Source organism: Hypanus sabinus, chromosome 11, assembly GCF_030144855.1.
Source record: "Hypanus sabinus isolate sHypSab1 chromosome 11, sHypSab1.hap1, whole genome shotgun sequence".
Taxonomy (NCBI): Eukaryota; Metazoa; Chordata; class Chondrichthyes; order Myliobatiformes; family Dasyatidae; genus Hypanus; species Hypanus sabinus.
Genome location: NC_082716.1, coordinates 70615160 through 70737055, shown reverse-complemented (window position 1 = coordinate 70737055; position 121896 = coordinate 70615160). Strand labels below are relative to the sequence as shown.

Below are 121896 nucleotides of genomic sequence, written 5' to 3'. Positions count from 1 at the left end.
ATATTATATGACATTACTGCAGCAATAGGGGAACTAAATGAGTTGAGGCCAAGCCAGACAGTGCAGCTGAATTCAATACTATTTGTGCCCAGCAAGTCCAACAGGAAATGAGCAAAAAGAAAATTCCAAATGGTTCAAACCCCAACTGGCTTGAACCAGCAAGCCTTTCTGATCTTCAACAGGGACCAATTAATCAGATACAAAATCAGAATCAGGTTTATTTGATACACCTCACTAAATTTGTTGTTTTGCAGTGGCAGTACGGTGTGATATCCAAGAAATAACTAAGTTACAAAAAGAAATATAAACCATGAGTAGTGCATTAAGTTCAAGTTTATTGTCATTCAAACATACACGTATACAATCAAATGAAACAACATTCCTCTGTATCAAGGTGCACAACACAGTACATATAACTCACACACTTAACACATACAGTAATATTACCACAAATAATAAGCTGCACTTTGTGACACAAGTTTTAAATAAACAACATAATGCTACTGGTGCTTCATGTGTGATGAGACCTGGGTGCTGGCAGAGAGTTCAGTAGTCTTACAGTCTGGGGGGAAGAAGCCAATTCCCATTCTAACAGTTCCTGTCCTGATTGCTACGGGATGTCTCGCTTAAGGGTAGGGGGTCAGAGACCGTTGGATGGATGGGAAGGATTATTGTTAATGCTAAGTGCTCTACATTGACAGTGCTCCTGATGAACATCTCTGATGGATGGGACAGAGACCCCAATGATCCTCTCAGAAGTCCTTGCAAAGCTTTGTAGGAACTTGCAGTCAGATGCCTTACACTTCCCATGCCAGACACTGATGCAGCTGGTCAGGGCACTCTCAATGGCACCTCTGTAAAAATTGGTTATAATGAGGGGGACGGGGGGGGGGGGGGGGGAGAGGAGGCTTACCTGCCTCAAACTCCTCAGGAAATGGAGATGCTGCTGTACTTTCTTGACCAAAGTGGTAGCTTTGATCAATGAAGTGGGATTGTCCATTGTGTGCATTCCCAGCAACTTTGTGCTCCGCATTCTCTCCATGGAGCAGCTGTGTATGTACAGCTTATCTTTTTCAGCAGTGGTCAGCCTGCACCTTCCTGAAGTTGGCATTCATCTCTTTGGTCTTATCCATGCTGTGACTCAAATTGTTGCGCTCACACAGTTCTACCAGCCTCTCTGTTAATGCTGTTGATGAGGCCAGCCACTGCTGTGTTATCAGCTAACATGATGATTCAGTTTGAAATGGACTAGGAGGACAGTCAAGCCTCAGGGCAGACTGCACACACAGCCCACGCAGGAGAAAATCAGGGCTTCATGAAAAACTCAGAAATCCGATGGCAGAGGGGAAGAAAATGTTCCTAAAATGTTAAATGGGTCTCCTGTACCTGCTCCCTGATGGTAGTAATGAGAAGAGGACATGTCCTGGATGGTGAGGGTCCTTAATGATGGATATCACTACTTGGGGCATCACTTTCTAAAAATGTCCTCAATGGTGGGGAGGCTAGTGCCTGGTGGAGCTGGCTGAGTTTACAACCCTAATGTATCTTTTACCGATCCTGTGGGGTGATGCTTGATTTGGTTCAGATGCTGATCTGAACTTTCGTTTTGCATTAGGCTGCTTCAGCTTTTTCTACAGCTGTCTGGCAGAAAGTACCTCACTTTGTGACATCTGTTTCATACCAATCAGGAATTCTTATCTTTTTCAGTGGCGAAAGATTTGGAAAGAATGTTCACTCGATCAATTTCACTATGTGCCTGTACTCAGGGTTTTTTTTTTGCAATTGCCACTTTCTAACTGATAAGAGTATCTCAATCACACAGACCAAGGCTTTCAGGAAGTTTCAGCAGTACATTTGTTAAAATCAGTTTCAATGTTAAAGCTACAAAGCATGTTAAGTACACTGACCAATTCCAAATGAAGGTTTTATTACAAGGCTCGTAGTAATTATGAATAAATAACAGTTATTCATGGATTATAACCTATCTCAGCTCTGTCTTGTTCAATGTAGATTCTGTTGGTACCGTTGCTAAAGTCTGGGCCACAGTTGCATTCATTGTTCAGCGAGCTTTACCATAGAGTTCAACCCACCGACAGCAATGAATGTTGATTGTGACCTTTGCAGGAACTTGTTTTCCACATTCCCTGAAATTATCTGTAATGATCATGTTAGCATCCGTCATAACAAGCAGATAATAGTTTTCAGACCGATCTATGTGGCTTGAACTAGCCCAAAAGCAGTTGGAGGAGGCTGGCTACAAGGTACAATCAACGGTCGATGGTTTTTCCAATAGCATCAAACTCACCGACAGCGTTGAATGTTCCCTGAAGCCACCAGTAAACATAACTTAAAGTGAGGAAAGAAAAATAAAAGGCAAAGAGATTTTTTGCCTTCTGAAGCTTTCTGACATAAAGAAAGTTGAATCAGTTAAATCTGCAAAAAAAATGGCAAGAATTCAGAGCCATGAGCTCACAAAGAACATTCTCCAGTTGAATAAATCATTTCAGAAACATTTTAAATCTGTTTTCTTGCAAAAAAAAAATCCCCTTCCCTTGCCATTACAGTCAGTATAGCTGTAACAATGTGAGGAGGTATGATTGATTGTTTTCAATGAAAGACATTTTTCCTCAGTGCTCCCTTCCCCCACCCCACACCTTTAACTCCCACCACCAAAGGAAAAAAATCAACCTTTAAGAATGGAAAGGTTGGGAGCAGAGGCAATTAAATGAACAATGGTGACAGCAAGAAATTCACCTTACAAAGAAATTCCTGTTCAAATGTATGTTTTTTTAACTAATACACTGTATTGCCTGTGAATAAATGTCTGGAATCTGCACAAAGGACATAGATGATTAATCATACAGACGTTGAAATGAAGTACTTAAAACGTATTCACAAAAGGCAGAATCCACATAGAATATTTAATCCACTGCAGTTTTCTCCAAACTGTCTCTGTGGCTAGATAGCATACAGGGTGACCATGGCACATGCAAATTATGCTGTTTTGCATGATTACAGCCTGTTTATGGTAAAGTAGGTTAGCGTGACCTAGTCAGGTTCTTGGTTTTATGTTGGCAACTGTTTAAATAGTTGTAATTTCCCTGCATTTTCAGCAAGCAAATCCAATGAGCTTCTTTTCCCGGATAAGTACAGGGGAAAAAAAAGCTTAGGCTATTTTGAAACTCAAACTGAGTAGCAGAGAAAAAGTTGTTGACTCCCATTTGGATGAAGATTAGAAGAATGAAATGAGATGAATTTGTAATATGCATGGCAGTTTGACAACTTTATGTAAAGTCTTCTATTAACTTTTGTGTAACTACATCTTTCTTCTGTTGCAAGATGCTAAATGTGTGTTGCAGGCATATGTGTCAAGTGTATGGATCATAAGATCTTTATAAAGCAATTTATGAACTCCAAAGGATTGAACTTATACCAGTTAAGATGTTTGAACCCATGTTGGAGATATGGAAATGGTTGAAGTTAGTGCACGTGTATGGCTTGCTATTCTGCAACTTTCAGAACATAGACTAAGGTTAGGCTGACCTAGACACAAGAAATTTTAGTGGTTTACTGAAGACTCAGACCACTGCTGTAATAAACAAAATGCACTGAAAGCATTTCCAGTGTTTTAAGTATTTCTGTACAGTGACAATTATCTGCTTACCCATTAAAGATTGCTGATATCAGGAAAAGGTTCAATTTTATTTGTAAAGTAACAAAAAAGAAATGTTTAAATCTTACTTATATGACCACAATGCTCCCTGAACAGTAATAGAAGAGAATTGGGTGGGAAAGACTCAGGGATGCTTTAAAAATAACTTATTGCCATTGACAAAACTACTCCATGGAACTTGTACTTTTCACCAAAGGTCTTTACAAACAATGCAAAATAAGTAACAGATGTCAGTGATATTCCCTGCATCCTTTTTTTCCAATCCAACACATTTAGAAATTAGCTATGAATGAAATGTTGGATATATAGCACTGGGTTATGAACTGTCATCTCACTCCATTTTTTGTAGGGATAATTAAGGAGGAACATTGGCTAATATGACGAGAGAAATCCCTGCATTTCCAACAATGCCAGATGATTGGTCACTAGTGCCCTTCCATTCTCTCTCCCATCCAATTGATTAGGTGACACCACTCTCTTCACTGTACTCAATTGGCATTGAACTGTCCACAGATCATCTCAAGGGCTCTATCACTCAAGGTCTAACCTATTACTCCACAATTCAAACTATGGCTTCCTCAGCAAATCAAACTAAAGTAATTATTTACTTTCTGAATGTTGCTGAACAACAAGGAAACCCAATTGTTAATAGTTGTTAACATCTGATCACTGTTTAAGGTCAGAAGTGTATTTATTTGAAAGAAATGTTGACCTTTTCAAATGGTGTTAGGTTGAGGTAGCCCTGTAAGACCCTTGCCTAGGTGACAGGAACTGTGAATGTACTATTTTCTAGTATCAGTTTGACTTTGAAACTGTTCCAAAGCTAATGTTCATTCTCAAAGGATAACAGAAGATGTCAGCTCTCAGTGCTTATGTCACCACAGTAGGATTTGATTTGTTTGCTTCCTTCCAGCCAACACACGGTCTTTAAATCCTCCACACACAGGAGGATTTTCGCTTCCTTAATGATCAGGTTCAAATATAACTGCTGCTCGCACTCCAGGGTTCAGGCCTGACAAGGGGGCAGCAGCCAAGATAATGGCTTAAAGATGTAATTTCCCTTCGGTGTTTTGCTGGGAAGATTTTAGTAATAACCCATTAATGACTGACTTTCACAATCAATTAAAGCATATTCAAAAACCCTCAAATGCTAAATGGTTTCTAAAATACATATACAACATAGCCCAGTCAAAACTAAATTATTAGCCCTCCTGGCTTGAATCACAATAAAATGTTGATCGGGTGGAGATGGAGACAAAGGGAGGGAAGGGAGCAGCAACATTAAGTTGTTGAAGAGTATTATGAACAACTACTCTGGAATAGTTCCAGTTGTCTGCTTTACACATTAGTCCCATAAAATTTTATTATGTTTGGCAAATGGAATTTTAAAATAATTCCCTGTTTGGAAGATGGATTTATTTTACATGATACAGCTCCAGTTCTATAGAGGTTTAGGGAGTAACTGGTAGATGTGAATCGGTGGCATGGTGCCTAATTAGGTTCAAACTGGCAAGGCAGCCCATTTCGTCTGAAGCTGTGAGCTATGTCTAATATTTAATGCACAGAGCTACGTACTTATAAATGGCAGATCCCCAGTAAACACCCACTGCCAGATCGGAAGAAATCCACCTCCTCCTGGGTGGGCAGGGGACTGCATTCATCGTGGCCGTAAAGAATTCCACCTTCAACATCCCTCCTCCATAGGTCGTCGGAACAAAGACTTGGCATGGAAGTCTATGGAGATAAAGAAATGAAACTGCAGTGCAATCAAAATAAAATCTCCGTCACACCAGTCAGCATTTTCTTTCAATCTACATTTAACTACTCAACTCTTCCTTTCTGCCAGGAGAAATCCTTTATTGCCATTTCTGATTTCCTCCCATCCTTATAGCATATTTGAACATCATATTATTGAAAACGTTACGAGTGCTGAGAAAGGCAGCAGGTGTACTGAGGTCGCTGGCTCTTCAGCATTAAGCAGGAGCCTCCAACTCACCTGGACAAAGCTCAAAGTCACCGAGGGGAGAGAGAGAGATGCTCTCTAGACAGTCAGAGGAAGAAGTAAATGTGATGGAAAGTGGGACAACACCCAGTCACTGGTGTCTCCAAATGGTAGGTTAGCCAAAACTGTGTTAAACTTAAGGATAACCAGGTTAACTCTGAACCAGGTTAATGGGCAAGGCTGGTTACAGTGAAAGCCCTTTTATTTGGTAGACTTTATTCCTGCAGATATATGGCCGGCTTGGAAACTGCAGATACGTGCTCCACCAGACCAATGTTAAACATTTTTCAAATAACCTCAGGTGAACAGAATTCATCTTTTGGCCCTCAGGTGGCAAAGGGTTTTCCAGTCCCATGGAGTAGCCTTCAAGACCAAACCTGTAAGAAGCTAAAAGTTGTGCATTGCAATTGCTGCCAATTGGAGCGTTACCTAAACACAAGAGATTCTGCAGGTGCTGGAAATCCAGGGAGACACGTCCAAAATGCTGCAGGAACTCAACAGATCACCTAGCATACATAGGGAGGAATAAACAGATGACGTTTTGGGCCAAAACCCTTCATCAAGACTGGAAGGGAAGAGAAAAGATGCCAGATAAAGAAGATGGGGGGAGGGGGGAAAGAGTGCAAGCTAGCAAGCGATAGGTGAAATCGGCCCGAAACATCGACTATTCGTTCCTTTCCATAGACCTGCTGTGTTCCTCCAGAATTCTGTGTGCATTTAGTGGAATCAGTTGCAGTCGAGCTGATGATTCACTCTCACCACTGCAGCTGACACTGACCTATCTCTAGTGCGTGCCGTCAGCTGTGGGTTCTGTGGTGGGTCAAGTTTCATTCCCCATTTCAATCAGCTCAAATGACCTTCAGACATTTGATTCAAGACCAAATAATTGGAAAGCCCATACTGCATCAGAGGCTGAGGAAAGATGCTGTGTCATGTTAATTACTAATAATTATGCATCATCTTTGAAGGTATGAAATGAATCTCATGGCCAGTGAGTGGAAGAAGAGGGTATCTGATAGTCTCTAAGTGAGTATATTCGGAAGCTGCATTTTGATTATTATGTGGGTTTCCTCTGCTGATAAATATAGAAGGAATGAGATTTAAACAAAGAAATCTATAACTAGGCTAAAGAATACTTGCAATCAAAGGTTTAGTGAAACACAAGTGACTTAAACTGTCTTAAAGTGTAAATACAAATCTATCTTTAAATCTTATATTTTAATTTCTTGGAACACTACACATTTACACCACACCAGATTGTGTGGATCAAATATGATGTAAAAGCACAACAAATTTATATTTTGTGTAAGCACTCTGTATGCGTTCTGTTTATGAAGAGTGAGTGACTGAGACCTGCTTTTCAGAAAGGGATTGATCCACAGAAATGTACTGTTTTGTACCATTGGATATCAGCAAGCACAGAACTGGATTATAGTACAAAAACGCATGCAAGACAAAATTAAAATTATTGCTCTTATTAAAAATCTAATACAACTTTCTTTAAAAAATCCAAGACTTCATTGTTCTTGGCTGTAAAGAAATCATGAACTCTAAAAACAGATGAAATCAAGTTCAATCTGTTAACCTTTTCCAAATAAAGAATTGCAAACCCAAGAAATAATAATAAAATAGGTGCAGCCCAAGACCATTCAGCCCCTGGAACACAATCCTGCCATCGAATAGTCCTGGCTGATCTTTTATCTCAGTGCTGGTTTTTCCAGCACCACCTTCATGTGAGTGAATTCCCCCAATTCCCAGAATTGTAATGATCCCTATCTTAAAGTTATGCAGTGCCTGAGCATAAACAAATGCTCAGGCAAGTTCTCATTCTGAACATACTCTTTTTCCAATCGCCTTGCACCTCATCCCGCCCCGTCCCCTCCTTGCCTGGAATCCGATCTCAAACTGCAAGAGGGAGAAGTGAATCAGGGAGCAGTTTGTGCTTAGCAAGATATCCACGGGGTCCTTGAACTGATACAAGTCAGCTGAGATGGCAGTGGCTAGCAATCTGTGCCAAACTGAAGCAACTGCCCAAACCAGTCTATCTGGAGGGCAAGTGTGTGAAATGGAGCATCTCCTGCCAGATTGTGAGGTGCAGTACAGCTCCGATATTCTGCCCTTAATTTGCTGCCCTGAGATTTAAACCCAGGGAGGAAATAAAAACATCATCTTTATTTCTATCTCTGATTGCATCGACGTTCCTATAGGGATCAGCGTGATCTCTTTTGCTTTTTAATTATTAAGAGCTTAGGTTATTTCTAGAGTTAATCCTTGATCACAGCCGCAGCTGCAGAAACTATGAAAGGATTAGAATTTATTTTCTTTTTACATCTTCCAGACCAACAAGTTAAATAATTAGTGTCCTTTTCTTATGTCACTCTTTCCTTCCCTTTTATTTTCCCCTTCTGCAGTGGAGAAATTTCTGCATGGCCCTCTCTAATAACTATCAGCCACAATACTGTGGGAAGAAGTTACAAAGCAAAGTGTTGCTGTGAAAAACAGGTGTTTTTACCAGTTTCTCATCATCCTGGGCTGGAAAAAAAAACAAAGATAATCCACCCAAGGGTGCAGAAAAAAAATTAAAACATCATCCAGGCCAGCACTTGGAGAATGGAACTTTCTGGTTGGAAGTCAAATCTCTCCTTTAAAACCCTTGGCTCTGACTGAATGTGAAATGTTGATGCTTTGAAAATTAAAAAAAAAAAATAATATGAAAATGATTCATTCAATGCCACGTTCCTTTGGGAGCAACTTGACTGATGTATTTCCATGAGAACATCCCATGTAAAAGGAATCTGAAGCTGCATTAACAAGACACATTCCACCCATGCTCAAGAAAACCAGGATTGTATGTCTTAATGTGGTTGTGCTATTTTAGGATTATATAGTCCCAATACGAGGAGAGTCATTTGAGTTAATATGTTCCATTCTGCAGTGATTATTTTTAAACCCTCTATTCAGATTCAAGCAGCTTTGCTAATGCTCTGATTGAGATGGGAATGTTTTGCTACTGCAAGCAAAGAATTGCAGTGTTCCCAGGCATCTGCACATTTACTGTAACACTACAGAAAGGAAATCCATCTGCTGAACATCTGCCAGGAGTACAGATGTAAGGTCAGTTAGCCCCAATTGATGGTCATCTCAGGCTTTTTTATTCTCTCATTTCTGACCATGAAATTAAAATCTGATTCATCATCAATATCAACTAAAGTTAAAGTGCAGGGAGATCTAATTGGATTACGCTCCCTGCACAGTTAAGGTCTTTAGCAAGATCGTATGCTATGGCACTCTCTCTTGTTCATCCTGGGTCTAATATGGTTTAAGGGTTTTGTTTTCCTGGGAACAGAATTTTAAAATCCCTGAATGGAAACATTGAGAATTGTGTGTTGAATTAAATGCCCAAAGCACGATGAGGATCCCTACCACCCATCCCACAATCTCTTTGACCCTCTACCGTCAAGGAGGCGATTCAGAAGCATCAGAACGTGGCCTGACAGACAGGTTAACAGCTTCTTTCTCCAGGCTGCAAGACTAATGAATTCCCTGCCACCGCCGAGGTCTAGTCACTAGGAAAGCAAGCTGTTTACTGTTTACCTGTGCCGTACACAACATACACTTTATTTTATTAACTTATTTCTGATTATATTTTGATTTATGTGCTGTGTGTAGTAAATTTTTTGGTGCACTATGGTCCAGAGGAAAGTTGTTTGGTTGTATATGGGTACAGTCAGGTGGCAATAAACCTGAACTTGAACTTGTTCGGCGTCTTCATTTAACAGTTTTAAGTTCTTTATTGCTATGTACCTCAATGTGCAATTTGCCCTCGATCTTCCATCTTCACCATCAAGCATGCCCCCAACACCCAACCTTACAACACATTCCATTTTATCCCTAACCCCCTCTCAGAGTCCATAGTTACTGCTTTAGTTTCATTCTGTCTGTTCTTTGGGGGTCTGCTTATCAAGTGAGTATGAGCAATTAGACCCCAAGAGGCATCTGATCCCAGCTTATTCCTACCTTTGCCAGTTATCTAGCAAGAGGCAGAGGCCAGTGTCAATATCCTCAAACAATATCCTCAAATCCATTCAGAAAGTCCATATCCAATTCCTAACAGGAGCTGTTGGCAAGAGGAGTCTTTGTCATAAATCTATTTAGATTTTATGTAACAAAGTAATGAAATAACAAGGTAATATACTGATCTGACTATCATGGCAAAACATTAAATAGACATACGGTGCCTATAAAAAGTATTCACTTCCTGCACCTCCCCCCCCCCACCCCCAGACGTTTTCATGTTTTATTGTTTTACACCATTTTATCACAGTGGATTTAATTTGGCTTTTTTGATACTGGTCAGCAGAAAGATACTCTTTTGTGTCAAAGTGAAAACAGATCTCTACAAAGTGATCTACATTAGTTACACATATAAAACACGAAATAATTGATTGCGTAAGTAATCATCCCTTTTAATATGACACACCAAATCATCACTGGTGCAGCCAACTGGTTTTATAAGTCACATAATTAGTTAAATGGAGATCTGTTTTGGGAAACCTGTGTGCAGTCTAGGTGTTGCATTCGATTGTAGTAAAAATACAGCTGTATCTGGAAGGTCTAACTGTTGGTGAGTCAGTATCCTGGCAAAAACTACACCATGAAGACAAAAGAGCACTTCAAATCACTGAATATCCCTTGGAGTACAGTTAAGAAAATCATCAAGAAATGGAAAGAATATGGCACAGCTGTAAATCTGCCTAGAGCACGCTGAACTCAAAAACTGAGTGACCATGCAAGAAGGGGACTAGTGAGGGAGGCCACCAAGAGACCCGTCACAGCTCTGGAGGAGTTGCAAGCTTCAGCAGCTGAGATGGGAGAGGCTGCACATACAATAATTGTTGCCTGGGTGCTTCACCAGGCGCAGCTTTTGGAAGAGTGGCAAAGGGAAAGCCACTGTTGAAAAACACTCACATGAAATCTCAGCTACAGTTTGCCAGAAGGCCTATGGGGACCCTGAAGTCAGTTGGAAAGAAGTTCAATGGTCTGATGAAACCAAAATTAAGCTTTTTGACCAGCGGACTAAACACTATGTTAGATGTAAGCCTAACACTGCACATAATCAAAAACACACCATCCCTACCGTGAAGTATGGTGGTGGCTGTATCATGCTGTGGCATTGCTTCACTGCAGCAGGCCCTGGAAGACTAGTGGAGGGCAAAATGAATGCAGCAAAATACAGGGAAATCCTGGAAGAAAACCTGATGCAGTCTGCAAGAGAACTATGACTTGGGAGAAGATTTGTTTTCCAAGTAAGCCAAAGCTACACAGGACTGGCTTAAAAACAACAAAGTTAATGTCCTGGAGTGGCCAAGTATAAGTCCAGACCTCAATCCAATTCAGAATTTGTGGCTGGACTTGAAAAGGACTGTTCACGTGTGATCCCCATGCAATCTGACAGAGCTTGAGCAGTTTTGTAAAGAATGGGGAAAAATTGCAGAGTCCAGATGTGCAAAGCTGATAGAGACCTAACCACACAGAGGCAAGGCTGTAATTGCTGTCAAAGATGCATCTACTAAATACTGTCTTGAAGGGTGTGAGTACTTGTGCAATAAATTTTGTGTTTTATATTTGTAATTGATTTAGATCACTTTGTAGAGATTCGTTTTTACTTTGACTTGAAAGTCTGTTTCTGCTGATCAGTGTCAAAAAAGCAAAATTAAATCCACTGTGGTTCAGTGTTATAAAACAATAAAACATGAACATTTCCAAGGGGAGGGTGAGTTCTTCTCTTAGGCACTGTAAATATTTCTCCTTCAAAAAGCTGTTATCTGTATGGAACCTCACCCAACAATGTTAGAGCCTTTTAATGCACACATCACAAGGCTTCACTCATGATGCTGGGATTCTGTACAGTAGAAACTATTTGAAAGTGGTCACTCCAAAGAAGGTAGAGTCCATGAAGCCCAAATCAGAAAAACTGATTCCTTTCCCTTCTTGTCATTTCACAACTAGTGGTTTTCTCCTTAAACCAGCTGGATGACTATTTCCATGATTAGAAACCACATTTTACCAATCACCATGCAAAGGTTACACACCCGTCTCCCGCACGACATTTCATATTACTTCAGGTCTTATGAATCCTATCAAGTTTCAGCAGGTTGATAAAATACCAACTCTTTTGAAAGCTGGAAGACAGCACTTTGGAATGTTTAAAATTAGAAATAGAAAACATTTAATATTTGCAGTCAGCTTCACCCTACTTAAATATTAACGAGTTATGGTTTGCAGAGACACTAGCGAATTGCTGGACAAGCAGCAGGTCAGACAGCATCTATGGGAGTGGACAATAATAGTTTGTGCTTCGGGCCAAGACTCTTCATCAGAATCAGGTTTGTTGTGAGGTCACTTGTGTCAAGCTATTGGGATCCACCTCCGAGCCATCAGTAACTACAATAAGTTTAAATGCCATTCAAAATCCATTAACCAGAAAGCAAATGCCATTAGCTGCTGGTCTGTGCCGATCCCTCTTGTTGATAATCCTAATGTGATGCTATTAGACAATTTATTGTGATAAAACCTGATTGTGTGCAGAAGGTTTTGCTGAGCTACGTGGCTTAAAGGAAGTTCACCAGCAACTTGCACTGGATCTTCAGATGGGGTTGAATTATTTTACAAGTCTGTAACAGGCTCTTATGTTAGTAGATACGTCATAAACAACTGCTTTAAGATGAGCTACTTTCCATGTGAGGAGTTGATGAGCTTCAAGAAAAACGCAAACGAGAAAAAGCTTTTGATATTCATCAGGCTCAGTAATGCTCAGCCCCAATCTGTTTTAAGAATAAAACTGCCCTTACCTTCTCTTTCATTTCAAATCTTCCTGTTATTTGCAAGGAATGTGCATCAGTGAAAATCGTTTTCATGCAGCGTGACAGAAACAGATTCAGCAATGACTTTCAAAAGAGAATTTACAATGCACTTATTGTAGCAGTTAAAAGAAATTCCAGAGCTCGAATGGAAAAGCAGACAGGTCATTCAGAAGTAGCAAAGGAAAGGTGGTTCAAATGCACTTCCATGTTGGAAGATTCTACTATTTTGTAATTTCCCTTGTTTCTGAAAATCTAGTCACACAGAAAGTACAAAATGCAAACTAGGCCACGTTATCAAACAGTGGAACTTTGATATTTTTGTCAGTACTTTACATACAGAGGGTGCTCAATAACAACAAAATGGTAAAAACAAATGGAGAACAAAAACTACCCCAACTTAGTGATAAACCAACTTTAAGAATTGTGCGCCAGTAAGATTTTTGCTTTTAGCAGGCATATGGTAAATGAACTTATCCACATGGTATGTTACAATAGGAATTGTTGATAGTCCATGAAACTTTCTACCTACAAACTTTACTTCGGGAGTCATGGGGTGAGGAAATGTATCAAGGCCACTCAGATGACAATGGGGAGCTATACAGGAGTGACTTTGATCAGTGATTTGAGTGGTGTCACAACAACTTTGTATTCAGCATCAGCAAGATCAAAGAATTTATTGTGGAGTTCAGGACGGGGAAGACAGGTAAAACACACATTGAGTTCTCATTGAGGGGTCACCATTGGGAAAAGGGGAGCGTTTTTCAGTTCCTGGTTGTTAACATCTTGGGGGATCTATTCTGGGCCCAACGCATTGAAGCAATCTCAAAAGTGACTCTACCTCATTGGGAGTTTAAGGAGATTTAGTGTGTCTCCGAAGACTCTTGCAAATTTCTATAGATGTATGGTGGAGAACATTCTGACTGGTTGCATCGCAGCTTGGTATGGACGTTCCAATGCACAAGAGATGTGGACTCAGCCACCTTATCATAGGCACGATCCTCCCCACCACCCTGGACAACGTAAAGAGATGGTGCCCCAAGAAGGCAGCATCATCATTAAGGGCCTCACCATCTGGGACATGCCCTCTTCTCATTATCACCATCAGGGAGGAGTCTGAGACCACTCAGTGATTCAGAAACAGCTTTTCCCTCGCTACCATCAGATTTCTGAACAGTACGTGAACCCATGAATTCTACCTCATTATTACTTTAAACTCTTTAAAAATTTTGTAATTTATATAATCTTATGACAGTGCAAAAAAGTGACAAATTTCACATCATATAAGAAAGTGATAATCATTTGTTTATGATTCATAGGAAGCAAAAGAAATGTGATACAGTTCAGCTCATAGCTGTGAAATGGGTCAAAATGGTTAAATTGCTGATTTTCTACATAATTATGTTGGTCTTCTCCACTCTGAAAATGATCAAAATAATACATCTGAGGGTAGAAAGTGACATTTTAAGCTGACCAACTTCCTTCCATGCTCTCCACTCCTGCCAAACAAAATTATTTTGGAAATTCTGCAAGTTAAAATAAACATATGGAAAATAGTTTAAAAAATATACCAAGAGATGGCACACTGAACTGGAAGAGTACTACCCATAAAAAGCCTGTACATTAACCAACATGTTCAATACTAGGAAATGTGGAGAAAATGTTCATCAATATTCTTTAAGTGGTAGAAATCATCCAACTTATTCTCAGGGAATGGCACTATAATGGAATTAAAAAGAGGTGTGCTGAACAATTTTGCAAAGGAACATAACTTCAAAGTACAAAGAATTAGTTTCTGACTGCAGTAATTTCTCAAGTGGATTAGCTGTCCATCAGTAATTGAACCCCAGGCTCTCTCACTTTGCAGCAGCCCGCTTCCTTTGATCTGTGAGATTAAACTAATTGCAACTGTAAAATGTTGCAGAGTGCTTGCAATGCTTGAACATGGAAATCTGTATTGAAATTAATCCTGTCAAGATGCATGATGAAACTGAAACAAACTCAAACTGAAGACTGAGGTAGCAATTGGACCTACTAATTGAGTATCATTGAAATTTTAAATGATACAACCATCCAACTTGTGTGTTACAATATTTTCTTGGAACATAATGCTGACTTTCTCACAGATGAAAAGCCAGCTATCAAGCAGTGCAAATCTGAAATATGATGTTGTACTTCATTCTGGTGACATTAATTCATCTTCTAAAAGTGTTTTACACATTATTCAGTTTGTTTCAAAAGAAAATACTTTTTTAAAAAATCAAAGCAGTTGTGATAAATAAAAGGTATTCTGCCAAATAAAACTAATACTCATCATAAAGGATTTTGATTCAGTAAGTTAAATGTTCCACGTTGCTTTTGAAATTCTCTGTATGTTCCTTTTTCCAATCATCGTAAACAGAATGATCGTAATAACTTAAATGTGATATGCTTTCATCCTCTACTGTGAGGTAACACAGTGCCAGACTCCATATTTACCAAGGAAAGGAGGTGTAATCAAAGCCCCGGATGTCACCCTCACTGTAAAACATGAACTCAGCTACCACCACGTGCACCCTTGACTTGTAAACTTCTGTGCACCAAGGATATACAAGCTCAGTGCAGGTTTCAAAAATTGCAAAAGGGTTGAAAATTGCATTAGGCAGCATTACTTTTGAATGATTTGGTTCAGCATTCTAACTGCACATTTACTGGTTTATGATTAGAAGTACAAAACTATGTACAACTCAACAGCAGCAAGCTGGCAAAATGAGAGAGCTTTCCTTTAAAGATGTACACTCTTATGGCATATTAGTTATTTATAATATAGAGGTTCTCTGGACCCTCCATTCCCCTGTGTGCCTAAATCCCAACCTCCCAAAGTTATTGCACAACACTACAGCAATGAACTGCTCTTCCAAGTCCCACGCTGACTGCCCTTATGGGCATGATGAAAGCACTTATTCCAGCCAACTGTATCAAGTCTCAGGGTTGTGCCCACAGAGGGACAGGATGCTGGTTTAAAGCTGTTCAAACCTTCTTTCAGGCAGTGGAGCCAGCTCACAAGATAAATTTGTTTCCAGAAAATGGTAAACCTCCACACCCCTGTTGGCATACCCAAAGCGGTAAACTTGTTTTTTTTTTAAAAAAAAACATGTTAATCTTCAAAGCTAATACCGTGAAATGTTAAGTTCACCCCAAAATGCTATGAGGGGGAACACTGGACCCTGGCAGATTAGTTGGCGCAGTAAGCCTATTTCACTATTCAATAATATCATGGCTAATATGTTAATTAATACAGGTATTCACTATGCCTACATATCATCGATTGAAAATCTATAAAATTCAGAGATAAAATTAGCAAATACCCTGGCATTATCTGCTATCCACAGAAGAGATTTGTAAACTTCTCTCTCTGGTATTCATTCCTCCCATCACTCCTGAAAGTAGCTCCCAATTAATAGACATTTGCACTACTAAATATTTCAACCGGCAGAATTTTTTCTTTTTCTTTCTTCACTCATATTTCAAAAAAATATCAATTAGATCTTCCCCCCAGCTACAAAACTGCAGCAAATAGCTTATGAAATTGTATAATTTAACTTTTGCGAGTGTTGGTATTATTCTATTAAATCTCTGAGGTAGTGCAGGATAGAATAATGTATGTATTCTTCTTAAGGTCTGGTGCCCAGAACTGGTCTCAGAAGTCCTTTACATCTGTTGCACATTAAAGGCAATTCTTTAATTTCAAGTTATTCATTATTACAGCCATATTTTCTAATGTTTGCACATCCGCTGCTTTTCTGCTCCTGACATTTCAAATGGAGAGAGTTCTTCCTAGGATATCAATTTAAGAGGTCAAATATTTATTTCCTTCTATCACAGGAAGCCAGTTCAGCCATCAAGTCTATGTCAACTCACTGACCGCTGCCATTCCGCACTAATTTTCCCATCAGCTCTCTCTAGTTCCACCACATAGCTACACACTACTAGGGGATGGTTACAGTGGCCAGTTAACCTACCTGTCTGCATGTGTTTGGTGTGTGGGAAAAACCAGAGCACCCATGTGGTCAAAGATGAATTTACAAAACCCCCCACAGATGGTGACTGGAGTTAACAATTGAATCTGTTTTGTTAGAACTTTGTGGAAGCAGTTCTACTGTTTCACCGGGGCTTAGCTCTACAGTTTAGTACAGAAGTTAATCAAGTGTGGACCAAATTGACTTGAGTCCATGTTGTTGGGTCTTCAGAGCTTCAGCTGCATGTCAGTGCCCGCTTTATGACTAAAGTCAATCCAAAGTTTATGTCAGAAGGAAGGTTTACAGATAAAATATGTGAAGGCACCTCATGAAAGCACAATATAGCAATTAAATCAGCAACACAAGAGAAGGTATGTTGAGGAGGTGAGAGTAAAGGCACAAGAGTCTTCTGCAGATAAGGACCATCAGATGGGCCCCTCAGCCTATTTCTGTGTGAAAGCTGCACAGAATATTCATACAAAGAAGTTGGACTGTCAAGTAGAAAGTTCATTCACTTCAAAAAATAACATTCATTGTCTTCATGATGGTCAAATGCAAATCTAATACACTAACATTTTTTGTTTAAATGGTGTTATTAATTTTTCCTCGCTGCAATCTAAATTCTGCTCTGTAGTCATCAGCCAAGTTCTGGTTATCGAATGATATCAGAGACTTAATTATTTATCCTTCTTCCTTCCTCAATCTGGAAGAATAAAACCCCAAACCCATAAACAATACCAGTTGCTTAATATCCACTGCACTGTAATCTAAGAGAAGCCATCTGGCGTGATTCAGTCAAGTTTTCCCTCAGGTTTGAAATGGCTGGTTTTCGATTCCCAGTAGGGAGAGTGGGGCAATTCTGCCTGCATCCTCCGGGTAAAAGCAAATAAGTACTTCTTCTTAATCTACATAGTAGGGTGTATTTTAGATGCCCGATAAGTTTGTCTACCACCAGCTTCTCCCTCCACTAATTGACAAAAGATGTAATTTTTTGCACCACCCTTCAAAGCAGCTTGAGAGTTAAATTTCATGCCTTTGACAGAGTGTTTATAAATTCATTGTTTGTGCGCTAATAATGTTCCCACAAATGTATTTTGTTTCTTTTCTTCCATTTTACAGAATTTACGGCACTTTCTGAGAAGAGTTAGCATGGTATCAGTGCAAGGCTGTCATTTTTACCCCACCCCATATTTCAAAAAGCTTATCCACTTTTCTGCTCTTCTCCCTCCAGGCAGAAAGTCTCTTTCAGCTTGACTGCACCATATGAGAGTGTTTCTAGTCCAATGCTCCGAGAAAAAAAAACTGTGGTATGAATGCACAGCAGAAGCAGATTAAAATGACCTATTTAATACTGGCTGGGTGGCAGAAGCTTTGATTCTATAACGTCTTATATATGTATGGAAGTCCCAGATATAATTGTAACTATAATCTAACATTTAAAATGCTAACTTCAATGTCAGCTTACATTGTTTCCTTGAATAAGACTGGATATTTGGAAGCAGATGACTAACTACACCATTGTGTATAAAAGATGTTTCACCAGTGAGAACAAAGAATGTTACACTTTATTATGTACACTTGCTCGTTAATGTAAATATCTGATTAGCCAATCATGTGGCAGCAACTCAATTCAGAAAAGCATGCAGACATGGTCAACAGTTCAGTTGTTGTTCAGACCAAGCACAAGAACAGAAAAGAAATGTGGCCTAAGTGAATTTGATGGCAGAATGATTCTTGGTGCCAGATGGGGTGGTTTGAGTATCCCAGAAACTGCTGATCTTCTGGGATTTTCACACACAAGTCTCTAGAGTTTACAGACAATGGCATGAAAAATAAGAAAACTTCTAGTGAGCAGCAGTTCTGTGCACAAAAATGTCTTGTTATTGAACAGAGTTCACAGGAGAATACCAGACTGATTCAAGTTGATAGGAAGATGACAATAACAATACTTTACAACAGTGGTGTGCAGAAGAGCATCTCTGAACACACAAAATGTCAAACCTAGAAGTGGATGGGTTACAGCAGCAGAAGATTACAAACATACATTCGGTGGGCACTCTATTAAGCACAGGAGGTACCTAATAATGTGGCCACTAAGTATACACCAGCTAATCCATCTACCAGCCTGCAAGAAGAATGTGCTTCATGTTATATCCCGTCTGTAATAAATTGTTCTGCATTCCAAGTGCTCTAGCTAATCAAGTTTCTCTTAAATTCATCTAAGTAGCCATTTTATGTTAACGACACCCTACTCCATACATAACCTTCATTTTTGACACAAGGCACTAATTATTGCTTGTACCTTACCATAACCCTTGGACTGAGTAAACCCAGAGGTCACATTATGGGGGCTTCATTTACTTCCAAATTTGAAAAGATGCAACCAGGCTGCACATTTATGAAAGAAAACCTCCCATTCATATTGAATCTTTAATGATCTCCGCTTTACAACTACCTTTGAAGTGTAATTGCTGTTGTAATGTAGGAAATGTGGCAGCCCTATTGCATACACCACAGATCCCACAAAGAACTACGTGATAACTGGTCTATTTCTTCACTAATGCTGACTGAGGGATATCTATTAACAAGGACAAGGAGAACTGCACTAATGCTTTTCAAAATACTGCTCGAGGTTTATCTTACAACCACCTGAGACAACACAAGAGACATTACCCTAAACTCTCTTCTGAGAGATCAGGTTTTAAACTACAGTGATGATTTGAATGGAATAGCTTAACAGTTTTAAGGTTGGATGCAGAGCTTGTTTCAAGCAAAGTGTTTGAAGTATCAACAAAGAGTTCATGCTAAAACTGTGATTCAGATTAACTTGCATGCGAGTGATGTTCTGAGAAAGTAGTGACTCACATTTTCTCTTGTAGGATACTTACTGTACACCCGTACAGTGGATGAACATTTCCACTGTAGGAGAGAAACCATTACCAATTCTGTTGTGTAATCAGTTGGCTGATTGCCTCTGCATTGCTTAAAAAAAGATGCTCGTCCAAGCTAGCAGAGACAAGACGTCAAACCATTTTACCCATGCAATGAACACAATAATGAAACGTCAGTGCACCAGTTTATTGTACAGTTACTTCCATTAAAATCAAAAACATTCAGAAAAGATTTTCACTGTCAATCTGTAACACTAATTCGTTCTGGCATGTTACTGCAAGTGGAGGGTTTATAATCCAAAGGCAAAAGATTCTGATGAGCTGATTCTTGACACATGCCTAGAGCCCATCTTCCCCTCCCGGCTCCTGGTTGAGTCATTTTAGTGGACATAATATCATAGCCCAAGAGTGCAAAACTTACAATGGCATTTCTGGATTTGTCCCAAGCAGTGAGGAATTAGAATTTTCACCGCTATGTTTCAAAGCTCAGCATGACAATGTGAGTAAGGGCAAAGGTTTTTTTGTTCTTCTCCATCATAACCATACCTCCACTGTTGAATTGACAAACTGAATTGGTGAACTCTAAGTAAATCAAACAATTCAACAAATAACAGAAGCTCATTTGTAAACTCTAGTGAATGCTCTTCTCCATGGATGGGTTATTTGACAATAAATGCTCTGTCCACTAAACAAGTAATGGATCAACAATGCTTCCAATGCAATGATCTTCTCCATGGAGCAGTGATGATCATTAGAAAAGCAAATGTGTACATGCACTTTTTACATAATCTAAAGGCAGAAATAACATTTCAAATAATGATGCATTAACTGCATGTTTTCAAAAAGCCCACTGAACACCTCTTGGGATGCTGCATGGCCTTCCCACTAAGCCTTGGGCTCTTTAATACTCCCATCAAGCTGTAGTATAGGCAGACGAGACTAATGCCACAGTGAACTGTGGTAGGTGGGAACTGCTTATACAACAATTTTAAATACTGTATATGCTGGACCATCATACAAGGAAGTCTTTGTTATCAGTTTCTCTTAGGAACAGTGACACTCTTAGCTGGATGATTATTTTTACAGTGACTAAATAAATTGGAATGATGATAGATATTTTATTGGTGTGCGTGTAACAGTTTAAAGTTGACACTGCATTTGTGAGAGAACCTTCTTAATAAAAGCATGAATTAGGCTGGAATTATCCAGCATTTGGACCTATTCTACTTCCTGTAACCTGTTGCCCCAATTTGTCAGCTAATGATCTTGTCCGTATCTTACGTCCGTCTTTGCTCCGATCAATTCATATCTTTGGTCTGGGGGCATTTACAGTGATCGCACTGTCCTCATTTGTTTTGGAGTGAGTAAATAAGCATACATACCACCCTCCTCCATCTGGCAGAACTGGTCCTCACTCTGAACAAATTTTCCCTCAGCTCCTGCCACTTTCTCCAGAATCGAGGGATAGACGCAGGCCCTAGCTATGCCTCCTACCTCTTTGTTGGCTACATAGAACAGTCCACATTTGAAGCCTTCCCCCAGTAATACTCTCCAACTCTTCCTCACTACATTGACAACTGCATTGGTGCTGCTTCATGCACCCATGCTGAGCTCATCAACTTTGCCTCTAACTTCCACACTGCCCTTAAATTCAATTCGTCCATTTCTGACACCTCCCTCCCCTTTCTCAATCTCTCTCTGTCTCAATCTCTGGAGACAAACTGTCAACTGCATCTTTTACAAACTTACTGATACCCATCGTCGTCTCAACTATACCTCTTCCTATCCCATCTCCTGTAAAAATGCTATTTCCTATTCTCACATCCTTCATCTCCACTGCATCTGTTCTCAGGATACGGCCTTCTTTCCCTGGACATCAGAGATATCCTCCTCCTTCAAAGGACAGGGGTTCCCTCCCTCAACTCTTGATGCTGCCCTCACCCTCATCTCCATTTCCTGAACATCTGCGCTCACCCCATCTCCCTGCCACCATTACAGGGATAGAGTTCCTCCTGTACTAACCAACCACCCCATCAGCCTCTTCATCTACCACATCATCCTCCGCAACTTCCTCCATATCCGACCACTAAAACTATCTTTACCTCCTCCCCTGCGGTTTCCTCAGGGATCTCTCCCTCTGTGATTCCCTTGTCCATTTGTCCCTCTCCACTAATCTCCCTCCTAGCACTTATCCCTGCAAGTGGCCTAAATGCTCCACCTGCCCCCTCAGCTCCATTCAGGGCCCCAAACAGTCCACCCGGGTGAGGCAACACTTCACCTGCAAATCTGCTGAGGTTGTCTATCGTGCCCCGTGCTCCCAGTGTAGCCTTCCCTTCTCTGGTGACAACTGTCATAAAATGGGGGAACTGCTTCATCAAGCACCCCCGCTCCATCCACTACAAGAGTAACTTCCTGGTGGCCAAATATTTTAATTCAAATTCCCCTTCCCGTTCCGACATGTCTGTCCATGGCCTCCTCGTGCCAAGATGAGGGTGGAGAAGCAACATCAATTATTCTATTTGGGAAGCCTCCAACCTGATGGCATGAATATTGGTTTCTCTTTCCAGTAAAAAAAAATTATCCCTCCCCACCACCCTCTCCTCTATTCCCCCCTCTGACCTTTACCTCTTCTCACCTGGCTATTACTTCCCCCTGCGTCCCTTTCTCTTGAGGCCCACTCTCCCCTCTCTTCAGATCTTTCTTCTGTAGTCCCCTGACCTTTCCCACACACCTCGCTTCACCTATCACCTTCCTTCCCCTCACTCCAACTTTTTATTCTGGCATCTTCCCCCTTCCTTCTCAGTCCCGAAGAAGAGCCTCAGCCCGAAGAAAATGGACTGCTTATTCATTTCCATAGACGTTGCCTGACTTGCTGAGCTCCTCCGGAATTTTGTGTGTGTTGCTTTGGATTTCCACCATCAGCAGATTTTCTCACGTTTACTCATTGAAAGGATGGGTAACTTAAAAAGTGGTGCAAGCAAAGTTGTTCTTTAAGGAACTATCTATATAGAATGATGTCTGAACTATGGTTTCAAAATGTCAACATGAAAAACACTTTGAGGAACCATCTCACGCAACACCAAAAGGTCTTTGTCTTAAACAGAAACCATGCCTTATTCTTTCCAGTAATTATAATATACTTTTTTAAGTGATGACTTTACCTGAATTCATAAGCTTAGCAGATTATAATTACTTAAAATAATGGGTTTTAACTTCATTGTTTTAAATAGGACTTTAAGGGGAGTTTGAAATATATTGCACAAAATTATTCAGTCAGTGACAAAATATGAAGAATGATATTTTTAAACTGTCCTTCTATTCTCTTAATTGCTTATATTATTAACCTGGGCTGCTAGAAAAGAATGCATATTCTGTATCTCCAATGCTTAAAGTGCCACCTTCCATCACCAAGATTATTAAATTTGTGGAAATAAGTGACAGATTAAAATCACACACAAACCTCCGACAGGTTATTCATTTTGTCAGTTTCTTGCTCTCTCTTTGGGGGAAGTCTTAAGTATGAACTGCTCCTACTCACGATGGGCTTTGCAACACTCGGTCCAAGAATCCAATGTTTCAGACCAGCCCAGCCTTAAGGGAAATACTGCCAAACCCTTCCCGACGTCCACTCACGCATCATTTAGCAGGACTCCTGGACAGTCATCAGGAACAGACATCTCCAGATAAAGTTCCCATCACACTCAAACAGCAACGTTACTTCTCCGTGTCATGCAGCAGAAGCGTTCAGTTGCTCCCATTCCCATTTTATCGTGTGTTGACCAAAAATAGTGTCAGCCTAGCAAAGCCTAATGCTACCTTTAAAGTAATTGAAAGCAATAAGTGAGAGGCTGAGTCACACTAGTTAGGGTCAACAGCAAGTCCTGTAAGTAATAATTCTGTTTGTTGGTTACCACAGATTATTCAACTCCCTTACAAAATACCATCTTTTCTAACAAATGGCCACTGTATCTTCTACTAAATATCAGCAATTGATTATAAAAGTCATATAACACAGAAGTAGACCCCTTATCCAAAATGGTTTATCCATGCCGACCATTGCCCATCCCATGTTTTTATTATTTAGAGATAGGGCTCAAAGGGCCTGTCTGTTCTTCGAGACACGCCACTCCATCATCCCCCGATTTAACACTAGCCTGATCACAGGACAATTTACAATGACCAATGAACCCACTGACCTGTTTGTCTTTGGACTGTGGTTTTCCCTAGCTACTGCAGTATCCTTCCCTGAGGAGGACATGCAAACTGATGATGTCAGAATTGAACTCTGATGCCATGTTGCAATATCATCGCGTTAACCATTACGCTCCTGTGACCCCCTCAAACTGCCCATGTTTGGCCCATCTCTCTCTAAACCTTTCCTATCAATGTACCTGTCTCAGTGCCTTCTAAATGTTGTCAACGTACCTGCCTTAACTTCCTCTGACAGCTTACTCCATATAATGTCCACACTCCGAGTAAAGGAATTGCCCTCAGGCTCCTATTAAATCTTTCACCCCTCACCCTCGATTCCACAACCCTGGGGAAAAGACTGCATATTTACCTTATCTATATCCCTCAGGTTAAAATACAAGCAAGGAACAGTAATATTTTTAGAATGATTTGCTTTGCATTGAACAATATATAAACCGATGATTTTCACTCATTCTAGTTTCCCTTTACTTTCTTCATCTCCTGCACACCTGTTCTACCTTGTGGACTGCAGGGGTAATATGGTCCCAAGAGGGTATAATCTGGTGACTGTCCTCATTAACAAGCAGATCTGTTTCCTCTTCACTGCTGCTGCTTTAACGTTTGACAGTTTCTTTTCCTTTACTGTTCCTCCTGTACTTTCTTCCTTTCTTTTCCTTCTTGCTCTCTCATTCAATGCTACATCACTGCCTCAATGCCTGCAACCAACCCCTGAAAAATCAACATACTTAACACAACATTTCCTCCTTCCTACTTGAACCATTTTTGTTGTGTGTACCTGCAGGTTTAGTGCAAAGAATTGGCAGAGATAATGTTAAAGCGCAAGGAGAATGGAGAAGCTGTAGACTCAGTTTTACACATTTTAAGTACACAGTACACCTTTTTTTCATTGTAGAGAATGATTACTTTCCATCAGCACTTTATCAAATAGGTTGAAAAAAAAATAATCTTAAAAAGATAATGACAGGAACCAAGCCAGACAGGTCAGGTCTTGATTTACTCTGGAAAGTCAACCGATACTGAAAAGGAAAGAATAGTATTAGGAAGGAAAGTACCTTTTTCAGTTTTTTTGTTAAATCACCAAGGTTAACTTCACGCCATTCCACCATCCAGTCACAATCTGTGCACAGCCTATCCTTTCCTCAGATCTCTGGAAAGCAAAATGTAGATTAGCTTAGTGCTGAGATCATCATTTGGAGATAAGCATCATTCAGTTTTACACTCGTAGTTTATCCGGCAGAAATTGATGACTTTCCATTCAATAATGTTACCCTTGCTAGACGTGCACAGAGCAACCAACTCTGAAATACATTAGTTCCACATTTAGTTTGCAGTGTTTCCTCATTTAGTAACTTACATTAAAACACCTGTACGGTGATATGATTGCTCTGGAATGCGCCAAAATGAATTCCACAAACCTACAGTATCCTGGACTCAGTCAGGCTAGGTCCTGCTGTGTACGTGAGGGTGAATGGCCCAGAGGCCATGAACCGACCGTTGCTGCTCATCATGGAATTGCCAACATCACAATGCACACTGACTAGATGGATTATAACTGTAGGTCAGGTTCCCTGACGAGCTGCACTGGCAAGCTGATTATAGATGCAAGAGATTCTTCAGATGCCAGAAATCTTGAGTGACACGCATAAAATTGCTGGAAAACTTGAGTAAAACACATAAAAGGACTTAGCAGGTCAGGCAGCATCTACGGAGGAGGTTATAAACAGTTGACTTTTCAGGGGTCTCAGCCTGAAGCATCAACAGTTTACTCCCTCCATAGATGCTGCCTGACTTGCTGAATTCCTTCAGAATTGTATGTGTGTATGGAAAGTTGATTACCTACAAGATCGAGGCAGCAGGAAGCCAATGAGATTTTAACCAACTAGTCTGAAAAGAATAGGTTAATGTCTCAGGCCACACATTCCCGGTTCAGCTAGTCAGTAAGGTCTGGCCTCACACGAAGAGCAACTCTCTTTTATTTAGGTCAGCTCCAATGCAGCAAGAGAAAACACTATGCTGGCTTTACTGACCCAGATGCAGTCACAATGACACCAGGTATCCTCAGACATGAAGGCACTCCAGTCTGCACGGTTCAATCTTGCCAGGAGCTTCATCTGCCTGCCCAGAACTCCAGGTAACAATTGCTAGCAGTCAGCATTTGAGCGAGCTGCAAAGGTGCTCATTCATAATAACTGCTTAACCATCTTGTGTAGGAGTAAAACTGACTACGTTTCATAAGTGCAGAGAGAGAACAAAGGCCATAATAACTTATCCAACTGTGTTTGAAGTTACACTACTGCTTGTGGTGCAAGCAAGATGTGTCTATCATGATAAATTACTGAAGTGAGCCAGCAGTGACTCATTTTTGTAAAGGCTCAGAGAGCAGAAGGAACAACAGATGTGCTCTCTGAAGACTCTGCAGCTTGTGTCTGTTCCCAGAGACCTTCATACACCTTTGGAAGTGTGACAGTGCTCAGGTGATGGGGCTGACAGCCGAGCCAAACGACGTGACCTCAGGGGTGCGCCTGCTCAGCACGGGAATCTCTCCTGAGACACTTCAAGCAAAGTAGAGACACTGTGTCTGCGGGAAAAATTTTTAAAACAGCAACAAGGGGCTCAGCTGCAGCCAACAGCATCAAACATCAATTGTACAATCCAGGGTCATTTACTAGGTGTGGGATTGCAGCTAACTGAAAATGGAGACGCACAGAAGTTTCATATGTCTGTGGGCTGTTGCTTCTGATACTCTTAGACCCCACCCCTCCCCACACAACCCTTCACTGATCCATTTTTAGCTCATGACATTAAACTTAGATGGCTTTAGATTTCAAGACCATCTTCTCCCACTTCCTGAACTGTATTAAGGTAGTTACAGGGTTCAGACAACACAAATTCAGCCACGGAGACATAAACGGATTAAAATCATAGATCTAGATCTGGAATGAAACGAAATAAATCGACAAGGTGAGACTTCCAATTTCAATTCTGTCCAACATCGAAGATGGTTGAGAAGCAGGGGGTGCAACATACTGTAATCTCTGTCGCGGTACACACCATCCTGCGTTCACCAGTTCTGATTTAGGAGGTAGATGCATGACCGGGCAACATACAAAAACAACAGGTAGCACCAAAACTGCTTAAAAAATGATCACTTGGTAATGAAAATAATTCCAACAATGACTTAAATGGAACGTCCTTAAAAAGGATTTTTATAACTCAACTCCTGTTTAAAAAAAAATTGTGCACATCTGGATAACTCTGCCCTTACTTCAAACACCTCAGGATAATTTTAGAGTTGCTGAAATATATAGCCCTTTGAAAGAAAGAGAAGCATTTACAGTCTAGACAAGAGGTCAATGGCAGTTAAAACTTCACAATTAGTCAGAGTTCCAGGAGATTCCACTTAAACCAGGTTGCACTCAGAACCAATCTTGCTGTGCTCTTTGCTTGATTATTACTATGACCTTGTCTCTTCTCTTAAAAGAAGTCTAAGAATACATCACTTCTTTTCCCTATTTGCTAATATGTAATTCAGTCAAGACATAGATTTTTGTCAGAACCAGCCAATAGAATCTCTTTCAATATCATGTGTTATTCTAAATGTGGCTGTGTACAGTGACTCAGTGAGCCAATTATACTGTCACCAATTGCGCAGAGTATTATTAACACTTGAGCCGTTGCAAAAAGCATTATGGCATCAAATTAAAACCTGCCTGTCTGTGTGTACCGCTGCCTACAGCAAGGATTATGGCCCCTCTCATATGAATGGTTTCAGAGACTGGACCATGCCTTTGACAGTACGTTTCACACTGCCTCTTAGGGGGAAACTGACTGCCTTTTATGGTGAAAGGTAAAACCGATGATGAGCAATAGAGAATTTAAGTGCAGGAATGATCAATTCCACCACTGCAGTTAATGTTGCTTTTATAGCAACTGTGAAGATTAAGGGCTGATGTAATTGAAACGCTCAGGACACAAGTATGGGAAGACTGTTTCAGGAGCTAATGATTTCAATACTGAGCGATTATAAAATGGGAATTTAACGGCAGGATTGAACGTTAATATAGGCACTATAAAACTACCTTTTTTATTTAAAATGTAGAATGCATCTCAAGTAGCACTTGATGCAAAAGGAGAAATGTGTGTTTATTTTATGTCTTCTGCATTCCTCCGGAATTTCCAAAACACTTGATATGACAAACATTTAGTGACTTACAGCACGTTAACAGGTTCTTCCAGTTCAACGAGGCCACACTGCCCAATTACACCTATGTGATCAATTTAACCTACTAGCCCGCAAGTCTTTGGAATGTGGGAGGAAACTGGAGCACCTGGAGGAAACCCATGCAGTCATGGGGAGATTGCGCAAACTCCTTACAGGCAATGACGGGAATTGAACCAGATCCACTGCAATAGTATTACACTAACCACTGCGCTACAGTGAAGTGTTTGTGTAATTATTGTTGCAATGCTGCAAACAAACAGCCATTTAATACAGGACAAGTTGTCGCAGGAAGAATGTAACAGTTGTCATATGCTTTGCATCTTCAGTGAGGTAGAGTGGGGGATAAATATTGATTGCACTGGAGAGACAGCCTCAACATTGGTGCTTACTCCTCTGCAGTGGAATCTGAGCTGGAACTTACCAACGGAGAAGTGAAAATGTCACCACAACCCTTCCTGATATTGTACTGACGACGTATAACAAGCATTTGAAGAATTTAATAAATTTGCAAAACATTCAGAATTTTGTGGAAAAAGACAGAAAATGGGCTTAACGTGGTTAGCTCCATGTGGACTCGATTAAGTGATGTCCTGTTCACCGCTCCTACTAGGAAACAACAGATGAAACCATACCAAGTAGTGCAGGCAGATAAATACATGGACAGATTTGTTTCCTATTTCTTAGTCTATTGCTACAAGTGTGTATGTCTGAAACAATACGGATCTCTGGGTTTATTTTTAGATTGTAATATTTTGAAACTGTTCAGGTAGATGATCTCAATAAATGTCACTGACATGAGTGTACATCTAATACCATTTAGTGAAGCTCTTCAACAAAATTGTTTCAGGTAATTAGATTTTAATCCCCATTCCTATTCTGACATATCAGTTCATGGCCTGCTCTATTGCCACAACGAGACTACTCTCAGGTTGGAGGAGCAATACCTCATTCTGTCTGGGTAGCCTCATACCTGATGGCATGAATATTAATTCCTCTAACCTGGTCATTTCTGCCCCCTCTTTCCCTTTTCCCTTCCCCATTCTGGCTCCTCTTTTACCTCTTCTCCTCATCTGCCCATCACCTCTCTCTGGTGCCCCTCCTCCTTCCCCTTTTCCATGATTCATTCTCCTCTCCTATCAAATTCCCTCTTCTTCAGTCCTTAACCTATCCATTTCATTCCCCTCTCCCACCCACTTACCATCACTATCACCTTTGACCTTGTACTCCCCCCCCACACCTTCTTATTCTGGCTTTGTCACTCTTTCTTTTCAGTCCTGATGAAGAGTCTCTGCCCAAAACATCAGCTCTTTATTCCTTTCCATAGATGCTGGCTGACCTGCTGAGTTCCTCCAGCAATTTGTTTCTATTGCTCTGGATTTCTTGCATTTCAGAATCTCTTGTTTTTGTCAGTCAGTCAGATGCTAGGATGGGATTTTACCTACACTGCCTTCATTCGAATTTAAATGATTACGGATGGAAGCATTTAAATGATTCCTCTTTCGCCCTTCTATGGTCGAGATAGAACTTCACTTGGCCAGCCTCAAGCATTTCTGGTAGTCACAGTCCTACAACACATAGGTGTCTCTAATTTTGCACCAGGATGAGTTATCATTCCGCTCAACTGGGAATAGGGTGACAAATGGAATGCTTGTTCAGTAGCACTGCACACCTGTGGTCAAACCTGAAAGACCCTCAGAACACGATAGAGGAAAGAAAGCCCATACAATGGATTAGTGAGAAAAAAAAGTGACTCTTTTTTAAAAAATGCGTAGCTCAGGCATGTGAACATTTTGGAGTGTGCACCATTTCTGGTCTGTCCTGCCCAAGAGGAAATTTGCTGGGGGACTTGTAGCTAAAATTCACCTCAACACTGATGCTATTTCCCCATTTTAATTGGTGATAGGGTCATGTTTCCGACTCACCAATGGAAACTGGATCAGAAAATCAAAGCCTAAGATCTCACAGAAAAAGACGAAACCATGCAGCAAGTTAAGAATCATGCATGAATTTGAAAGCTCCCCAGAGATCTTCTATTACCTTCGTTGCCTACCCAGCATTGACTTCCACTGCTGCCCTTCCAGACAGGTAGCAAGAGCAACGTGTGCAATGCATGCTGAAAACTCTGGCCCTGGCTACCACTGACCCGATTGCAACTCAAGACCTGCAATACACCTTCACCTTCATGCAGTGTGACTGCCATAGAAGGAGCTCTTCAACAATGCCAACCCTCTCTCACAAGTCGAGTTAGCTACTCCCGACCCAGGCAGCAAACACCAACTACAGCTGCATAAAGACGCTTCTAAAGCTTATTACAATAATGGGGTGAGGATGGCCAATTTCTTTTGGGATGCAGTATTGCCCAATATGTTGCAGCAAATACTCTGCCCATTTAGTGTGCCAAAATGGACACATTTTAGGTTATTGTGCTTAATCCGGAACACGAAGGCCTTGCCATCGCCGACCAGTGTATGAACTCAAGACCCCAACAATCAGCAAGCTGTTGTCAGAAAAGGTTGTGTGATTTGGTTTCGTATTGAGCAGCTGAGACAAGGTTATGGTACTATACAGTGTTAGAAGATTGTACATCAATTGCTTTAACAGGCAGATGTTTGAAAGAAAAACGTATGCAAGTATTAGAGGGTAAAACCATTTAAAGGGCAATTTAAATAATTCAGGGCAACAATCATTCTTCACATTGGCTACTTCTGCTTATTGATTGGTAGTTACATCATAACGTTCCCTTCTGAAGCCCGAATAATATTGAAGAATGTTGAAGAGTTTTTAAACAGTGTGGCAAAAGCAAACTGCAAAGATTTCCATTGTGACAAACCACAACTCACCTATGAAGTACGTATATTTAACCCCCCCCCCCACAGATGAACTAAGAGATTCTCAGTTCATGAGTGAGAGCATTTTAGAATTCACATTGTCCTAATCCCTTTCCTCTTCTTGAGCTTCTCCTCTGTACTGAGATTAATGAGAATGACTGAATGATTTCAGTTGTGACTCGTGGGACTTCATGAAGTATTTAATGGGAATCAGGCAGCAGACTGAAGTCTGAAGCAGAAGCTTGAAATTTCTTTATTGTTATCTGTTTGGAAACTGGGAAGGCCCCAGCGTAGCAGTTGAGAGATCTGGCATCACCATTCATACATGCACACAGTTGGATTACTTCCACAAACAAAAACCGAGCACTACTTGCATGAATCAAATGCCTAACTACTGTGCTACTGGCACTCTGCAAAGATATCATCTCACTTTACTGAGAGAATTGCTGGCTGGGCTAAACCTCGAGTGATCCAAAAACGCAGCATTACCTCCTGGCCACTGGAGGAGCGCTGCTGCTGCAGTCAATCCTTCGCAGAGTCAAACCTTTTGTTCCTCGCGTTCTCCCATGGGATAGAGCAGTGAATACGTTACCCCTCCTCAGCCTCACCACTGCCTTCGCTTTATTCAGTAGCAGTCCCTTTTGTCTCATCTAACTGATCCCCTGCATATACGAGTACTAGAGTGCAGAGGCAGACCTCCAGCCCAGTACATCTGCAAGGGCATGTTTGTGCCTCTTACTTTATCTCATTTATTTCCAACCTTCACTTTCCTATCAAAGAACATTGATTCTATGCACAGCCTGAGACAAACCATTCCAGTCATTTTGTAAGTGCTTGTTCCTATGCAAAAAGCAAACACAAGTTTAATGTTTCCATCTCCCTATTTTAGCCATTGCACAAAGGTGGAGGACATATTTGCTTATCTGGGAGCTTAATTAAATTCGTTTTATCTCCCTGGTTTGTAATAAGCCTTTCGGGCAATATAAACTTCTTCAATAATCGGCAGCCAAAAGGCTAATGATCCTGCACATCTTATTTCCATTTGATGTAGAACTTTCCTCCCTAAACTTAAAGATGAATTTCTATCAGGAAAAGCCTGCCAGAATGATGTTGGACTGAGAGCAATGAATTGTAGCTGTAATATGGTAATATAGCTGTAATAGTGAGCAAAGCCAAGATGGCACCAAAAGGCAAAAGCAGCTTAAATTCATCATTAATGTCTTTTTTCCCTGTTCAATGAGCCTGAGGTTCCATCGAAGTACTGGATTTGCAATGGCACTCAAACTGCGACTTTTCCCCCCACAGCGGATGAGTTCCTGCTCTTGGAGCTCGGAGCTCACCAGCCAGCCATTCTCTGACATTCTCCAGGAGCGGCCTGGAACACGCCAGGGTACAGCCCTGCGGACGACCGGCTCCAGGCTGGTGCTTCCGACTGGGGCTCTGCAGGAGAAGGAGCGGCAGATCTTGCGGACATAGGTCTCTGTATTCGAGTGACTGCGTTCTCTCTTTCTCTTGGTGGGGGGAGTTTGCTGCCAAATCTCGAGTCGGAGAATCTTGGAATAAAAAGCCACAAGGTGGAATGAAACATCGTAGCAGTGGTCGCCCCTTTCGCTGTGAAATGGGTGGTATCTTTCAGGGGGACACACACACACAGGTAAAACTGTTGAGTAAACAATAGTTTTTGATGATCACAGATCATGATTTCTCATCGGGTGCTTTGCTATTGCTTGGTGGGTGGTGGGCACTGATGCTTTCTGCAGAGATGGGTGGCGGGGGGGGAGGTTGCTCCTGCTTGTGCGGGGGGGGGGGAGGGTTGCTTTGGGGTTCTAACATCTTTATGTTGTTCATTCCTTTGGTGTTCTCTTCTGTTTTTCGTAGATGTCTACGAAGAGCAAGAATTTCAGGTTGTCTACAGAATACATTCTCTGATAATAAAATGGAACCGAAAAATATTATGTCAGGTGCCAGTGTTAGGAACAGTGTTGTGATGCCATTGCTGAAATCATTAGCAATTTACTGAAGTTTATAAAGGCTGTAAGAACAAAGATGATAGAGATGGTCTAACAGAGGATGAGTAGTTCTGTTTCCTGGGGCACAATTGCAAATAAGAGGTGACTTGGTAGAATTGCCTGGGACACACAATGTTGTGGAATAAATTAAATCTCAGAAGGCCACTGAAACAATGGTGTATAAGCATTCAAGAAGCAATTAGATTCCTTTTGTCTATTTTCTTCAGGGACTTTATCTGCACAAGGCCTCTCTCTCTCTCGGCCATAACATTGGCAGCAAGCTTTTTGCAGACTATGTGCCATTCATAGGAAGTTCCAAAACTTCTGCAGTGGAGTTCCAAAGAAAACTACTCACTTGTTCCATGAAAAAAAATAACTACTTCATTCCAGTTTTCATGGAAGCACATACTTTTCAATGCGAGCACAACATTAATGGACCATAGCTTTCTCAGAGCAGAGACATCAGGACCATCATAAAACCAAAGAAGATTAGCTTATACAAGCTGTTCCATCATTGGAAACCAAACACACATCTTTACTTTGATTCAGTGGAGTCCTATCTGCTTAAAAAAGCCTTTGAATTTCTTTTACATCTCAAGAAAAATACTGTCCCATTTCACAGCTGTTTACCAAAGATACTCTTTTTAAAATGAATTTCATTGAAATTGAATACACAGTGATGTACGGCAAATTTTCACTCCTCTGCAAATGTTGCTGTTTCATCAAGTCAATGATCAAGTTAATCAGAAAAAAAATGATAAAGCCCTTCTTTGTCCCAATGTCACATAGTATATTTGTCTGGCAAGTGATTGAAAATGGTTTTGATCTTCTCCCTGGGTTGTTAACAGCATACACAAAGACCCACACAAAATGTACTGAGCCTTTTTGGTTCCTAATCCTTTTCCACTCGCAGGCTAATAGTTGTGGGAAGGTTCCTCCAGACAGAACTCTGGCTTCTTGCTCCTTAACCACTTTTGTCACCTTTCCCTTACCCGTTTAGGTCCCAGCTCCAAGAATTCCATCCCTCAATTGTGAGCTTTCATAGGCTTCTTTTCCTTCAAGGCTGTCCGCAAAACTGATCTCTATTCAAGATTTTGGTCACCTGCCCTAAATTTCCTTGGTGCCAAACAATATCTCTGAATGCACAGAACAGTTAATTTTGGTTGTTTACACTCTTATAGAGGATGGTACACAAACACAAACTGTCAGGTTGGATATGAACGCACAGAGCTAATTAACCCAATGATTTGTTCCCAACCTTTTGTTAGGCATACTGACAAACAGGCTTGAGCATAGTTACAGTACAACACAAATATTCCTCACAATGCATACTAGGGATCAGCCAACCATTTCAAGGGTCCTATATAGATTACACTACTTTAGGTTTGAAAAGTCTCAAATTCCAGCATCACAGTGCAGAGACGTCCTGCCAGACAAATAGCCCAATGGCTCCTTCCCAGATTATGGACATAGAACATCGAACACAGTACATTGCATGCACGGGCCATTCAGCCCAAAATGTCTGTGCCAAAGAAAGCTGAATTAAACCAGATCTTTTCTACGCAATCCATAACCCTCTATTCCCTGTATATTTAGCTATTTTTGTAACAGCCTCTAAAACACCACCATCATATCTGCTACCATCACTACCCCTTACAGTCCATTCCAAGTACCTACCACTCTCCGTATAAAATAACTTACCCTGCACATCTTCAGAACTTTCCTTCTCTGACCTTAAATGCTCCTTCTCAAGTATTTGACATTTCTATACTGGCAAAAGGATTCTATCCAGTTGAGACATGCCAGCTGGCTTACTTACACTTCTTTTATGTGTTTGCAATGTTTTTTGATGATTAACAGAATGCAGGCCGAAAGCAGAGAAGGATGAATGAGAGGACAAAGGGGAACAAACTGGCTGCCGATAGTACAGTAAAAATGTTAACACCCAATTAAATGTCCAAAATCAGATTTTATGTTCATTTACCCGAATAATAAAATGAAAATTGAAGAATATGTTGATATCTTTAATGATTGAGAATTTAAAAGAAATTAATTTGCTTTCCAAAGTTTATTTCCTCCCGTCCTTCGACCAAAGAAGAATTCAAATCAATTCATCTCACTCTGGGATTTCTTCAGCTTCCTGCTAAAGTTACAGCAGGAGACTGAGAATCGAGAAACTCTGGTTTCCCACTGTGGAAATCTGAAGGATTTAAATCTAGCCTGGTTCATGGAGATTAATAAGAAGTGGACCTTTAAGCTCCCTCTCCACAGAATAGCATTGCCACACCATAGTGATTCCAAGTCTGATGCTCACAGATGTGATCAAGTTAGAGCAAGCTTATTTCCTTTTGGGGAAAAAGGTCTCACTGCATCTGTGGCTCACAGCAGAAACAGACTCCAGTTGTACCCAAGGCTATGCTCTGTTTTCATCCAGGAACTAATAGTCAGCCAGCAGGGGAGTCCCATGTGTCATTTCCCTACTTGAATATGGCAAAATATGTTAATTGTTCCATGTTAATTATAGCAGATGTGGCAATGGACTAGAGTAATGATATGAATGCACGTTGTCACATGCTATACAGACTCGCTATTCACTTCCATCAGATAAATGGAGGATTGAGCAAGGTGTGTCAATTGACAAAGTAATACTACGAATGCATCCACAGTGAAATCTAATTTCACTCAAAATGTTGGGAAAATATAATTTTGCTATTCTAAGTCTATTTCAGAACAAAGCTATTATTTGGCTCAGAAGGGATGAAGATGGAATGGTTACCTGGCATTTAAATAAACAGTCATTCAAATATTTTCTGGTATATCAGTAAAGGTGCAATATTTTTGTGTAGTAATTCCAAAACAAGTTGGCAATCGCCTATACTCCATTAACTGTTCACCCTATCTGTTCTGTTCTACTGATTTCAAAAGGAGAGAATCAAACAGGGTTTAAAATGGGTCAACAATGCATTCTTGCCAATTGATCCAGGAATTGCCTGGATCAACTGTTCCATCTCCCAGAGCATATTACTAAGGAAATTGAAGACCTTCTCTTATTTAGTCCTCTCATTTACAAAGTGTGACAGCTACTACATAAGCAATACACTATTTCATTACACAACAGAACAAGTTAGAAATAGGAATGAGAACAAACGTTCTGAGCTATAGTATCGTATGTTTTTATGGCTTTTACTTATAGATCCACTGCCACTATTGCTGGACTTCTGGTACTCTTAGAAAAGAGGCTTAATTTTGGGTGACATCTTTAATTTCTAATAAAAAAAAGATATTTCTTGAATTCCTGACATGTCGTATGATCTTTCTTAGTTGGAAAAATACAATTGAAAAAAACCTCTTTTTTTGGTCTGGAAAAGGTTAAGACTATAACCTTGGCCTTCGGCAAGATATTGCCATAAATGAAGTGTTTGAAGTTCAGGACCATTTAGGGTAAATTGATTTTGCTAGTTGTAACTGTTGAAAGAGTGTTAAATCAGTGATAATCACAGTAACTATCAGAAAACATACCATGTGCAGAGTGCTTCCAGAAAAATGTCTCAAATTGAGCTAATGCCTCGATTATCGTAGACCCTGGCCACATTCCAAATGAATGAAGTATGGCTGATACAGAGACTTTGCTCACCTGGGAATGGACCAACTCAGAAACAGCCATTATAAAAAGAGCATTCAGACTAAAACAATATGCTGTGACAAAGGTGGTGCTAAAATTTGCAGAATAGCCATGTGATCAAAAGGTCATTATAACTGGTTCCAATTGTGTGAGCAAACTTCAAATATTCTGATTACAATCCATTGCATGGAACTTGTTTCTGGCAATTCCATGAAAACAACATTTTGAGTTTTCCTTTATTGTGACCCACATAGTCTACATTTACCATCACATCACAAAAGTGGTGTACAACAGATACAAGACCTATTATAATGTTAAAGCAAAAATAATCTGCAATTAATATTTGGTCTTAGGGTATCATTGGCTTATTCTGCACTTATTACCACTGTAATATCACCACCTTGAACAGTAAAGCTGACTTTTAATGATATTAATTATAGTTTCCATGGCCAAATGTGACACTCAACATTGAAACAATTGTATTATGACATGTTCTTTGCCAAGGACAAAATACAAACTGTGATCAAGTTGAAATTTGCTTTCAATTTTTCTTCTCTTTGTAATGTCTGTGGTAAATTTTAAAATAGCTCCTGGTTTAAAAAGTGCCATACATTGTTTAATGTATTATTCAGTAATGAAGTGTCCATGTAAGAGAGCATACAATAATGTGTGTAATGCCTAGAGTTCACAGAGCAAATACTGTGTTCTTAAACAGTGAATTGAGTGAGGAGCAACATGGTGGCAGAAAACGTAAAACATTGCAAATTGACCAGGAAGCTCCGAAGCCTCATCGATCTTCGACTTTCGCCCAGTGACGCATTAACCATTATGGTGAGTGGACTCTTGCACCTTTGATAAAATTCTACAATATTTTACTGATAACTGATGTCAATTAAGAAACAAAAGCATATTCATAACATAACCCTGTGAAAAGAGCAAAATGGCTGACATATTATTGTAAACCAAGCATTTTGGCTGATTAACTTAACCAAACCAGTTTTAGCTTGTCAGATGGTAGTTGTCACCGGAGCAGTTCTGGATACCATATTTTATGGAGGATGTTGAGGCTAACTAGAGCACACTACTCACGTCAGATTGAAAAGTTCTTGAAGTTATTTACAAGATGGGGGGAAAGTTATCACTGGCAAGGCTAGCATTTACTCCCCATCATTATTGGCTCCAAGCCATTTCAGAAGGTAGTTAAGAGTCAACTGCAACAAATTAGCACCATTGTCAATGTCACAATAATACAGTTCAATATTCCATGATCCCAGACACCGCCAATACTTATCCCATTGAGGAATTGAAAGACTAAAGGGGCATCCAATTGATCTAGGCTCACTGGGTATTCTGGGGGCTGTGGGCATTGATGGAACTGTGAGCATATTGCCCTGTATGCCACATTCAAGATTCATGATTCAAGACTCAAGGTTGTTTAATGTCATTTCCAGTACACAAGTGTAAAGGAGAACAAAATAATTGTTACTCTGGATCCGATACAGCACAAAAGATAAGAACTCAATGCACAATAATTATAAATACATAAAATGGTTTATACCCAATGATTGATTGGATGTCTATAAAATGACTCTAGGCTGTCCATGAGGTGACTGACAGGAAATAAAGCTCCTCCCCTATCTCTATTACTGGGCTTTGGCCCTCTCTCCCCCCCCCCCCCCACCCCCGATTCCTGATGAAGGGTCTCGGCCCAAAACATTGGCTACTCTTTTCTCATGGATGCTACCTGACCTGCCGAGTTCTTCCAGCATTGTGTACATATTCTTTGATCCACAGCATCTGCAGTTGTAAGTTGTATTTTTGTGTGAGGAAATAAAGTCGTAGTGGAATTAATGAGTGGAGGTGTGGATCAGCCTTACTGCTTGGGGAAAGTAACTGAGTCTGTTGGTCCAGGCATGGATGCTATGAAGCCTCCTCCCTGATGGGAATGGGACGAACAGTCTATGAGCAGGGTGGGTGGGATCACAATGTTACTGGCCCTTGTCTACAACCTTTCTGAATATATGTCCTTAATGATGGATAGGTGACGCTTTGAATAGTTTTGACTACCTGTTGTAGAGCCTTGCTGTCTGCTGCAGAGGCTGCGATGATGCAGCTCGTCAGGATGCTCCCTACTGTGCGCCTGTAGAATGACACGAGTATGGATGTACAAAGTCCAGCTCTCTTTAGCCTCCTCAAAAAACAGAAGAGGCTGAAGAGATGAAGTGCTTCAAGTTTCTACTGTTGTGTTGCTGATGTAAATAGACAATAGGTGCAGAAGTAGACCATTCGGCCCCTCAAGTCTGCACCACCATTCTGAGATCATGGCTGATCATTCACTATCAATACCCAGTCCCTGCGTTGTCCCCATATCCCCTGATTCCCCTATCCATCAGATATCTATCTAGCTCCTTCTTGACAGCATCCAGAGAATTGGCCTCCACCGTCTTCCGAGGCAGTGCATTCCACACCTCCACAACTCTCTAGGAGAAGAAGCTCTTCCTCAACTCTGTTTTAAATAACTGACCTCTTATTCTTAATCCATGCCCTCTGGTACTGGACTCTCCCAACATCTGGAACATATTTCCTGCCTCAATCCTATCAAATCCTTTAATTATCTTAAACATTTCAATCAGATCCCCTCTCAATCTCCTCAATTCCAGTGTGTACAAGCCCAATCTCTCCAATCTCTCTGCGTAAGACAGCCCTGCCATCCCAGGAATCAACCTAGTGAATCTACGCTGCACTTCCTCAATTGCCAGAATGTCCTTCCTTAAACCTGGAGACCAAAACTGCACACAATACTCCAGGTGTGGTCTCACCAGGGCCCTGTACAAATGCAAAAGGACATCCTTGCTCTTGTATGTAAAGGGTGGGGGGGTGAGTGGTGTAAGCTGTCCTGAAACACATAACCATCTCCTTTGTTTTCGTTAACATTAAGAGAAAGGTTATTTGCCACACACCAGGCCTCTAGCTCTTCCACCTCCTCCCTGGAGGCCATTTCATTGCCGTCGGTAACGAGCCCACTACTGCTGTATCAGCAGTGAACTTGACAATGTGATTACTGGGGTGTTTGGCCATGCAGCCATGTGTGAGCCGAGTGCACAGCAATAGTTTCAGCACACTGCCCTGGGGTGCACCCGCGTTAAGAATGATGTGCACATCCTGACTATCTGAGGTCTGTTCGTTAGGAAGTCCAAAACCCAGTGCACAGTGATGTATTTGGACTGAGGAGCAGGTGTTTGTTCACAGTCAGTGGGACAGAAGTGTTGAATGCTGAACTGAAATGTAGAAACAGCATTCTGACATAAGTGCCCTAGTTTTCTAGGTGTGACAGGGCCAGGTGCATGATAGATGCTCTGGCATCTGCCATAGAACGGTTCTGACTGTAAGCATATTGGTGAGTGTCCAATGTAGCAGGAATGGTGTTTTTGATATGTGCCATTATAGGTGCTCATGATGATTGGAGTCAATGCCATTGGTTTGCAGACCTTTTGTTCTCAAGGTTAGTTATTTGGAACAGGGATGATGGTGGTTGATTTGAAGCATGTGGGGACAGCAGCCTGGATAGGTGAAGTGTTGCAGATGTCCATGAAGACATCAGTGAACTGGTGTGCACACTCCCTGGGTACTTAGCCTGGGGTGTTGTCTGGCCTGGTTGACTCCCTGCAGAATCCTGTTGTGACAGACAGTGCTGCTCACCTGGCAGGAGTTTGCCTGGCATTGTGTAGCCTGCCTCGAAGCATGCATAGAAGTTGTTTAGAGCGTCAGGGAGGGAAGTGGCACTGGTACAGTCAATGCAGTATTTTCCCCCCTTTGTGTAGTCTGTATTGCCCTTGATGCCCTGCCACATACACTAGGGATTGCTATCGGACCGGTGTCCATAATCCAGTGCCTGCCCCAAAAATAGTTCAAAAAGGTACCTGTTGAGTACCCTGGTTCAGATTCTTTAGAACTTCCAACCCTTGTAAGTATTTTTCAAAAAAAAAGACGAGAATTGGGTTCTCCAGGAGCTATCCCTTTCTTGGACCATCTAGAGGAACAGTTCTGGAGGCTGGAAGCCCTTTCCTTGTAGAAGATGGTTACAGCAACTTCCTTCCAAGTCATATAGGAAAGAATTTTTCAATAGCTTAATTACAATAATAAGGATCACCGTGGTAATTTTTTCAGATGGGAGGGGATCATTTTCATCCCAAGTAGAAGCTTACTGTACGCATTAGTAGTTGGCTGGAAACTTACAGAATCACCTTCTGCACTTCTCTTGGCACAGCCAGAATTAGAATGGAAGTCAGGAAAAAAATCCTCATGGATATTTTTGGGGAGAGTTTTCTGCTGTCTTCCACCTGAACATCAACATTTTCCATTGCTGAGATACCCACCACAGCATTCAGTACACACCTGTGCTGGAATTAGAGGACATCAGAAACTACTTTACCTGGGGCAGGTAAGTTACAGGGGGCTGATTATTTTCATGCCGCAACCCGTCAAACACTGGCATGTTTGAAATGAATCTAAGTTATTCAAGGAAGGGCTAGAAACCCAGGGGCTACTTTTCTAACTTTACTGAATAGCACATGTCGTTTCTTCAAAAAGAAAATGAAAACACGTACTGAAATCCTAATGCCAAATGGAGACTGAAACCAAGAAATTCTCAAAATATCCCCCCAGTGTTCAAATCAATATTGCATGGATTGTCTTCAATTCAGGTTCTAATCTAAAACAGGTGCAAAAATGGCTGGTCCATGCAACAACTTTCAATGGGGAAAAAAAAAATCAGGCAAGAATTATTGTGCCCCGATTTCCCTAAAGTACGAATAGTGATTTGGTGGAAGGAAATTACTTTTCTGAGCAGGAGGCTAGTGCATTTTATTAAGTTCAGTGCAAAGCAATTTTCAATTGCACATGTGACAGAATTCTTAAGAGTCAAACAATAGGATGCTAGGGATTTAAAAACTGATGATCATCACTGCTTTGAACATTCTGAAGGAAAACCGTGGTTCATGATTTGGAGTTTTTATAGAGAGGCTACAGGAACAGAAGTTGCCATTCCTGCAGTGTAAATCTTATGATATGGCTCCATCTTTATCAAACTCAATAGGATGATCCCAAATCTGTTCTAACTAGATTTCACAAAGGTGTAAAGCATATTGGTTTAAATGACTACAAGACTGAAAAATGCATTTGATATCTTGAATTGTTCAAATTATTTATTTTCGAAGTTCCCAAGAAAATGGTCACGGCACTTCAGATTTTCCGTCTGATTCTTCATTGTTTCATTTCACCCTCTCTGTTTTTGTTGCAACTCTAATCTCAAAACTAAACATTTCTACACTCTCATACATATTCAATCACACTGCAGAATGAAAATATAAAGCCATGGTAGTTCATTACTCTTTTGACCATTTCCACTAAGATATTCAATCCTAATTCCAACAATGCTTCTTTTCCCAAACTTTCAAAAAAAAAAACATCCTGAACTCCAGATCTGAAGCAGGACAAAGTTTGTATGGGGCTTTTCATCAGCATCAAGGCTAAAATTCATGGGAGGATACCACTTCTCTAGAAAAGGAACTGGTAAAGAGTAATCACTTCAGGGCACCATGGTAGTGTAGTGGTTAATGCAACACTATTACAGCTCAGAACATCAGAGTTTGGAGTTCAATTCCAGTGTCATCTGTAAAAACCTTTGTATGGCGCGCGTTTCCTATACGTGCTTTGGTTTCCACCCAATGTCCCAGTTAGTAGATTAAATGGTCATTGTAATTTGTCCTGTAATTAGGCTAGGGTTCAATCAGCGGATTGGCCGCATGGCCCATTGGGCTCAAAGAGGCTGTTTCATACTGTATCTCTAAATAAAAGATGTAATAAATAACCACGTTATCACCTCCTCACTTCCCTCCCACTTCTCTGCCATACATAAACTTGCCTTTACCCATGCTGAAATCACACCTTCCATGTGCTGGGATCATCCACCCCTCCCAGTGGGAGTCAACTTCACCAAAGGGTGGAAACGCTGCAAGAAGCTGATGGAGAAAACGTTGAGGGAATAAGCAGGGCAAAGCCAAGGGGATAAAACAATAGAAAACTCTAACGATGAACACTGAAGAAAAGAGATTGCACAAGTATTCTGTCTGTGGCATTACTTACAGAGTCTGTTTACCTCAACAGCACAGTAACAGAGGCAATGAAGAGAGTAAAAAAGATGGAGGTTTGGAGATATCATCAAGGCAGTAGTAACGCATGCAACTGAACTGAAAAGAAGGCAAGTGACAAAACAGGCTCCAAACCTAATTCAGGGAAGAGACAAGAGGCACACCCTTGACTGGAGCCAGAGACAGGAACTGATATCCATTTATGGGTAGGATGTGATCTGATATGGAAGTGGAATTCACCCACTCTTGCTCGAGGCAAGCACACAGTACAGCAGAAATTGTATGCCAATAGACAATGCCGGCAATAGAGATTGAGTGGTTCTCCCCGCTAGAAATGGAACAGCCTCTGCTAAAGCCCCTGTAATTATACAGCAACGTGAAGAGGGAATACACCAGCAACTTGAAGAAGCTGCTTTGAGTTTATGTATTCCGCAAATCTCTTCAAAGGAAATAAAAATCCTGATTGGAAAAAGACATGTACAGTGCTCCGATACTAGCTCAAAGAGATAAAGAAGTTCTCATTCCACCAAGGCACCTTGAATATTTTATTTGTTCAAGGCAGCTGAGGAGCATGAAAAGAAGATGAGAGGGTTGTTGCAGCACAGACAGACTGTAATGAGAGACTGGAGAATATGTTGAGGTTTTATTGTGACTGGGAAACATCCAGAAGTCTGTAATTTAAATACCATTATTAGGAGAGCAAGGTAGAAGGACACTTGACTCTGGTGGTGGTATGACAGAGCTTGCAGCTTCACTTGGATGTCTGATCAAACTGGTGCCTGTGACTTGACAGTAAATTAAATAGATACTGCTGTTGTCAGACTCTGCTCTTCTGCCACTGAATAATTATGTCTGTCAGATAATGAAGAGTTATTTTAAGCTAAGCACATCACATGCACTCATTTTCTTTACTTTTCTCAGTAAATTATTTCCACTGTGACATCTCCCTGATTAGTTCAGACTATACTGACCAAACCAAGATATAAAATAGGCACAAATCATTTCATTCTAATTTTAGATAAGCACTGCACCACTTTGTCAACTAAATCTGTTCTTCCAGTTATACTTAAAATTACATAGTGGTGAAAGTTCAATCATTCCACTTACCAGACTTCCCCTGTTAAATGAAAGCAACCATACAAATTTTGTTCGGTTATTTTGAGTTATTTTTGCTTGCAGACGATCAGAGGTATTTTATTTTACTTTGCACCTTGTAATTTTTCACTACTCTTTTCAACTTTAAGATCATGAGAAAAGAAACAGGCAGTCCAGTTCTTCAGGAGTGTCCCACCATAGCAGGGAACAGTGCCTCAATTCCAAACTCAGCTATACTCAGAATGGGTCAATTGCTTTCATAATAAACCGTCTTGCCTAACATCAGCAGCCCTAAAAGATCTCCAGCTTTCCACTACTAAAAACCAAAGTCCGTAAGGAAACCTAGAGTACAAAACCAACAGTGAGTAGCAGCTCAAAATGCAGCAGATAGAAGGTAAACTAAACCAAGCAACAAAAAACGAAGTTACTTTTTTTTTTGCTGCCGTTGATTAAGAAGCACCTGAGGTGGTACAAATAGGGCTGTTCACTCCTGCATGGAGACACTGGTTTAGAGTCCAGTCTACATAAATTCATCCTCGATAATGCAGCTCTGTTACCTTACTGTACCGTGGCTTCCTTGTTTTGTGCTCGGGAGTCCACAGAATTTGGAATCCAGCACGCTGCCTCTGATTCAGAGGCAGGCCGGCTCCAACTTCCTTCATTAAAATGTCTTTCCAGCTACTGAGCCATTGTGGAAAACATTTGCAGTTTAAAAAAAACATTATCTTAATGCATCATCACTCACTTTAGATTCTTGTATGAAAACAAACATCCTGCATGTATTACAGAATGAATAAGCGATGCATAAAAGCCATCTTCAAATATTTTATTCTTGCTGACTGCAATAATAGTCAGCTTTTTCTGCTGTCTTATATGGTTAGGCTTAAGTCCCACAGACATTAGATCATAGCCACTTCACTGTAGATTCATTGTCCTTTATAGTCAGTCTTTGGTTTGCTTACCTAAAAGTGTTCTTAGTACAATAATGGAATATTAGTTGAAGTAGTAACGTGCTTTCCTGATTTAATATCTTTAATTTGAATGAAAGGCTCCGTTACATGGGCAATTATTTAATTTTTATTTAATTGTAGTCTTTCATAATGACATTGTTATAATAACCTTAAACTAAAGAATAGTTGAGTTTAAGATGTTCAATCAGTTTTATGTATTTAATTCTAATTAAGGTTTGCTGACCTTTAGTCATTCAAATCCCAACAGTGCAGATGTTTTGAATGAAACTACTTTTGGATGACTTATTGATGTCTTTAAAGAGAGAGGGTACATTCTGTAAAAAGTTTAAACTGGTTTTCAGATAAAACTACACGCTTCCTTGCCCAAATGCTTCTTACTCCTAGATATTTTTGAGAATGGCTGTGGAATTACATCATTTAAAACCTTAGTTGAATCCTGATGTTATCATAGCACATTTATTAGAGGTAATGTTGGTAATTACTGTACACTGAACACAAGCATTTTCTGGCAACCTTACAAGCCTGTCTGCAATTTAATCTTGCAATTGCGAGCCAGTAATGGATGCCAATAGGCTGTCCTGTGTTCAGTAAGTACTTACAGAAACTGTATTCTGAACTCATTTATTTGCTATTAAACATGCTCTTTTGCAGCATTCCATGTGAACAGCTTTCTAATTTTCTGTCAGCAAAGATCCTTGCATCTGACTTTTGATAGAAGGACTAAAGAATGATTAAATAAGCATATTGGATTAAATAAATCTTTATGATGACTGGTTGGCAACATTCTCATATGAAATAATCTTAATACCAGAGTAACAAATCACTTGAGCTTTGAATGAAATGACTTTTAGTTGTCCTCTTAATGTTGGTACATTACGTCTCATGAACTATCAGCTGTTAGGTTAACAACTTTAACTCACCTCATCCAGAAATTTGCAATCTTTCAACACCAGATCATAAAATATAGGAGCAGAATTAGGCCATTCAGCCCATCACATCTCATTTCATAATTCAGTTTTCTCCAGCAGTCAGATAAATGAGTGACCATTACTACAACCAATTACTTGACATATGCATTTAATTAAAATAAAAATTGAGCTGTAACATTTAAGAAAGATGGAGACTTCCATTTGCATGCATTAAATGGTACTTTTGTCTGTCACGTTTATTTCTGCTGAGAAATGTGGTTAGTTTCCCTGAACATTTTTATTTTGCTTGCATTACCACACTCTGACTGCCTGGAAGTCTAAACAGAATTTTTCCCCTTCTTCAAAATCCACTCTCCAGAGGTTTCAAGCTGCCTAAGTTGCATTGCCTGCAAATAATCATTTTGAATACTCTTCATTAATTTGGAACTGGCAGAAAAAAAAGAATCTTTAAGAAAACATACTAAGGAATCGTTAACTTGGGTAAGTCCTGCTAGATTTTAGCAGCACACAGGGAAATGTGTAGAAAAGATACTGATCACCCCCCCCCCACCTCCCATGATTTGAAAAATCTTTGTTGACACGTTAAATATACTGCTGAAGCATATTAGACTAATGAGATGTTCATCTTGTTGCTTTCATCTCATCAGACAAGGCAAATAGTTTACTCAAAATGACTGAAAATATTCACAGGCTAAGTAGTCCAGGAGTGAAATCTTTCACCGAATGGTCACAGGTGAATGATATACATTTGTTGTTTTGTACATTTTAAAGTTCACCCACAACATAGTGAAATAATTACAGCAGTATTCCCATTTTACCCTATTAAAGCCTGTTTCATAAAGGCTACATTATGCTAAACATTGTACAACACTACACTAGTTCTTTTGTCTGCAGTGTGAAAGATCCATATCTCGTAAGCACTGTAGGGGTGAAAGAGTTCAGAAAGACTCAGGATTGAAAGAATGCAAAAACAGTGTCACTAGGTTCAATACAGTTAACTACTTATGCTTACCACTTATTGGACAGATTTGTTTAATAAAAAGCTCTAAATGACTAGCACAACGTGACAAATTAAATGACAAATCCAGCTGACATTACCTTCCGTACTTGTTCATACATTAGATGACTCAACTTACTAAGTAAAATCATCAGAAAGTACTTTGCTAGCTTAAATGTGATTGAATATCCCTGGTGAAAATACAGTTTTACTGTCTATGACACTATTCAGGAGGTTTGTTGTGAATACTTAAACAGGGAACAAAGGCTTGTTCACTGACCTCTCCTAAATAAACACAGTGGCAGCCTCATCCACCATAAAATATGCAAAAACCATTTCAGACTACCAATCTTTTTTTTTAAAAAACTTTTAATATTCAGCATGCTTTCACATTTCCTGTGGTTTTGAGAATATCTTACATTTATAAAGTCCCCTCCACAACCTCATGATGTCTTGATGTACTTAAGAATGTTTTGGAAGCAGTTACAACTGCAAAATGCAGAAGTGCAGGGGGCATTTAAGCACTACCAAATGCCACAAACATCATTGCAATCAATGCCACAGGATGTTGGATGAGGGGTAAATAGTCACAGGGTGGCAAGAATAACTCCACTGTTGTGCTTTGTTATAGTGGCACGGAATTTTCATTTCCACCCAACTGAACAGATCAGATCTCAGCTACCGCTCCATCTGAAAGAATCCGTCCCCTTGAATATGGAACACGGTCAACACAAATAGAAGGTAGTTTCTTCAAATAGTCCCAGAACAGTATCATCAATGTTCTGGTATTGAATGCATGCACAAGGCTAAATACTAGCCTGTTAAAATATTGATTTTAAAAAATTCTTGGATGAACACAATCATCATCTTTGGATCAGTTTTGTTTTAAAACCCCTGATAGCGTGTTCTCCTATGTTGGCTGGTATTGAAGCTTGTACTCCACACACCCTATAATTTTTCAGACATAAAAAAACTCACATGTTTATTCACTTTAGGCATACTTAGCAGATGTAAAGCTGACTAAAAGAGGGATTAGACTGAGATACATTTGTCTGTGGCAAGATTTCTTAAAAACTGTAATTGGCAGTTAGATAAAACAAAATAAATGCATACTTTTGACTCCTCTTTACTTGAGACAAAATTAGGTCCAATCCAAAAATACCATTTTCCTCTGCAGTCTGGAAACAAGCCACCAGCACACCATTGATTGCAAGGGCATTATGAATTAGGTGGTGCAACGATTTAAAAAAAAGGGTTATGATCTTCTGCAATGCTGGTTGATGCAATTGAAACATTTTTTAAAAATCAAAAATGGCAAAAGGTCAACCAAACTGTCTCTTCCAACAGAAAATAATTTATTTTTTAATGATTTAGCCTATATCAATTTGCAGTTCACCTGACTGAGAGCTGGAAGTACCAAGAAAGTGGATATACAGAAAAAAATATAAATAAGAGCAAATTAGGAATTGTTGCAAATTGTGTCAAAGCAGCTACAAATCACAGTGGAGCTACACTTTGCACTTTATCAGGTGAGGCACTTCAGGTTCCTGCCAAGGAGTACCAAGAGATAATTTGTCAAAGTATAGACAAAGCGTTGCTTTTGATGGATTATGACAGATTACAGTGGCAGTGGAAATCCTAAAACTGCTGTCTAACAATTGTCTTGAACAGGTTCAACACTGACAATTTCCTCTTGAATTTCATTTTATTAAATGTCAATTGTTACTCAGCTTTGTCCTGCGCTGAGGAATCTTCTGAAGAATTCTCTTTGTTCATTCTCTACATTGTTCTACACATCTAGCTCTTCGGTACGGTTCTCAATCTTCTACAATCTCTTCTACAAAGAGATTTGTAGTAACAGATTCTGTTCACTGCTTGCAAGTGGTACTGAGAATTGTGTATCATCTTATAGAAAATTAAAATATACAGTATGTGAACAGGTGCATGACAAAGATCCAGATTTGGATTAGAGATTCATTCTAATCTGCTCTGAAGAATACAATCCTTTTAAAATGACTAAATAGTCGCTAACCCAAGATGTATACCAAATCTGAATCAATGTTGCTCCAGTTTTCACAATGTCTAGTATTTAATGAGATGAATAAATCAAATCATCTCTAGGGCAGAACCAGGCAAAGCTGAATTTTATCCCAGTTTAATCAAACCTACTAGATTTGGATTAGCTCACAATTGATCCACTTGGCGCCAGATTTGCACTCATCCTTGGTACCAAGGATCAGGAAGGACGTTAGTCAATGAATTAACGTTAACTGAAATTCAGAAGAATGGTGCACACACCAGACATACAATCCCCCTATTTAAAGCTACATTTGCCGAACAATCCACTGTTTATATTATTCCCAGAGACACAAAAAACACATTTATTCTCGCCCACAGCCAATCACATTAAGTACCTCCAAAGCAGCTAGAAAGTCAATCTTAACGGTTTTTAGAAAATGGAAGAATGACACCCAAAGTTATCAGAAATTTAAAAGGCAGAAATACTTGACAGAAAGGAACAAACGGAACACATTTTGAATATGAAGCATGCATCATCTTGGTTTGTATTCTGTGAACAATGGAGAGGAGTGGGTTCAGATAACATTGAAAACCCACTTGGAAACAATTTACAATCAGCAAAGAGCTGTAGGTAGAGCACAGATTAACACTGGGCAGTGTTCCTGCAAAAACTGGTACTGGAAGGAAAGTTATTTGAACATGCTTTAGGAATCTGGACCTAGGGGAGGCATGTCATTGTGAAGTGGACATCTCCATATCCTCCTCCTTTCATGTTGAAAAACATCCCATTTGTTCGCAAAGAAAGGGAAACTCCCAACACTGAACAGTGGTCAAAGCTGCGAATTACTGCTACATAAGAAAGATGGACAAAAAAAATTTGCAAGAGAAGCCAGAGAATGGAATCTCCTAGTGAATGAGCAGAGACAGGATGTAAAGCAGCTGGAGGGCGTGAAGCTTGTAAAACAAAAACACTTCTTGCTTCTTTTAAAAATAGGATTTGTTCACTAGGCTTCTTAATTCCCAGTTCCCAGAAATCAGGTTAGGCACCATTTCTCACAGTTGTAGCAACCACAGACAGGCCATTAAAATGACAGCTTTCAGACTGGCCGAGCCTCTTATTTTCTGCAACTATGATCTTCTAGCTTATGTCCATCTGACCACTTTAGCAGGCTGATTCATGCCGACCCCTTCAAACTACGCAGTGTGGACTCTGTAGGGAAAGGCAGACCTAAAAGAAAGCCTAGGGACAGCAGGGAGAAAAAATAAAACAACTTTCAAGGGAGGGGGGTAAAAGTGGGTGTTGAAAAGCAGAACAGAAAGAATTATAAAGATTTATCAATAGAGCGTGTAGCTTATACATAGCATGTTTATTAACAAAATATTTAATAACTACTCTGAAGCTTGTGTTTGTGAGAAGAGCACGATCAAAAAGCTTCAGCTAGGCATTCTGAGACATAGGAAGAACAGGAGTCCATGCAGTGGGTTATTTTTACCTCCTCTAAGAGTCCTTTTTATTGAGGCATCCGTGTTTCTCAGCACCTGTTTGATGGCAGACAGTTTGAAGCCACAACAAACAGCAATTACAGCCCATGTGCAGCAAGTAAAGTATAGCAAAATATTCTAACTTCCAGTGGCGCACCGGCTTATGACTTGATTCAGAATAATAGTGTGGCTCCAGTCATTATGATTTTTCCAGTTTAATGGACTAATCTGTGTCTGTGCCTTCAAGGCAAGAACACATGGCAATGTACCTCCCTTACCTCAGCGTAGATCAGCCAGAAATGCCTTCAGTCACGTCCCTCTTTTGCTAGACTGCTCATCCAAAGGCAGAGATTCAAGCAGCCTAGAGAACAAAAACTAGTGTCAGAACACACAATTCCTTAATACAAGAACATGCTGTAATTCAAATGTTATCTCAAATGTTACACATATACATTTTGTGCTCAGTAAGCTTTGAATCAAGAATCAAACTTCATATTTGCATTATAACCATAGAGCAAATAAAATTCCAAAAGGAGGCATGTGCTAGTTACTCTTGCAAAGACCCCCCAAAAAAATTGACCCAGCCTTATGTTCAGCCTGAACAAAAGAGCTAAGTGGTTTCAATTTAATTCTCAGCAGCCACTGTAGTTCAAAAACAAAATACATCCAGCTTCCCTCCTTCCTGTGGGATTTTAATAGTAACAGTACACTCATATTCATGGAAAAATTCAGTCTATTTGCTTTTGTCTCACTGTTAGCTCTCAGGCATGTCTTGACAGGAGCTCAGTATTGCAGAGAAGGTGGAGGAGGGGACAAGCAATCATTTGCAAGGCTCTCTCAACCCTGAAGATTCCAGCCAACTCAGCACTCTTTGGAGGGGCGAGCGAAGGGGAACTGATGCTGTCACCCCTGAATCATAATTTGCAGAAACCCCTCATCTGTTTAGATAGGAGCAATAATGAGATTACTGATCCAGAAATGGCATCTTCTGTGTAATTTAATTAAGAGCATCAAAACCATCTGGAAACCTGGGAAAAGAATTAAAAAGTCATTCGCAGTTAAGTTACAGGAATAAGTGCAGGATAACAAACACCAGTCTGGTTTTGCCTGCTACGTGTCCAGCTACAAACCCCACAAACTGCAGGCCTCATTTCGTTCTAAGCCTTCGGTGCTAAAGCTTTTAAGTTAGTCTTTCTTTATCTCACTCCCTCCTCCTTTGTATCACAAGCCAAAACTGCATGGTAAAGAGATGCTTCCAGCCTTCCAGTGCCTCTGCTTCAGGCCGACTTGGTTTGGAGATAACAATGAACTATCAGCCAATGTGATCGAGCAAAAGAGCGAGAGGCCATTTTCCCCATATTCCGCCAGTAGGAATGGAGCCAAAGATCCTCAGTACAGCAAGTTAGAAAATTATTTACTTCAATAACTGAAGAACATGGCTTCAGATATTTGGGATAACTTTGTTTCCCCCAAAGAGATCCTTGTCTACTACTCTGCAATAATGTACTTCATTGCTACCTTCTGACCAGCCACGAGAGATACAAGCAATTCATGGTTTCTGCAAAGCACTTTCCGAAAACAAGTATATGGTTGTTTACAAACCCAGTTTTGAACCTACTCGAATCCAAGCAGTGTGCTAATAATGACTGAGACAATCAAACTGATCTGTGATTGATTCAAACACTCACTGCACACATTCCAGAGCCAAAATCAGATTCTTCGGTTAATTTCAGAACCCAAGATAATTTTACTCCAGCAATGAACTTCACAAAAGACCAACTCAAAACAGAAAGCTGTGCTCTCAAGGCCAATGATAGACCCATCATAAAAAGTAAGTAATATGATCAAGAGGATTCCATTTTGCTGGCGGAACGGCACAAATTAAGAACTGGTGTTTTCATCCAGTGGATGCCTTCTTACAGACAACTTCCACACTGAGTAAGTGCAACAGTATTTCAATCGGGTTCAAAGCAAATTTACTACAAGCTAGTCTTTACTGCATCAGTTACTTGATACTGTCTCATCTATAGTTAGAAGCAAAATTATAAAGCACAGTTTAAGTTTGCGAAGAGGATCGAATGAACTTGTGCATAAAAGGACACTGAGGAAGAAAGTTTTCTCAGCCAATAAAGTATAAGCAGATAGAGAAGATTTCCTTTTGTGCTAAAGCAAAGAAATACAAGAGTATTCTCTCAGCCCAGAACATTAAGCTACCAACTGTAACCTTTAGCAGGTAAATGCTATTTGTTAAACTGGTATTATCCTGTCAATGAGCACATGATTATATTGATAACTAATAGAAGTAAATGGGCCTTCGCAGATATAACCAATGATTGATCATCACAACTACAATGACCAATAATGTAAATTTACATAATACCTTCAATAGAAATCTATTCAAATGAGAGCAGAATCAGAATATCACTAGAGGGAAAATAATAATAATAATAAATAATAAAATAATAATACCAAACCCATGAACGCTATTTCAATGTCCATTCAGAAATCTGATAGCCGAGGGGAAGAAGCTGTTCCTGAAATGTTGAGTGTGTGACTTCAGGCTCCTTTACCTCCTCATGGACGGTAGCAATGAAAAGAGGGCATGTCCAGGGTGATGGTGTTCCTTAATGCTGATGATGCCTTTTTGAGGCATCGCCTTTTGAAGGCGTCCTGGTTGCTGGGGAGGCTAGTACCCATGATGGAGCTGGATGGGTTTATAATTTTCTCCAGGTTTTTCCAATCCTGCCCAGTAGCTCCTCCATACCAGATGGGGATGCAACCAGTTAGAGTGCTCACCACGGTACATCTTTAGAAATTTGCAAATGTCATTGGTGACATACCAATTCTCCTCAAATTTTGAAAGTTGGGCCCAGGATAGATATTACAGAGAAGTTGACACCCAGGTACTGGAGACTGATCACCCTTTCCACTTCTGACTCCTCAATCAGGATCTGTTGTGTGTTCCCTTGACTTCCCTTCCTGAAGTTTGACATTTATGTTTCAATTGGTAGAATTAGCATATGTATTAACCAGCTTTTAGCTGAGCGAGTTTAAGTTAACATTAATCTGGATTGTATTGAATTTAGAGAACTATGGCAGATTCTGGTCAAGATAAACTCAAAAAAAAAGCTTATATCCATACACACACGCTCACTTTCAAATTCCCCTATTCTAAAACCTGAATGCCTCTTAAGCATTTACATTCATTGTAGTTAGTGATAATCAGCCATAGGTTATATCTGTGAAGGCCCATTTAATGCCCCTTACAGAACAGTCATCAATAAAAATCATAAACATTATGGGAATTGTCTTGCTAAACCTCCTACTGCTGCCTGTAAGGAGTTTGTATGTTTTCCCTGTGACCGCATGGGTTTCCCCCAGGTGCTCCATCTCTTCCCCCCCCCACGCCCCCACAGTCCAAAGACATACCAGTTGGTAGGCCAACTGGTCATTGTAAATTGTCCCCTGATAAGAGTAGGATTAAATCAGGGGATTGCTGGCCGGGCACAGCTCGAAGGACCAGAAGGGCCTATTCTGTGTTGTATCTCAATAAATAAACGTACAAGCTGTCTACAGAGTCAATAGTTCAGGAAATACCTGCCGATCAGGTTTATTAATCTTCAAGATGGTACGGGGTAAATCAGATCTAAATATTTTAGCCATCCAGTTCAGTGTTTACTAGGTTATCGGCAAATTTCACTCTATATAGTATTGTTCGAAGTGTCACTAAACATATTACAAAGCAAATTGATGATACATTTAACCACTTCAATCCAATTATACAATACATTAACAGTCATGGTCAAGGGTAGTAAGCACTCCAATTAGTCAATCAAACTAAACATAAAGCAGATTTTAAAAACTTCTTAACCTACAAGATAGGCACTAATCAAGGAAATCATATGGACCTTAAAAAAACTAATCCCAGACTAAATATACAGATGTATCAGATACTTTGTTTCATTAAATACTTCAGCTAAAATAGAATTCAGCACTTAAAACCCCACTGATTACAAAGCAATATCCATGTTGAAAGCACGGGATCACGAAGGACTTAAGCAAGTGTATTGTCTCTTCAAGTTCTAAAGGTAGCTGAGCATGTGCCACAATGCTCAAAGGTTGCTTGGTTCTCCTGTTCCCCAAGTATGTAGCTCAAAGCAAAATTGTAGCTTTTCTATCCACAGACTGCATATTTGTGAGAGTACCCTTGTTCTACAGAAACCGCACCTTGAAGTCAAGCATTTCTCACGAGTCAGGTACCCAGATTAGGATATGAAATATTTCTAATTATTTCCTGACTTCTCTGCATGTAGAATGAGGCAGACTGTCGTAAAGTACTAGTATCACAGGGCTGAAATGGCTGTTTATATGCCATCGTATTTCTAAACTTTGACAATTTTTCTTTCATTCTGCTCCCTAACTCTTTGTCCAATTCACGAAGATGTTCAGATTAGCATTTGAAACAATGATTCGTTTAGCCAATGTAATATAATAAGAACTAGATTCAGGACTAGGTCACTTGGCTCTCCAAGCTGTTCCATCACTTGAGATCCTTGTTGAACCATCTCCATATCTCCCATTCCCTAAATGTCCAGAGATCTACCACTCTGCTTTGAAAGATCAAGCAAAGCCTCCTTAAACCTCCAGAGTAAAAAAATGTTAAGGACACACCACCTCTACACCAGAATATAATCCTTGTCTCCGTCTTGAACTTTTAAAGTTTTAATCTTCATTCAATTTTTCTAAATGCTGGGGAATATGGACCTAGTGTACTCTATCCCTTCTTATAAAGACTCACTATTCCAAAACCAGATCACTGCAGTCACACTAATCAAGGCACATCCTTTCTAAGGAGATCAAACTGTACACAATTCTCCAGATGCAGATAATTGCAATAAGAAGTCTTTTGTAATCAAAATCTCCAGTAATTAAGGTCAATGTACCAGTTGCCTTCCTGATCACTTGCTGCAGCTGTAGGTTGATATTCAGAGCCTCCTGCACAAATATAGCTAGGCCCCTTTGAACGTCAACATTACTCAGTCTCTCACCTAGTTAAAAAACAGGCGCACCAAAGTGAACAGCTTCTCAGAAGTTAGCTAGTTTATTCCACACACAGTTTGATACAATGTGCTTCGTATCATGGCGCTCAAACCTTTGCAAGTCAAATTATTTGGATTAGCAAATTAAACAAGCTATGAATCCCTAACCAGAAAGAAGCTCAGAGCAAAACTATATTTGTGGTTCTATGCTACATTACTTAAAGCAGTTTATCCCAGACAATCACACTTCAGAGAAAAACTGCAGCTGCTGAAAATCTTAAGTTTAAAAAAAATAGAAATTTCTCAAGGTAGCAGCTGTGAAGAGAGAAAAATAGAGCTCTGGGTCTCAGGGATGAAGGACCCCTGATTTGAAACATCAACTGTTTTGCCCTAAGCTGATGCTGTCCGACTTTCTGAGCACATTCTGCATTTTTCACTTCTAAGTCAAATGCCAAAGAATAAGGTTGGCACAACATTGTGGGCCGAAGGGCCTGGCATACACTGCAATGTTCTGCATTCTAGAATAGCAGAAGCTGATTTTGTCAAGGCAATGAGAGCAAGAGAGGTCTGTGAGTCACACGTCATAGAGTCAAAAAAAAAACTATTGAGAATTGGCAGGTTGGATCCAACAGAAAATCTTGCCCCCATACCAATGGCAGTTACAATCTGTATGATTAACAATATACCACTAATCATCATTTCAATATGGTGTCACTTATTTTGCCTATACTCAAATTAATTGGGCTCATTATGACAGAACGTATGGGGCACAAGACAAGTAGGGAAATACATTATCTGAATAAATTAGCAGAACACAAATGTAACGCACTTAAATATCACAAAAAATTCTCATATTTTCACTGGTCAAAGGTCACACACTGGAATATTTTTTAAAGGTATATAATCCCATGGTGTTCTGCTTCATCAGAAGTCTGGCCGAGAATGAAAAGACATTATACTGTAACAGCATTTTTCTAATTAATCTTTTGATGACTACATGGAGATTTTCCAAAAAAAAATTGTCTAGCAGCGAAAACCACGATTGAAAGATTTTCTTTGGATCCCTACATTCTTCTGGTTAAACAGAAAGTGCAGAGGCAAGCTTTGCAGATGTTGTATGATAGGAAACATGTGGCTAGCCTGAAATCTACTGAGGACTTTCTGTATCTTAAAGATTAAGATTAAGCATTTTCAAATAACTGTAAACAGTATGTGAAAGAGGAAAGCAAATTGCTGAAAAATCAGAATTCCTAAATGTTATTCTTCTCACTGGTGTGTAAAATTTATCCTTTCAGCCACAAGGTGTTAAGCAGAGAAAGCATGGGCTGTTTCCGCCATTATTGACAGCCACCTTTTATTTTTCATCTCAGCAACTGTTCCAAGCCAGTCAAAGGTATCTTTGTACTGTTACAGCTTATTTTATTTAAGCTCCAAGGTAGGATTTTTAACAAAATTTAAAACCAATGTTCACAAAGTTGCTACAGAGTTATATTTTTCAGCCTCTATTTATTCACTGTCTTTTCAAACAAACAAAAGCTCTGGTGAAATACTGTTAATTGCCTCTAGCTTAAATAACTATTTGCATAATTGAAAATAACACTCATACAAAAGAGAAAGAGAACATGAAACATATGAAAGGATATAATCTCGTTTTAGTCAGGTCATCTAAGAAAAATATCACCATTCCAAACTGAACAAATATTTGTTGTATAAATTTATCTTAAATATCTTTGTAATGACCTTGCACTTGGCATTGTAGCAATATCTGACTGACCCTGTCTTTTCCTTACACAATAAATAGAGTAAACCTTGACAGATAGAAATCAATACTCATGCTGTTCTGGGATAATGATGCTTTTTCTTCCTCCTTATTTTCTTGCTTAAATCTCCCTCAGTCTATTATTTTGGTGAAATCTAAATTTAACATTTTTAAGATTGGCAATGTCAACTTTTTCTCAATAATCAGGAAAAGCAAAACACGACTCACACTACTAGGAAGTTGCAATAAATGATATTGTAGTAAGAAGGGAGAGAGGACATGCTATTACCATTACCCACTGACTGACTGACAAAAGAATCAATTCTAGATTCATCTATCACCCATTAACCTGGGTTTCTCTGCAGATATACAAGATGGCAGTACATTTTTGTCAACAGATACTACAAAACTGAAACTTTGTCAGAATTTCATTTTAAACAAATTGATGTATTAAATAGTCTACAAAGGAAAATTAGAAGCACAGTTTGTTTGAAAAACTAAAATGGATACCAGTAAAAAAAAGCTCAGTTAAAAAAAATAACTGCTTTGTTATAAACAATCATCAACAGATGATGGAAATCTTGAGTAACACAAAGAGCTGAAGGAACTCAGCAGGTCAGGCAGCATCTATGGAGGGGAATAAGCAACGTTTTCAGCTGAGATCCTGAGAAAAAGAAGGATACAGAAGCCAGAATACAGAACTACTTTGTTATGATCATTCACGATGCTTGGCAGATTGCAGAAAGATTTGGGAGCATCCAAGATCAAAGCTCAATCCCCACTGAGTCAACATTTTATTCAACAATATTTAGGGGTGAAGCATTTGAATCTAACATGTAATTTTCTTCAGAAACAGGCCTTCTTAACTGATCAGCCTTAATTAACAAAATCTATTAACTTAGATAAGTTTTTAATTAAAGTTGCCTTATTGAGATACAATTTCAAAAATTAATATTGTTAAATTGGTGTTTTCAAAATGAAAACTGTAATAGATAGTCAAAGTTCTTCCCCCATTTTAAAGCGTGAACAGGTTGGCCTTTTTGTTATTTGAGGTACAAGATCTACATAACCAATACTAACTCTCAATTTGTTAAACAAAAATACTCTGCTCAGCATTAAAGGAAATCTATGATACGAGGTGGATTAAACAATGAGAATTTCTAATACATAGTATTTGAAGTTATGGTTTCTTAATTGTGAAGTATGGCTAGAGAGCAGAGTTTTATTTAATCTTCCCACTTCCAGTCAACCATTTCCTGTTTTTGATAAAAACTGTACAAAGGTCAGCTTGACTACCGTATTCTGTAATTTTTAATAATATTTATATCTGGAATAATATTCTGGGACCAAAATGGATGAAATATCAAGGTTTGTTTGCCCATATTGGATTTTTCTTCCTGAAACTAAAACTATTCAAATTGCAGTAGAATCTGCTATAACCTTATATTATTTGATCAGCTTACAAACATTATTTTATTCTTGTTGGAGAACACAGCTCAGTATTTCAGCTTGTATCCCTGCATCCAGTTAAAAAATACTGGAGAATACGGCTGGAGGAAAAATGAGGTGAAAATTCCTGTGCACGTGCTAGATGAGGTGATCTAGTTGGAATTAAAAGGAGGTGTTCTCGTTCCTATTGCCCCACATTCCCAGTCGTTACCCATTCCTATTAGGAACCAATTGAACTTCAGCCCATTGAAATTTGTTCATCTCTATTCACATTCATTCAAATTTCTGGCATCAATTATTTGCCCCCCCTCACCCACACATAAATGAGTTAATATCAGAAATTATATCCCTTAGATTAAAAAAAATGTGAAACTGCAGAAATAATATTTCAAATGGCTTGGTGGACACTTGTGGAACCAACATTTTAAAGATGTAATCTTTGATCCCAGCCAAAAATACAAAATTAACATTTATCCCAATGTACTGAAAGAACAAACTATTTGAATCTTTGCTTCCAGTAATAATCTTGCAATCTCAGATCCTGGAGTGGGCAGTGGATCAACAGGACAGGGGTTGACTGCAATGTTTCCTTACAAAATAATCCTATCCCCTTGTGCTGTGATCAATACTCACTTAGTCTTTTAACTATACAGAACAAAAGCTGACAGGTTCAAAAGAGATTGCAAACTTGAATCTATGTCCCAGATATCTACAAGTTAGTTCTGAGAGCTCCACTAAGAGTACCTTGTTCAGTTACACTGGGTTCACTCTTCAAAAAAGTACATGCAACTCTACCACCTTTCACTTCCTGGCTTGAATTTAAATGTTTTTAAAATCCAGTACAGGACACAGCAGTTGAAAGTCAAAAGATTGCTCCGATTAAAAAAAAAGCTGTGGGGTGGTTAAAAGTTGGCTCTTGTAATGTACAATGTTAAGATATAAATTATGATCCACAAACAAGAAAATCACCACCCTGTCTGAGAGCCTGGTGAAAAGGCTCTGTGACCAAGAGTGGAAATAACATGGCCTGAGCTCTGCAGGATATCCCTCAGTCACAACCAAACTAATCATTACCTTGTACTTGACCAACATAAGACAGCAAAGGGAAACATCACATTGGGTGAAAGAAAACATTAAACTCCGCTACAGGGCATTTCCAAAATTAAATTTCTTCTCCTAACTGATCCATTCAATCAGCAGTGCATATTGTAAATTTATATTAACCAGTTTACCAAGATTTGTTGGAAAACACAGCTCAGATTGTCAGACTCCTCCATGCACGCAGTTAAACAGTGACTGTGGAAACCATTTAAGTCATCAGGAGACTTTCGAAAAAAAATCTGGAATGTGTGTATTTTGACTTGCTGCTTAAACTCTTTCCTGCCTGTTCAGAAAGATTAAACACACCACGTTAAATTTCTGAAAAGAAGTGGAGGGGGGGGTGATAAAATGTGCTTTTAATAATTTACTGTCTAACAGGGAAATGACTGTGTAGCACACCGACAAAGCACTCTGATTAGGAACAAGAATCTCTTACTGATTTTTATGTGTAACTGCCTACTTGTGTTTTCAGAGTCAGCAGCGGTAATGATATCCAGCTTTTACTGAAAGGGAATGGATTAGTTCACTTGATGGAGTAACGTTTTAATGTATAGTTTAGATGGAGCAATGCGGCTTTTCAGCATATCTGCTGCAATGCATCCAGACAGTTAGGCTCACAGCATGTCTGGGCTTTTGATTTTAAATGCATGTCTTCGCAGAATTCAATTGCTTGCTGCTCAATTATTGATTGTCACGAGGTCTCGCTTTGTCTTTCAGAAACAGTGGCAAAATGGATTACAGGGTGCTGCGGGGAGGGGAAGGGAGGGGGGGGTGTACTTCTCATGAAGAAGTGCACCAGGAAAGTTACTGATAATGAAGTCCATGATTAAAATAAAATGCATCGCCTCCAACCATGCACGAAAACGCCGTCGTGAAATTAGAGAAATTGTTTGGAAGGGAAGGAATGAGTGAAGAAATAAGAAACAATGTAAAAAAAATATCGACCCAAACGCTGTCCAAGTCTCATGCTGAAGATATTCCGTCTGTACGACCCTATTTTCAAATCTCCCAACTCCAGAGTGGCAAGGCAATAGGGAAAAGGGACCCCCTTTACAGACAGCTGAGAAGATTCTTTACAGAACGATATCCACCAGGTAGCCCGGAACATTCACTCTTCATTTTACTACACCGAAGAGTACGTGGTTCAAAAAATTCGCAGACACGCGGCCGTTTACAAATACTGGTGGCCAGTCTAGGAGTTGTAAAACAATTTCAACGTGCCACATGAATTGGTGGGAGAGGGCAACGCTCACTTCCAACGCCACGTTCAATTTAACATTCGTCAGTGCTCTTTTGAGTCAAGTGTCACTTCTCCCTCCCCATAGAGGCGACCAGGTACCTTAAACCCCCTGAGGGCTCTCTCTGGTCATTTAATTTGAAAGAAAAGGTAGAGTTAAAAAGCGCGCTCTCAGGGCACAACATTCCCCCCCCCCCCCCCCCACAAAACAGAAGCAGCACACATGCACAAAATGCTGGAGGAACTCAGCAAGTCCGGCAGCATCGAAGTACTGAAAACAGCTACTGCATTTTTCTACACTTGTTAAGTTAAATGCGGGTTGAAATTACATTAGAGGCACGTCGGGGTTCTCGGGGTATCCGAAAGGGCTGAAGTAAAAGCTGACATTGGCATTTCAGACGCGGGCAGGGGAGTAGGCTGCGGCTTGCGTGGATGCTGAGCTCCATGTGTAGCCGGCTAGCCGGCAGTCAGAGCTCCCCCACCCGCCACAGCCCCGCAAGAGGTCAAGTAGCTGGCTGCACCTGGGTGAGGGGAGGGCAGGGGCTGACCCGGCCCAGGGCACTGACTGCACACACTTTGCACCGTATGAAAAGTCCAGACAGCCCCTGCGGATTCATCATGTGACACCCGCCTTTATTCTTTCCTAGCCGCGGTAATCCACAAAATACACTCAAGATCACCAGCAGTGTAATTGTTCTCCAGCCCTTTACAAGAAATACGGGCATTTTAAAAAAACTTTTAAAGATTAGATTGCACAGAAAACCTGTTTTATGACTACCTTTCAAATTCCATCAAGCCGATCTAAATCCACACTGTCAGAAGCTAGGAGCCTCGTTAGACGGCGGAGGAGCCAATGCAGCGAAGCTTCTCTTCGGGCGTGGTGCTCGTCTCCTTCAGACGTCAGATACTTTTGTCATTCAAAAAGCTACCACGGGTTACACGAGTTCTGCGTGGCGTACCTATGCCTACGAGCGCCTTTTCTGCCACCTCCTCCGCAGAGAGCTGCAGCCTCTCCCATTGCAGTTACACACACCTGGCTTCTCGGTTATGTAAACCGTGAATGATACCTTTGGTGGCATTTCCTCTTGTCACTTCCAGTCTGCCTTTCCGCACCTATTCTCATCCTCCTATCACACCCGCTCGAGATGCAGGCAAACGACTTGAATACAAGTGCAGGTCCGGATAGTAAGAGCGTTTCTTTTTATCATAAGCAGCCATAAGCGTTTGAAGACCAAATTTTCCTTGCAGCAATGACGTGATTCAATTGGAAAATATTTTTGTCCCGATGCGACCTATTGCCATTGGCGTTGGCTAATATAGTAATATTTTGGAGATGTGCAATAATGCTTGCTAAGGTGCATTGTATCTAAAGGCCTGTTATTAACAGAGCCGTTAATCTCCGAGTTTTTCTTAAAAAAGATGGAAAACAGTTTAAAAGTTCTCATGTTTGACGGATGCTCGGGAACTGGCACAAATGGGATTTTACTCTGTATTCAATGACCAGGGTGAGAAACCAGCTACACATCCCGTCGTCACTCCATAATAGTGTCGAGAGTTTGAAAGTTATGCCAGTCGCCAAAACTTATGACGGAATATTTACGTTGCAGCCACACTGAAGCGGGAAATGTCCGCAATAGATCGATTAAGTTCAAGAGCAGCGCAGCCCCGGAGCCTTGGACGTACTGTAAATGATGTGTCAGAAAGGAGGCAGCGCCGAAGTGCTGCATAAAAAATGTTCAATTTCTAACCCCCCCCCCCCCCCCCCCCGCGCCATCGCAAAGGGAGACAAAGAGCAGATTGATCCCCATAGTCTGACAAAGGTCCCAGGTCCCAGTGACTGCACACACGAGCCCTTCCTCTGCATATGGTCAATTAGTATTGAAAATACTCAGCTGATTCCATTCGCTGGAAACTTTAAGCTGGGCCTTATGAGCAGGAAGAATGATGTTATTGAAAGGAAGAGTCTCATCTAAATAATAAAAGGGCACGCGGCCATCTGGTCTGGTCAAACTCTGTACAAAGTTTACCGCAGCGACTGTCTCTCTCCTGCACGTCCTGTCGTTTTTGAGGTGCCTTCATGTAACATTTTTAAAAATCCACCCTTTTAGTGTTTGCAGCATATGGAAGCTCGCTGTAGCCGATCTCTCGGTACAGAAAATACACTCGACCTGCATTGCGTGCAGGCTCCTTGATTGTAGGGGAAAAGCTGGCTGGAGGCCAGACAGGCGAAAGCTCTGTTGATCATTATGTCTAGCCTTCAGGTGTCTCAGCTCACAGTGGGTGGTGGTGAAGGGGAAGGAGAGAGAGGGAGGAGGGGAGGAGGGGGAGTGAAGGAGGAGTCGTCGTAGATGACATGACGGCAGACAAAGAAAGGGGGAAAAACGCCTATATAAAAAAAAGCTCATTCCCTTGTTACATGAATGCATGTACTCTATTTTATCTGTGCAGTCTCCCGAGAACTGGAGACCGATTTGAGCCTGTCCCAATCAAGTCCAGCCTCTTTCAGGATTTACTGGCCGCTCCTCAGTGTTGTACGTAGAAATGCATAGGAAAGATTAATTAATGTAAACACACACAACAAAGAGAGAGAAAAAAAATCCCCTCCTGCTTGGCCTTTGTCTGAATTTCATAGTCTTGCAGCTGTGTCTCTGTCAGCCACTGCCCTTTCAGCAACTCGTTGGACGAACTGAACTCGGAGTTGGCTGGACAGGGCTAAAGCCCCTCGCCGCGGGGTCAGTTGAGTTTGTTCTACTTACTGCTCACAATGCCACTGATTGGACACGGCCGATGTGTTAGCACAAGCATCAGACTTCATCTTCAGCTCTGCTTGAATAATGCAGCGGGCTGCCTCCACTGCAGTGGGCCGACAGCTCCCTGAAACTGCCGGCTCTTCATTCCCGCCCCCCCCCCCCCCCCACCACACCACCTCAAACAAAAGTGATTTAAGGTCAAACTGCAGAACGTGAGCTGTTTTCCCACAAACTTTGAACGTTTTTTTTCCAATGTATTTATTTACAAGGTTATGTGACCGTTTAACAAACATTTGCCGAGTCGGTGTGTGGATCTGTGTAGTTAAGTGTATTAAAAGAAATACTTACAGTTCAGTTGACAGTGTAGATTCTTATCAATCTTCGTCAAGCTGTACAGTGCCTTTCAGTTTTAATATTGGGTGTGAAGGGAAAGGGTGAGGAAGTCCCATTAATTATACAAAGAAGCATGCTTCTATTTACAGTCAGACTCTAGTGTGCAGACATCCCATTGCTCCAGTATTGCTTCATCTGCTGCACTGAATTGAACTATATAACACCCATGTGAAAGACAGGGGAAATATAGTCACGTGGAGCACACAGACTCGTACCATTGGCTCAGCAGATAATCTTTAAGAGAGACATTTTTTCCTCCATTGGCCGCAATGGAAGATTGAAGGCGGGCGGTCCTTCCCAGTCAGCCTCCAGTTTGTAAAAAAAACTCATACAGGGTAATGATTGTGTGGGTGTTCGGCTGACTGGAGAATGGGTCGGGAGAAAGGGTTGAAACCTTCGTTAAGTTGAGATCAGAGGGACAAGAACGGGAAGCTTTGCGACACCAACATTAGCTATATTTTTAATATATCTGCGTTGCTGGTTTGTGAATGACTAACCTGTGCCCTGAGCAAAATGACGAGGCCAAGCAGCATAGCCTACGCGCGCTGAACTCGCATTACTTACTGAGGAGAGAGATCTTAATTGCGTTTTAAATTAATCCTGATGGGATCTAATAGGGTTTAACTAATCACTGGATTTTAAAATGATTCTCTCTAAACCAGGAGGTCTTTAATTTGTTAATGCTCTATGAATCGAAGATCAATTTTTCATCACCGCTTCCAGGCTCGTTCTATGGTCCCTCGGTCCCGTTCACTCTAAGCCGCTGCTGACCACCCAACCTCACGGCCTAGTCACCTGCATATGCTGGAAATCCAAGCAACACCCATAAAATGCTGGAGGAACTCAGCAGGCCAGGCAGCATCGGTGGGAAAGGGTACAGGACTGCTGAAAGGTGTCCGAAACGTCGACTGTACTCTTTTCCACGGACGCTGCCAGGCCCGGTAAACTACCCCCCCCCCCCCCCCGCATTTTGTGAGTGTTGCTCATATCTTAGTCGTCTTAATTTTATGTTGTGAATATTCTTTTCTTTAGGTACCACTCCTTCTCTGCCCCCATCTATCCTTTGCAAAAGAGACCCTTGATTCTACCATCTATTCAAGCCATCAACTCATTTCCATTTGGCTGCCCTTGTCTTCTCAAATTCCTTTATCTTACAGTGAATCCTCCAAATGAGATTCTGCTTCTGTGTTATTTCCGAACCAGATCCGAAGTCACCAATGGCAAACTTTGCTGTTATAACGAGGAGAAGGTCCTGCTTCTAGGTCTCAGTTTATCCACAGACTCTGATAAAATTGGAAACACCATTCTTCTCAACAGCTCTCCCCTTTCATTCATTTGGAGAGCCTGCATACTTGCCTGTCCACACTCGCCTATTGTGTCCCAACCAGCAAATCACAAGAGTCATAGAGATCGGAGATAGGCCTTTTGGCCTAACTGGCTCACGCTGACCAAAATGCTAGTCCCAGTTGCTCGTGACCTTCTGAAACTTTTTCAACTATGTATCTCTCCAAATGTGTTTAAAAGCTGTTATTGTACATGCCTCAGCCACTTCCTCTAGGAGCTTATTGCATACAAATACTACCCTCAGTGTAAAAAAAATGTCCCTCAAATTCTGATTAAATCTTTCCACTCTCACCTTAAAACTATGCCTTCCATTTCTTGAGTTCTCAACCCTGGGTGAAAAACACTTCATTCACCATTTTTGTGCCTCTCATTATTATATACACCCCTGTAAGATCAGCTCTCAATCTCTTACACTCCAAGGAAAGGAAGTCCTCGCTTGTCCAACCTCTCCATGTAACTCAGTCCCACAATCCTGGCAATGTCCTTGTAAATCTTTTTTGCACTCTTCACTGTTTAATGCCTTAAATGCTTTTTCACTCATAATGCTTTTTCTTTCTATGCCCTTACTGTTATCTCTGCCATCACCAAGGATCTCTCTTTGCTTCCAGTACATCCAATTTGATCATCTGCTTGCTTCACTCAGTAACGTCAATTGAAAAGACAGTCAGCATTTACAAATTCTCAAAGGAGACTCATTGGCTTGTCATCTGCACACACAATCTTTCCATTAGACCTAAATCATCAAGACTTCTTCAACATTCAATGTCAGATGAACAGAAATTTCCTCCAGCCATTTTCTAGGAAGAAACTAAGATCTTGTTCTCGGTAACAAACTCCATTCCGCATTCATCAGCTCTATCCATCTCTCCATTACCTGTGTGAAACTTAACCAGATTGCTCATAACCTTGGTGTGTTATTTGAATTTTGTATCTCTATTACAACTGCTTATTGCTTCCAATTCCTTGATGTTACCCAATTCAGTCACTCCCACAGTTCACCTTGATGCTGAAACTCAAAACCCTGCCTTAAAGTTTCACCCTCCAATACACGTGACTTCTCTCCCCACCTTTTAAAACCTGCCTCCTTCACTAAATGAAATGCCTTTTGTCCTCAAATCTTCTTATTACGTAGAACATCAATGTTTCTATTTGTTTAATAACAAATCTGTGACTGTTGGTGATCAGTGTTGGGTCCTTTGAGTGCGTATGCACAACACACACACACGCACGCACGCACGCACACACACACACACACACACACACACACAAAATGCTGCTGGAGGAACTCAGCAGGTCAGGCAGCATCTGTGAAGGAAAATGTACAGTCTGTGTTTTGGGTCTATCTGTCTGTGCTCCTCCATTATTGTTGCTTTCTCAATGCCTCTCTGTCCCCCCTTCGCCCAGCTTTAATCAGCTGTTGCTGTCAGTACCTTAACACGTAAATTAATTTTATTGTCTTCAGCTTTTGGTTAGAAGCTGATATTTTTGTTTATGGTCTAGAGGATAAAGGGCACGGTGAATGTCGTGCAAAATCATATCCAAAATTGCATAGAAATGGAAGGGAAAGGCAAGCTTGTTTCTAAAGTTAACAAAACCAGAAAATGCCAGAAATGCTCAGCAGATCAGGCAACAAAATGGAGAGAGAAACAGAATTAATACTTCAAGTTGAGGAATGTTGATTTAGAACTGAGCTAGAGAGACGATAGGTTAGTTCCGAGTAACAGAGCTGGAATGGATTGGCTGAAGAGAATATATTTGTTAAGGCATCCATCATAGATGGTTCTCCTTTGTTCCAGCCAATCCCTCTGCAACTTCAAACTCTCTTGCTTTCCCTCTTTCAGAGTCCTGCTGAATTGCCCTGGACCTGAAGGATTTACTCTGTTTCTCTGTCCAGAGATGCTACTTGATCTGTTGTACTTCCATTTTTAAAAATTTTACTTAAGACTTCTAGCATGAAGTCTTTGTTTTCAGTTGATAATAGTTGGTTTTACACAAACACCTTTCACAACTCCAGAATCTTCCGAAATTACTTTTCAGTTAGTGAAATACTTAAGAATTTGAGTCACCATGAACACACAATTAATTTTCACTCAAGGTCCCAGAAACATGAGTGAACTAACAGCTTGATGAGCTAAACATTGGCCAGAAGTAAGGAGAAATCCTGCTCATTTAAGTATCATGGGATCATCGAATTCATTAACAGATTAACCTCTGTTTTGACTTTGTGCTTGAGAATGCAGCACCTAATTCAGTATAGGAATGGAAAAAATTAGCCTTAAGAGCAGAAGTTGAAATGAACTTTAGTATTGTGCAAAAGTGTTAAGCACAGATATATATGTAGGGTGCTTAAAACTTTCGCACAGTACTGTAGTAGCTTTATGTACTGCACTGCTGCAGCAAAATAAATCATGACATATGTGAATGATAATAAACCTGATTCTGATATGGGTCTCTGTTGTTTACTGAGAGTGGAAAGGGGGTGGGAGAGGGGAATCATAATTGGGTAAAGGCGAGAGGGGAGAGAGCAGGAAGCACCAGATGGACATTCTATATTGATCAATAAGCCAATTGTTTGGAATCAAATTACCTTGCCTGGTGACTTAGAGCTGGGTGTGTCTGTACCCAAGCCACCCCTTGCCCCTAGCACTCTTTCTCCGCCACTTGTACCTCACCCCTCCCACGGTGCTCCACCCTCACCATTTCCAGCATCATAAACTGGCTCTCTGCTCCATGTTGCCAAGTATAGTACTGTGCAAAAGTCTTGGGCACTCTAGCTATATTTATGTGCCTAAGACTTTTGCACAGTACTGTATGTGACCCCATTTGGATGGCAAATTGGTCACAGTTTCAGCAACCTGACGATGAATCCGACCACTTCTCTATTTATGGAGCTTTCAAATTCACCTGATGGCCACAGGGCTTACCTCTGGGTCCTCCAGTTTCCATGCCGAACTGGCATGCATTTTAGTAGATCCATTGTCCACTAACTTGCCCCTGGTGCATGCAGGGAGAACAAAATGACACTAGCATAAAAAGGGTGCCTGATGGTGAGTGTTGACTCAGTGGGTTGAAGGGTCCGTGTCTGAGTTGCATAGCTGTTTGCCTCATAATATAAATGAATGACTTGGATAGGGATATAATAGGTACAATAAGTAAAATTGCAGAGATTTGTGAAGTTATTGACAATGTGGGCAACAGTCTTAGACAGCAAAGTGGAATTAATGTGTTGGTAAAATGGGCTGAGAAATGGCAGATGGTGTTTAGTCCTGATAAATATGATGTAATGCAGTTGGGGAGTTCTAATGAGGCTAGGAAGTACCCCATGAATGGTAGGGTATGAGGAAGTAATGAAGAACAGAGGGACACAAGTATACAAGTCCAAAGATCCTTGAAGGTAGAAGTGACTGTAGGTAATACATAGGAGGCATATGGAATACTGACTATCATTAGTTCAGGGCAGCGAATACAAACAAAAGGGAAGTTCTGCTCCTGCTTTATAACACACTGATCAGACATCAGCAGGAGCACAGCACTCAAGTCACTCCTAGTAGCTCCAGGTTGCCACACTATAAGGAAAATGGGGATGTGCTGGAGAGGCGGCTCAGCAGGATGTCACCTGGATTGCAGTGGTTCATTTCTGAGGAGAGACCAGCTCTGTTTTCTCACAACTGGAGGAGATTAAGAAGGGATGTGTTTGAAGTACTTAAAATAATGAGTAGTATAGACAGTGACGGCACTCAGAAATCCTTCTCCATATAAGAGGTAAACAGATTTAGAGGGGATCTGATGAGGACGTAGGGATTATTGAGTACCTGGAATACACTACCAGAGACAGTGGTGGAAGCAGAGTCAGGGACAGCACATAAGAGGTGTCTAGACAAGCACATGAATCATCTAGGAATCGAAGGCGATAGGGCAAGTGCTGAAAGATGGGATTAATACAGATAGGTGCCCACTCGTCTGTGTGAATGTAGTGAACCAAGTGACCTGTTTACCTGCTGTATGACTATGAAGGAAAGAAACATGAAAGAAAGCAAGAGGTTACATGTGTTTTTTTTTAACACAAAGAAATGTTTTGAATTATAGAAGCTTCCATGCCTCTTTACTCCTACTGCCTGCAAAAACAATCTGCAGCCCGTACAGAGGAAGAGCTCTGTCACCTTTTGCTTGGCCAGTATGTCACTCTGAGGACCAGGGATGTAAAATTCCTGCTCCACAGAGTACGGCGTGATTGATGTGCAGTACACAAAATGGACAGGAGTGAATCACAATCCAATTTGTACTTTAGAGCGCCAAACAATCTGCTGGAAGAACTCACCTCGCTGAGCAGCACCGATGGGAGGAAGGGACATTTTGTGTTGAAATCCTGTGCCAGGATGATCTATTTGATTGTCACTTCAGATTCCTGCATCTGCAGTCTATTGTGTCTTTTTTTACCAATCAGAAAGAAATTCATGTTGTGTAATGAGCAGGCTGTTCAATTGCTATTATCCCCTTTGAAAAAGCACAATTTCGGATCAATTTCAACCCTGTGATATCTTTATTGGAGAAGAAGAGAATCTTTATTCCACCCAGCCATGCCAGAGACCCTTGTCCACTGGTGAGACCTCCCGGCAGGGTCTGACGGGCACTGGAAGCATGGCACTAAATTCTGTTTATGCTACCTTAACATGACTAATTGTAATAATTCCTAATGCCACAACTCATGAATTCAGCTGAAAGAAGCGGCTAAGTTTGGAAAAGGAAAAGAAAGCCTTGCCCCATGTAAGCCAATGAAATGATTTTGAGGCCTAGTCCCTGTTGAAATGTTAGGAATGTGATCATCAGCTTTGCATACTGAAAGATAATCTGTTTTGCCAGAGTTCACTATTGGTCAGAGCACGGGGGAGAAACTTCTGTTCTTTCAAATAGTGTCTGTAGGATTTTTCACTTCCAGATGAGAGGACTGAAATGGTTTTCTTGAATAAAAGACACTTCCTCAGAGAGACCAGACCTCTCCAATGAGAAGGTCAGCGTCAGCTTCGATCTTGTGCTCAAATCTCTGCAAAAGAACTCAAACCCATATCTTGGAACTTGAGAGCAGACTCCTTCTGAATCAATGTTGATGCATCTGGCAATTGTTGTACTATATTAAGCTTTTAGTGATATAGCAAATGGTACAGTACAGTACAGTGAAGTTGAACTAACATCCCTTTTTCTGTGCAAATGTTGTAACATCCAGGACAATTTAGCACAATTGATCGGCTCAGACAGGGGAGAAAAAAACTTCTTTATTTTGAAGCTTGCTGCACGATTGCACAGAAGTGAAGTCAAAACGGTTCTTCTGTGGTTAGATCTGGCTGCAATAATTGTTTTAATTTGTAATGGTAAAATTGGCAAGCGTTCCTCTCTGTAATATGTGCAACTCTTTTAAAATCTCTGGTGATCGTGGGGGAATGAAGTAATGAGGCACAGGATGAGGTCATGCACCATTATGTAATTATTCCATCATCATCATTAAAGTCAATAGCACTCGTGCACCACTTTGCACAAGTCAACTCCTTCTGCAATTTTGCCTCTCTGGTCTTTGCAAAAACTGGATGAAAACTTTCCCTTTAGTGAACTTTATGCAGAATTATGCCAGACTAATTGGTAGTGAGGCAACATGTGTTACATTCCACTATTCCGGGTGCACAGGAAGCTGAATGCAGCCAGGTTATACATGGGAGTCAGAGAGTGGAAGGAGCACTTTGCCATCTTGAGTTCTCATTTATTAATCAACATGATTATTTACAGGTGGAATAGAGCTTTCTGTTTGCCTTAATTGTGTGAATCGATATCTTCTATACCAGTATAATATTTTCCATTCCCCATTCCACCCAATACAAGAACCCTAGTTAGCCTCAAATGTGGAAATATCTGTCTTCTACTCTGAATGGTGTCAAGTGAGTGCATTGTAGGTCTGCAAATTTTATGAATAAAGTGTATTTTTAAAAATTTGATCATGTTTTGTGGTCTTTATGGATGAGTAATAGAAATTTAACTGTGTGAGACAGAGTGGAGGATTATTTGAAGAAAGGATGAAGAGTAAGAAAGATAAAACAATCTAATATTTTGAATTTAAGATAAAGTACAAATGCTAGAAAGAAGATTGTAGATATTGAAGGAAAAAATGAACAGAAGTAGACATATTGAAGTTCTTAAAATGGTCACAAATGTAATGTTTGTATTCAACGTTCAAGCATGGGAAATGTGGGAAACTAATATTAAGTAAAATTCAAGGATGCAGTAAAGAAAACTCCATAGTAAGTTCATTCACCTGTGTGAATCTCAGAACTAAGATCACTTCAAAAATCAGGTTGGAATGGAAAAGGACAAAGAGAGGTGTCTTATTCATTCTAGTTTATTAATTAGGGACACCATTTAGACTTCAGAAATCAGAGATTTTATTGCTAGCATTGATCAGATGGAGATTATTTTGATTAGGATAATAAATAATAAGGAGCCAGTTGAAACCTTGGGGATTACAAACTTTGATATCAAAGATGATAGACAAAATACCATCTCATTTTTGATAGTTAATTTTTTTGATTTTAATTAAGATCGATTTTTGCTTTGTGTGTGTAGACACAGAATGAACAATTGATTTGGGATACATCAGGTTACGAATCTTATTTCCTCAGATGCCATTTGCCATCAGCATAAGCAATATATAGAAGTTTTACAGGAGACAATAGAAACTGCAGATGCAGGAAAATAGAGCTTAAAACAAAGCATTAGAGAGAGTCAGTGGGTCAAACAGCATTAGTGGAGGCAAAAGAACGGTCTGCGTTTTGGATTAGAAACCTGCATCAGGAATAAGCCCTTTGGCCCATCATTCTTGTTCCAATTTATGCGAATCCCTGCACACCTGTTAGCACATGGTCTATGTCACTCCTATGCCCTTGGATGGAAAGCCCCACAAAAAGTAATGGATACAGCCCACTCTAACATATGTCAAGCCTGCCACACCTTTTACAAGAAGCGCGCCGCACCATCCAGGCCGTACTCCTTTCTCGATGCCTCTGTCAGGAAGGAATTACAGGAGCCTCAAGTCCCACACCACCAGGTTCAGGAACAATTATTACCCCTCAGCCATAAGGCTCTTGAACCAGAGGGGATAACTTCACTTACCCCAACATGGAACTGATTCAACTGTCTATGAACTCACTCCTAAGGACTCTACAAAAGGTGTTTTCAATATTTATTGTTTATTCATTATTATTATTATTTTTTTTTCCCTTTTTAGTATTTGCATAATTAGTTGTCTTTTGAACATCTTTGTCGTGTATGGTACTATACAGATTCTATTTTGTTTCTTTGAATCTACTGTGAATGCCTGCAAGAAAATGACCCTCAGAGGTGTATATGGTGACATGCAGTATATGTACTTTGATAATAAATTTATTTTGAACTCTGAACGTTACCTTGCCTGTCCGTTTGCCTGCCTAAATTCCCCTTAAACGTTGTTTTCTATTTCTCTTTCTAATTTTTCCATGACCAACGGGCAGCGAGAACCTACAACCTATCACCTCCATGTAAAAAAATGCCTTGCAAATTGTTTTTATCTTTCCACTTCTATGCCCTTTAGTACTTGACGTTACTGCAGTCAGAAAAAGAGTATCTACCCTATCTTTGCCTCTCATAAGTTGATATGCAATGTATCAATAAAAACAACAAATGAGCTTTCTAGATATCTTAAAGATGTTTGCATTTGTTGGGCTGAGGTCGACTGAGATGACCAAATGCATATAATGCAAAGTGATCTAACTTACATAAAATGTTTTCAATAACGAAGTCTTATCAGGCAAGAATGTAAAAGAAAAGAAAATTAAAAATGCTGGAAAATATAGGCAAGTTAGGGAGTATCTGGACAAAGAGAAAAGTTAATGTTTCATATCTATGGCTCTTCATTGGTTTTCCAGCATCTAGAATGTCATTCTTGAAGCGGTTCCCTGCTCCCTGGCAAGATATCTGTCTGTCTCTTTCACCTGATTTCCAACGTCTGCAGTTTCGTTTTGATTTTCAAGTTTAAAAGAATAATTATCAATAACATGAAAGAAACAGAAAGGGTTAGCATAAACCCATGAGGGTTAACAGATAAGTAAAAGGGAGCTTTTTACAAAGCCTAGGTACCTTAATTGTTTTTGACAGTTTTTAGACTAAGTTCAGCTGGATGGTTGATAGTTGGCACAGACTTAATGGGCTGAAGGGCCTGTTCCAGCCTTTCTATGACTGTGAAAACCAGTGGAGGAGGTGGGAGGAAAGAACTTGCAAAATGGAAACCTTACCATTGAGCCAACATTAAAAAGGTCAAATACTCCAGAGCACAGCAATTCATTTATTCTTTAGAAGAGATAAAAAAAAGCACAAAATAAACATTCACTCTATTTTACATTACCCATAATTAGTAAGTGCTTTGAAAAATATAAATACTCAAATTATGATGAACTGCATGAATTAAAGTTTTGAACAACTACTGTGCAATTGTAGAGAATGAGATGTAGATTATAATTTTCATAGAAGTATTTCACTAAAGGAGGTAAGCAAGAGATGTGAGGATGCACCAACTTAAAGAGCATCCAGTCCAAGAATGAATAGAGCAGAAAAACTCAGAAGGAGTAAAGGATTGCCGTTGCAATTAGGAGACCATGATTATAAGTATGCTTCAGAAAGGAGGACCTCTATTGTTTTCCAGTAGGGAACTTGCTTTGATGACAATTTTAATGGTAAAATACTTAATTTTTCTGATCTATCTGATTTCATGAGCATGGTGAAATATGAAGAAGACCCAGGAGGCTGCAAAAGAACATCGCACATTAGCAGAGACCAAGTGTGAAATGATGATTTTGGAAAGGAAGTGTCTTATCCACGGTAATGGAATGTAACATACAATTAAAAAGAAAAGTGTAAATGATAATATTCTTAGCAGAAGTATAGAGGGAGCTCAGAATAAATAAGGAATTAAGAGTGAGGCTGTATTCAATGAAGTCATTGATGAAAAATGGAGTTCTGGGGCAGATTCATGGTGGTAATATGAAAGAAAGATTGTACTCCAATCAATTATTTTACTGAGTTCCACTAAGAAATGATGCCATGGAATAAGGGAAAAATGAATGACCTTCAAGTATTTAGCTTTTTGCACAACTTCTATTGGGATGCATGAAAGCCATTGATCACTTCAGTAAAGCAGAAGAGTAGGTCTGAATAATTGCACAATGTGAGCTCACACAAACAGCAGTGTAGTAACCACCAGATAATTGATTTTAAATGCCATTGGAGGGCTGTGCATTAGACAGGCAATTGCATGCACCTCTCCTTCTCTGATTTGGATTGATATTGGGAGTGGAAGGAACCTGCCTTCAGGAAGTGTGATTATGTTTATGAAAAAGGCAACAAGTACTAACTCTTTTCTTTCAGTGTGACATTACATGTTAAACAGAATCCATTACTCTGTTCAAGATTTCAAAAGATTTTGAAAGGGTATTAGTGAATGATTGTTTCTGCTATTTTAGTACCAAGAGCTTAGAGACTCATGATATTACTGTAATGATGAAAAGATAAAATAGAAGGCCTTCTTTAAGAATAGCTTTCCAAAAGTACCTATTAAAGCAGGAATTATGCAGTACTCAAGAGAGAACTTGATGAGCACTTGAAAAGGGAAAATATAAATAATACACGGAAACCAGAGGGGTATTGCACTAACACTGGCTAAATGAGTTCATGGCAATGACAACACACATATTGAAAGGAATGGCAAGATCAGTGATGCTGCCTTTACCCATTAGATGACACTGTTCCATTCCCCATTTCTAGAAAGTGCTTGTAATCCTTCCCTGGGTAAAGTAAGAAAATGCTAGAGGAAGGAAATCCTGCGTAGGTTAATGTAATTCTCCTGATAACTCTATAACCTATCATCAACTTTCAGGCTGCCAAGTATACCATTTGTTAACTAAATTAACCAATGAATCCTGAGGTGGCACTGTCTGGTCTAAACTTAATGCTTTAAGTCAAAATTTATACTTTTACAAGTTGTTTCTTTTTCATTCATCTTCCCAGTTTGCAGCTCCTTTACATCCCACCATGCCTTGCTCCCTTTGCTCAGGACCTTGTCAGCTTCCTTCTCCCAGAACTGCAGCATATCCATGGTTTCCACCAGGCCAAAGGGTCTTCAGCCAATCACTCTAACGTATTAAATCACAGTTGCAGAATGGAATGTCAATTACTGAACACAGGAGATATTTCCTCAACTTCCTTTCTCATGGTTTGCTCAGACTGTCCTTATTTCAACAATGTGGCTGATTGTAGACAGCACTGATAGCAAGGATTTTCATAATGGGACACCACATTTGTGCTGCAAATCAAGTGAAAGTACTGGCTTTGAGTAAGATTGCTACCATTAATAAGGAAGCATTCCTATTTTCTTCAGTTTCCTGGCTTTCTCTTTCCCTTCCCTTGAAACCTGATCTGTCCTCATCATCTACGGTGTAAAAGCTGGCAACCCCCTTCTATCTCATCCAAGCATAAATTTTTAATTTCTGTTGTTGGAGCAAGCTGGTCGCCTTCTGGGACTCATCTGCATATTCAGAACAATGTTAGAAGATGCATCTGCACCCACAACTATTACAGAATGTTCCCTTTGGAAGACTTCAAAAAGGAATTTGGAAAGTATTTGAATAACATTGCAAGGTATTTGGCAAAAACTGAGAAGTGAGCTAACTAGATTAGTCTTGGAACCCGTTGGCAACGAGTCATTGAGCTGAAGAGCTTCCTTTGGTATAACTGTGACTCCTGGATTCACTAACCAGACTGATACCAGGAATAGATAAGTGGTTACACGAGGAAAGGTTGAACAAGTAATTTTATCGACTGGACTTTAGGCAAGCAAGAGGTGACGATGGAATCATAGGGGAATTTGCCAGGTGGGTGTGGAAATGATGTTTTCTTGTGAGAGAATCTTGAACTATTGTTCACGGTTTAAAATTAGGAGCTCACCCATTTAAGTCAGCGATAAAACGAAATTTTATATCTCAGAGGGATGTTAGTCTTTAGAAGTTCGAAGTTCAAAGTATGTATAAGTTATTCAACCTCCTTACAGGTAGCCACAGAAAAGAAAGCTGAGTGGGTTTGGAGATATAGGTGGGAATATGGAATCGAGGTCACAATCATATTAGCCATGACCTTTTCAAATGGCAGAGCAGCTTGAGGGACGAAATGGCCTCACCCTGCTCTTAATTTGCATACGTGAATACTCTCATGACATATCTAATGGAAACCTTCCACACAAGCACGTTAGTCCGTAGTTCCAACTTTCTCTCAGTAAGTAATCATACTTGTACTAATATGGTAGTTTGCATCCAAGGTTCCCCGTTGTTTAGTTCCTCATGTGATGCGGAGCCAACATTTATCCTACAATTCCGTGATTCTATGTAAAGCATTAAGTGCCTTTAAAGAAGGCTATTTTCCTAGTTATTCTCCGAGAACAAAGTTTGCACTGACTAACTACAAGAAGCTGGTGGGGAGGCCATTCTCATCATAGTAGAGATTCCATTTGAAAAGTAGCACTCAATGCAATTTGTAACTACCTGAGGTCATGTCAGTCCTGCTAGTGCAGGGCCATCAGTTAATTTGAAGGAGGAATGGGGCCTGTAACTAGAAAGCCTGGTCTATACATTGAGCCCTGCATTAACACTCGGTAGCAAGTGTTAATACCTCCTGCAGTATGCCACATTGCAAGAAGCATATTTTATGTATTTTCAATATATGGTATCTGATGCTTTTAACTAATCTGTGCCACAGGTGTGTGGAGAGAACTTAAGCAATGCAGGAAGAACTAAGTTGCAGCTGTATGTGAGAATCTGATAAGGAAGATGTAGACCTCACATATAGTCACAGATCTATTCAAAATGATTCCATTACAACAAACCCTATCTAGTCTACTTTTGTGCTGTTACGCTATTTTATTGTGCAGAGGAAAAAATGAAGAGCTGTTCTGTAGTCACCACAATTTTTTTATAGCTTAATCTATTCTTGAATGATCGTGCAGAACAACATACAACCCTCTCTGAAATATATTTCCAATGCCCTGCAACAAGGCCTGTTGAAACTGAGGGTAATATTCAGCACGTGTGCAAGTTGAAAATGGCTTATAATTGGATCATGTAGCAGCGTATGTGCACATAACTGAATTATCCTAACTTCATATCACAAGTTCATAGGACCATGTCTATAATCTAAACTACCAATGTTGACGGGAATGTGCAGAATGCTGTAGATTACATGGAAAATTAGTGCAGAAATGGATTGCACTGCCTTCCAGCACAGACATGATGAGCTGAATGACTTACTTCTATGTTTAGAATTGGAATTATTATTGTTATTATTGGAATAAATGTTTATTACTGTTACATGTATAGAGATACAGTGAAAAGTTTGTCTTGAATACTATTCATACATATAAGTTCATTACACAGTGCATTGATGTAGGACAAAGCAAAACAAAAGCACAATGCAGAATAAAGTATAACAGCTACAGTGGAATGCAATGCTGGTAGACAATAAAGGTCCAGGATCATAATGCAGTTGATTGTGAGTCAAGAGCCCATCTTGTCATACTAGGGAACTCTTCAATAGTCTTATAATAGTGATGTTGAAACTCTCCTTGATCCTTGTGATAGATGTTTTCAGACTTTTGTATTTTCTACCTGTTTGGAGGGGGTAGAAGAGACAGTGACAGGGGATGGTTGGGGTGTTTGATTATGCTGGCTGCCTTACTGAGGCAGTGAGAAGTATAGTCACTGGAGGGAATGATGGTTTGTGTGATGTGTAGGAGAATAAGGATTAATAGAAATGTGTAGAAAGATACAGTTGTTCTTGTACATGATTTGCAAAAGGCGAACATGCAAGTTCAGCAATTAACTAGAAAAGCCAACAGACTGTTATTGTTCATTGCAAGAGGAGTAACATACTAAAAATAGAGGGGCTGTGCTTCATTTATATTATACATTGGTAAGACCTCATCTGGAATACTACATACAATATTAGTTCCTTATTTAAGGAAGGGTGTTGGAAACAGTTGTGAGAAATTTTACTACAAATATACCTGGAATGGCAAGTTTGCCTTATGAGGAAAGGTTGGACAGACTAGGCTTGTGTCCTGGAGTTTAGAAGAATCAGAAGTGACTTGAATGAAAATTTAAATATTTTTAAGGGTCTTGACAGGATGGAGATGATTCCTCTTGGAGGGTATTCAAAAACTAGGAGTCACTTTATAAATAAGGGTTTACCCATTGAAGACAGAGATAAGAACGTTTTTTTCTTAAACTGTAGTAGGAACTGAATATTCTTAGGGAGAGGTAGACAGATTCTTGATAAACTAGGGGATAAAATGTTACAAGTATAGATGCGAATGTGGAATTGAGAATACAGACAAGCCATGACCTTGCTCCATGGTGGAGCAAGCTTCAGGCCCACTACTGCATTCAATTTGTATATCTATACATTGATTCTTGACCAGATATGGCAAGATAAGAAAACTTTAATCAAATTGCTTTGCATTGTGTATTGGATGCTTTCTTTACAGTTTAGTACACAACCCATATTGGCATTACACTTATGAGGCACCTTGCATGCTCTTTGACATTACTATTTGAACTTGGGCTGGCTACTGACTTGGGAATATTGGTGGAGTGGGAAACTGCTACTAGACTAGAATTCCATTAACTGTGGTGGATGACAGTGCCTCGTGGATGCTTGGTTTTGGGCTGTTAGATTCCGGGCATCCCAAAAGAGCCACAGGACTTGGTGGACAGTTCCTCAATGTGAAGTTGGAAGTTTGTCTCCACAGAAGTTTGTTCATTTCTTCCAGCACTGGCATGGAAAGATGCACCTTCAACAGGGAATTTCTGAAGAAACTGCTGACATTGAATTTTGAAATCTATCACCCGGTATTCCTTCTGAGTCCTTGGCATTTCTTCCAGTTTGTATTCAAGATATATTGGTGCTGAATGATCAGCAAATTGGTGGAGATTAACTAAATTCCTTATACTATATTTGTCTGACAAAATTTTTTGATATTGCTTGGGGTTCAAAGTCAACATTGACCGTCCCTGGAGCCACTGCCTCCCCCCCCCCCCCACCCCAAGAGAACATCACAGTGTTGGTAGGATTGATGAAGCAGGGGTTGTCAAGTACAATTCTGAGACGGTGTCTGTCACATATATTTCATGAAATGCTCCCTGAAGCAAGCAAGGGCAATGATCTTGTCTGGTTTAATTTATACAGCCAGACATGATTTTATCTTAAGTATAAATATTCTAAAGGAGTGCCTGGCCCACCATCTGAGAAACCCAATTAGAAGTTACAAAAGCTGACTTGTAAAAACTGTACTGCATCCTTTAATGATTTCATTGATGTATGGTAGTTATTATCCCTGGAAATAAAACTTAATGTGTGTCTTTACTCACCAAGTCCCACCAAATTAATCTGAAGAGCAAATGGATGTAAACTCACCTTATTTGGTTTCCTTGGTATGACCTGTTGAACAGCTGCTTCCCATTGTTTGTTAAGTTTGTGCCAAAAATAGGAGAGTGATTACTTAAATTGACATTAAAATGACAAGATTTTCACCTTTCTTTGTCAATTTCATCCATACTGGTCTATTAAGACCTCTGGAACATCTAGGTCAGGACTGACAATGCAGACCTCAATGAAAAAGGTATGAAAGCTCAAGGATTCCATGTGCAGCGAGCAAATACATATTCCGACAGCACATTTTACCCACTGTGCAAATCACAATTTTGGGAGAAAGTTGACTGTCATTTTCCAGTAATTAAAATGAATGGGTCACTAACAGTCAAAATTCATGGGCATTTTGAGGTACTGGAAAAGGTCCATGATATTATCTCAGAGCTTTCATGTATTGTGAATCCAATCTGCATACAGAGACAAAAGGGGAAAAAATCAAATTTTAAATATTCATATGATTGGATATTTTGAACTTAATAACACTATTCGATTTTCAGATCATGATCTCGTGGGCATAGATACTTCATCAGTTTCTAAAGGTCTTAACTGTACCATTCAGGATAGGATTATAAAAAGGTGTAGGCTACATTTAACATGTTATTAATAACCCATTATCCACAGTTCAGTGAGAACCAGCTCTCCAACTCAGTGAATAAAGGCAGAAAAAGGTGTGAAGAGAATGAGGGAGGGGGTGGTGTGATGTGTGATAAACAGTGTGTGCTGTATGTAATTGGCAATGTGATTAACTGTCTAGTGTGCTTCAGGCTGCTTGTCTACATTGTATTAATACTGAAAGGGAAGTGGGAATATCCTAACCCATGGAAAATGAAGGCAAGCAGGGAGTTAATAAAATAGTAGACTCAAAATTAGTCAAAGCAGAAAAGCTAATACGCAGTGGAATGGATCAGTGGCAAGTTACTGATCTGTAGACCAATGAGAAAGACCCTAAACCAACCATCGCAATAGAAACTACAGATGTTCATGTGCACAGGTGCAAGCAAGTTGGAGAAGAGCTTCAAAAAGATATTTTTTTTATTAAGTCAAAGCACATTGAACATTCTGATACTGGAATACACTAATACAAGCTAAGGCGTTGCTCATGAGTTTTGCTGTCTGTGACAAAATTCATATTTCCACCAATTTAAGCTTGGTTGAGCATTTCAAACTCTGTTCCATCAAATGCTGCCACTTTGGATTAATTATATGCTATTAATAAATCAGAATAATGTTCAGTAAATTTAATGCATCTCATTTCACTCCAATAGTGATATAATAGTGCAGATGTGAGAAGGATGCCTCTTAGTCTTACATACCCAGTGAAAAATCTTTAAATGAATATCCAGGCTAAAATGCAAGGAATTTGCAATCTGCAAAACTCCAGAAAGCATTATGAGGATCAGTGAATAAGGGATCTTCTGTTCGGATTGTTCTAATGTTCTAAAGAAAAACTATCATCCAGGATATGAGTGAAATTTCCTTGTGTCTGTTATAGATGTCTATTTGGGTAAGGCAGACAAGTCTTTGCTTAACACTCCATCCGAGATGGTAAGTGGGACAGTGCAGAAAATTGTTCATCTCAGTTATGGCCCCAGTCGCCTGAAAGCCGAAACCATAACTTTCAAAAGGAAGGATCAAAGACGATCTTTATTTGTCACATGTACGTTGAAACATCAGAACGTACGGTGAAATGCATTGTTTGCGTCAACGACCAACACAATCCGAGGATGTGCTGGGGGCGTCCGGCAAGTGTTGCCATGCTTCTGGTGGCAATGGCTTACTTACCCTAACTTGTACATCTTTATGGACTGTGGGGGGAAACTGGAGTGCTGGGATGAAATCCATGTGATCATGCACAATCTCCCTACAGACAGTGGTGGGAATCAAAACCTGATCTGATGCTGTAGATCATGACACTGCCACGCTATCATACCACACTTTATAAATGAGGAGTACATTAGTTGAAGCACATGAGAATTTGGAGCATGAGCCAACTCATTCACAATGCCATAGATGACCTTCTCTATCAACCTGACTCGCCTTCTGCAGCAACCCACTACCCTGTTCCAATATTCACTTGATTTCCTTGGTGCCTGAAACCTCACAATGTTGCTTTTGGACTTTGTCATCAACTGAAATCACTAAACCACACCTAATGTTTGAAGCTAAAGGAAAGGCGAAAGCAGGTGAACTTTTTGGAGTGAACTATTCCAATGGAGCAGCTGAAGCAGGAATATTAATCCAAATATTCTAGTGCACAAGCTCCTTTCCTACAGCAGCAAACTGTCACAGAATTTGTTGTGTGCTTTATTACAAATTGTATGTCAACACAACTGTATAGCCATGTTTTCTTCAACTATGGCTGCCTTTGCAACACCAGTAATAAAGTCCAAGTTCAAGTTTATTGTCATCTGACTGTACATATGAAATAATGTTCTTCCTGACCACAGTGTACCCACACAACATACTGTATATCACATAGCTCATAAACCAAAATATTATTCAATAAATAATTTAATCAGATATAATTCAAAATGCATGTGGTAAAGTGAAGGTGATCCTCTCAGCTGTTTTTACTGTCCTCTGTAGGGTCTTGTGGTCCAATGCCTTGCAGTTTCCGCTCCACCTAATGATGCAGCCCGACAGGACGCTCTCGATGGTGCTCCTGTAAAAAGTTGTTAGAATGGAGGCGGGGAGACTTTCATGCCTCAATCTCCTCCAAAGTACAAACACTGCTGTGCCTTCTTGACTAGTGAGGAGGTGTTGTTGGTCCAGGTTAGATCGTCCATTTTGTGCACACCACGGAACTTTGTGCTCTTCACTCTCTCCCTGGCAAGTCAGTGGATGATGAGAGAGACCTATGGTGCCGGAGCATCATGCAGTGGAAGATAGGTCAGACCTTCAGTTTGTAATCCTGACTTCAAGGTTAGGCTGCCAGAACGGTAAACTTAGGAGTCAATGACAAGATCACTATGATGGATATGCACTGTGAAACCCACACTGAGGGGAGGGGGCTGCAGGCACATATTTTCAGAGAAGTTTATCTGCAGGACAATGGTTGTGCTGGTCTCCTTGGTCTGGCTGTTTCTTCTCAAGGCATCCCTTCTGAGGGCTTGCTTCTGTAATTATGGCCCATGCCAGTCCCCAGTCAGGGTCATGCAAATCCAGCCTATGGGTGCCTACCTTTGCACACCACACCGAAATCTTCACCCCTCCATCAAAGCATTTCTAAGTCTCTTTACTTCTGTAGAACAATTTGGAGAGCAAATTCGTCATCTGGGGTATTAATGAAGTCTGTGATAAGAAGAGATTTCTTTAAAATCACTCAGCATTTTTCAGGGTGTGTATCTAACCAGAGAGGGAGGTGGTAAGCAACAGCAACTCTTGAAAGGGATGGTGCTGCCACAGCGAGTTCCAGGTTTGAGATCGGGTGTATGTAGCGTGCTACTTGGAGGGATTCTGCAGGTGGTGATGGTATTCCCCAACCGCCCCCACCCCCCCAACGATTGCCCTACATATTTTTGGTGCTGGAAGTCATGGGTTTGGTTGGTGCTGGCATAGATGCAACATGTTTTGCGAAGGTCGCATGCGACAGCTACTGTGTGCCATTGCCTGAGGGCGTTAGGTTTAAGCTGAGTGGGTGGGCTGCTTTGCTTTTTCTGAACTATTGGAGCTGCTCTCCTCCTGTTGCGTGTGCAACATGCAGTCATGCTCCTCACTTGTGCCTTGCAGGATTTGGAATGGCTCTGGTGTATCAGGAGGTGAGTCATTTGCTGCTGGATATCCAGCCTCTAGCCTACACCCGTGGCCACAGTATTTGTCTCATGTGTTCATCCTGGTTTCAAAGTCAAAGACAAATTTTTTTTGAAGTATGTATATGTAACCATATACTACCTTGAAATTCATTTCCTCGCAGGAATTTACAGAAAAATAAAGAAATACAATGGAATTTATGAAAAACTATACATAAACAAAGACTGACAAGTAACCAATGTGCAAAAGGCAAATTGTGTAAATAAAAAGAAACACTAAGAACATGAGTTCTAAAGAGTCCTTGCAAGCATTTCAGTATGTTATAGAATCAGTTCAGAGCTGTGGTGAGTGAAGTTCAGGACCCTGATGCTTGTATGGTAATAACTGGTTCTGAACCAAGTGGTTTGGGACTTAAGGCTCCTGTGCCTCCTGCCTGAGTGTAGTAGTGAGAAGAGGGGCCGTTGTGGATGGTGGGGTATTGATGATAGCTGATCCTTTCTTGTGGCAGTACTCCATGTAAATGTGTGTGATGGTGGGAAGGGCTTTGCCTGTTTGTATCAACCACGCTCTGTAGTCTTTTCCTTCCCTGGGCATTAGTGTTTCCATTCCAGGCCCTGATGCAACCAGTTATGATACTCTCCACAATGAAGCTTGTCAAAATATTTGCTCACATGCCAAATCTGTGCAAATTTCTAAGAAGGTGGAAGTGTTGTTGTGCTTTCTTTGTGCTGGTCCTTGTCAGATCCTCCACTAGTTTTGGTGGTTCAGTTCCCTCCAATGTCAGGGGCTTCCCTAATAGTGCTTTCCCCCTGGGGTGGGAATGGATCTCCGGAGAAATTTAAAGTTACTGCCTCTCTCCACCTCCATTCCTCTTTCTCTTGTATTGGATAGTCAGCTCTTCGGTTTTGCTGATGGTCAGCGAGAAGCTGTTGTGGCACCATTCAACCAGATTTTCAATCTCCCTTCTATATGCTGATCCGTCACCACCTTTGCTTCAGCCTACAACAGTGGTGTCATCAGCAAATTTAAATACAGCATTGAAGCTGCACTTAGCCACAATCTGAAGTATAAACGAGTAGAGTGGGGGGGGGCGGTGCACCTGTGCCGATGGTGACTGTGGAGGTGTTGTTGCCAATTTGAACTGACTGGGGTCTGCACATGAGAAAACTGAGGATCCAGTTGCACAGGGAGTTATTGAGACCAAGGTCTTGGAACTAATTGATTAATTTCAAGGGGATGATTGTGTTGAATGTTGAGCTGTAGACAATGAAGAACATCCTAGCGTGTGCATCTTCATTGTCCTGGTGTTTCTAGCCAGTGTACACCCCCAGGATTTGCTGGCTGGCGACTGGCAACGATAATATCAAGGGTAGGTATTGGCTTGGTATCTGTCTTACTGGAAATGGCTGTGGTCTGACCTTTTTTTTGGTTCATTTGATGCCTGCCACTTAGAAGCCTATGCTTTAATGTTGTCTAGGTCTTCTATGTAAGGATGATCTGTTTCACTTACTGAGGAGCACAGAATAGAAATGAACATAGTGGCCATCACTGCAACTATCCTCATTTATGACTGGATGATGAAAGTTTGTTAATGAGACTGGTGAGGGTGGTTGAGCCAAGGACATTGCTCTGAGAACTCCTCCAGGAATGCCCTGGGACTGCAACGATTGACCTCCAACAACCACAACCACGTTCCTCTGTGTGGGATGTGACTGGAGTATTTCCCCCTTAATGCCCATTGGTGTGATGCCATGCTCAGTCAAATGATTCCATAATGTGAAGGGCAGTGACTCTATCTTCACCTCTGCAATTCCAGGAAAATATATATTGTTGCAAAATCCATTCCCTTTCATCAACCTTTCTGTTTTTATTCAAGTCTCAATGCTATATTTAACTATACATATTCATGTTATGGAGCTCCTGGAGCAGTGTGATTACTCTTTCCAACCACATCATACAACTGCCTGGAGTAATACAGGACAGACCTCGAGAAGATCTTGGATGGACAAGTCCTGTCCTGTTGGCTTTCTAATGGTTTGAAATCTGAAGGGACTTAAGCTAAACAGAGCTTAATTAAATTACATCTTTCATTCTTTTATGAACCCAAGAATTTAAAGAAAAAATTATTCTAGAATCATATTTGTAATTAAATTCAGTGGGCTCAATTTATGAATGTGATTGCTGCAGTCAGTGTAAAGATTAATTCTTTGTCACCACAAAGAGTGTAAGAGCATTGAAATACGTATGAAGAAACAAGACTATGTTAATTTTAAAACAAAGTGGTTTTATAAAGCCATAAACCCAAAAGATATAGAAGCAGAATTAGGCCATTCAACTCACAAGACTGCTCTGTCTTTCAATCATTACTGGTTTATTTTCTCTCTCAACTTCATTCTCCTGAGCTTTCCCCACAACTTTTGACACTCTTACTAATCAAGAACCTGTCAACCTCCGCTTTAAATATACCCAGTGTATTGGCTTCCACAGCTGTCCGAGGCAATGAATTCCTTAGATTCACCACTCTCTGGATGAAGAAATTTCTCCTCATCTCTGCTCGAAAGGGATGTTCTTCTATTCCGAGGCTGTATCCTCTCGTCCTAGATTCTCCCACTTCAGTGCAAGTGAGTACCACATGAATAGAAGATTCTTCAATATATCTTTCAAAATTTATTTATTTGGTTTTTTTTGAGATACATTGTGGAATAGGCCCTTCATCCCTTCGAGCCATGCCGCCCAGATATCCCCCAATTTAATCCCAGCCTAAATATGGGACAATTTACAATGACCTATGAACCTTCCAACAGATACGTCTTTGGACTGTGGGAGGAAGCTGGAACACCCTGAGGAAACCTATGCAATCATGGGGAGACCATACAAACTCTCTACAGACAGGGCAAGTACCCTGCACTTTGTGTTTCATTGTGTGTGTGCGCGTGTGTGTGTGTGTGTGTGTGTGTGTGTGTGTGTGTGTGTGTGTGTGTGTGTGTGTGTGTGTGTGTGTGTGTGTCTGTCTGCAAATCAATATTTTATCTGTACACAATGCTTGAAGAACTCAGCAGGCCAGGCAGCATCAATGAGAAAAGAGTACTTTCTCATGGATGCTGCCTGGCCTGCTGAGTTCTTCCAGCATTGTGCACATGTTCTTTGATCCACAGCATCTGCAGTTGTATTTTTGTGTTTCAATAATTTATCCATTGTGTATTGAGCAAGAATGGAGGCAAAGTATCTGCTGCATGACCTGGGTATTTTTTTAGAAAAATATTTTATAAAATGTAAGGGCCAGATCAGGGTTTATTAACCTTAATAGTCTTGTTGCAGTATTGTCTGGATTCATCAAAATTAAAAGGAGAAACTGAAGATCTAAAATAAATAAAAATAAAAACAGGAAATGCTGGAAATTCATTGCACCCAATCGTCTTTCACCAGGCCATTTACCCTTCAAGTGCCCCCTTATGATAGTTTTTGTTCCCACACTCACCAGCAGCAGTAAGAGCAAGAGCTGCATATGTGTGGTTATCAGGCAAAGTAGAGGTCTCCCAATGTTCCCACATCTCAAGTTAACAAATTTCATGGCACATGCCGATGATAATAAACCTGATTCTGACAAAGAACATATCAGTATCATATCTGGATCTGTTCTCAATACACTAGCTAAGCACTATCAAATGAAGAAAAAGAAGAACAGCTTACTAGAAACTGGCTTAGAAGCTCCACCTGTTCTCACTGCAGCCTGTTAAGCCAAAGCCTCACACTTTAGCCCTGGTCCACTCCAATAATAGCTGCTCCGATTGCACCTTGCTTCTTTTTATTAGCCCTTCCTAAGCTACTGATCACCTAAGTAACACGCATTAAATGCTGGAGGAGCTCAGCAGGCCAGGTGGCATCTACGGGAAAGAGTACAGTCAATGTGTCAGGCCAAGACCCTTCATCAGGACTGGAAAGAAAAGGTGAGAAGTTAGAGCAAGAAGTTGGGGGGGGGGGTGGAACGGAGGAATAAGTACAAGATGGTAGGTGATACATGAAACTGGGAGCGGGAAGGGTGAAGTAAAGAGCTGGGAAGCCGACAGATGAAAGATAAAGGTGGAGACAGGAGAATCTGATAGGAGAAGGTAGAAGACCATAGAAGGAAGGGAAGGGAGAGGAGCACCAGGGAGTGGTGATAGGCAGGTAAGGAGAGAAGCTGAAGGAAGGAAGTGGGAAAGGGGATGGTGGAGACTGGGTTGGGGGGAGGCAGTTACCAGAAATTCGAGAAATCGATCTTCATGCCATTAGGTTGGAGGCTACCCAGACAGAATTTCAGGCGTTTCTCCTCCAACTTGAGTGTGACCTCTTCACGGCAGTGGAGGAGGCTGTGAATTGACATGTAAGAATGGGAATGGGAAGTAGGATTGAAATGGGAGTCCACCAGAAGAACCTGCTGTTTCTGGTGGTCAGAGCATAGGTGCTCAGAGAAGCGGTCTCCCAATCTACATCAGGTCTCATTGGTATACAGGAGGCCACGCCAGGAGCATCAGATGCAGTAGATGACCCCAAGTGTTGCCTCACCTTGAAGGACTGTTTGGAGCCCTAAATAGTAGTGAGGGAGGAAGTGTAAGGACAGGTGTGGCACTTGTTCTGCTTCGCCGAGCACCTATGCTCTATCCGCCAGAAAAAGTGGGATCTCCTGGTGGGGACCCATTTTAATTCTACTTCCCATGTCACTCCAAAGTTTCCTCTACTGCTGTGATGAGCCCATACTCAGGCTGGCGGAACAACACCTTATATTCCATCTGGGTAGCCTCCAAACTGATGGCATGAATATTGATTTTTCAAACTTCCAGTAATTGCCCCCCACCATTTCCATCCCCATTTCTCTCTCTCATCTCTTCTCCTTACCTACCCATCACCTCCCTCTGGTGCTCCTCTCCGTTCCCTTCCCTTTTTTCTAGTGTCTTCTACTCTCTCCCTTCATATCCCCCTTCTCCGCCCTTTATTTCTTTCACCCATCAGCTTTCCAACTCTCTAGTCCACCTCATCTCTCAGTTTATCCTATCACCTACTATTTTTTCTTCCAACCACCCCCAACCTTCTTACTCTGACTTCTCATCTTTTTTCTTCAGTCCTGATGAAGGGTTTCAGCCCAAAACGTCGACCGTTTACTCTCTTGTATTGATGCTGCCTGGCTTGCTGAGTTCCTCCAGCATTTTGTGTGTGCTTCCAGGGTTTCCAGGATCTGCAGATCTTGTCATCTTTTGTACTAATAGCCTAAGCAATCTCCAGGCTCCACTTGCTTTGTAAAACTGGCGCACAACCTCCACGAGAAATGGTCTCCAAGTCTCTCTGCGATCCCCTGCTCTGCTGCTCGGCCTGGTTGGTTCGATGACCAGAAGAAATGTTGTTCTCAGTTGACCCAATCAACTTCTTCAATCACCTCAAACTCCATCAAAGTCCTTAAATCCATTACTTTTATGACCAGTTACTTTTATTGATGTATCACTGGAAGTTGTTCCAAAGTTTATATCGTTGCACCCATCAATGCGCTTACTTCACTCATAGGCAAAACATTTTTATTACTGTTGCTGCTGTTAATGCAATGAAAATTATTAAATAACTCATCATTTATTTGGTTTGCGAATGTACAATGTTTAGGGAAATTTATTCTAAGTGGAAGAATTAACATGTTTTTACATCAGGAAGTGTTGTGTCAAGCTGGTTTCAATCCTGACCTTTGATAGAGTCTGTATGTAATTTCGATTTCTCCCTGTGACCGCATGGGTTTCTACCTGGTACGCTGGTTTCTACCCTCATCCCAAAGATGCATGGGTGGGAAAATTGTCTCTAATATAGAGTAGGATATATAGAAGGGAGAGCTGATTGGTATGTGATGGTGAATGGTTTGCATGGAAGTAAATGGAGAAATCATTTTAATGGCTATATTCTGAAAGCTGGCAGAGAATTGATGGGCCAAAGGATTCCCTATTCTAAAGAAATATGGACGTCTAAGAGCGTAAACTTTGTTCTCTTCTTCTCAGTCACTCCAGGTTAATAATGGAGATAAAAATCATGGTGTTGTCCTCTGCTCTTTTAAACCTATCAATATAGAATTTCTATTTAATGAAATTTATCTGTAAAAGTATTTTAAATTTTGCGATTTCTTAGATCAAGTCTGAAAGGTAACATTATAATCTTAAATAATTGTAATGTAATATTAATCCGATAAAGATCAACTGCCTAACATGCATAACTTGACATGTTTGCAAAGTGAAGTCATATGCTGAAAATCTGACATATCTTGTCTCCAATTCTGGAGGTTCCGGAAAGTTAAACTTGGGAAATTTGACACTGCTGATTCATCTGACTGAAATGTCTGTCTTTGATACAGATGAGAAGCATGTTCTTTTATCTTGTAAACCTGAAGTACGAAGGAGGGAGGGAGGTGGTGTTGGAGGTTAAAGGTAACAACTGTCTTTATTGATTGATTGCAGATTCTTCATGTTGATGGTTTAAGCAGATAAAACATGTCACGCTTCCAACTCAGAAAAGAGTATTTATATACAGTTTGGATATTCGGAGTACAGTTCAATGTTGGATGTAATGCTGCAAATATCATGATCCAAAAACATCACGAATAGCTCAGTAAGTATGCTTGAAATGATGACAAAGTCACACTGAACAATTAAATAAAATTCAGCACACCCTGCTTAACATGCTTTCCTTCATGTGTTTGATGTTCTGTGCTGCAACGGAGCCTCAGGCAAATAACCATTTAAATGAAAGAAGAATGATAAGTCTGGCCCTCATGTCTCAAGAAATTTGTCAAGTGAATGAATTCAGTATTTGGTTATGAACTGTTTCCCCTCCCTCACCCCTGATATGCTCTTTCCACCTCCTACCCCAGCCTTATCCCAGCTCACGTTATTTTGTTAGCACTTTGCTCAGTCATTTGACCTCATGACTAGTGGTATGGTTTGTTAGTGCTTTGTCTGCTGCAAATCATGGGAGTATTACCGATGAAAATGGTAAAGTTGGATCCTCTTCTCAGCAGTTACATCAAAATGTCAGTTATTTGAAGCATCCAAATATTTTCCATCATATTCTGCATGCTTCATTGTATTGTGACTCATTTCTATGGGACTGGAGAAGAAAACATAATTGCTCACTACAAACCGGCCTTAGAATTGGCTGCCTGGTCTCTTCCTTCCAAATTCTGATGCCATCTCTGACATAAGCCTGAACTGTGATCTTGCCAGCTGCCCACCTCCACTCTGAACCGTGCACATGTCCTTTTGTATTAGAGTTCACTGTATAAACTTATAAAGTTATAAACCTGGGCCTCTGTAACTCCCTCTGCAATTGGACCCAGAACTTCCTAACCAGAAGACCACAGTCTGTGCAGATTAATGATAACGTATCCTCCTTGCTGACGATCAACATTGGCACGTCTCAGGGATGTGTGCTTAGTCCACTGCTCCACTCTCTGTATAAACATGAGTGTGGCTAGGCATAGCTCAAATACCATCTATAAATTTGCTGATGATCCAACCATTGTTGGTAGAATCTCAGGTGGTAACAAGAGGGTGTACTGGAGTGAGATATGTCAACTAGTGGGATGGTGCTGCAGCAACAACCTGGCACTCAACGTCAATAAGACGAAAGAGCTGTTTGTGGACTTCAGGAAGGCTAAGATGAAGGAACACGTACCAATCCTCATAGAGGAATCAGAAGTGGAGAGAGTGAGCAGTTTCAAGTTCCTGGGTGTCAAGATCCCTGAGGATCTAACCTGGTCCCAACATATCGGTGTAGTTATAAAAAAGGCAAGACAATGGCTATACTTTATTAGGAGGTTGAAGAGATTTGGCATGTCAACAAATACACTCAAAAACTTCTATAGTTGTACCATGGTGAGCATTCTGACTGGCTGCATCACAGTCTGGTATGGAGGGGCTACTGCACAGGACTGAAAGAAGCTGCAGAATGTTATAAATCTCGTCAGCTCCATCTTGGGCACGAGCCTGCAAAGTACCCAGGATGTCTTTAGGGAGCGGTGTCTCAGAAAGGCAGCATCCATTATTAAGGACTTTCAGCATCCAGGGCGTGCCCTTTTCTGACTGTTATCATCAGGTAGGAGGTACAGAAGAATGCACACACTCCGCGATTCAGAAACAGCTTCTTCCCCTCTGCCATCCAATTCCTAAATGGATATTGAATCTTTGGACACTACCTCACTTTTTTTTTAATATACAGTAATTCTGTTTTTGCATGTTTTTAAAAATCTATTCAATATAAATAATCGATTTACTTGTTAATTTATTATTATTATGTTTTATTTTATTTATTATTATCATTTTTTCTCTCTGCTAGATTATGTATTACATTGAACTGTTGCTGCTAATTTAACAAATTTCACGTCTCAAAATAAACCTGATGCTGAAGATACTACCTACGAATCTTCTCAATGAACGCAGTAAAGAATCAACACAAAGGAGTAGCTAATGCAACAATGTCCCAAATTCACTTCATACAGGCATTTCGTTAACTACATTCACATTCATGTCCACCACCCTCCTTTCTCCTTTACTTTAGTAAAAACGTAAAGTAAATACACAACTCTAAAAACATACATATATGAAAGTACGGTACTGTGCAAATGTCTTAGACACACATATATATAGTTAGGGTGCACACTATTGTATTTGTCAAACTGGAGAGCGAGATTGTAAATCTGGCAGGAGCAAAGTACGTTGGGAATGGTGAGGTTTGAGCATCGCAGGAGCAGTGTGGGACAGGGGGCAGAGAAGGACTGCCGGGGGTGGGAGGTGGTCTGGGTGCAAGAGATCCCAGCCCGAGACACCAGGCAAAGTCATCTGATTCCAAACAATCATTACAGAATGCCTCTCCCTTCCCCGTTTTGCAACTGCAATTCCCCTTTCTCTGCCCCCTTCCCTACCACTCTCAATCCACAATAGATCCCTATATCAGAGTCGGGTTTATCACCACTCACATATGTCATGAAATTTGTTCTACATACAGTATGAAATATATATATGTGCCTAAGACTTTTGAAAAATACTCTATATTAGTAATTAGGTGTAAGTATAAAACTAAATAGTTATTGATAGGGTGATATGTATAAGTGTAAATTTACATATTTATTTTGCAATACTAAACCAAACAAATGCCCCTTACATTAGTGCATTAGTACCTTCCAGACTTATAACCCCACCAAGCACAGAAGCCTCCATCCCATCTGCAGGTCCTCCGCCACTTTGCACATCAACATGGCTTAGGAAAGTACTGCTGGTCTTTCATCATTATGGATTCCAAATCTTGGAACACCCTGCACAACAATATTGTGGGAGGACCTTCAACAGAAGGACTGCAATAGTTTAAGAAGGTGCCTTGCAATATCCCTATCAAGAGCTTTTATGGAAGGGATATAAATGCTGGCACTGGCAGAGATGCCCAGAGAACCAAAATGTATATAATAGATAATATTGCTTTGATATGTTATTGAATATCACAACTATATCATCTTCTGCCTTAAGGTTTTGAGTCTGTTGATGATGAAGATTTCGTTAAGGGAGCAGAATTAGGCCATTTGGCCCATTGAGTCTGCTCTACCTTTTCATCATGTCTAGTCCATTTTCTCTTTCAGGCCCAAACTCCAGCCTTCTCCCTGTATCCCTTCATGTCCTGAATAATGAAGAGCCTATCAAACTCTGCCTTAAATCTACTCAATAACTTTTCCTCCTCAGCCACCCGCGGCAATGAATTTCACAGATTCACCACTCTCTGGCTAAAGAACTTCCCGCTCATCTCCATTCTAAAAGGACACCACTCTATTCTGAGGCTGTGTCCTCTGGTCTTAGACTCCACCACCATAGGAAACAACCTCTCCACATTCACTCTATCGTGGCCTCTCAGTTTTCAATAGGTCTCAATGAGATCCCTACTCTTTGTGATTTTTATAAATGACCTGGATGAGGAAGTGGAATGATGGGTTAGTAAATTTGCTGATGACTCAAAGGTTGGGGATGTTGTGGATAGCGTGGAGGGCTGTCAGAGGTTATAACAGGACATCAATAGGATACAAAACTGGGCTGAGAAGTGGCAGATGGAGTTCAACCCAGGTAAGTGCGGTGGTTCATTTTGTTAGCTCAAATATGATGGCAGAATATAGTATCAATGGTAAGACTCTTGGCAGTGTGGAGGATCAGAGGGATCTTGGGGTTGGAGTCCATAGGACACTCAAAGCTTCTGCGCAGGTTGACTGTGATTAAGAAGGTATATGGTGCATTAGTTTTTGTCAACCGTGGGATTGAGTTTAAGAGCTGAGAGGTAATGTTACAGCTATATAGGATCCTGGTCAGACCCCATTTGCAGTACTGTGCTCAGTTCTGGTCACCTCACTACAGGAAGGATGTGGAAACCATAGAAAGGGTGCAGAGGAGATTTACAAGGACGTTGCCTGGATTGGGGAGCATGCCTTATGAGAATAGGTTGAGTGAACTCGGCCTTTTCTCCTTGGAGTGGTGGAGGATGAGGGGTGACCTAATAGAGGTGTATAAGATGATGAGAGGCATTGATCGTGTGGATAGTCAGAGGCTTTTCCCTAGGACTGAAATGGCTAACATGAGAGAAGGCATAGTTTTAAGGTGCTTGGAAGTAGGTACAGGGGATGTAAGGGATAAGTTTTTTATGCAGAGAGTGTTGAGTGCATGGAATGGGCTGCCAGCGATGGTGGTGGAGGTGCATACAATAGGGTCTTTTGACAGACTCCTGGATAGGTACATGGAGCTTCAAAAAATGGAGGGCTATCGGTAACCCTAGTTAATTTCAAAAGTAAGTACATATTCGGCACAGCTTTGGGCACTGAAGGGCCTGTATTGTGCTGTAGGTTTTCTAGGTTTCTACGTTTCTATGTTTTTGTAGCAAGTTGTTATTCTGCTGCTGAAAGGTAACTGTCTTGACAATTCCACCCCATGTATGTAAACCCACGACAATAACCTTGAACTTCATAATCTGAATTGTTTGAAATCATCTCACCGAATGCCGAACATCTTCCACCTTATTAGTGCATATTTGAAATGTCACAGCCATTCTCCGGACTCTGTGATGAACCAATTTTCTACTTTCTCCCTTGAACTGCACGAAACTGAGGACTGCACATAATCTCATTGCTCTAAAATGCAAAATCACTGTTTAAGTGAAACTCTCAACTTCGGCAGCTCGTTAGAACTATCCTCCATTTTGGGATATTGACCCATAGGCCAGTCTACTCGTTTTATGTTTTGCTCCACAGTTAGTCTATTTACTTGGTGAAGCACTCTGCAGAGGCTTCAATAACAGGCACCTTCTAGCCAAGGGCTCTGCTGCTGTTATACTGCTGTACTCACTCTGTTTATTGCCCTGAAGCAAAGTAAGGGTGCAGCTCTTGCTGGCAGATACCCAATCAGGCAGTACTACAAACCCATGTCTTTTTAAAAATATACTCTCAATCTTCTTCTTTCTCATACTTTTTATTGATATTATCAATTCCTGTTCTAAACCCACTCCTCGGAATATATCTCTTCTGTACACTTCTGGCTTGCGTACTCTACTATGGTCTTGCACTTTGCCGATTTGAGCCAGACTTCATATTCCTTGTTAAATGGGTTATCATCAAACTCCATCTGCAGTGATGCTGATGACATCCCATGTGGCTGTTCCACACTGTTGCCCCCTTTGTCTGAACCAAATGAGCACTGCTGTCTTTGCCAGCAGCTACTTGTTTCAGCGATCCAATATGCACTTGACTATCTAAACACGGGCATTCCGCGGTGAGAAGGTTCCCAGAACATCCCTTGCAAAGCTGCCCCCCCTTTTAACGTTGACACCTACTGGTCCTTTGCCAAGCCGACTTACAACATTCACATGACTGAATTCCAAAGAATAACACCACCTGTCAAGCACTAGGATTTTAAAGTATTATATATTCTGTTGCTGTTAGCCAGCACTACTTTAGCAAATGGAAAGAAGTGGCCTTGAGGATCAAAACTGGAAGACTTCTTATTCAAATTCTATTTCAGCAACTTGAGCACAAAGCTCTAAGCCATATCTACTGCACTGTGTTACAGCATTGCTAGTAGTGCTTGCAGGCATCTTATTAAACAAAGATCTTTTCAGCTCCCACAAGAGAAAGTAAAAGACCTCAGAATATTATTTGATGGATGAACAAAAGAAGCAATCCCCAGTACAATAGATTTCTCCCATTCGACATCTCTAAAGCAGATCATCTGCTCATTACCATCATCATTACAGTTTAGCAAAAATTATGACTACTTTGAGCAAGGTTACTGTGATCTAAATTGGACACGTTTGTTTCTTTTCCTTATCTGAAAACATATGGAAGATTTATGTTTGATCTTGCTTCTCGTGTGATTGCAGATTATCCATCATCCTCTTTGATATTCTATCATCAGGCAGGAGACCCTGTTGCATAAAGACAAGAATGGTCAGGGTAGGAAACAGTTTCTTTAGGCTTCTGAACTCTCTGCTGCATCACATTTGAAATGTCACTGGATGATTTGTACTGTACCCTACAATATTTAATTTATGTACATTGTTTATCTATATGTAATTCATGTGTAGGATTAATCCTTACTTTCCTAAGTTATTGTGTGTTGTATGTGTGTTATGTATACTACTGTGTTTTACACCCTGGTCCGGAGAAATATTGTCTCGTTTGGCAGTATACATGAATATAGTTAAAAGACAATAAACTTGAGGACTTGACTTGACCTATGTGATGTTCTGTGCCTGTGATGCTGCTGCAGGTAAGTTTTTTTATTCTTCCCGTGAGCGTGGAAGCTGCCAGCGGAAGTGGTGGATGTAGGATTGATTTCAACATTGAAGAGAGATTCGGAGAGTTACACGGATATGAGGGCAATGGAGGGTTCTGGTCCAGGTGCAGGTCGATGGGATTAGGCAGAATAATAGCTTGGCATAGACTAGGTGGGCCGAAGTGCCTGTTTCCATGCTGTAGTGTTCTATGACTCTATGACCTGTGCATATATGTACTTGTACATACGGAAATAAATTTGACTTCGACTCTGACATTAAATCCTTCAGTGGTGATACGCAGGACATTGGTGTTGGGGGACTGGTTTGTTCAGAAGAGTGGCTGTTGCTGGTTCTTGCAGGAGATGGCAATTGGCTGGCACATATGCAGTAAAAATATATTTTACCACTATAGGTCCATGTCTGGTCATTGTACAGATTTTGCACACCTGCAGAGCTGGACAAGGTATTTGTGATATGAAGAGCAGCACATGGAAAAACACAAAGAGTTTTCTATCCTTGTTCTCGACCAATATTTAAACTCTGATTCCTTGTAACAGTTGTCCACCAGCAGAAAACCATGTTGAATATGGCACGTGCTTTGAATGGCAAAGTGCCTCCAGTCATCTAATTTTAAACTTGCCTTTTATCAGTATGTACATGCAGCTTCTGTTCCTACGGTCATGGTTCAAATTAAAAACATGTACCAAATTATTCTTTCCTGGTCACTTGTTCTCCTGTGTAACTCTGCTTTCAAGGTTGACACTTAAACCAAACCTTTCCTTGGCCCAGACATCATCTCTTTGATTCCATTGCTGCACTGCATCCATATTTCCAATGTTTTCTTTGCTCCTAGGAGACCAAACTGTATCCACCCCCATCCCTCCCAGATTCTACCTCTCATAAAGAAACTATATCATTCATTGAGCTGAGTAATTTTCAAGGTACCTAAATTCATTCCAAAACTAATATGTGAGCTTTTGCATGTCTATAAGCTTTGCTTAGCAGAGGGTGGATTCTATTTTTGGAGTTCTGCTGATGTACTACTTCCTCTGGAACAGCCACTCAACACATTATCCAGAATATTATCAGTTTCTTACACGCATTTTGTAGAAATGGGTGCCAGCTAAGTGCTGACCAATCCCTGTGGGTTGAGTCACTGAAGGTACAGATCTATAAAGAGATTTATTTTGCAGTTTCTGGATTCAGGTGTTTCAATTACACTATGATGGAAAGGAAAGGATCCTGAACAGGGTGGGAAGAATGTGTCTCAACACTGATGAACACATGCCTGTTACCTTTACAACTAATAATGAAAAAACAGAGTGTTAATATCAGGAAACAGGGAACATTTAGAAAATGTAGGGACCATGGCACAAGACGCTGGTGTTCCATCTTTGCCCCGGCCATCATTTTTGGCTGACAGTTGCACACAGTGGAACTAATAAAAATGTGAGTTATTACCACATGAAGCCTGGAAGTTGTTCTGTGCCTTGATAAGTGCTCAACAGGGTAGTGACAAGTCATAGCAACTGTTCCATTCATGAATCTGTCACTGAATTTAGAAACTTTTTCATGTATATATCCTGTTAGAATTCTAAGGGCCAAGTTGGAGGAGGGGTAGGGATTTTTACGCTGCGTATCATTCAGGACCCCCAGTTCCAGTAACATCCTTGTGAATCTCTTAGACCTTAAGACCATAAGATATAGGAGCAGAATTAGGCCATTTGGCCCACTGAGTCTGCTCCGCCATTTCATCATGGCTGATCCAATTTTCCTCCCATCCCCAATCCCTCCCACCCGTATCCCTTTACACCCTGACCAATCAAGAAACTATCAACATCTGCCCTAAATATATATAAAGACTTGGCCTCCACAGCCACCTATGGCAAAGAATTCCACAGATTTGCCACTCTCTGACTAAAGAAATTCCTCCTCATCTCTGTTCTAAAAGGATGCCCTCTTCTACATGCTTTCCAGCATAATGACATCATATAGCCAGTCAACCCAAATTGAACACAATATTATTATCTCTCCAATATCATGTACAGTTGTGACATGGCATCCCAACTCCTGTATTCACTAGTAAGACAGGCATCTTAAATGCCTCTTCACCTCCCTGTCTACCTATCTGTCCACTTTCAGAGAACTGTGTATTGTACCCCTTGGTCTCTCTGTTCTACAACAATCTCCAGGGCCCTGTTATTTACTCTGTAGTCCAACTGAGGTTAACTTACCAAAACACAAAACATCACACATGCCCGAGTTAAAACCTATCTACCAATTCACTTTTCCACTTGATCTAGATCTCTTGTTATCCTAGTTAACCTTCTTTACTGACCATTATGTGCCCAAAGTCAGGATCATCCACAAGCATACTAACCATGCCAGTTACACTCTCATCCAAACTGTTGGTATAGATGACAAATGACAATGGACTCAGCACCAATTGCTGTGGCACACGACTGGTCACTGCCTTCCTACATATCTGCATAGGATACAATCGCTGTGCAGACAAATTTCATCCCTGGCTGTCTTCAAGGTAACAGATGTTATGTTGTTACAACCGTTGTTCCTGTGAGGGGAGGAGGGTCGCTTTATTAAGATATTTTCATCAGGTCCAACCAGGGCTCAATTAGACTTCAGCAGTTGCTGTGTAAGTTTGCCAGAGGGCCAGGAAGCCTGGCTGTGAAAGCAAGACAGGGACAACTGGCTCCAGTAGGTACGTGCCGTCCCTCGCACAGCTTCTGGGAGACGAAAAGAAGGACATTTTCACCCTCAGGTCTCAAGGAAACCATCAGCTATTCTGTTTATTATGACCACTGTTTCACCATTCGTACCCACCCACCCACCCCTCTGCTGCAAATGCATATCTTTATCTCCTCCATGTTGTTGCCCTCCAACTGACCCTATGAGTCAAAGCTTCAGTTTCATCCCCTACTTACTCCTTGAATGCAGAGATCCACCCCTAAAGGTGTTGGTTTCTGTTCCCTTACTCATCTCTCTAAGTGGATGGGAAATAGAATTAAAATTACAACGAGGTCCTGTCATAAAATTAAGGGAAACCATGTGCTGAATTCATCCTCCCCCTCCACTGATGAATATTGGTAAACAGGTGACAATATATCAATTATACACCTCTGCACTTTCTGGAGTTATACCTAGAACAACAGGAGATAGCAGAGGCTATTTATCTTGGTCTGAGAACATTGTTGAAGGAGTTGCTTAGATCAAGGTCCTAGATTTTCGTCATTCCTAGAGCATTCAGATTGATTTGATACTGCAATCTTTAGATAATCAATCCAGTTTTATAACCATTACAGAATTCAGTCCAACTGGAAGCAGAGGTGAAACACTGCTGAGAGGAGGAGGAAGGCAGTGGGAGGGTGGTGACCTTCTTCACCAGTGTTTTTGTGACTTTTTCAGCAAAGGGTGTGCTTGAAGGGTTAGAGCTGGAAGTGAAAGACAATAGGCCATTTCAAGATTATAATCATAATGTTTCACTAACGAGAACAAAAGTAATCATGGCTGGCAAACAAGAAGCATAAATTTGACAGAAAAGGTAAAACACTGCTGTGCTTTCACACAAAGTAATTTTAAAGCCGGTGGAGCGAGCAATCTATAATAAAGAAGATCATATGTGTCTCAAAATATAGGTTATAAAAGCCTATATGATCTAACACCAGATGAGAGAACAAGATCTGTAAATATGCATTAAGGCAAAGGAAACTGAAAGCTGAATAGGACATCAAACAACATCAAACGATATCCAGGTGATAGATTGGTGAAGACAGATCTTTTGTCTTGAACTTTTCTTATTTACTATTTTCTATTTGCTTTCTGTTTAAAATGAAGCATAAAAGCAAAAGATTTTTTTTAATGGAATGCTGCATTGCTTTTTTTGCTAAAAAAATCTGTTTATTCCTTTGGGGATGAAGTAAAAATAAATGCCAAGGTGCAAGGAATTAGAGCATATGTAATTCAGTTTCCAGATCTGTCGGTACACAAGAGATAAAGAAAATTGATGTAGCTTGGCAAATTTCTCTTGCTTGAGTGTTGTAGAACCTACAGTGAGAGATATAGCACAGTCCTCTAAAAATAGTGCATGCAATAAGTAATCTAATCTGATTGTTCATTCTGCTATGCATACTGTTTATTCCAATAATATACACTCAACCTCTTTTAAGCTATGAATTATGTGTGAGATTAAATCACTAATTATTTTAAGCCTATAAGGTTTAAACTTGGAATTGAATTAATGCAATTCAATGTGAATCAAGGAAACCTCTACACTATCTGGAGTCATACATGGAACAACAGGAGATGGTTGTGGTTGTTGAAGGTCATTTATCTCACTCCCAGACATTATTGACGGAGGTTCTCAGAGCAATGTCCTAGACCTAATAATGTTCAGATGTTTCATCTTGAGCCAGTAGTTAGATGTCTGCTGATGATTGCATGGTATTCAATTTCATTCAGGCAGTTGAATAGCTTCATCTGCAAAAAGTCTAATCACGTCCTCTTGACATTCAAAAGCATTACAATTGTCCAACACTGTCCATCAATACCCTCAGTCATTTTAACTTGACCTGCAACCTGCCATAAATAATACCATGGCCACAATAAAGGTTGGAGGCTGAGCTTTCTGCAATAATGGACTTACCTCCCAACATTCAAAAGATTTTCAACTCTCTATAAGGTAGATTGGAGATTAGTAGAATACCCTTTACATATGTACTTCAATGAATGGTGCTCCCAACAGAGTAGCCTCTTGGTTTACATGTCATCAATTGCCTTACACCCTCTTAACCATTCACGTTCTCTGCAACATCTGCCCTGTGGCTGCCATTTGACTGGCTTGCTCTGTAGTTTCTTCTGCATCTGTATAGAGAGTTTGGAGCATCTCTGTCTTTTCTCATTAGATGAAAATTCTGGATGTTCCCATCTAGCAGCATTGGAGTACCTTCACCAGAAGAACTGTTAACCTTCATGAAGGTGATTCATCACCACCACCTTGAGGGCAGTAATGGATAGCTATCTATTGCCTATCATGTTGAAAGGCCTTTGTCCTGAAATGTTAACTCTGTTTCTCCCTTCACACATGCTGCCCAGCCTGCTGGCTATTTTTCACTGTTCTCTGTTTTCATGATAAGGTCTGGGCAATACTGCAATAATGACCAGACCTTGTCAATGAACTCACAGCAAGGACACAAAATTGTTCAGTTAGACTTGTCTCTCTGAAAAGCTTTTAGCAGTGTTCCACATGGAAGGCATTTAGTTAGGTTCAGCCAACTGTCAGGCTGGCTTAAACACGGGAATAAATGAAAGAAGTATCTGAAAAAAGGCTGTTAAGCAAGTTAAATCAGGATCTTATTGCCGAATGCAAAGCCCCAGTGACTGGTATTGGCACTGCACTGGCATCTAAATTATACCCTTGGTTTAATTCACACCTGTGCTTGGCTGCAAGGTCCGTGGACAAACATGGGCACTGTAGTGTGTGTGTGGCAGCACGCCCTTGCCTTCCATATGTATTCACTGTTGGATTGGTCAGGATTGTGACGGAACTCATGCATCAGACCTCTTGCTGTGCCCCAGGACTCAAACTCTAATTTATCGTACCTAATATGTTAGTTCCACGTATATATATATAAATATATATATATATTCAAATCTTTTGGATTTCTTTAATAATGTTCAGCTTTTTTCAGATGTTTCCAATTGACAGAAGAACCCTAATGCGAGGGCCATCCAGGACTAGTGAGAATGCAACTAAGTGTCATGATCAGGATACGGCACAGACCCTGAACCTGGTGCTTGGGTCCAGTAAGCTTCAAATACTAAGGGACACAGATTTAAAATGAGAGAGGCAAAACGTGAGATGAGCTGGACAAATTTTTTCGCAGAGAGTGGTAGGTGTACGGGACAGGCAGCCGAGGGCAGTTGTGAAATAACAGATGCTAGTGGTGTTTAAGAGGCTGTGAGAAAGGCAGATGGATACATAGGGAATGGAGGAACATGGATCACGTAGAGTAGAAGAGATTTGTTTAATCTGGCATCACCTACACCAGATGCAGCATGGGCCGAAGGATCCATTTCTGCTCTGTACCGTTCTATGCATTTTGTTCTTCAAGGTTGTACACTTAAATAAGACACCCAAATGCAACTGATTTAGTAAAATGGGAAGCACACATGCATCCTGAATGTTGTGTACATAGGCTATGAATAAACTCAAACTGGATCCATGGGTCCATCATAGGACTCAAATCTCAGGGTAGACCTGATGTTCAAATAGCTTATCGCTAACAGAGTGGAATCGTTTAGAGAGAGGATTAAAGAAGACATCCTGCCAAAACAATGTACCACACAATGGATATCAGGACCTGCTCACATTTCAGCACAGAGTCACCAGGTTGATGTTTGCCTCTGGAGCTTTGTATAATAAGGAAGAATAGGAGAATATTGGCTTTCCCAGTGCTGAAAGTGGACAGCCGAGCACTGATGTTATTAGTATAAATAGTTTTATACCAGACTTGCTCTGCTGTATCTTATGGATGATTCGTTATAGCTGTAACAGTAAACCATGTTCTCATTTCCTCCTAATCAATGGCATTCTTCCCTGGGAGAAGACATACTCAGTGTTCCTATAGTAATTGAACATTTTTTACTTTATAATGTCAACCATGATTTTACACCAATACCAGTGTACTAAGGAAGAGTACGTTTAGTTCTGATAGTTACTAAATAAAATAATTAATGGCATCCATAGTCTTTAGTTATACGGTATATAAACTCTATTATGGAGGGTAATGGCTCAGGTGTATGTCAATGGGACTAGATAGAATAACAGTTTAGCACATATTAGATGGGCCAAATGGCCTGTTTCTGTGCTCTAGTGCTCTGTGACTCGATGACTCTATAAATGTAAGAGCCAAGCAGGTTCTACTATATCCTTTCTAAACTTCCTCTGAATGTTAAAGCCAAATTCTCAGAAAGGAACTAGTTTGAATATTTGGATAGCAAGAAAATGATCAGACCCTGGAGCAGTGAATTAAAATCGTTGACACTCAGCATGTCAGGCAACACCTTTGGAAAGAGAAACAGAGCTAATGTGTCAGGGTGAAGACTCTTCATAAGAATGGAAGGAACAGCTGAAGTTATGATAGCAATCCAACCCAGAAAGAATAATTAATTTCGTTTCAGAGATCACTTTTCCATTGGGCAACACTGTAGGAACAGCTTCTTTGTTACTGAAATACTTTAAGGAGATGAGTAAAGGCTAGAGCCACTGTAAATCTTACCCTTGTGCTGAGAACTGCTTGTTTACATATCTGATGTTAAATAAATCCATTTGTTGGTTTATAACCTGAACCTTGGCTTATATAGAACATATATTCATCCACCTACTAAGTGGTAACTTCATGGCATGTGATATATCCCAGTTAGCAGAAAGGGTTCACTGTTATGTGGCTGGCTCACGTCATATGTATTCAATGCCTGTTTGTCGATATGTTTATCTAGATATTGGGACGGAACAAAACACACACGTCTGGAGACATGAGGCCCACTTACTGATATCATTGACACTGAGCCGCCATTGTATTTTGCAGAAACACTTGTAAGGATTTGAATAAAACACCAAGTTTTTAAAAAACCCTGGGAGAAGCAGCCGTCAACAGTTACCCTGCATTTTCACATTGAAGGCCCTTGGAAGGTTATGCCTGCTGAAAGATTATTGGCAGTCTGTGTTCAATAATAGGACCCATGTGTGCTCCACATTTCCAGTGCTATTAGAACTAAATTAATTTGTAGTCATACCTTTTGGAATGAATTATGTACCTAGTGCTGTCTAGCCGATGATGAACACACCTAATTACATGACATTGTTGAGGGCATTGCCATGTTTTGTGATCCAGGGAATGATTCCTTATCCACACCGCTTAGGGTCTGGCTGTGTGAAGCAGTGCTGGCTGTTAGGATAAGGGAAGTGGTCTTGGCATTGCTGAAGCAAAATGTTAGCTCATCATGTGGGAGGCCAACGATGTGATGCTGACGATGGTGGATGTCACTGCTTCCCACTGCTTCCAGAAATAGACAGGGGCATTCCTCGTGGCTGATCCAGAGAGCTCATTCACAACAGTGGAATATGACTCCACATACTGAAGGGGCTGTTTAGGTGGAAAGCAAGCTTGCAAAGCTGAAAGACAGTCTTTGTCCAGATTTTGTGCAATGACTGATGACTCTGTTTACTGTATCTACTGACAACAAATGAGAAACAAAATTTGATATTGGATTTATCAGTGCACCACTCCAAAAGGAGAAAGAGCAGACAGTGGTTTTTCCCTGAGCGTTTCTGTTGATTTATTATTCCTGTGTGGAAAATCCTTCATGACATTGAGAATGTTGCAGCAAAGGCAACAGCACTCTGCAGTTTTTTATTTAGATTTAAAGGAATGCCTTAAAGTGGCTTATGAGGCAGCGAGATAAAGAGCGGGAACTACAGAATAGAGTCTAGGCAGATAAAAGCAGAGGTCCTTGTCACAGAACAAAACAAATTTCATGAATGATCAAATGGAGCAAAACTAAAAGATTGTCTGGGGAAAGCGTCTGGAATTTATTTTTATTTACACACAGGATATGAGTGTTGCTGACAGGCCCAACATTTAACGCCCATTCCTTGTTATCCTTGAGAAGTTGGCAATGAGTCACCTTCTATAACCGCTGCAGCCTTTGTTGTGAAGGTACTTCCATCCTGTCATTAGTTGAGAGTTCCTGTTTTGTCGTAGCAGTTTGGTACAACAGAGTGGCTTTGTGAGCACTTTTCAGGTGGGAGTTCAGAGACAGTCATGTTACTCTAGCTCTGGAGTCAAATGAAGGCCATCCCAAGATGGCCACAAGGTCTCTTGCCTTGAAGGATATTAGAGAACCAGGTGGATAATTGTCGTACTTTGTGATTTGCATTAGGAATGCTAGGATGTCATTCTGGAGTATCTACAGTACGTGCAAAAGGCTTAGTCACATATAATACCTAGGATGCCTAAGACTATTGTGCAGCACTGTAAATTATGTCCTTCCAGTTACCAAATAACACTATTACTGAGCTAACACAAAGCTATTTCTGTTTCCCAACCATCTTCCTATTTTAATCAACATATATACTGTGCAAAAGTCTAAGGCATCCTAGCTACATATTAATATATATGTGCCTAAGACTTACATATGGTACTGTAGTTAGTCACATATAAGTTCTTCCATTTCCATTGCAGAATTTCAACTCAAGCCTCTTGTTTAGCTCAGTACCATTATCACTATCTTACTATGGCTTCAAAGACAAAGGAATGAGACCGTGGACAACAATTCATGATTATTTCATTTGACGAGGGATATAAGTGCTGAGGTTAATAGACGCCTTTCGTGGTACCCATAGCAGTTAGAAATATTTCAGACATAAATGCAGCTTGTTTGAATATGTTGACGCCACACCAAGTATTATGTTCAGGAGAGGGAGGAGCTCAGACACTTTATTGATAGCTTGTCTTCAATGTATTGTCAACCCTTGGGCTTCAGGGATATGTATGTGCACTCTTTTTTGTTGCATTAAAACCTGAAGAAATGTTTCACTGCAGATGCTGGGGTCAAATCAAGACGTACAAGCAAGCTGGATGAACTCAGTGGGTCGGGCAGCATCCATTGAAAGGAACAGTCAACGTTTCAGGTCGAGACCCTTCGTCAGAACTCACTGTACCTTGTTTGGATTCCTGAGAAGTGAGAAAGGAGGCATCTCACGTAGCTTGCAAGAAACTGTCATTAAAAGGCTGGGGGATTTTTCACTCCTGTGAGTGGGTGCATGTGAGAACAGGCAGGAGGGTTTAAATGAGGCAAAAAGGATGGCATATCAGAAACTAAATGCCACCTTACCAAGAGCAACATTTAAAGAATGCATGTCTATTTGGGCACCAGAAACAGATGAAATATGTTAGCCATTTTAAAATGGTTAAAGCAAATTAAGAGGTATAGTAGCAGCCTTTAATTGAATTTTCAAGGCTCTACTGATCGTCCCAGAACATGTTATCGAAGCCAAAATGGGAATACAGAGAGACTGCAGGGGAACGGGGAGTTAACAAGCAAATCTGGTTGGGAGTACAGCTGCCTCACGGCTGCTTTCTTGAGCTTTTCTGTGAAAGACTTTCTTCATTTATGTTGGCAGTTAGTTTGAAGACTTTGAAGGTTTTATTAGAATTTTTATGGGCTTTCCAAACTTCAGAGGCACTCATCACTCTATACCAATCAGAATGCCCGGAACAGTGGTGATGAGCAGCCATCTGCATGGCAATATACAGGGGTGCAGGATGAAGGTCAATGCAGAAAGGGCCAAGTTTGTGCAAACGAGAAGCAGTTGTTAAGCCATCCAGGCCAATTTGTTAAATTAACTTCATCTTTGTATGTAAGCACAGAGGCCAACCATATTGGTTGAACTTTAGTCTTATGGAAATTCTATTTACCATTTGGAGAATAATGGGTATCAATAGCCTGAAAGATGACCATCAGATTAATTGGTCAATTCACAATTTCCTTTAAAGATCTTTATTTTCAATCTTCTTGATGGGGTGTCTAATCATTCCTTTAAACAGAGTGGGCAAATATTGCAAATAGTTCATTTTCATGTAAATGACACACCTCGTCAGAAGGCCAGAGGTTTGCTGGAAATTAGGTCTCAAATTCTCTTTCTAATAATTTAAAAAAACTGCATCTCCAGGAGTTTTCACCAGCAACAGCTTTGGTATACTATATGTGTTTCCTTAGTATAACTAGGAGTAGTAACGGGGACAAGCTCTGATTAGCTACTAAATGCTCCCAATGGCATGTGTCTCAAAAAAACTCTGACAACCAAATCCAGTCTCTGCCCTTCAAGTGTGGCTTAGCTACTAAGCCTGGCAGAACTGTTTCTACTGAATGAAGGAGGGACAAAGGCAGGTTACTGGTGCCTTAAAAGCAGTCACTTTGGGGGCTGATCAGCTGTGGTTGGCAGCTCATCTTGGAGAAGGAATCCTGATCTCAAATCTCCACTGCCTTGTGGCTATACCCACTCATGGGGAAGGCTTTGGGAGTAAACCCCAAGGAAAAGTCCTGGAGCTGGATTCCCTAAGGCAGTCCTATATTGAACTGAATTCTGACTGGCAACTCCTCCGACGCTGATGGTGCCAAACTGTTACATGGAGAGGGGGAGCTTGCTACATGGGCAACAGCTTGCTCTCCATATTGTACTGCCCAGGCTTGCATACCTAGATGCCTAGGGTGCAATATCCTTGGGCGATTCTGACTGACACAGGCTTCAGACTCTGTATGTTCAGGCAGTGGAGGATTTGTGAGTCTTGTCATTCAATTTCTAATCCTGGTCTTGGTTAGCAGCAACAACCTGAGCAAAAGTCCTGTGATTGAGCTTGTCAGCCTAAATTTTGTTAATGCAGTCAGGTCCACTTAATGTTGTTGTGTTCAATGGCTAGACATTGCTACGTATTCTGCACCACAAAAGATATATCAAACCAGCAACAAGACGATACATGTTTCATGCGAACCTCCTGTAACAATGTTGTGTGCAAGTTTCAAGATCTTGTGCATGATACAATTGGCCCTGTGGGCTATTTGAACACAGAAGTTGATCCTCCACTCATTTTTCCATTGAGGAGCGGGCAGAAAGATTAATATTTCACATATTTCACCAGGAACAAAAAGAGGTCATTTTGACCTTCCGCCCTGTCCCTGTTCCCTATGTAATCTCATTCATCCATACATCTCCCTGCAACCTATTCTCTGACATGTGCCCATGATGATCTTCCCACCTTTCTTCCAGCATTCATGGCGGGGAATCATTGCCCTGTGATGATAGCTCTGTTTCTGATTTATGGCTGCTCTGTGCTTGTGACTTTTTCTGTTTTGCTTTCAGGTTTGCAGCATTAACTTGGCTTTTCAATCCACATCTGGTTCTGTTGTTAATTCTGCCTTGGCCCTCCATAGATGCTGCCTGACCTGGCGAGCCTCAGCGCACTCCATTACTTCAAACTAATGCCCAGAGTCCCAGAACTGGAGTACTTTTTTTTTCTGCTTATCTTTCATTTACTCTGCTGCTGGAAAATCAGCCCACTTCAACAAGCTCCATCCCCAGCTGACATCAATCATTCCCCTGGTCACACACCACCTTAAACATTCCCCTTGTCCCCCCCATCCTCCTCTGCAAACCAATACATACCATTCCACAAATGAAAACTTGTCAAAATGTCGTCAGCTTAAAATTCCAATGATGCTTCCCTCTCCACAGTGCAATCTGACCTGTTGAGCACCTCCACAGCTTTTATTTCCATTTCAGATATAACCCCTCTGTCATTTTCAGTTAGGTTTTACAAAGGTATAATTATCTATACCTCATATCTCATTACAACATAGAAAAAGGTCATTCAGCCCATTGAGTCTATGCAAGCTCTCAGGATACTCCCATCAGTGCCATTGCCCAATCTATTTTCCTGTAAGCTGTTCTTTCCACATCTGCATCAACAGTACCCTTTCCCCCAGCTCTTCTGCAACCATCTTCAGTGGGTATTTATGGTAATGATGGAGAGGGTCAGGTTTAAATTATATTCAGTCGGAGTCTTCAGGAAAACAGCTTTTAAAAATTTATGCTGTTTTAATAAAATTTGCAAATAGGTAATTCAGTATTTTCAAGTGTCATCAAAATAGACCTCATTTGCTTAGAAGGTCTATATCACACCAGCAAAAAAATCAGTTTTTGCTTTAGGAACATCGTGAGAGAGGAATCAAAGAGATCTGTACATACTTTCTTCTCCCTCAGAGTGTAAGAATGGGAAGGCTTTAATTTGTGGCCGTTCCCCATAGAGCCTTTGCAGGAATTGCACTTAACTCCAGTATATTCCTCGGCATGTACTTCTGCATCTTGCAATGCACCAGTTAGCAGCATTTGTTTGCAGACAAGTCCTTGCACTGTAGCAGACCAGAGAGCATCTTGCACTGAGGTGAGGACCTCCCAGCAATGCTTTCTCATTTTCTCTGGGTATGGCCCTCTGAACAACTTGCTAACTACAGGGTCCTGTGTATATACGGCTGTTTGGGATGATGCTTGGCACAGACCTCCATATTCTTCCTCGAACATTTTTGTAAAATGCACGCTGCAGAATAAGATTGAATGGTTATCTCTCCCCTCACAACAGCCACATCAGAAAAAATGTTTGGTAGTGATGGGACTCCAATTATGCATGAAGTATCTGACAGGGAAGGACCATCACACCACTGGTCAATCAAGATTCTAGTGTGAAGTGATCTCAGCTCTGCTGTACATGGTGTGGGTGTAGTCTATACTCAACTCCTGGGTAGCAGCAGGTAACTGAGCTGTCTTCCAGCTCATCTGCGGTTCAAGTATGGATTATATCTCTCATGATGTGATACCTAAATTGTCAACGACAAGTTTTGTTGGGGTGGAGTAGTGAAACATGTACCCAATGCGGCCGTCATTCTTGTCCCTTGTTGCAATAAACCCTGAGAAATCAAACACCAAAATCATTACGTGCTGAGGGTTTACCTGCCCCCTATGTTGGAGGAGAGGCCTGGTCACAGTTCCCTGGAATGCTCTACTGTGCTTCTGCCTCATCGAAAAAACAGAAACTATCCGACACATTACAGGATCCTGTGGCAGTTTAACACAATCTGATTACTTACAATCAGGCACAATCAAGTGGCAAAGATCATTCATCAAAATCTTGCTTTAAGATACAAATTCATATATGAAATCACGCCTTACTATAAATACAAGTCAGATGCAGTTTTAGAGTCAGAATATCACAAATTATATTATAGCTGATCAGTTATTAATGATTGGGCAATCCATAATAACCATCTGGATACAATAATACAGGATAAACAAACAAGAACAACTTATTTAATAGAAATAGCCATTCCAAGCACACTTAATTTACAGAAATCAGTAAGTGAAAAACACCAGGAATATGCTGAATTAAAAGAGGAAGTTGAAAGACATTGGAACATGAGCAGGGTATACACTGTCCAAATAGTAATATCTACAGCTGGTGTCATGCCAAAGGCACTACACAATAGCATTAAACAATTAGGGCTACAGAGCAATATCTATGTAAATCTTCAGAAAGCCACAATACTAAACACCACTAGGCTACTCCAGAAGTTCCTAGCAATTGACAGATGAGCATGCTTGGCTATGCCTGTACCTCAGGTTATTCCAGCTTGAGCTGAGAAAAAAAAATACATAAGCAATAAATATTGAGAACATGAGATGTAGATTCCTTGAAAGTGAGTACATAGTTTGTGCAAACATTTCAGAGAAGGGATGAGTGAATTTGAGTGAAGTTATCCCCTCTGATTCAAGAGGCCGATGGTTGAGGGGTAATAATTGTTACTGGTGTTGTGAGTTCTGAGCCTCCTCTACCTTCTTCCTTTTGGCAGCAGAGAGAAGTGAGCATGACCTGGTTGGTGGAAGTCTCTGATGATGGATGCTGCCTTCCTGTGATAATGCTTTGTGTACATCAGATGTCATCAGTGGTAGAGAGGGCTTTACTCATGATGGACTGGGCTATATCCATTACTTCTTGTAGGATTTTCCATTCAAGGTCATTGGTATATCCATAACAGGCTGTGATGTGGCCAGTCAATCTACTCTCCACCACACATTTATAGAAATTTGTCAAAGTTTTAGAAATCATGCTGAATTGTCATAAACTTCTAAGAAAGTAGAGGCTCTGCCCTGCTTTCCTCATAATTGCTCATGGATCTCTGGTTTCCTCCTCCTGAAATCAATAATCAGCTCCTTGGTCTTGCTGACATTTGAGTAAGAGTTTGTTATGGCACGACTCTGTCAGATTTTCAGTCTCCCTGTTATATGCCAATGCATCGTCATCTTGATTTGGCTTATGGCAGTGGTGTCATCAGCAAACTTCAATATGGCTTTGGAGCTGTGCTTAGCCACACAGGCATAAGTGTAAATTGAGTGGCATAGGAGAGGAGACTAACAGCCTTGTGGTGCATCTGTCCTCATGGAGAAGTGGAGAGTGCAAAAGCTACAGAGGAAGTGCAGCGTAGCTCAGCAAAGAAGTGTAAGATCATAATGAAGTAGACTGTGAGGTCAAGAGTCCATCTTGTAATACGTGGTCCATTCAAGTGTCTGATAATAGTATGAAAGAAGTTGTTCTGGTGTCTGGTTTTATGCGGTTTCGGGCATTTGTATCTTCTGTTTAGTGGGAGAGGGAAGAAGAGAGGACATCCAGGGTAGTAGGGTATTTGATCATAGTGATTGTTTTACTATAGTAGTACTATAGAGAGGTGCAGACAGAATCTATAACGGGGAGTCTGTTGTTTGTGATATGCTGAGCCATGTCCACAATGCTCTGAGGTTTCTTGCGGTCACATTATGGATTCAGATTGAGTGCATTCATAAAAATTGGTAAGGGACAAAAGGGACATGCTAAATCTCTTTTTGCTCCCTGAGTAAGTAGAGGCATTGGTGAGCTTTCTTGCCCAAGACATCAACGTGGTTGGACCTGGACAGGTTATTGGCAATGTTCACTCTCAGGAACATGAGCTCTTGACCATCTCAAGCTCTATCACCCTTAATGCTGACAGGAACTTGTGCACCACGCCACTTAAACAACCAGCTCTCTTGTTTCATTGTCACTAACGGAAAGGTTGTTGTCATGACACCATGCAACTAAGCCCTTTATCTGTTCTGTGTACTCTGACTCATGGGTATTTATGAAACGATCCACTATGGTGACACCATCTGCAAACTTATAGATGGAGTTAGAGGAGAATCTTGCCGTGAGTGTATAAGCAGAAGAGAAGGGGACTGAGGACGCAACCTTGTGGAACCCCAGTGTTTAGAATAATCATGGTGGAGATGATGCTGTCTATCCTTACTGATAATGGTCTGCTGATTAGGAAGTCAAGAATCTAGTTACAGAAGATGGCATCAACTCCCAGAGTCTGGAGGTTGGTGATCAGTTTCTTGTTATGGCAATTGACCATAACTTTTTTTTCCTATTATTTTGTTCAATTCTTTTTCCAAGCTTCCAGTATGTGACTGCTGATGAGATTGGTGAGGGGAATTACCAAAGGTATTCCATAAGAAGAAAAGATGGCGGAGCCTTCTACTAAAAAAGCAGTTGATAGTAACGATCGGCTGGAGTGACCTTAGTGTTGTCTCCCAGTGCAGTCAGACTGATCAGCTGCTTTAGGCAGTCTTCTGTACTAGAGTGGAGCTGAAACTGTACAGCTCAGAAAAGCCTTGGAGGGTTTCTTGGTGGATTTGAACTCCCCAACACATTCCTTACCCCTCACCTTTTCTATTTATTCTGTATTTGCTTTGCCTAAAATTCAGGGATCTCCCTGTAACCTCACAGAGCAAGGGGCAACACCATAAACAATAAATAGTGAACATAAAATAAGTTGCAAGTAAAGGGGTTGAGCATTTAAAATGAGGATGCAGGGAAATTTCTTTTAGCAGAGTGCGATCAACATTCCTTTCAGTAGAGTGGAAGTCTGGAGTTCTCTGCCTCTGAGAATTGTGAAAGCTAGATCATGGAGGTGCTTAAGGACAGGTAGATAGGTTGGAAGACTGGAAAGTTTAGGGCAATGGAGAATTGGCGCAGAGGAGGAATCAATGCCGGTGTGTAGATTAGCAGCGTTGTTGGCTTCAGGAGTCCTGCTCCGTTTTTCTCTTGGGTTCTGCTGATCTCATCATTTTCCTCCTCCTAACAAGACGTACTTACATTTTGTGTATCACTGTGATCAGCTGGATGCTGTAACAATGAAACTACATGTTTGCACAGTAGATGTCAGATTGCTGTAAACACCTGCACGAAGCTGGTGCAGAGCTAGAGTTGTGATGGAAGTAAAACTGAAGTGAAAGAAAGATGTGGGATAAACAACCCAAAGTGAGCTAAGAATCTTAAGGTTATGTACCAAAAAAAGGGCAGTGATTCATTGAAACTGTTCGGATAACACTACCCACAAAATGCCAGATTATTACTGTAAAATGTGCTTATCCGCAAAAGTGCTGTCATCCAGCGTTGCATTGAATGAAAGTTGACTCCCGCTGGCTCAAACTCAGCTAGGGTTACATTCTACGAGGTTCCTCTCTAAGTATAAAGTGTTGTGGGCAGCTCATATGGCTGGTTTTGATGTGGAAAGAGAAAGTTGAGCAGAAGCTGCAGGAAGTCGCTTTAGACAATTCTGGCCAATCCCGTTTAATGGCTTGCAACACACAACAGAGTGAAAGGTAGACACTCTGGCCCAGCTTCTTTTGTTGTTGATTAGCACCACGTCAATGATCAGGCACACAGCATAACATATGTAAATACACTTTGGATTGAGCACTGTTTAGACCAGTGGTTCCCAACGTGGGGCGTATACCCCACAGGGGGGTAATTTGAGAATGAGTTATTAACAGTGAATTTTTTCTAGTAAGTCTGTATGAGTATGAGTGTGTGTGCGAGTTAATACATATGTGTATATACAGTATGCATACATAAAAATACTTGTGTGTATGTACATGTGTAATTGCGTATGTACTGTATATATAGTGTATCACCATCATTACAACCATCAAATGGCCTTCATAATTAAATTAATGAATTGACTGATGTAGGAAGGAACGAATGAACAAGTCCAAATGCGTAAGAAACTCGTACGAGGTCGCGCCAATGCTGCTTTTTGCAGTAGCTTTCGGTTCTTGGTGGTGTGAAGGTGTGTACATTGCGTCATCTCTTTTAAACGGTGTATCTGTCTTTGTATGCTGTAGAAACGAATTGGCATTGTTTTATTTATTATTATTATTATTATTTTAATATCACTTAATGTTCTTTTTTTACAATTTCGTAGTAATTTCTTCCTCAGAACTTTAACAGTCCTTTGGTTCTTTTATTTTTCTCGTTCATGAATGCCATGTTCTTTGGAAGCTTGTTTAAACCGTTAATGGTCTTTTAGGCTTCCTCCAGGTGAATAGGAGTTCACTTTTTGAATAATAAGAATTATATATCACCACAGGGGGCATCAGGATTTTAGAGGTGATTAGGTGGGGCATGGCCAAAAAAAGGTTGGGAACCACTGGTTTAGACCTTCTGAACCTTGTCATTTTCCTTTCCATTTGTGCCCTTGTCCTCACAATCTACCTTGTTATGATCTTGCATTTTACCTGTACTGCCCTTTCTCTGTAACTGTTACACTTCATTCAGCATTGTTATTGCTTTACTTTGTTCTACCTCAATGCACTGTGAAGTGATCTGCTCTGTATGAACAGTATGCAGGACAAACTTTTCACTGTACCTTGATAATGTTTAGGATCAAGTTCATGTTCACAGTTGTTCAACTGTACACCTGTATACAGCTAAATGAGAATGTTCCTCTGGAACTAAGTTGCAGCACATACAATAATATTAACAGATAATAAGAATATTCTGCAGATGTTTAAGCTGACATAAAGTGCATATACAATGTGTAGTTAAACATGCAACAATATAATGCTACTGGCGCTGTCATAAATAATTTGTACTGGTTGGTAACAGGGTGTTCTGAAGTCTCACAGCCTGGGGGAAGAAGCTGTTACCCAGACTAACAGTCCTTGATCTTATACTGCGGTGCCTTCTGCCTGAAAGTAGGAGGTCAAAGATTTTGTGGGACTGATGGGGAGATGTAACCTTCCCCCCCCGCCCTCCCATCCAGTGACACTAATAAAACAATTCCAAATCCAACTCATTATCTTGTGTCAAAACATATCCTGTTTCAAAGTTACAGCTTTAAAACCATTAACTTTGGTGGGCACTCCTAACAACTTTGTAAAATGTACGTAGCTTAAATCCACCTCACAGTTTAATCCTTTATAATTTGTCTAGTGAAATCAAAATGCAGAGTAAACATTAGACAGCAACAGTGAAACTGAGGCTGAGCTTGACGACTTGTTTACGAACGTAGCAGTTCTGAGAACAATGACCATCTGCCGCGTTGTGGAACTGTACTCTGACAAACACTCTGATGTCGAACCACTTTTCACTGGCTTGTGGTTTGAACTGGAGATCCAGGCTTAGTCTCAACACAGTGCTGCTGCTCCTGAAGTGATGGATAAGCAAGCGTTAGAGTGATAGAGGTGGTTTGAGCATCTGCTCCTTGAAATGAGCAAGAGCTGATCTATTCATCTTGAACTTTAGATCAAGAGATTGACATCTGCAGTGCCATGAAAAAGCCAGTTCCTCGACATTATCTGGCACTCTAAGTGTATGGCTGTGTCAGGTACTTAGTAATACCAGTATTAAAAGTAGCATGCAATATCAGAATGTTACACCCTATGCCGAGTCATTAAACAACTAGGCTTAATTTTTTTATTTGATCCGGAGCCTTCGCTCTCCTCTGATTCTCAACCACTGGCAGTGAGAGGGCCTACTAAATGAAAACCTTGACCTGCCAGTCATGAGCCAGGTTACAGCTGGCACATGCAAACTCACAAATCCATGGGCCAGCTTGAGGTTTATTTACTTAGAGCAGGGGTTCCCAACCATTATCATGGTATGGACCCTTACCATTAGCCAAGGGGGTCAGTGGACCCCAGGTTGGGAACCCCTGATTTAGAGATACAGTGCAAACACACCCTTCTGGCCCAAGAAGCTACAACGTACAGCAACCCACCTTTTTATTACTAGCCTAATTATAGGACAATTTACAACAACCGATTAACTTACTGACCTGTACGTCTTTAGACTGCGGGGGAAACCGGAGCACTTGGAGGTAACCCATGTGGTCACGGGGAGAACGTACAAAGTCTTCACAGAATATACTGGTATTGAACTCTGAACTCTGGAACGCCCTGAGCTCTAATAGTGTTGCAATAACTGCTATGCCCTCAAGACAGATGTGATTGGTTGTGCTGAATAACCAGTTCTCATATCATGGTAACCAGGCAGCAATACCCTGCCACCCATCACCACCATTTTGATATGTGCAAAGGTTACACTGGGCAGTTGCTCTGCAGAACCCTACTCACCTATTTCATTCACATGTTTGAAATGTGAATTGTTGGCTGAGATCTTTAAGTTGTCCATAGTCCTAACTGCCATTTCTGGGTTTACAGTCTGTCTAAAGCTGACTAGCTTGATCTCACTTTCAACAGTTTGAGTTCCCATCTTTCATTCTTGGCCAAGGAGAGTTCCTCTACAGGCTGTATGACACCAGCCTGAAGCTGCCAATAGACGATAGACAATAGGTGCAGAAGTAGGCCATTTGGCCTTTTAAGCCAACACCACCATTCAATGTGATCAGTACCCCGTTCCTGCCTTCTCCCCATATCCTTTGACTCTGTTATCTTTAAGAGCTCTATCTAACTCTTTCTTGAAAGCATCTAGAGAATTGGCCTGTGGTGAACTACATATACCTGTCTGGACACACCCCCTGCTGACTGCTCCTGTGGCTCCTCCCACAGACCCCGGTATAAAGGTGATTGAGGCCTGAGCCCGGCCCTCAGTCTCCAGGATGTAGTATGGTGGTCAACCACTGCTTGTTCCTTCTTCCAGTCAATAAAAGCCGATATCTCGCCTTTACGTTTCAGAGTGAGTTATTGATGGTACATCATGGCCTCCACTGCCTTCAGAGGCAGAGCATTCCATAGATCCACAACTCTCCAGGTGAAAAAGTTTCACCCTGTCCTGCCCTGTCCTCCTTCCAGAGATCTGGCCTCCCATCATCTTCAGAGTAATACACTCAGTGGCCACTGAACTAGGTACATCTGTACATCCACTCATTAATACAAATGTCTAATCAGCCAATTATCTTGCAGCATCTCAATGCATAAAAGCATGCAGACATGATCAAGAGGTTCAGTTGTTATTCAGACCAAAAATCAGAATGGGGCAAAAATGTGATCTAAGTGATTTTGACCATAGTGCCAGAAGGGGTGGTTTGAGTACCTCAGAAACTGCTGAGCTGCTGAGATTTACTTGCACAGCAGTCTCTAGCATTTGTAAACAGTGGTTTGAGAAGCAAAGGAGCATCCCGTGAACGGTGTTCTGTGAGCAAATTATCTTGTTAATAAGAGGTCAGAGGAGAATGGCCAGACCGGTTCTGACAGGAGGCGGCAGTAACTCAGATAACCATGTGTTACAACAGTGGCAAGCTAAAGAGCATCTCTGAAAGCACAACTCATCGAACCTTGATGTTGATGGGCTGCAGAAGCAGAAGACCATGATAATAGACTCAGTGGCCATTTTAATAGGTACAGGAGGTACCTAATAAAGTGGCCACTGAGGGTAAGTATTAGAAGATGACTTTGGGTAGCAATATCTTACCCGGCTGATATTGATCAATCCTTCTGTAGCCCATAATTTTGTGGATTTGGAAAACAGAAACGCACCTCTCCTACCTTGAGCTGCATTATTAACGGAACATAAGAACAAGGGAAAATAAGAGTGCAGTAGGTTACTTGCTCCTTCAACCCAGCCCCAGCATTCAAAATGATCATGGCTGATCCACCCGGGCTCATCGCCTCTTCTGTGCCGGTAAGCCTTTGCTCTCAATTCCTTAATCTTTCAGGTAATTATTGACCTTCCCTTTAAATAGCCTGCAATTATCAAACCTCCTCAGCTCTCTGGGGTAAGCAATTCCAGAGATTCACCACCTTTATTTTGAAACCATGTCTCCTCGTTCAAGGTTCTACCATGTCGAAGCGTCTCAACTTCTGCACTGTCATTCCCCACTCAGGATCTCATATGTTTCAAAAAGATTCAATCTTTTTGCCTTCCAAAGCATATGGATCTAATTTATTTAGCTACCTGTGAAGCAAAGGGGTGAATCTTAAATTTCTGGCAAGCTGTAAACGGAATGAACTGTCATGCACGCTTGCTGTCACTTGAATAAAGCCATTACATTGATATATTATTTCTGCATTTTGTCGTTGATTAGGCAAATGGGTGTGATGATGGTGATTAAGGCTCATTTTCAGCTCCACTGTGTAAAGGCACATGGCAAGCAGAGTCTTCAATGATCACAGAACGTGAGCAATGGGACAGGAGGCTTGCCAAGGCTGTCCCTTGATTCCCTACCTGATAGGCAAATCTTTCCTAGACTGGCAGCAGGATGAAGTCTGCCAGGTGTGGTGTGCAGGTTGCTCTCGAAGGCTTGAGAAGGGATAGTGCCTCCACACCCACTCCTCCCCACCCTCCACAACCCCACTGCCACCAAACCTACATCTGGACTTTGCTGGACGTGGAAAAATGAGGATAGCTGCAGTTATTGCAACTTACCTAGAATTTAAGAAAAGTAAGATTTTTAAGGGGCCTGAGGGGGCAACCTTTTCTCACAGTAGGTGCTGGGAATATGGAACGAGCTGCCAGAGGAAGTGGTAGAGGAGTGTACAGCATGCACAAGTAGAGGAAGGTTTCAGAAGGATAAAGGCCAAACTCAGGCAAATGGATATAGGTTAGCTGGACAGATAGACAGCTTGGTAGGCATGGATGAGTTGGGCTGAAGGGCCTGTTCTGCGCTGTATAACTCTATGACTCCTCCTGCACATCACCCTCTAGGTGACTCGGGTAGGAGAAGCAAGAGTGGAATGATGCCAAAGACCCATGCCGTGATGGCTGTTCCCATGGACGACCTGCAAGGAACGTCAGGCACAGCAATCGCACTGACCTACTGCAGAGTGCAGGTGTGAACTTGCCCATTGTGCTACAGCCATGGCTGCACTGATCAGCATCAAAACACTCAGCACGTTGTTAGTAGAGTGCCAGGGGGGATTTGCAAAGGGTTGTACTGTCAGCAGGAGTGGTAGAGAGAGAGAATTTATCATCTGCATGTGTGAATGGTGGACTGAAGAAGTTTATGTGGTCATATTGAGGGCACCCCATGCAGTAGCAGCCACAGTTTGTCTTTCTTTGTCGACATAATTTCCTTCACTTTATGTTTCTTCTCAACTGAAATTCACAGATATATAATTCAGTACAATTAAGTGTTTGTCTTTGGGCCATTGTTTGGATATCACAATTTTTCATACCTTGACTTGTTGCACTTATTTTTATGATCCTTTTTTTGTGTCCCTTGTTATGGTGTCCTTGTTTTGGTGCCCCTGTTTGTCTCTTACTGCTTGGATGCCTTTCTTTGTGGAACTAATATTGGGTTTCATGGTCTAGGTGTCCAAATTGGGTGTTGTTATCTGTGTGTCCCTGCTTGAAAATGCAGGATTCAATACTCCAATATGTGTATTCCTTTTTAGGGAATTCCTCTTTGAATGCCTTTGTTGAGCGTGCTTGGGTGTTTGTTCCATTTTAGGTGCTGATGTTTGGCTGATTCGGTTTTTTGTAGTCTTTTCCTAATACTCTCTTTTGGCTGCATGGCCTAGTCCTTCTCTTTACATACTCCTGTTTGGATGTTCTTATGTGCACACCTGCTTCTATGTCTCCGTTTGGTGTTCTTGGCTAGATGTATCCTGTTTCTGGAACCCACAGCTTTCCCTTCACCACCTCTTCCCTCCTTTCATATCAGGTCTTGGTTCCTTCTGACTTTTGCCTCTCCTCTAATGGTTCCCATGATCACAAATACTGATTCTGCAAATGTCAAAGTCTTGAACAACACACACAAAATGCTGGAGAAACTCAGTAAGTCAGGCAGCATCTATGAATGGGAATACACAGTCAATATTTTGGGCAGATACCCTTCATCAGAACCCATTATTACTTACTAACACAGGTGGCCATTGTGTTTCTACTATATCCACTTCCACCCTTCTCATTCTCCACCTGGCTCCATTTTCCTAATTTTTATAATCTTCCTCATCTAACATGCCCCCAACTCCAGTTCATCCCCTTCTCTACCTGGCTTCATCTGCCATTATCCTTTGACATCCTTTCTCTGTCAGTTCACTAATAATTTTCCCTCTCTCTCTCTCTCACCACCCTCTGTCACCTCTTTTTACTTTCTTCTTCCCTACTCTGCTCAGTTCCGATGCCGAGTTACGACCTGAGATATAAACGTTTCTCCCCCCCACACAAATGCTGCTTTACGCACCAGTTCTCTAGTAGGTCATTTGTTTCTCCATATTTCAGCATCTGTAGTCTCTTGTGTCTCCTGTTAGAAGTCGCCCCTTGAGTGCCACTCTTTAGATGCCCCAGCCTGGGAGTCATTCCTTTGTCAACCCTGTATACAATTATTTAATTGTGTACCTCTCCTCACACATCCTTGCTTTGGTGTCCTTGTTATTGAAGTTCCACTTTAGGCATGCCTATTTAAATATCCCTCTTTGGAGATCCCTTTTGATACCCCTGTTTGGGTCATCTATATATGTGTGCTCTTAGTTGGGTACTGATGTTTGAATCCACTTGGGAGCTTCTTTTGAGATATCTTTGTTTGGCTGCCCCTGTTCAGAAGCTTTTTTCAGTGCCCCTGTTTGGGCGTGCCCTGCACAGGGGGCTCTCGCTCTTGTGATCATGTTTAGAAGCCCCGGTTCTTGGGTCTCTGTGTAAATGTCTCTCTTTGCATGTTTCTATTTAGATGTTCCTGTTGTGGGTCCCTGCTTTACGTTTATGTATGGTTTCCCTCATTTGAATGTATCTGTTTTGGCTCCTCCTATTTCAATGTGCTTGTTTGGGTAACCCTCTTTGGTGCCCCTGAATAAAGTTACTGTTTTGTAAACCTGTTTTGATCCTCTATTTAGATGTCTCTGTTCGACTGTTACTATATTTGAATAGGTTCCAGCTAAGGCACTTTGCTCTTTAACTTTTGTTCTGCTTATTTGCATTCCAAACAATTTGATTTCCTTCCAGCCCTATTTTCATCCTTGAATGTTGGAGGCTCATTTATCAGATGCATGTTCAAACATCCCTCACAGATTGCCCTCTGATGTTTTCACCTGTTCCCTAAGCCTGTTGATTCACATGTCAACATTATTTTAAATCCGTGTTCCTTTTTGTTTAAACTTCCGGGGTCCCTCTCCCTTCTGAGGCCATGCTTGTAAATGACATCTGCAGCTTATCAAATTCCAAGACGCAGTTGTGTGACTTGTTACGTGATTTACAGTAAAGCTATATTTTGAGAAATATTGATGTTTATCCTCACAAGCCAGAAAGAGGCACTCCAGGCAGTCATCTTCGGCAGAGCATCAGAAACTGAATTAGCAGATTGAAATGGCCCTATTGGTCCAGTGCACCAGGTGTGATTTTACTTGGAACAGGAAAAGGGGTAAATGGGTAAATCCCCTGAGATTTTGCAGTTACTCATTTGGTGGAATTCCCCTTTAGCCAGAGAACATCTCTCAGTTGTGGTAAAAAGTCTACATAGTTTCTTAAAATGATAAAAAAAACCTGACATAAAGTGACTGCACTTCAAAAGTGCAACATTCAGGTGTTGCAAAAGGGCAGCGTTTAAATCCAAACTCATCTCTTCTTTCCCTCTTTGAGAGTGATCATTTAACATGTATCATAGCTACGTGAAATTCTACAGGTGCTGGGAAACCAGGGCAACACTCACAAAATGCTGGAGGAGCTCAGCAGGTCTGGCAGTACCTATGGAAATGAATAAACAATGTCTTAGGCCGAAACCCTTCTTTAGGACATGAAAGGAAGGGTGAAGATGCCAGAATAAGAAGGTAGGAGTCGGGGAAGGAGGAGAGCTGGATGGTGATAGGTGAAGTAATAAAGGTAAAGGACTAATGAGGCCGGAAACTGATAGGAGTGGAAAGTGGACCATAGGAGAAAGGGAAGGAGGAGGTGG

General features: G+C 40.7%; 1 long non-coding RNA gene across 1 annotated transcript; it reads right to left on the bottom strand.

The window, feature by feature from the left end:
• Positions 1–4862: 4862 nt before the first annotated feature.
• Positions 4863–63788, bottom strand: LOC132401607 (uncharacterized). Its single transcript, XR_009514631.1, has 4 exons — positions 63643–63788; positions 50238–50320; positions 24689–24783; positions 4863–5407 (listed from the first exon to the last, which is right to left on the bottom strand). It is a non-coding gene; the product is annotated as an uncharacterized LOC132401607 (long non-coding RNA).
• Between the last annotated feature and the right edge of the window lie 58108 nt (positions 63789–121896).